This window comes from Acinonyx jubatus, chromosome A3 (genome assembly GCF_027475565.1).
Source record: "Acinonyx jubatus isolate Ajub_Pintada_27869175 chromosome A3, VMU_Ajub_asm_v1.0, whole genome shotgun sequence".
NCBI lineage: Eukaryota > Metazoa > Chordata > Mammalia > Carnivora > Felidae > Acinonyx > Acinonyx jubatus.
In genome coordinates, this window is record NC_069388.1 from 82,449,036 (window position 1) to 82,593,214 (window position 144,179).

Below are 144,179 nucleotides of genomic sequence, written 5' to 3' on the forward strand. Positions count from 1 at the left end.
AAATCCTCCTGGGTTCCAGCACATCCCTGGAGAGAGTCTGTGTGGTCAGTTGAGGAGCATGGAGGAGACTGAAATGCACTCGGTTAGGGGAAAAGCCTGCTGAGAGCCTTTTATTTTGGGTCCCTGATGGTGGCCTTTGCAGAAATGCTCCCCCACTAGAAAGTTAAGCAATGGGTTTCCTAATTTCTGGCTTCTGTCTAAAACAGGTTTCTTGAGCCAGTTAATTGAACATAAATTACAATTGACCTTGGAGGGATTAACTTGCATTTTGGGGTCACTCAGCTGTATAGCTATTTGGGTGCTTTCTGACTCCTGAGCTTTTATATACTTTTCAGCGAAGTTAGAGATGAAAATGTACCACTCAGGGACATTACAGAAGTTGTTGACCTTCTCTGGTCAGTTTGAGGTCAAGGAATTAATGTAGAGAATTACCAGAAGATCCATAAATACACATATTTCTTACATGAGAGGTTTCATTAAAAAAAGTAATGTTCATCTTACTTAACTGTTTCAGAACCATGTATAACATTTGAATGACAGTCATATAAAGGACATTTTAGGTTGGGGCACGGTAAAAATAACATTTAAGTTAAAATTTAAAAAACTACTAGCAGTAGGTTTTCTAAAATTCCATTGCGACTAAACCTTTTTGACATTGAAAATAAATTGGATGATAAACCCCCATATTCAGAAGGAGACTTAACTTATGTCAAAAGTTGAAAACATTCTCTTGAGGGCAGTTCAGAGAGTACTGGAAGTAGTCATTGTAGCCTGAGTCCTAAATTTTGCTCGGCCGAGTCTCAGTGTATCAAGAGGCTGAATTAGAAATTGGTATGCCAGCTTCTTTTCTGGTGCATGAGTAGAAAGAACATGACCTTCGGAAACACAGACCTGGGAGCAAATAATGCCGCTGTCATTGATTTGTTCTCTCTCTTGGGCAAGGGCTTTTGTGATTCCAAGTGCCAGTTTCCTCCTCTGCAAAGAAAGGTTCATAACTTGTAGGATCAGTGGAAGGAATAAAAGCGATAGAAAACTTCAGTATAAAGTATAGTTCCTGGCAGAGAGGAAGCTCCCAATGACTGTGACTTCTTCCCACTCTCCCAACAGTGTAACAGTCACCAACATTCATTCATTGTGTACCATGTGCCAGACTTTGACCTCAGTGCTTGACACGCACTACTTGTGAGAGAGGAATTACTTTTCCCAATTTACAGGTGAGAAAACTGAACCCTAGTGAAGTGATGGACTTTTGACCAAATGTTGGTGCTGGGATTTCAAGTTTGATGCTGGACTCCAAGATCTTAATCATTATGCTCCCCTTCTCGTAACAATGACTCTTACCACATGTACTTTTCATAAATGAGGAGTCTGTGTAATATCATTAAATAGGTATAGTAGCGAGCCCTAATTTGTGGTAAGGGAGAATTAAAAACCTGGGCTAGAAACAGAAAGGGAGCACAGGAGAAAAGACAGGGAAAAGTTGAGACATGTACTCAGTAGATGTGTTTTATGGAATTCCCACTTTAACATTGTAAGTGACCATACGAGGCAAATCTATTCCCTTCTTTTGGAAGCAAAAACAAAAAAAAACAAAAAAAAACCCCCAGGATCAGAGGGGTTAAGGAGCAAGGCAGACTTCCCATTCCACCCAAGTCTGTGTGATGTCAAAGCCCCGAGTCCTGTTGTTCTGTGCTGTTTCCTGTGATTGTTAACATAGATGCCAATGAAATCTCTGGCACTGCCACACCCCAGTGTTCACCCCTGTAATGTCTCCAGTGAGCTGAAAGAATTGGGAACAGATGTGCATACTTATTATTCTAGCTGGAAATTGGTTTGTACCAGACCCCAGTGAAGTCCAGCCTCTAAGGCTTTTAGCATTGTACCCATTGCTACCCGTATTTCACAGTTTGGCATCAGGGGTAGCTTTCAATGGCAAGCCTCTTCCCCCTTTTGAGGGAAAAAATGTGTTCTTGGAATAGTCCTTGAAAAATATTTCACCCCTGGTTGTTTAAGCAGAGGCTGCTTCTTGTCTATTCCAATATCTATTTTCCTCTACCTGAAGAGAACTTAAAATTTAGTCAGGTCTCTTACAACCCAGAGTTAAAGATAGTTCCCAGCCTCTCTTGCAGCTAAGTGTTGTCATGTGACTGAGCTCTGGCCAAAGAGCAGAGGTGCTCTGTGGAATTCTGGGAAAGTTGCTTAAAAGGAGTTGACCCAGCTTGGAGGAAACCCTTTATCCTTCTGTTATGCCTACTTTGTTAGCGCAGCAACTGAGAAGTAATAGCTCAAGTTCCAACAGCTGTCTTGAATCATGAGTTGACCTTTAGAATGGAAACCACCTCAAGGATTGTAGGGCAGAAAGATAGGAGACTGATGACAACTTGGAGTCACTTTACCAGTGACTGGGCTGCCTGTCTTTATTTTTACATGAGAAGGACATAAACTTCCTCATGCCCTCTCTCCCTTCCTCTCCTCTCCTCTCCTCTCCTCTCTCCTCTCCTCTCCTCTCCTCTCCTCTCCTCTCCTCTCCTCTCCTCTCCTCCTCCCTCCCCTCCCCTCCCCTCCCCTCCCCTTCCCTCCCCTCCCCTCCCCTGTCCTTCCCTTCCTTCCCCTCTCCTCCCTTCTCCTCCTCTCTCCTTTTCCTTCTTTCTTTGCTTCCTTCCTCCTTTCTATTTCTTCCTTCCATACTTCCTTCCTTCCTACCTTCCTTCCTTCCCTCCTTCCCTCCCTCCCTCCCTCTGTCCTCTCTCCCTCCTTTTTTCTTTCCCTTCCCTTCCCTTCCCTTCCCTTCCCTTCCCTTCCCTTCCCTTCCCTTCCCTTCCCTTCCCTTCCCTTCCCTTCCTTTCCTTTCCTTCCCTTCCTTTCCTTCCCTTCCTTCCCTTCCCTTCCTGTTTGTCATTGTTATTTTGGGATTTTCTATTATATGCAACAAGGTAATTCTAATTACAGTTTCCAAAAATATGCTTAGCTTCTTTTGGGCACATTTTGATGTCCTGGGAAAGCCTGCAAAATTCTGAGCCTACTGGCTCAGCATTTAGTTGAATATGCTTACCTTACAATTTATTAAGGTATCATGGAAATATGCACAGCTGAATATTTTGGGCCTTTATATCCTTTAACATCTTTTTGAGTTAAAGCACTTTTAGCAGTGAAAACACATTAACATGTATTCACAACCCCACCCCCTCTTCTTACTGTTGAATTCAGAGAAGGATGCATTTGGAAGAAATTAGGGTCTTTGTCCTCTGAAGCTACTCCTTCAAGTCCACCAGACACTGTGCACTTTTCAGGGTCATGCTGTGAACAGATTTGGAAGGGCTATGATGTTTTTGTGATAAAAATTATTGCATCAGACAAAACTCAAACTTTACTCCAGGCAGGATTTCCCCCTCCCCATTTTATATTGACATCAAGCAAAACACTGACACAAGATAGTCCTGTCCTCCTGACATACTGAACTTTGGGCACAAATGGAAAGTACATTAGGAAGACATAGTTCTGTGCTTAAGTACCAGAGTTGGTGGCAATGAGTTTCCCACTTAAATGTGATTCATTTAAAGAGAACCAAATATCATGGTTTCCTGGTAATTATATTTCTACTTATTTTTACCTTAGCAAAAGATATTGTTTTTGGTGAAAATATTTTATATATCTCTTTTGTTGACTCTTTTGAGTTAAAAATAAGTAGACCAAAATAAATCCCAAACTTCACTCCCAAAGCCTTCTAGAGACAAATATGGAGAGAATATTTAGAGATCCTAGCAAAAGGAAGTGGAAATTTGAGCAATCAACTGAAGAATTCAGGCAAAAATGGTTGAGTATATTAATTCTGTTCTTAAATCTTGATTGTCTGGCACTATCATAAATTAGATTGAACCGAATTTTCTAGACAAAAGCCATGAGGCTTCCTTTCACTTTGTCTGTGGAAACATGGTCTGTAAGTACCAACTAATCACTTCTGGTTACCATTGTTGAAAATACACCTTTTGCATGGCATTGCATTAGCCTTGGAATTAAAAATGTATACTCCACTGAGTTAAATGAGGACTGTTAATGTACTCATAAGATCATACAATTTTGAGTATTTTCAAGGAATTTAGATATGATCAACTTCACTCCTTCCTCCCCTCCCCCGCCGCCTCCCATAGCCCCATATTAAAGATGAGGAAACTGAGACACAGAGCTTTTTCAAAGTCTCACAGCTTGTACATAAATTCCACTAATAAAGGCATCATGTTTCACGCTTTTTGTTAATTTTCTAAAATGATATAGTGGAGTAAAAGAAGCTTTGGCCCATCAGTTTGAATTTGGTGCTAATTATGTTTGGCATCATGATTTTCTTCCATAAAATACCCAACAAGAAGATTGTAACATCAAAACCTCCCAAGAGTAAGTCCACATCACCTTGTTGAAAGTTACTGGTATTACTTACATACCTATAAGAGACATGGGCTCAAGTGAAAGACTTACCCTATTTTAAGTGAGAGCACACTAAGCCATGTAGGAGAAGAGAAATAGCAAACTGCATATTGATTCTAAAGCAAATCAAGTTAAGTACCTTCTATGGACATATAGTCCGATAATAAAACTCTGGAAAATAATGTATGCTCTTCTTTATTTTCAACAGAACTAGGGGATCTCCTTTAAACTTTGTACACAGTATGGAAATAAGGTTTCTGAAGTAATCATCACAACATGTTTTCATGAGTGTTTATTAAGAAGCCCCAAACCTTTGTTAGTAATAAATCGGGTGACATATCTATAGGCTTAAATCTTTTATTGGGTACTGATTAACTTAACTGCTCCGCCTGACAAACCTTCATAATAAATAAGCCAACCAGTGAGCACTTTGCAATCAAACCAACTTTGTTTAAAGGACTATCACTAAAACATGATTTACGTGGTAATGAATTTTGCAATCAGCATGTGGTGGTGTACAAGTTTCAACATGAATCTAAAATGTAGAAATCTGAAGACATTGAAGTTATTAAAAATCACACCACTATGCGAGTACTTTTAATTAAAAAGAAATATATCACGTTCATATTTAGCAGCGGCATGATGGCATATGAGGAGGATAATTCAGGGTTACTCTTTAAACAGTTCATCACAAAACATGGCTGTGGTTGCTTTAAAGGTTAAGGATTCTTTTTTTAAGATCAAGTTACTTGCCATGATTGAATCAAGAAAAAAAAATCAAAATAAGAAACTGTTTTATATATACATGTAAACCATGTAAATATCAAGGAGATTGATGATGGTATGTCAGTAAGAAAAGTTAATTGTAGATTTTTTTTTCATTTTGACCAAATTTTTCTTAGAAAGCCTATATAAATCACTGGCTTTTCTGTCTCTATTTCAATTAATTAAATTGTTGACAGCGAAATTGTAACAAAGTAGGTTTGGTCTCAAAAATGATTCCCAGATCTTTTTCTATATAACTTAAAAAAAAAATCTTGAAGAACTTAAGTTTTAAACATCTGTCTGGACAGATGTCAAAATGCAGAGTCTTATACCATTATGCTGTGTAAGTATCTGACACTGTGTTATTCCTCTGCAGTTAAATATTCACAGTGAGATTTTATGATCTTTTTAAAAGAAAACTTGCCGAGAGAACCACCTCATCTTGTGCGCCATAATAAGCCCCTTAAATGAAGGAACTCCAGAGCAAACAATGACAAATAACTTACCGTGCTAGTTTTTACATCTTATTTCAGTCACCTGGGATTTTTCTATGGAGATTTTACAAATCACTCAGAGTATGTAATGGGTTGTGGTTCTATTAAAAATTATCTTACTAATTTTGGATATTTCCCTAGAAAGAGAATTTTAGTGAAAGTCTTATATATAAATAGTGAAGAGGATTACATCTGGTAAAAATTATGGTACTGCTGAATCCTACTTGTTGTGGAGTATGTGTTATAGCACAATAAGCCATATCTTTCAAGAAATGAAAGGTGAAAACTATCATGATATTATAAAGGCAACAGTAATTTAGTCAGTAGGACTTCATCGAAAGGAATGTTTAGACCCAGACACTGAGATGCTGAGACGGTGTTTCATTTTGTGTTCTCCTTTGCCTCAAATCCACTAGATTAGATACAATTCATTTACTCGATGAATATTTTCTCATTAGGATTATAATTGCCTGGAAAAAAAAGTTTTTAATGGTTTTAAAGTGATTAAGAAAGCAAAACTTCTCTTTTCTCCTTAGAATTTACTAGCCCCCTCTGCACTAAGTACATTACACAGACAACCACCATTTCCTCCTATTGCCAGGAAGAATTCTTCAACAGAATAGTAAATTCTGTGTCAGAGAGACTAACAATAGCGTGAGCATCTCGCTGTTTACTTAATGAGAAGTGAATGGGAGTGTGAAGGTGCAAAGATGGATTCCGGGTTAGAGGATGGCCAGATGAGACTGCTTTTTTTAGCATATGGAAAAAGCACTGGAAACGTCAGATCTGAAATAGAGCATTCTCCTTCCCTCCCTTCCTTCCCCTCCCTTCCTTCCCCTCCCTTTCTTGCTCCACTCCCCTTCCTTCCCACCCTCCCTCCTTTCCTTCCTTCCTTCCTTCCCTCCCTCCCACTTTCCCTTCCTCACTTCCTTCCCTCCCTCCCACTTTCCCTCCCTCCCTCCCACTTTTCCTTCCTTCCTTCCTTCCTTCCTTCCTTCCTTCCTTCCTTCCTTCCTTCCAGAATCCTCTCTATTTGCCTTAAAAATGCTGAGATGTATTAATTTGCTCTTGAAACTGTCAGATTTAGTGTCGATAAATCTTAAGTGGTTTAGCTTTGGAAAACATCAGCTTATGTTTTAATTTCCTTTGTAGCAAATGCTTAGTGATACCCTGGTCTCCAGGTCATGCTGCGTAGTCTATCTCCTATCGATATCACCAGCATTGTTTTCATCATTAAATGAAACTGAATGAAGTTGGTGATGAGTTGTCAAGAAATGTCAGGGATGACGACACGTCAGTGCCCTGTTTCTTCTAAATCCTTTGTACCTACTCATAAAGATCAAATGAGATTATGTCTATGAGCTGATTGTAAACTGTGATGCACAGACATAAGCAGATGATGCCAGTGATGATTATGATGCTGCCTGGCAATGTTATTCATTTTTAGACTAGAAATCTGGTCACAGCCTTACATTTTCTGATTATTTTACAGTCTCGAATACATAGTTTGTACCTATATAAACTAGATTGAGCCGTTCCCTGGGATTCTACAGCATTCTCTTGTGATTCCCCTTCCACTATTATCTGGAATTATTTAGCTAGCCCAAGAAAAAATGATGTTTTTCAACCTTCTGAGTTTTCCAATCCATACTTCCCGGATTCATTAGAAAATTGCCCCAACACCTCTTTTTTCTTTTCTAGTATGTAGCATTTGCAGAAAGAAAACACTAATTTGATGCAGAAAGCTGCTTAAAATTAGTCAAAATAAACCCTTGTTCCAATCTTGTCTGGACTAAGTAATTCTCCCTGATCAAAATGGGAGTGGGTCTGGGAAGGAGGGAAGAGAGGAAGTTTGCAGATGGACTTTCTCTCCCTGTCTCATTGCAACCAGGTAAAACGGAGTTCGAAAGGCCCAAATTCTCAGCAGATTTGCACAGCACAGTAATAGCCTTTATGCTTGAAAATTTATGGGCCATGGACAGTTTATAAGAAACGATGTAGTTCATCAGAGAGCCAGACTGATGGAGCACATGGGAGCATTCTGCACAGGAAGTTGGGTTTTGGAATAATACTTACTTTGATAGAGTTGTTTTGTTAGCTAAGTAAAACAGTAGGGAAGCCAATGGCCACTTAGGCTTCAAACATAAATATATATTTATAAGTCACCCAGCTGCCTAATTGAGAGCCGTTGTGTTTCCACTGAGTACGTCTTCACCAGAAAGCAGTAACAACAACAATGTCATCAGCCAAACCCCAGTGTAGGTATAGATTCATTGAATCAGTCTTTGAGAGTTTGGAGATAATTAGATGCTGTCTAAATGCTTCTGTCTTAAAGAAGATGGTTAGAATGATGCTTGCGGGTGGGGTGTTCTTTGTATTTAGGGTGCAGAGAGAGAAGTTAAAGCCGCACGCTACACTCCGGGTAGTAGAGGGCGATTATCAGAGGCTTGAAATTGCGGTTCTGTGGACTCCTGATGGGGAGAGATGTAGAGCTCTGAGGAGCAAGGGTTGGGCGTACAATTGTCTGGTGCTTTCAGGTTTCACAGAAGAAGGTTAAGCAGGAGGTGGCTTGTTAAATTTGAGCAGAGAACTGGAAAATAAGATTTCACACTCTTGAGATTGGGAAAGCTGGCGAGTTTGGAGTTTGTCTGGGAGATTTGAAAAAGGTCGGGTGTGCTATAGTGTTTCTCAAATTGTATTTCAGTGCCTATGAGCGAAAAAAAAAGCAGGTGTTATGAAAAAAGCAAAGGGTCCATATACACATGCGGTCAAGTCAAGTGTCCTAGGTAAATGGGCATTTTAAAACTCAAATAATTATTTGGCATGTGGAAATAAAATGTACAGCCTCTTCTGCTTGGCTGGACCTCCTAGAATTCTGGCTGCTCTAAAGACGTTTTGCTACCGTGTCCTGCACACATGTACCCCCTTTCTGTCCTCTGACCCTTTTCTCCTCTTTGTGGCCAAGGCTAATGATTTCTCCCTTTTGCTTTGAGACCCTGAACTGGAATTGGATTCACAGTGGCAGCATGGGAGTCCAAGACTCGGGTTCTAATCCAAGGACTGCTTCTCTGTGTGATCTTACAGCGGGACAATTGTCTCTCTTCCAGGAGGAGTAGGAGGTCAGTTCCCCAAAGGTCTCCCCTACTTCAGACATTATATTATCTCAGATTAGGCCTTGTTATTCCAATTCTCCTCTCCAATTCTGGACCAGGTGTAGCCCTCCTTATCAATTACTTTTTATAAAAATTATTCATTAGTGCTTTTTGACCAGTTCTTTACATCTAATTCTCTTTTTGAATTGTTTCTCTATTTTGCACTTCTAGTTTTATTTGTATTCTCTTTGCTTTTTGATTCCCTCCTTAAAAAACACTTTCTTAAAGTTTATTCATCCGTTTTGAGAGAGAGGGAGAGAGGGCATGTGCACACAAGTGGGGAAGGGGCAGAGAGAGGAGAGAGAGAGAGAGAGAGAGAGAGAGAGAGAGAGAGAGAGAATGAGAGAGAATCCCAAGCAGGCTCTGCCCTGTTAGTGAAGAGCCTGATGTGGGACTCCATCCCAGGAACTGCAAGATCATGACCTGAGCCGAAATCAAGAGTCAGCCGCTTAACTGACTGAGCCACCCAGGCGCCCCTAGCTCCCTCTTTTGAGACAAATTTTATCTTTATGTTATTATATAATATGTACTATAATGTTCTTTCTCTTCAAGTGTTTATTTTCCCCTGTTTCTCAATGTTTGATCTTTTCTTGTGTAACATAAGACTAAACACATTTAGGCACTTTATAAATATCGCTTGACTGATTGGTTTAATAAGATTCCCCATGTTTCAGACCCTCCACCTCTTTCTTTTGACTTTGGACCCTGGGTTGTCTCCTGTGTTTTTGGAACATTCTTCGCCTACTATAATACGAGCACCGGGTCAAGCAAGCGACACCTGTGCAATTTCTAGTCTTAAATCCTCTATTCTTAAGGGGGCAACTTAAAGGATGACTCAGTGTCATTTCCCCCACTCCCATCCAAAAGGAACAGGAAATATAAAGGACATTCAGTATATTGGATAACAAACTTCTAATAGTTTGGTTGTGCTGGGAAAATTAAGCCTTTTAGTGTCAGAAGCTCCCAAACCCTTTCTTTCGGTTCCAACTTGCAGGAATATAAAATGGGAGATTTCTCTACCAAGAATTACAAATGTTCTATAATAATTGCTCACTGGAGAGATCAAGATAAGAATACTTAAAAGTGTAACTTCACATTAGATCCACATTTCCTTGTACCATAGAACACTAAAAGAATTTAATAGCTTGGAGAAAATGTTACTCATTGCCTATTATCTTGCTACTAATATATATTTCTGTGAAGATGTGATAAATTCTGCACTATGTTAAACACATTTTAACATATACTTAAATGGACTATTTATTTTTTTTTAATCCAAGAAGGCAAATAACTGGTCTTCATTAATTAACTTTTCTAAAAAATGGAACTCACAATAGAGTAAAATAGAAAGAAATTGCTTCTCTCCTAACTAGCACTATTGCATTTATTCAAAGATTCTCTAAGAGGCTTCATGTGTCTTTCAGTCCACCATATTTTGGTTCTCAGTTCTGTCATTTTAAATTTACCTCAAGGAGACATTAGATTTTGCTTTGAAAAGCCAAAGAATTGGTTGTTACTAGAGGCTAATGCCCTTGCCTTATGAGACCTCATAAACAACAATCTGAATTTTCTGATAAATTAGAGGTTTGTAATTTATTAATAAAGGTTCATTATGGAATTTCCATGAAGTATTTTCTATAACATTAGCAATAAGATTTATTTGACTTGCGTATAACCTCAGGAACACTTATGCTTGTTGGAAATGCCATGAGGACATCATGACACCTGCAACATTAGTTTTTTGTGATTTACTCAATACTCAATGATATGAGGTTAAGTCCTCCTCAAAATAAATAGAATATTATAACCCAAAAAGGTACAGACATTATAAAACTTGTGAATGATGAAGAGTGATGGATGGAATTGCTTAAACAACCCAACTATATAGCATTACTCTTTTAGAGATACAGAATCAAAGAAAAGGAACTGGTTGAATTTTCCCTAAAGTTTGCTGATATATGTCAGTAGATGTCAATGTTATAAAGTGTAAAATAGGATATTCCTCTCCCCAAATCAGCAAACTATTGTCTAGTTTTAAACAGTTTGATGCCTACGACTTAGCATTTGTTCATGAGGAGCTATTACTTTAGAACAATGAGCCTCAAATGCTGTGAAATACTTTTTAGAGAGAGGAGGCAGAATGATGGTTACTTTTGCTGTAGGTAAAAGATTATGTTGTTCTTCAACCATTTTGTGAGGAAGGTTTACGATGTAAAGGAAGTACGATGACATTATAAGGCTTTATCACAAATAAATGTATTGTCTTGGGGCACCTGGGTGGCTCAGTTGGTTAAGCACACGACTCTTGACTTCGGCTCAGGTCATGATCTCACGGTTTGTGGGTTCGAGCCCCGTGTCAGACTCTGTGCATTGTGGAGCCTGCTTTGGATTCTCTCTCTCCCTCTCTCTCTACCCCTCCCCTGCTTGCTCTCTCTCTGAAAATACATAAATAAACCCTTAAAAAAATAAATGTATTGTCTTAATGTCGTAGTCTGTTTAGTTTATCCTTGATATCTACAAACACTCATTACCTTGTGGTGTTTTTTGTTTGTTTGTTTACATTTAGTTATTTTTTGAGAGACAGAGAGAGGTAGGGCACAAGCAGGGGAGGGGCAGAGAGAGAATGAGACATAGAATCTGAAGCAGGCTCCAGGCTCTGAGCTTTCAGCACAGAGCCCGACGTGGGGCTTGAACTCACAAACCAGGGCTTGAACTCACAAATTGTGAGATCATGACCTGAGCTGAAGTCAAACGCTTAACTGACTGAACCACCCAGGCGCCTCTACCTTGTGGTGTTTTAAAGATAACTTAACAGCCTTTGTTAATGCGTATTCCAAAAAAAGCAGTATTAACACTAACCCTGGATAAATCTGGAAGTCTTGAAAAGTGCCTTGTCCACCAAAAGGGGATTAGAAAGTGTCCACCGGTCCAAGGAACTGCACATGATCTTGTCATGTGCTGGGGATCCACTGGAAAAAATACGGAAGAGTCACCTGATGGAAATCAAAACACCATGACCAGGAGAGGGGTCTGAAAGCTTCCTGTTCACATGGTGTGGAGACTTCAAGTCAATAAATTATCCAAAAATAAGTCACAAAAGAGGCAATACTCTAAGGATCCTAGCAGAAGCAAATGAAAGTTGCCCTGTTAATATACTTCCTTCCTGCCAGACTCCTTAGTAAAGGAACTTGTATAAAGGGTGACCTCACATACAAAGATAGTAGCCTCTCTGGAGAAGAATCAACAGTTGTAACAAATAGGAGATTAACAGCTTTGTCAGTGGAAATTACAGAATAATCTAAATGAGTCAATATATTTGATCTGCTAATTGACTATAGATAAAAGAAATCAAAATCACGAAGACACGTTAGGAAATCATGAAAGGAAAAGAGCCACATTTGTAAAAAAGCCAAATAGAAGTTATAGAAATGAAAAACAAAACATTGAAATTTAGAAAAATCCGATGACATTATAAAGCCATTTTCATTTAAATGTTCAATAAATAGAACAGTAGGACAGAATAGAGAACCCAGAAATATGCCTAACCCTGGATGGAAATTTGCTATTTGACAGAGGAAGCATTACAGATGAGAGGGAAAAGGATAGAGTACTTAGCAAATGCCATTATGTCAAATGATAACCATGTAGAAGAAAGACAATTGGGTCTCTGCTTACTAAGCCCCAAATCAAATTTATCTAGATTAAGGACCCAGAAGGGGAAAAAAAAAAAGATTTAACCTTTCAGGGAAGATTACAGGTAAATATTTTGTCAGGATCTAGAAAAATTTCTTAAAGTAGTTACAAAATAAAACCATTAAGGATACAACATCTGGATTCCTACATGTAAAGGAATTAAGTTGGATCTGTACCTCACACCATAACACAAAAATTAACTAAGAAATGAACCATGGGTCTAAATAGAAGAGCTAAAACTATAAAAGTCTTAGAAGCAAATATACGTGCAAATTTTATTTTAAACTCACCTTGGAGTTGGCAATGATTTCTTAGATATGACATCAAAAGCACAAGTAACAAAAGAAACATAAATTGAACTTCCCCCAAATTAAAAACGTCTGTGTTTTTTTATCAAAAGCACTATCACTATCAAGAAAGTGAAAAGAAAAATTTACAGAATGGGAGAAAATATTTGCAAACGTGTATCTAATAAAGTACTAGTATCCAGGATATATAATGAACTCTTAACAACTAAATAATAAAATGACGGCTAACTCAATTTTTAAAATGGGCAAAGTATTTGAATAGACGTCCCCCCCCCCAAGCATATGCAAATGGCCAATAAGCACATGAAAAAAAAATACTCAACATCATTGGCCATCAGGGAAATGCAAATCAGAGCCACAATAAGATACCATACCATTCCACACCCAGTAGCATGGCTACAATAAAAAAAAGATGGACATTTGTAGTGTTGGTGAGTATGAGGAAAAATTGGAACCCTCATACCTGGCTGGTAGAAATTCAAAATGGTACAGCCACTTTGGAAAACACTCTGGCAGCTCCTGAAAACAGACTTTCCGGAAGACCTGGGCACATGCCCAGGATAATTGAAAACATATGCCCACTGAAAACTTTCCTTGAATGTTCATTGTTGCATTATTCATAAGTGCAAATAAGCTGAATTTCCATCAATTTAATGAATGGAAAAACAAAATGTGGTATATCTATGCAACTGAATATTATTCATCCATAAAAATAAATGTAGTACTGATACATGCTACAACATGCATGAACCTTGAAACCAATAATCTCAGGGAATGAAGCCCAGTCACAAAATGCCACATATTGTATGGTTCCACTTATATATGAAACATCCAGAATAGGTAAATCCAAAGAGACAGGATAGATTAGTGGTTGCCAAGGGCTGGAGGGTGGACCAATGGCGAATGATTGCTGATGGCTATGGGATTTCTTTTGAGGTGATGAAAATTTCCTGGAATTATTTTTTTTCATGGAATGAAAATAGTGGTGGTGGTTGCATAACTGAATTTACTAAAAACCGCTGAATTCTATACTTCAGAGGGATGAATTTTATGTTATGTGAAATGTATCATGATTAAAAAAAAGAAGAAAAAATTAAAGAAAAAATTAATTTTATGTTAAAATTTATAGCAATCCCATATAAGAGCGTAGATAACTAAGAATCATTATTCTAAACATGTAAACAGCTTCTACAAATAAATAAGGCCAAATAAAATTTTCATCAAGTAATATGCATAAGCCAGGAACAAGAAATTCACAGAAGAGGAAAAGCAAATAACCAATTAACACATAATAATCACTGATACAAAATTAACAATAAACAATAACGAGGGACTTTTCCATGTGTATTCAAACATGTGCTAATAGAAGAAGCTGGAAAAATATGTATGTTTAACAAAGAAAGAATTGGTAAATAAATTATAGTATATTTGTGCAGTGGAAGACAGTAGAATTATGAAAATGAATAAAGGAGACATATATGAGAGTAAACTTCAAATTTATACTATTGAGTTTAAGGAGCAGTTCTTAAAAAGATATGGACAGAATTGTAACATTTATGCGAAATTTAAACATACATTAAGAAAGGGGCAGCTCGTGGCTCAGTCAGTTAAGCGTCCTACTGTTGATTTTGGCTTAGGTCATAATCTCAGGGGTTTTGAGATTGAGCACCGAGTCAGGCTCTGAGCTGACATCATGGAACCTGCTTGAGATTCTCTCTCTGCCCCTCATTCTCTCTCTCTCTCTCTCTCTCTCTCTCTCAATAAGTAAATAAACACACATTAAAAAATAAAATAAAAATATATTAATGTGTAACTTGTTATACAGCATGGTTTTTTTTTGCTGTACTTATGTACTTATCTACTAAAAGTAGAAAAATCTAGATAAGGGGGATACACAGCGTCTTCAGGATATTGGCTAAACCAGGGGAGGAAGGGAAGTGAATGGATTAGAAAGAAGGGAAAAGGGAAAACTTCCAGTTCATCTCTTGCATTTTATTTCTTTCAAAAAAGTCAGAAGAAAATATGGCATAATAAAAATAATTGTTCAATATTGTTAATTGTTAAATATGGTATCTTAAATATTATTATCTGTATTTTATTATCAGCATGACAGTTAAAAATAGTGTCATGTTTAGGGGTGCCTGGGTGGCTCAGTTGGTTAAGCGTCCGACTTCAGGTCATAATCTCACAGTCCGTGGGTTCGAGCCCCACATCGGGCTCTGTGCTGACAGCTCGGAGCCTGGAGCCTGCTTCGGATTCTGTGTCTCCCTCTTTCTCTGCCCCTCCCTTGCTCATGTTCTCTGTCTCAAAAATAAATAAAAACATTAAAAAATTAAAAAAAATAGTGTCATGTTTATATTTATAGAATAATGCTGATGTAATAAGTTTATCACAGACCTACCCGTTGTTTGCATTTTGATGTTGTTAACTTGCCTGTTTGCATCCTTTGCATATATTTCTATCAGTGCGTGCCTAATATTGGTTGAAAATCGTGTTTGGCTGTGAATAACAGAAACCTGGAAACAGCAACTTAACCAAATTGAAGGTTTTATTTTTTTCTCATGGAATGAAAAGTCCAAAAGTTGGAAATCTGAAACGGGTACAGAGGCTCCATGATGCCAGGGGAAAAATGGGCTCCTTGCGTCTTTCCACCAGCCATCCTTAGCATGTTCTTGTCACCCTTGACATCACAGGGTAGCTGCTTTGCTTCCAGGATCAAGTCGGTGCTCTGTAGGAAGAAGTGGAAGAAGGACAAAATATACGTACCAACATGTCCTCCCACAAGCCCCACCTTCTTGCCCCATACATTCAGGTATTTTAAGAAGTCCTCTTTAAAGTCTCAACCAAAATTGTCTTCTTTTCTCTCAGTGGCCAGAACTAGGTCAGATGATGACCTGTATTAAGGAATTCAGCTGGATTTGTCTAACCCTTCCTCCAGACTGGGGTTCTCTAGACAGGAATTAGAGAATAGATATTGAGAAGAAGCTGGTAAGCCTTCACAGCTGATAAACAGTGATGATAATGATGGTGATAATTACAACAGTTGTCATTTATTGAGCATGTGCTATATGCCAGGTGTGTGAGCTCTGTACATTTCATCTTGTTTAATCTTCACTGCAATCCTAAGAATTAAGCAGGCTGTTAACACCCATTCAAAGATGAGGAAATTGAGACCCATGAAGGTGGAGTAACATGATGAAGGTCATGTGGTGGTGGCACGAGAACTTGAGTCCAGGTCTGGCTGATTTCTGGGTTGCCTGGAGCTGTCCGGGTTTTAGCAGTGAAAGTCCCATGTCCCAGGACCCTCGTCAGTCCTGGAACAGTGGGGTTACCCACTGAAGCTCGAGCAGTATCAGGGTAGGAGTTCAATTAAAGTTTGTTGAATGGCTAATTTAATAAATATTGTTTATCCTTTCTCATAAATGTTAAAGACTTGCAATATACCAAGAACATAACCCTTTGTATTACATGTTTTTCTTTTGCCTTGTAGTTTGTAGGACTCTTTTTGGTATACAGTATTTTAAAGTTTTATGTGTCAACCTATCTATTTTCCTTAATGGTTTCTTCCTTTGCTTTTCTGTTTAGCTATTCTTCCCCACTCTACCAACAAAAAAGTTGCATTCGCTTCTGGTTCTCTGAGAGTTTACTTTGTAATTCAAAGTAAAATGGGGATGTGCAGGAATGGGAAAGACTTTCATGCACGTGTTCCATTTCCCAGGTTTGGGTGAGTGTTTTAGAACTTTAAGCTTAAATGTTTGAAATGTTCATCTCAGGAACTGATTTAAAATCCATAACTCAAAGGAATGAAAACTCTTTCCAATGCATTCCCAATGTGCAGTGCACATGTATCTGATCTGCAGTCGGCAATCATGTCAAAATGTGTCAGCTCATTTCATATTCCTTTTAACTATCCTTTGATTAAGGGAGCGCTGTATCAACTTATGTAAGCCTGCAGTCAAATATACCTTCAAATTATTAGCACCTGGTGAGAAATGTCCTTCCCATTCTAAACACCAGTTCATCATGTCTTATTTGTAATTCACTTGATGATTTTGATATATCATTATAAATACTATATGTGACTAAGTCTTTATACTGAAGCTTTGTTCTTGTAAAAATGGCAGAAAATATGAATTGCCATACTGTGTCCCTGATACAGATGTGTGGATCTAGACCAAACAGGTGTGGTGCTAGGCTAAGATGATAAATCACCAGCCCCAAATGTCTTTATGTTGGGAAACGTGGTATCATTAATGTTTATCTTGCACTATCGGGTCTCATTTAGTGTTTTAGCCAATGGGGTGGACAATACTTGTGAATTCAACGCTATTGACAGATAATTATTAGAAGTTATTTTATTATAAAACAAAATGAATGCTCTAGTCCAGACACTAGCAAACATTTGTAAAGAGCCAGATGGTACATATTTTAGGTTTTGCTGGCCCTAAGATCTCTGTTGCAACCACTCAACTTGCCTTTGTGAAGCCATAGACGTAAACAAGTGGGCATGGCTGTGTTCCAAACAAGTTTTATTTGCAAAAGCAGTTGGTCTGTATGATTCCGCCTGCGGGCTATAGTTTCCCAACTCCTGTAGAGTCAAAGAATTCATTCCTTCACAACTGAGTTTTATTTGAAAGGTGGGAATCAGTTGCTATTCTGGAAAATATTAGTATTTAAAAAATATTAAGTCTTCCTATCGGTGGTACTTGAAGACTTCAACTTCAGTGTCTTAATATCAAACTGGAAAGCCTTTTGAAAATTTTTTGAAGAGGAGAAAAATCGTGATGTAAACAAGAAATTGTTTGTTAGATTGGTTATAGCAATCTCGAACACAAAATTAGTGTCTCAGAACTTCTTTGATTTAAATGGCCTATAATTTTCTTCTTAAACAAGTCTATCTTCTGCCAGAAAACTGGACACAGCTCTTAATTCCAGTGGGGTCCAGGCCGGAGGCAGGGAAGCATATGGGTACCATACATTTGTTTTTGTCTCTATGTAATCACAAAAATTAAATACTTTGGAGTTCTATGTAACAAATTTGGATGGTCTACTTTAATGCACAGAGTTTCTATATCATAAAGACAGCAAATGTACGATTTTTCCTTAGTATCATTGCTTCATGCTTTAGTAAATCAGGATGATTGACAGCAACTTTTGCTTCTGTTTTCATGGATTCTTTCATGGTACAGACTGTAATCTGTGTGTATCAGTCTCTGATTGGATGTCATTAATCATATTTCAGAGCTAAATACAATTATATAACTATATATATAATTCTTTGTATAACTGCATACAACTCCATCTCTCTTTCTCTATATATGTATGTGTGTATATATATATGCGTATATATACACACATATACATATACATATACATATATATGCATATATATGTGTATATTTAAATGTGTGTGTATATATACATATGTATACATATGTATACACACACATACATATATATGTATATATACACACACACATTTAAATTAGTCTCTTATGGACTCCCAAATATTCACGAATATTTATTTATTTCTGCAAAATTTTAATGTTATCAGTGCTTAAAGGAAGTTTCATGCTTTGAAAAACTTCCCAGCCTGTGATAGGGCTTTTGTGGTTGTTGTTCTTGTATTTTGTTTGTTTTTATACTTTTGGCAAGTTCTCTGTTATTCTTCGGTGTTTGGCTTATTTTTGGAGATATTCCCAAAGCAACTGGAGATGATATATAAAATAAATAAAGTGGATGTTCAAGTTGGGGGGTTATATTTTTGTTCAAAAATATGGTATAATATTAAAGAAACAGGACTGATTATTTTGTTCTGTCTTATAATGTAGCTTTAAAGGATTTTCAATCTTAAGTGGTGGAAACATCATTGAAATACATACTGCCTCCTTAAATAAATTTTTGAAGGACAACTTTCATTTGGGCATAGAAACTAAGATCTGTTTTAAAAGTCTCATTACTCTATATTCGTACTTTATAAAAATAGCCCTCTTATTCCCCCTTAAAAAGATAATTTAGACAAATATAAGAAACTGTCAGAGCATTTGTAATTTGTATCTCCTTCAAGAAATCTATGGATGCTTTGCTGCTAACTTCCCTTGCCTGCCTGACATGATGAGTTTTCATGATGGGAGTTTTCCTCTTGCGTAACTATAGTCTGTATTGTCCTTTGTGGGTGCTATTCTGGTGGGGGGGGGACCAGTGAGGGAGCAGGAAAAATATTTCTTTATTTTTCTCATCACCTAGTCAAGTGTTATAAGAGAGCAAGCTGGGGCCCATGGTGAGGAGGGGGGTGAGGTGATAGAGGCATAGTCCAGAGAGAGGGCAGTTCAAAGGGAAAATACATGGGATGATTTTTATTTCAAATAGATTTAACTTGAGGACAAAGTCTCTGACCACTAGCAACAGAAGCAACATATGTATTTTGGCACATATGTATTTTAAGAGAGAGAAAGAGGATCCCCTTTGGTATGATCCTCTTTCTCTCTCTTAAAATACATATGTGCCATCTTCATCCCTCATAAACACAAAATATTATTGTTCATTTTCTAATTGCAAAATAAATACATACTTAAGAGAATTTTTAAAACAAAGAAGCAAAATGATAAAAATTACCCATCATTGGCCAAGAGACACATGAAAAGATGCTCAATGTTACTAATCATTAGGGAAATGCAAATCAACCCCACAATGAGATATCACCTCACATCTGTCAGAATGGCTAGTATCAAAAAGACAAGAATTAACAAGTGACAGTGAGGATGTATAGAAAAGGGAACTGTCATACACTATTGGTAGGAATGTAAATTGGTACAACGTGAGAAACAGTATGGAGGTTCTTCAAAAAATTAAAAATAGAAATGTCATATTTCCACTATTAGACATTTAACCAAAGAAAATAAAAATACTAATTCAAAAAGATAGATGCACCCCAATGTTTATTACAGAATTATTTACAATTGATATGGAAGCAACCCAAGTGTCCATCAATAGATGAATGGATAAAGAAGATACCCACGTGTGCGCGTGTGCACACACACACACACACACACACACACGCAGCAGAATATTACTCAGCCATAAAAAAGAATGAGATCTTGCCATTTGTGACAACATGGATGGACCTAAAGTGTATTATGCTAAGTAAAATAAGTCAGAAAGAGAAAGACAAATACTGTATGATTTCACTTATATGTATCTAAAAAACAAAACAAATGAACAGACAAAAAACCCCTCCAGACTCTTAAATACAAAGAAAAAACTGGTGGTTGCCAGAGGGGAGGTGGGTGGGTAAAATAGGTGAAGGGGATTAAGAGGTACAAACTTCCAGATTTAAATAAGTCACAGAAAGGAAGAGTACAGCATAAGGAATATAGTCAGTATATTATAGTAACATTATATCGACAGATGGTGACTACTCATTTTGGTGAGCATTGAGTAATGTATACAATGGTCAAATTCATATTGTATACCTGAAATTATTATAACATGGTATGAAAATGATACTACAATAATAAATTTTAAAAAACTACAATAAGATGTCACCTCACATCAATCAGAATGGCTAGTATCAAAAAGACAAGAGGTAACAAGTATTGGTGAGATGGTGGGTTAAGAGGGAACATTAAAGCACTTTGGTAGGAATGTAAATTGGTGTAGCCACTGTACAAAAATTACTTACCATTGATCACACAGAAGCATTAATGGTAAAACTTGAATGTATGTGTTCTACCAATTATCACCTTTCCCTTCTTCCTTCCCCCCCCTTCTCTTTTTCCCTTTTTTTGTTTATTTCTACTAATATCTTGTTTTTATAAAAAGGAAGATCTATCACATTAAATAAGATGTTTCATAAATTGCCATGTTGTATAGCTATGTATCTATCTCAGACTACATCTTTGTCGTTTTTCTCAACATAATTTAAAAAATAATTTTAAATTAAAAAAATTGTTTTGAAGTTTATTTATTTTGAAAGAGAGACTGTGCAGGTGGGGGAGGGGCAGAGAGAGAGGGAGAGAGAGAATCCTAAACAGGTTCCTCACTATCAGAGCAGAGCCCAATGCAGGGCTCAAACAAATAGAACAGTGAGATCATGACCTGAGCTGAAAGCAAGAGTTGGTCACTTAACTGACTTAGCCACCTGGGTGACCCCCAAAATAATTTCAAACAGATCTATTTTTTAGTTATAAAGCAATACATTTTTCTTGCAAAATAACTTAGAAACTATACAAAAACAAGGGTAAAAATCATCTTCAATACTACTGGCAAAATTGCTGACATTTGTTCTGAAGGGTGCTTGAAAGAAGGTATTTGTGCTAAAATACATTTGGGAAATTTTGGATTAAATGCATTTAAACAGGGTTTCTTTTGCTGTGGGACTTCTGAAAGCCTTTAATGTGCTGAAGTGTATTATGGTGCTCACAAAAGGAAGATGAAGTGTAGAATTTCTCCAACTTATTTGACCCAAGGATGCTTTATTCCAAAAGATTTTTTCCTTTGGAACATACTTTGGTAAACAACATTCTACACACACACACACACACACACACACACACACACAGAGGCATACTCACAGTCTTGGTTTATTTACTTATTTCTAGGTGATTATTTTAATAATTAGATAATGAACTAAATATATCATGGATACCTATTTACACCAATAAATGAGGATCTACATCATCATTTTTAGTGCTGTAAAGAATACCATTGATTTTACCCTAATGCTTTTAAATGGCCCCTTATTGAGGACGTTTAGGTATGTTCTATTTTTCTTTTTTTTTTTTTGTACTTGTAAGTTATGCTTGTACATCTTTTTCTGTAAGCTTGCCCAATGATTTCCTTAGGATAAACTCCTAAAAAAGAGCTACCACAGGCCTTTTAATTTATCTATATTTCAAGATTAGCTTCTTTGCTCGGGAATATAAGTTTTCATTAAAAATGGTTAGGATGAGGATTTAGTTCAAGTATGTCTACTCCTGGAGTATAAACTAATAGCGGCAGAGTAGGCTATCAGAAATATAGTTTGCAAAATACTTGAAATTATTCATAAGATTAATATGCATATATAAAAGAGAGTTATCAAGAGCTACTCAGTATCGGAAACTGGCAGCTTCCCTCATTAAAAAATAAGGTAGAAAGGCAAATTCAAAATATGTTAGTTCTCTAACCCCCTTGTAGAAAATCAAAAAGCTTAGGAGGAACAATACCTTCTGAGTTTTAAATGAGAAGGAAATACAATTTAAATTCAAGTTAAGATGTAGAAATAGATCACTACTGTTCCTATAAGTGATTTGCCTCTTCTCAGGAATTAAAGCCTGAAATACTCTATTTAGCATTTTATTAGAATTATGACTCTACATAAGATATTTCACTGGACTTTACATAACCTGGGATCTCATCCCACTTAAAATAAAAAGTAAAAAAGCACATCTGTTTGATATGATTTTCTCTAGAATTGGAGTCTGCGTTGAAGCTTTTGAACAGTTATACACAGGACCAAGCAAAGGCTATTGTTTGCTTATATGGTAGATTGAGATCAAGAATGTTAATGTTATCTCCAAGAACACTTTTTAATTTATATCAAAATTGTATAAACAGGGTCACCAGGGCTAAATGGGATGTCAATGACCTATGAAGATCAGAAAGTAAACAAAAGTTCTTAAAATAAGCATGTAACCTGAACACCTCAAGGGGTGTTGTATATTGAAAGGCAATTGTTTACAAAAAGAAAGGGAAAATTACTTAGTGCTAATTCTGTTTGTGACAAGCGCCTTCTTCCTCAGTCCATCAGCAGGACGGTGGTGGGTTGGGGTTCACTCTGCCTATTTGGAGGGGCTGTGAGGAAAACCAACACAAATCGTCCTTTTAGGATCATTACGGCACTCAGAAGCTTACCCATTTCCTTTATGGGGCTGCCTAGTTTCAGGCTAAGTTCTTTCTTCAGGCTAGGTGTTATTGGGGTAGGGGGTAGCCAGGGGATCTGAGTAAGATGAAAGGAGTAAAATATGGCTGGCAGGAAAGAGATGGGTAGATTCACTAAGGTACACGTTCAAGAGTTTCTTTGAAGCCAAATCTCCATCTTCAAAAGGAATTCCAGCCAGATGGGGAACAAATGGGAATATGTCTTTGGGTGGGTAACCCACAGAGTTTGGGTTGAAGGGTGAGGAGTGCTGAGGCCGGAAAAATTTTATGAGAAAAAGACAATGAATTAAGAAAAAGAAAGCATATTTTTCATCATGGGTTGAAAGACACATACAATTTCGGATCTGAAACTGAGACAAATTAAAAACTCACCAGAATAAATAGTTTCCCTCAAGAAACAAAAGATATATTAGCCCTCCAAACCGGCAAGGACATGATTCAAGGGGCAATATAGTCTAGCAATTATCATGTACAGAATTCTGAGGTCACCCTGCCTAGAATTGGATCCAGGATCTCCTGGTTACACTATGTGACCCAAGGGAAGTAACTTGACCTCTCTGTGCCTGACGTTCTTCATCATTAAAATGGGAGTAATAATAGTATTTACCTGCCAGGTTACTTGTGAAGATTAAGTAAGTTAATTGTTCAGAAGAGTGCTTGACATGTAGTAAGCACTCAGTAAATGTAAACAATTAATTTCAACATTTGAAGATGCACTAAGATGAATACTCTGCTAAAAGATAACTATTCTGCTGCTGCCATTCTTCCTGAGAGCTTCATTTATTTGGTTCTTAATGACTTTTTCGTCTCTGATAAGAGTCACCTTTCAAAGTGTAGATCATTCATAGGGTCCTACCCAAAGCTGCTATCGCCTAATAACAGATAAAGAAGATGTGGCATATATACACAATGGAATATTACTCAACCATAAAAAAAGCATGAAATCTTGCCACTTGCCATGGCATGAGTCGAGCTAGAGAATATAATGCTGAGTGAAATAAGTCACTTGGAGAAGGACAAGTACCACATGATTTCACTCAAATGTGGCACCTAAGAAAGAAATGAGCAAAGCGGAAAAGAGAGAGAGAGAGAGAGAGAGAGAGAGAGAGGCAAACCAAGAAACAGACTCTTAACTATAGAGAACAAAACTGATGGTTACCAGAGGGAAGATGTGTGGGGGGAATGGGTGAAATAGGTGATGGAGGTTGAATACGTTTATTGTGATGAGCACCAGGTGACGTATGGAAGTGTTGAATCACTGTATTGTACACTGAAACTAATATTACCCTGTATGTTAACTAACTGGAATTTAAATAAAAACTTTAAAATAAATAAATACTACAGCAGGGATTAATTGGCCATCCATATTGCCTGGATGGGATAACACTTCAGGGAAGAGGAGGAGGGCTGGGGCAGTGGGTAGCTCCCAGGACAAACTAAACCCACCCATCCTTTATACCAAACATAGCACACCGATGACCACGTTGTTAATTTTAGTGGAATTCTCAAGCTTACAGAGTTTTGGTGCAAAGCACCAGGAAAAGAATGTGCCCATGAGACAAAACAGATGGCTGGGATACCTTCCATTGGAAGGAAGTCATGAGAGGGGAGGAACTCATGAAAGACTAGTGTAGGTTGATTGTGAAAAAGCCCATGTGAAGGAGGTCAGGAACCTTTGCTTTGGAGGCAGGCTGTGGAAAGGCAAGGCAGCACATGGCTGAAGCCACAGGCTGGCCAAACACGTGCTTTAGGCATCAAAAGACAGGAGAGACAGGAAGGAAAGGACAGACAGACACACATACACATGATCAAAGAAGAAGCTATTTTATAAACATAGATCTTACTGAAATATCAAATTATATTTTATTATTTAGTATTTTGGTTTTGAATTACATATGACTGAGTAGAACATTATAATCTTCTCAGTGTTTGACCCAGTCTCAACTGTGAGATTTGTTCAGTGGACTAAGACACGCATCTTTAAAGTCAAAGGCAGTTGAAACATTGTTTTACCAGTACACTGATTTTTAAACTTTTGGTCTCGGTATCCCTATGCACTCTTAAAAATCATTGAAGGCTTTTGTTTTGTCATTATAGCCGTGCATACTTACTGTATTGGAAACTAAAACTTAGAAAAAAGTGACTATTAATGTATCTAAATAACAATAATAAATTCATTTCATATTTCCATAAACAATATTATTTTTTATGAAAATTCATTTCCAAAACAAAAAAATAACTTTGTAAAAAGGATGGCAAGATATTCAGCCTAACGGACCACAGATTCTCGTATCTGCTTTTGTGTTCAATTTGTTGTGGTGTTTCGCGTCACGGAGCCTCTGGAAAACTCCATTGTATTTGACGGAAGAGTGAACATGCAAAACACATTTTAGTATTATTGTGAAAATAGGTTTGAAGTCACACACTTCCTGAAAATATCTCAGGTCTCCAGACCACACTTAGCGAATATTCTAGCACAAAGGCTTAGGTTTGGTCAGGACTGCTTAATCTGATACTATTGTTGTTTCATTACCGTAGTTTATTGATTCTACAAGGCCTAGTTCTTTACACCCTGAGTTCGGAATACGTCTTACATTGATAGCGTCTTACAATAGCTGTTGTGACATAGTTGTCATTGCCTGTGCAGGCATGAATTTGATCATGGTTATTCATGTTGTCACCATCTTGGTTGAATTACGTGCATTGTTGCTATTATGTGTTGAGTTTAATTGCTGTTTAAAATTTTTCTTTTCAGAATTTACAGTATAATTTGGAGTTGAAATAAAGAGTTACTATACATATAGAAAGGCAAAGATACAGAGTAGGGGGGCATAAATTTGATATTAGTGAAGCAATTTTGGAAGGATGAATAGAATCATGTATTTTCTTGCACAAAAGTGAGAGTGCTTTATGGTACATAATAAGGGAATAAAACCATAAGTAGCTGTGGCTGTATTGTATGTTGTTACTGAGAACTGTGCAAAATGATTACCTAACTCATGCCAAGCAATGCACTTGGAGACACAAGAAATCGCCAGATCTCTTGGTATGGAGGAAAGATGTTGCACCACATTGAGAGGATGGTGTGACCAATTTATGCATCATGTGAGATTATCATTAAGGAGAGCGGGTCATGGTTTAACTGGCAGTATTTTTTTCTTTCTCATACATCCATGAAATAATTCCTATCTTACCATTGATGTAATAATCTTAGATTCAGTAAAAATTTCATAACAATATTCTTGACTAGTATACTGGTCTCTTAGATCTATAATAACAAGGCAACACAAAGTAGGTGGATTAAAACAACAGAATTGTTTTCCTTCGTTATTCTGGAGGCTAGAAGCCTGAAGTCATATGTGTCAGCAAGGTCATGTGCCCTGTGAGACTTCGGTAGAATTCCCCCTTGCCCCTTTCTGGTTACTGGTGGTAGCCATCAATCCTTGGCATTTCTTCGCCTATAGGTGTATCATTCCAATCTCTGCCTCTGCCAAACACAGGGTATTCTGTGTGTCTCTTCTTCACATGGTACTTTCCTCTTCTTATTTATGAAGACACCAGTCATATTGAATTAAGCACTTCCCACTCCAGTATGACCTCATCTTAACAAATTACATCTACAATGACCCTATTTCCAAATAGACCCACATTTTGAGGTAGTGGGGGTTAGAATTTCAACATATCTTTTGGCGGGGGGACACAATTCAACCCATAACAAGGGGGAAAGGATAAAACTTCTGTGTGTTCACAAATTCTGTTTCATACTCTTCCCTTCCGGGCACAATTTGTATTTCCTAGTCCCCTGGTGGTAACGCAAGACCACATGACTGACTACGGACAGTGAAATCCGTGACTGAGAGACATATGTGATTTCTGGGTGAGGAGGGAAAAGCTCCTGGGTGACTTGAGGTCTCTGGACCCCCCTCAGGTAAGTGAGTGTGAGAGCAATGTGTTGAGATGGAGCAGCCCGCATCAGGTGAGTCACCATGTGGATGGCAAAGCACTCTACTGCGGAGAGTTGTCTGACCAACAGTGATCTTCATGTCAGTAAGAAACAAGTTTCTATGGATTAAACCACTGAGACTTTACAGTCCTTTGTCATGACAGCATGATCTAGCCTATCCTGGTTAATACAAGAGGATGAAGCAAGAGGTGGGGTATGTCATGAGACCATGGATTTCCAAATCACTTTCTGTAAATGAAACACTCCTTTCAATATTTAAAAATCAATTAATGTAACAAACCATATTAATAAAGGGCAAAAAACACATCACCATTTCAACAGATGCAGAGGAACTATTTGAAAAAAAAAATCCAACACCCTTTTATGATAAAAAAACACTCAACAGACTAGGAGAAATGAACTTCTTCAATCTAATAAAGGACATTTATGAAAACTCCTAATAAGATAAAAATATAATTCAACTTGAGGTCCTAAAGGGCAAGGTATTTCTTTTGCTTTTTACTATTTATCTCCATGGCCCCAAATAGTGACAGGCTCACACACACTGCTTTTCAGAAGAGCAACGTCTCTATTGTAAAGATAAAATTAATAAATGCTTACTTGTACCAGTCAGGATAGACTGGGTTATTCTTTGTGAACAATTTCCAAATCTTAGAGGTTTATAAACAGCAAGAGTTTATGTTTTGCTCTTATGCCATGCCATGTGGGTTGACTAGGGGCCCTATTCCACCGACAGCTTCTCAATTAGGACCTAGGCTGCAGCCACTGTCTCAAATATTGCTGGGTTTTATGACAGAAGAAAAGTGCTCAGGAGCAATAGAAAGTTCCAGCTTAGAATTGACATACTCCTTTTTGCCTACAATTCATTAGATAGAACCAATCATATGGTACCACCCAACCACAAGTGTCCTGGGTGTGTAATTCTTCTATGGGCTCCAAAGACAATGAACTTCAACTATGTGATGAACAGATTAATGGATTAGCTTATTGTAAAAAGTTCAAATAGTAGAAAAGTACATCCCTGAATGATACTCAGAGATAGCCACTGTTAACAAGTTGAGATATATTTCTAGACTCTTATAGACATATACATATGTGCCCACACATACATATAATTTAATTTAAAAGCATCCCACTAGAAATGCTATTCTACAATCTGCTTCTCCCTGCCCTTACCTGTATAGCAAGATCAGATTTCTCCATGTCCACACATTAAAGTCCACTTCACATCTTTTAACTGATGTATATTATGCCACTTTACGGGTGGACCATGGTTTGTTTAATTAACTCCCTATGGAGGAACATTTAGTTTTTTTTTTTTTTTTTAGCTTTTGATATTAGTGAAATTTTGCAATCAACATTTTTTTTTGCAACCAATATTCTTGAACATATATCTTAGCCAGCAATAAATGTTTATGACAACTGAATGAAGAAGACAAGAAAAAAAAAGGGAGGGGTGAGCCTGGGTGGCTCAGTCGGTTAAGCATCCAACTTCTGCTCAGGTCATGATCTCACATGAGTGAGATCGAGCTCCACGTCAGGTTCTGTGCTGACAGCTCGGAGCCTGGAGCCTGTTTCAGATTCTGTGTCTCCCTCTCTATGCCCCTCCCCCACTCACGCTCTGTCTCTCTATGCCTCTCAAAAATAAAGGAACGTAATAAAAAAAAATGTTTTTTAAAAGTGAATGAATGAGGCTAACCAATCACCAGTGATTTGACTCCAAACACATGGTGACTTAAGAACAAAATACATTATTCAAACCCTTTCGCATGGTTCCGCGTATTTCAGAATGGCAATAAAGACACAGGAGTTCTTGACCATGTTAATGTTGCAGGTCATTCACATTACATGCCGAGAGCTCCTTGAAACTCCTGGTAAGTAAAACATTTTGATTATAAAATTTAACATCCCCTTTCTGAGTCTGTACATTGCAATATTCTTGCCCTATGTGAGAAGACTGAAGCTCCTGAGACACGATCATGATGGTAATGTGACTTCTCATTTATTTTTATCTTCAGTGCCAATCCTTTAACTTTAACTATATATATATAATGACTAGTGATTTAAGAGAGAAATCTGAATCTAAAGGTAGTCAGGGTTTTAACAGTTTAAACCAATCTTGAGTATGCTAGCTTGAAAAGCTTAGTGATTGTGGAGGTGTTTACAGTCCTAGGAGGAGAGTGGCTTTGGCCAGATCTCCATTTTGATGGGGGTAAGTAGTTTGTAGTTGGTTGAGGGGATGGCGGAGGGTCCTGTGGAAGGTAAACGAGTTCCTCCATGTATAAACTTACTCCCCAGGCTGCTCAACTCAGCTCAGCTCAGCTGCCTGCGGGGGCCCTCACGGTGAGACAGTCAGCACCAGCTTGGAGCCCTGCAGGAGAAATAAACCCCACTGATCCAACCAAAATACTGGGAGGGGCTTGAGGAGCTTTAGTAAATTCTGAGTCAGGAGGAAAAAGTAGAGGGGGGGAGTGTTAAAGATGGGCTGGTACCCTTTGTACATCTTTATCGTCATGACTTTATAAGGACTCATCACAAAAGACAACTGAAAGCAACCAGCAAACAAAATTACTCAGGCTGATCTATTTCCTTTTCAATTCAAGCTGTATATGGTATGTGTAGCATATTTTAAAAATCTGTTCTATTTTAGCAATTTTATTTATGTAGTTATTTTCTTAACTTCTGTGTGTGTGTGAGAAGAGAGAGAGAGAGGGAGGGAGGAAAGAACAAGGAGGAGGGGAATTAATATAATCAGAAATTATAGCAAATTATAATTTCTGATTTAGGAATATAGAGTAGAGGTATATTAGCTCAGGCTGCATAACACAATATCGTAGACTGGGTGGCTTAAACAATGGAATTTTACTTCTCAGAGTTCTTGAGCTTGGGAAGTCCAATATCATGGTACAGGTCAAGTAGGTTTCATTCTGCGTTTTCTTCTCTCGGCTGGTAGGAGCATGCCATCCTGTTGTGTGCTTACCTGACCTTTCCTTTGTGTGTACAGAGACAGTGAGAGAGAGTGTGAGGGTAGGAGTGAGTGTCTGGGGCCGCTAATCCCATCATGAAGGCCACCCCCTCATGACCTCATCTAACCTGAATTACCTCCCAAAGGTGCCATCTCTAAATACAGTCACATTGGGGTTAGACTGTCAACCTACGAATTTGGGAGAGACACAAATGTTTAGTCCATAATAAGGGGTGTTAAATTCATTGCTTGCTATTTAGTCCCCAAGAAGTTCCTGGAAAATTGAACTCAAAAGAATTTCCTTTTGGTACTCTCTAACCTAAAAACCTCCACCACTCTAAATATGATGAACATGTAAACATTTCTCCTTTGCCCCTTCCTCTTGCACCAGATAGAACTTCCCTACCTTCATCTGCACCTTCATCCCTCATATAAAATCCTTGCAGGTTTTTTTTTTTTTTTTTAAATGGTGGGTTCAGGTGAAGATGAAAGGCAGAAACAACAAGCAAGACGCAGTGAACGCTACATTTGCCCACCCCTAGATACCCTTTGGTTTGCCAATTATCCTTCTTCCTCTACTACCCAAACTTTAATTTGACTTCATTTTGTTATCTACATGAAGTTCCACAATTAAAGGACCATTTAGGCTAACAAGCATTAGCTTTTAAAATGCAAATGTGTGTGTGTGTGTGTGTGTGTGTGTGTGTGTGTGTAGGAGGAGAATACTGTGTTAACAGACTATTAATTATTCTCACAATAGAGGAATATTGGTCAGTCCAAGTTCCTTCCTTGCTGGCAGATGGCTGAGGCTAATTCCACTGAGAGCACAGAAGTTGTTTGAAGGGGGAAGAGTTGGAACATGGTGTAGTGGGTGTGGGAAGAGATCAGATGTGGCCCCGATGTGTTCTCCAGAGAACATCTAGCAACTTGAAAGGTATTTGTCCCATAATGGGCATTCTAAATTGTTGGGTGAGTGAAAGGAAGAAAGACTCTTGAAGTGTCTTTGTGGAGGATACTAGAAGGTGGGTCTCGAGTCTTGTAAAAGGATGCTAGCATAGCGTAACAACTTGCTCTCGCCTTTCCCAAGACTATCCGAGTGTGACTCTGGTTTTTCTTTTCTTCTTTGTCAGTCCTTGCTGGTCTCACTCTTGGAGGCCACCTGATCTGTTGCTGTCACTGTAGATAAACTGTTGCACCCAGCAACCTGTACTGGAAAACTAACAAGGGAATCTCTTGAAGAAAAGGGGTGCAATTTTAGGAATATAGGGAGGGCAACTACTGACTGATGCCTGGAATCTTACATAGATCTTCATTCCTTAGCTCAAGGTTCATCATGTTTGGAAATACAGCAAAGGAGCCCTGGACACTTGGGCTCTACTCTGCTTTGCCCTAAATTATGGAGTGATATCGCACCAAGTACTATTTGTACGTTGCATTTCTTAGAATATTCCATTTGTCCCTTTCGAACCTAGTGACAGTACTTTCTGTACAAAGCAGACATTCAGAACCTTGAATTATCTTTATGTAGAAAGATTTCAAGTGATGTCATTCCAGACTAGATTTACTATAAACATTAGTAACAGTGTTATATTGTTTATTTTGGAAGTAAGAGGCAAATATGAGTAGCCTGTTTATTCCATGTCTTTTCTTTAAGCTTGGTGATCCATTAAATTAGAATAATTATAAGTATGCTTGGAGAGGAAGTTAAGAAGAACTAATAATTTTGATCAAACAAGGAGTTACTTATGACCTTACCCAACAAAGAGAAGAAGGATTTGAGGAGTGGCCCGTTCTCACCCTCAATGCTGCCACATTCTGATTTTGTGGTGGAGAAAAGCCATTCAGTCTCTCAGGGTTTCAGTGTCTTCATCTGTAAAATAACAGGTTAGGAGTGACTGATTTCTAAAGTCAATTTTTTTTCTTTCCTCTAACTTATTCACTTATTCAAAACAAAATTATTGAAGGCATATCACGTGCCATGCATTTTTCTAAGCACTGGGGATAGAGCAGTAAGCAAAACAGACAAAAATGCCTGCCCCTGTGGAGTTTGCATTCTAGATGGAGAAAGACAAACACCAAATACATAATAGAAAATATAACTAAATAGACATGCACACACATGTATATGTATGTGTATATTTCAGAGAATGTATCAGCGTGATCTAGAGGTTTGCCCATGATGCTTTGTGTAGCAGTATTTTGTACCTTTTTATTTTGGATTAGCATTGCACATATAAACCTCCTTGGTTTTTAAATGGGGGTCTTGCAGAAATGAGAGCCTTTTTAAAAAATATGGATCCGAATCTTGCTACTGAAAGGAAAGTGTAGAATCCTAAAAGATCAGATAGCCTGTGTGGTGGCCTCATTGCCGATTACCTAACACATTTCTCTCGCTTCAGGGACACGCCTTTTGTTAGTGTCAGTGGGTTTCTTCCTCCCTCTGGGTGTCAACAAGAGGCCCCACCCTTGGCAGTGCTTTGGCCTTGCCCTGCAGACACTATTAATTCCAGGCTCCTATTCCTGTGGGCTGGACCCACTGGCCCTTCCTATCACCACTGTGTAGACAGACCATCCTCCAGCCAGGTCTTTTGCCTGATATCCTCTGAGATTCACTGGAGTGGGTGAGGTTCCCCCGCTCCTCTGTCAGCTCACTGCTCTTTTCCCCACTCTCCCACTTGTTGGTTTGAATGTCCAGAATGGCAGGGTTGGGTGTCTGTGGCTGGGGGGGGGGGGGGTGGGCAGGAAAGCTGCTTATGTTGGGGCCTGTCTTTGAGAAGCAACCTATCTTCCTTTCAATCCATTATTAAACAAAGCAACCCTGGATAATCCAGGGAAGTGTTTAGGATAGGAAAAGAGCATGCTTTACGGTTGTTTTGGGAATGCATAACTCCAAGTACACGGTATTAGTGAAGTGATATGATAAAATGAATGATTTTCCTAGAGAAACAGACGCTGCATTCTGAAGTCTGACTTGGCAGGGTGTGTCCAGTTGGTTGATCTGTGGCCCGTTATACGTATTACTTGGCATCCCTGGTGCCATTGACACTGGGGAGAGGCATGGGATTAGTAAGTGGTACTTGCCTGTCACCACCTGTCTTACATCTGCTCGTGAGTTTCCTTAACAATTCTGCCTTAGCATTCCTGAGCTGCAAGGAGAAAAGACTCATGACCAAGCCCTGGTTTAGAACACGGTGTGTACAACTGAAAGGCCCGTTTTACGTGACTGTCCTTTTCTTCCCCATGATACAAAGATTTCTTCTCCTCTTTTGAAAATCAGGCATTCAATGGATGACTATACTATATTACTCAGGTGGTAGAATAATATGTGACAGTGAAAAATGAAGAAATTAGAACAACATGTATCAGTGCAGATATATTTTTAAAAAATATACCATTCATGCACAGTGTAAAACATGCAAAATGCTTCTGTATGTTGGCGAGAGAAATTTACATATGCATACAAGTATAAAGATATGCTTTAGGATGACAACCACAGCTGTGCTTGTAATATTTAACTTTTTAAACCTTCATGGCAAGCCCAAAAGAATTCTATATTGTTTTTCATACCAATTTCTGTTTTCAAAAGCACTTTACAATAAGTGAATTAAAAATTATTAAAATAAGGAGTACCTGGGTTGCTTAGTCGGTTAAGCGTCCAACTCTTGATTTCAGGTTGGGTCATGATCTCGCATTGTGAGATCAAGCCCAGCATCAGGCTATGTGCTGGGGGTGGAACCTGATTGGGATTCTCTTTCTCTCCCTCTCCCCCTGCCTCTCCCCCACTTGTGCTCTCTCTCGGTCTGTCTCTCAAAAAAAAATTATAATGAGATTATTACTGGTTTTTTTTTTATTCCCTGACTCATTATATTTCTAAAGGTTTAAAGTTCACTCATTTTCACTAGTTGCCAAATTTCATAATTTGGCAAAGAAATGAACCTTAGGAGGAATGTTTTTTTATTTCAAAACTTCTAAATGTGAATGAATTTTTCTTAGAAGTCAGTTTTACCCTCTGAAACAAATAGATGGTATTTTGTCAACCTAATTAATGATGTGAAACACAGGATTTTAAGTAAATATTGTTGTAACCCCTTCTCTCTCAAAGAATTCCATAATTCATGTATTCACTGATGAAGTATGTTACCTAGACTGCTATGTCTATTGCACTGGAGTAGGTATCACAGGGTTTGGGAGTAGAAACAATAAACAATTTCACTTTACAAAGTATGGAATACAAAATGGAAAAAACCACAGTGAATTCTAGCTGGTTTCCAAAGAGGATAATGCAGCAAAGTCCAATGGACATAAACCCATTTGGAGCATCTGTACCAGAATGAACGAGTGGGGTTTGCTGGGTCATTTCAGCCTTATACCCATTTGGAATGCGGTGGCAGGAGCTGAATTTGGGTCAGGGGCTTCTGCAGCTGAGATCGAACCTCTCAAACTCTGTCCAGAACCATCTGTATCTTCCTTCCTTGTATTCCCAAGGTCCTGTGGCTGACATCCTATGAGAAGAGCCCTTTGTCCCATGAAAATCTCTGAAAGCCACTCAGAAGCGGGGCCCCCGCCAGCCCGGTCCTGACTGTGGGCAGTGCCGACATCCAGCACACTTGGGGATGCGTGTGGTGCCCTACCAGAATGGAGATGTAAAGGTAGAGGAGGACGGATGATGCAATTTCTTCCCCAGCTAGGGAGAAGGATAGCAGAAATGAACGAGATCTGTGAGGAAATTTATATTAGGGGATAAACAAATGAGTTTTGTGCCCGCCTCTTTAAGTCTCTTCAATGCCATGTTCATTTCTCTTTTTTGATTACCAGGTAGTGCTGTCCTCAGTCTCTTGGGGCATACTTCTTTCCCGATCTGGCACAAACTACCCCTCAGGGCTTAAAGACAAGCGGATGACAGATGATCAAGGCATGCGTCTCTTCATCAGGCTGCTGCATTCGCCCATCTAAAGAGCTGTTTAAAAAACACATCTAGCAGATCTCAGCCTCCAATGCTCTCACATCTTATTTAGTCCAACTTTCACTTTTGAAAAATCTAAAGAAATTCTCATGCCGTCTGTGACCAAAGGAGAGGGCAAGATAAAAATTTCCTATGCAGGGGAAGGACATTTCTTTATTTTAAATTCAGTTGCTGGTTTATTAGCTGCTGTCTTGACCTTCTAGCCAACTTAAGGATCGTTTAGGTTAACACTGAAAATGCAAACTTGCATGGCCAGAGTGCTTTTCTAGAGGGTGCTATTCAGATAGCTTTTCGTTTGTTGGATGACAATGACTATTGTCTCTTTCTACTTCAAGCAGAAGGAAAACGCGATGGCACATTTTCATTCTCTGTTTACTTACTGAGCACCTACTGTGTGTCTGGCTCTGGGCTGGGCCCTTGCTACCCAATCCATACCCCTCTACTGAGAGAACAAAGATCACATTTCGACAATGTTATTTGTACATATCTGCAGACAGAAGAGACTAGTTAGTTATTGGAGGTCATGTCAACACAAAACACCTTGAGTCCTGACACTTTATAAGCTTCAACTTGTTTTACTTTTGCCGACGTTTCCCTTTGGGAAAAGTAATTTCACAGTGAAATGCTATGCGTGTAGGATGGGACTCCACAAGTAGGAGGCAGGCCCACAGGTTAAAGACAGCAACAGGCCTTACCTAGCAAATTTCCAGGTACGTCCCTCTAGAAGCATCCTGGGTGGGGGTGGTTGTGCTCTGTGGAACTTCTCCCTCACATATTCCCCTGCCAGGTCGACCCCCACCTCTGGAAGCCACTGTGGGCTCCCTTCCCCACTCTGCACTCCTGGGAAATGCAAAGTAGCTGTTCATCTTCCACCCAAGGTTAGGAGATCTCACTTAGGAATAGGAACATGGCACAAAATGAGGTATTTGACCATTACCTACCATTCTTTTTTTGTTTAATATTAGTCCTTTTATTTGAGTGTAGTTGACGCACAATGTCACATTAGTTTCAAGTGTACAACATAGCGATTGGACAAGTTTAAACCTTGTGCTATGCTTACCCCACGTGTAGCCACCGTCTAACTAGGAGCCTGGACCTTCCTCTTCCCTTCATGCATTTTGCCTGTCCCACCACCCACTTCCCCTCGGGCTGTCATCAGTTTGTTCTCTATGCTTACAGGTCTGATTCTGCTTTTTGTTTGTTTATTTATTTGGTTTTTAGATTCCACATGTGAGGGCAGTCCTATGGTATCTGTCTCTCTCCTGCCATTCTTCCCAGTTGGAAAATTCAGATCTTCCTTCAGCTGTTCGTAGTGATGAGATGCCATAGTAATCTAGCTCACTTGGTGTTATGCATAATGTGCCTTACTGAGTGTTACAGAATCACTAATATATGCACCAAACTCTGCATCCAAAAAGCACATTAATTATCTAATGAGACTAAGATCGAGTGATCTGCTCCATCAAAAATCATTCACATCCCTGGAAAATAAAATTTACTGCTTTTTTTTTTTTTTAAATGTTTATTATGAGAGAGAGGGAGACAGATAAAGAGAGTGTGAGCAAGGTAGGGGCACAGACAACGGGAGAGAGAGAATCCAAACCAGGCTGCAGTCTGTCAGTGCAGAGCCCAACGTGGGGCTCGAACCCACGAACTGTGAGATCATGACCCGAGCTGAAATCAAGAGTCAGCCATTTAATGGACTGAGCCACCCAGGTGCCCCCCAATTTACCGTTTTAAACAATTTATAATAATTCTCTTTTTTGGAGTAGTTGGTATGTGTCAGGCCCTTACAAGGTGTTTTTCATATATTATTGCTAACTATTCCAACAATCTGGAGAGGTGGGCATTACCTATTCATAGATGAAGAAACTGAAGAGGAGAAACCTTAACGAACCTTCTCAAACTTTCGTAGACAGCAGCAGCACTGGGGTGAAATTGCATTTTTTATCTAATGCTGGAGTCAGGTCTCTGTCTTCTGCCATGTTCAAAACCTTCAACATGGTCAGCGGGTGCCTGGCTGCACGTGGCTGCTGAATCCTCTTGCCTCCTTTAGAACAACCAGAGAACAGACACACATTCCATTGCCTTGGCCAAGGATGAGTGCATTACAATAGATGCCTTTTATGTAAACGGGCCTTCTCTTCAGAGAGCATCTTTTCAAGGAAATTGGCTTTTTCTATAAAGCATAGGATATGAGAGGTATTCTGCCAAAATAATATACTTTCTAGTATTTACCTTTTGCGGAGAGTTTTTGTTTATTTCTCTTAAAATAACATGGGATATCAACCTGGAGACTTTGCTCTCTTAGCTAATGAATGCTTGGGCATTGTGAAGTTTTACTTTTCGGGCTCACCCGAGATGAAGGTGTGGCAATTAGACCCATAAACGTTACACCTAACCCCTGTGGCACTTTCACTGGCAGAAGCAAATTGCTTCTTTGTGGTACAAGAGACTTCTATCTGCCACTTGGAAAACTTGTATAAAATAAGCCCCGATTTGGGGTTGTTTTTGGAAGGCAAAGGGTTATGCTGCCTATCTGATTGCACTTAGTGATACATTTTAATCTATGATTTATGCAACCTGACATTGACATTCATTTAGCTCAGATTACAAGTAAAGTAATTCACTCCTTAATGAACTGTACCCTGCATGACATATTGACCATGTGAGCTGACAATCATTGCTTTAAAACAGACCTAGGTTACATTTTCTTTTGCATTTGAAAGTAGGTTGTCAGTTAATAAACTTAAAACAAGGCCTGCTGACCTACTATTCTTCCAGAAGTATTTTATTGGACCATCAGAGAAGCACATATTAAAACCAACTACTGTGATGTAGGGAAAGAGTAAAATATGCATGTATTCAGTGTCATTCAGATGAAGAGCTTTTCCGTGCATTTAAACAAGTTTCCCTCAACTTAAATTTTTTTTTTAATGTTTATTTATTTTTGAGAGAGAGAGAGCGAGAGCGTGTGCACATGAGCAGGGGAGGGGCAGAGAGAGAGGGAGACAGAGGATCCTATGCAGGTTCTATGCTGACAGCAGACAACCCGACGAGGGGCCAGAACTCATGAACTATGAGATCATGATCTGAGCCCAAGGCAGGTGCTTAACTGACTGAGCCACCCAGGCGCCTCACATTTTACTCTAAGTTGGTGGCCATGTGGAAGTATCATGACCTATTCATAATTTTAAAAACTTCAATCTCATAGAACTATGATATGCTTTACCCTGTGGTTTCAGAACATTTGGAGGATTCAAGCCCCAAACCTAGAGGATTCATTCCAGCTCCACTCGCAAAGGGAAAAGAACAATGAACTTTCCTGCTTCGAGCAGTTTTTCAGCAATATGTTTAGAATGAATTCTAAGTTTCAGATAATTGAGTTTCCTTCTAATTTAGACTTCTACTCATTCCTTTGAAAGCAAAATGTGTTATAATTAAAAATGGAAAGAAAAATTAATTTCAAAGCACATTCACTGGGGCAAATGATAGTTTTATTACTGCCACGGACATTTGGAGATCAAGTTTAAGGGAATGTGGTTGAATTCAGTGTTGCAAATGCACTTCTCTTCTATAATTGTACGTTTCTAAGGTCTTGTAAAGTGGCCGTATAATTGCTTTAGAGTTGTGTTTAAAGGGAATATTGAGAGGCTGCATTTTGTGAATTACAGTTTGTGTGGGTCATAGTACCCTATTTCATGTTGTGTTTTCATTAGCGGTGCGAAAGCTATTGCAGAAAATGGAAGAGGGAAACTGTGACCTTTTATGTTCACTTTGTTTTTAAAGAAGTAAAACAGTATTCTCTTTCTTTTTATTTTTTAATGTTTACTTATTTTTGAGAGAGAGAGAGAACACGAGTTGGGGGGGAGGGGTAGAGAGAGAGGGAGACACAGAATCCGAAGCAGGCTCCAGGCTCCGAGTTGTCAGCACAGAGCCTGATACGGGGCTCGAACTCCCGAACTGTGAGATCATGACCTGAGTTGAAGTCAGACATTCAACCAACTGAACCACCCAGGAGCCCCTCTCCTCTTTCATATTAAATCATAAAAAGGCTTATGACAAATACAATGTATTTAAAAACAACATCAACCCCACCTCCCCCAAAGGAATCCTTGTCAATTGGTGATTGCTATTGAATTTTAAAATCAGCTGGAGGTTTCTTCCCACATTTTTTTTTGATAGTAGGTAAAACATGTATTTTCAGCACACCTAAGACACATTTTTTACCCTTTAATACCTGAAATAAAGCCGCTTCTTAAAAGAGATGTTGTAAAATTTTTTAAATTAGGAGGTTTTCCCCCCGTTCTTAGTGATATTACATAAAATCATTGTGCTTCTCATATGCCAGCAAAATAAGTCAGATAGAGAAAGGCAAGTGCATGGTAACACTTATATGTGGAATATAAAAAGGTCAAACCTGTAAAAAACCGAGAGTAAAATGGTGGTTACCAGGGGGTGGGGATGGGCAAGATTGATGGTATTTCAGGGTATAACCCTGTGACGAGTAGTAGATAAGCCCTAGTGATCTAATGCACGGTATATGAATATAGGAAATAGTATTGTAGTTATGTAATTATCAATTAATTTTACAATGTAATAAATATTGCTACAATGCAATCATATTAGAAAGTATAAATTCATTAAAGTAACACATTGTACAATCATGCACGGTGTTACATGTCAAATTTGTTCAATGAAAAAAGAAAAAAATAGTAATTGTGCTTCTCAGAGTTGATGGCTTCTTAGTTTCAATGACATGTAATACTGAACAATACAATATTATGCTATACTATTATATACCCACCTATGTGTAATCCATAACAGAGGGGACATAGTTTTTTATAAGGGTTCCAGATCCGAGTAGTTGTACAATTGAGAAATTAGAATGTGGTCTTAAAGAACGTATATCACAAATCATGGGATATCTTTGGATAAATCAACACACATTAAACTGGATTTACTCAAAAATATCAGTGGCTGATTTATCCAGTGCCTTTTTTGAGGAATATAATTTAATGGTTTTAATCTAGTCTGCTTCCGCATTTCTCTTTCTGGCTTTATTGGATTTATTAGAGAGCAGCAAGTTGCCATTCAGAGTGTCAGCCAGTTCTACTATCAGAAATAATGATTTCAAAGTCCAGGCAGTGTGGATGTCAGCCCGGTATCTACTTAGAGAGGATTGTTTCTGTAGACAAACCATTTTGCTACTGAGAGCAATCTTAATACTGGAAGAAATAATGTGTAGATTACTCTGAAGATAGTAAATTTGTCACCACAGCATTTCTTTCTACTTAAGAATGTTAAGACAAGCTGAATTCTCCTATTGGAAAATATGTAGCGGTTCAAGGAAAACAGCTGTTTCAATATTGTGGTTGATTCGGGTCACCCAGGATAACTTAGTGCTGCTACAGGTAGTGGATGAGTTTTGTCGTGGGGTCTCCCCACCTGTTCTGGTCCATGGGCCTTCCACGGGTCCTGGTAACTAGGCACATGTCTCATGGAGTTGAAGGTTATTCTGACTTCTTAAATGAAAATTCTGTGTTTAAGATAGAGCTTCAACGTGCTGCATTGTCATTAACAGAACGGCAAAATTCTCACACGGCTCAGGTCAGCCTCGCCGAATCAGGTCGCGGCTCAGGAATTTTCAGCACACGCAGAGAACCTTAATCATTTCATGAGACACCAGCATTGTCCACACAATTTTTCTATCATGAATCCAGATCCTCCCAGAGAAACGTTTGCCCCAGACTCCTGGACTCTAAGGCTTGTATGTCAGAGGCTTCACTTGGTAAGAGAATTCGTATCTCTTTATTTTCAAGTAACTTTTCTCGAAGTCTACCTATATACAGAGAAATATATAAATTATGTGGCTAGTGAATTTTCACAAACTGAGTGTATCTGCATAATCAGCATCTAGCTCCAAACCCAGAACATTTCCAGCACCCTCCCTCATGTCAATCATTCAACTCGATCATCCTTCGGACATTACTGATTTTATTATCCATGAATGAGCTTGCTCTACATTTTGTTAGTCCCGTGAATCAAATGGCGACATGCTCCTCATTTCTAGTAACATCCTAAATACAGAAGGCATTTCCTCTGCACCCCAGCATTTCTCCAGGCTGTGTTCAAGGAGTTGGTAGATACGGCGATGCCTCAGTTTTTTCACAGAAAATTCTCAGTCACCTAAGATGCACATGTGGTTTTTCACCTTTGTGCTTGCCAAGGAACTGCTACTTCATACTCTCGTTTCAGAAAGGGACCACGGAGAAAAAATGAAATACGATGTTTGGGGGCATCTCCCCGAAGAATTGTAATAGAGGCAGAAGGAACGGTCCTGGGGCAAGTACACTGTCGTATGGATGGAAGTATCTTAGTGATGGCAGAGGAAAAGCTAGGGTTTTCTGAGTTGAGTATGCAGAGTATTTAAGAGCATTAAATGCTGGGGAAATCTACAGTCAGGAGGAGACCTTGGATCATTAACTCTTTAAATGTGCAAAGGTAATGGGGACCACTTTCTATATCCACTAGCTTATTGTCTACATGAGCTCCCGAATATGATCAGTGCTAGGATCAGAAGAATCACTCTGTGAAATAGCTGGGGTTCTCTTTCTTCCTATTAATGGGACAGCAGGACAGGTGGGGAGGCGGAGGGAATAGAGAGGTCAGTTAGTCTCAGCTCCGCATGCTGAAGTTGGTGGTGTGGACGGAGGTGGACCGGAACCATCAATTGCTTGCCACGGGCTTATCAGTACAAATTTTAGAAAAATAATTCTAGGGATGTTAATATTTGACTCTGGGGCTTTTGATTGTGTATGGCCTGGAAAGGGGGTTGGGTTGGGCATGTCACTGAAATTTGCCGTGGGTGCATGGCCACCGTTCTGAGAACTGTATCTCCTGGCTGTATGATTTAGCATGACAACCAGATTACATTTATACAATTAATTAATGTTTGCTTGACCACTTTTATCCAATTTCTTTCCATAGCACATAAAAGAGAACCTGACATAAATTTCTCTTTCAAAACAATTGACTTAGCAACTGCTGACCTTCTGTTCTGTCATTCTAAGGATTGATTGGATATTGTTGAATTGTTTCATTCTACAGTAATTAAACATAAAATTAATTATGCTAGTAACCCATTATTTCTCTGAACCAAGGACTAAGTCATTTGTTTTCGCTTGGTTACTCTGAGAATCTGCCATCAGATGAACAGGGGAAAAAAATCATACTGTTGCAAACAGAAGCTAAATATTTTAAGGCACATTTTAATGGCTAAAATATAATCTAAAAGCTTCTAATTTCCATATGCACAGCATATTGAATTTGTTTAATGTAATTTAGGCCATAAATCTTTTACCTTATGATGTGCTCATTTAAATATTTTCTCAGGTGGCTAATCATTTAGAAAACATGTCAAAGAAGAATATATGTTAAGAAAGAGAGACGGATGGATAAAACCACCAGCATCAGTAATGTCATCACGAATATATAATTCTTGATTTGGTTTGCTGCTCAACCGAAGTGAAATTTAGTTCACAAGTCATTTTCTTTGTTAGTTTTGTATAGAAAATGCTTACAATTACCCTGGTATTATGAACATTGAATCTGGGACTCGTGTGAACCGAGAGGCACACAAGTCTGACAGGACTAAATTATCAAAATGTATGTGCTGATAGAAACCAAAATAGGTTTTTGCGGTTTTCATTAGTGCAAGTCATATTAATTTAATTAACATGATTGAAGATAATATCACTGGATGAGGCAGCAGATACCTAGCCTTGACCTATTACTCACCCGTAGGCCATAAAATGATGCACCTGACAAATGGGTATGCAATCTCATATATTTCATATTTGGAATCGGCCTTTTGCTACGGGTTTCCCTGTGGCTTTGGGATACATTTTGAACTTCATCTGAGGAAATTCTTGGTGCTTTTCATGTTTATGATCGGTATTTTAAATATTGAACAGATTCTTGGATACAGTCTTGGATATAGCTGGTGCAATTTGGACTGTCATGATTTCTATGGTTTCCCCTGCTGAGCTTCCGTCCTTTTTACCTGGCAACTGTACCTCCTCATTATGTCAAAAATCTTTTCCTAACCTTCCTGTGGTTCTAGCCGGGGCTGTGAATCACGATATCCCACCACCCTGATCTCAAGGGTGGGTCTGGGGCCCAAGAGAGCCAATTAATGGCCCTTTTCAGGATTTGTCTAGTTGGAAATAAGAGGAATGTTCTGTGGTAAACAAGTTGCCTGCTCCATATCTAGTTTCCCCTCTTTTGTTTTTAAGGATTTATTTATTTTTTAAAGTTTATTTATTTTGAGGGAGAGAGAGAGAGAGAGAGAGAGAGAGAGTGTCTGTCTGTGTGTATCTATGTGTGTGTGTGTGTGTGTGTGAGCAGGGGAGGGGCAGAGAGAGAGGGAAAGAAAGATACGTTGTCATTGCAGAGCCCAAAGTGGGGCTCGATCCCATGAACCATGAGATCGTGACCTGAGGGGAAATCAGGAGTCAGACACTTAACCGACTGAGCCATCCAGGTGCCCCTCCACTCTTTTCTTACGAACAAAATTCTACCATTGTTAATTCATTGATTGATTGATTTGAGTAGGAATGTTCCCAGTTGAAAATATCCATCTCCTCACACTCTCCTGGAGCCAAAGGTGACCTTGTCCCCCATTTCCGGCCAATATGATATAGATGAAAGTCTACTGTGTGGGACTTCTGGAAAGTCATTGTCCTGAATAAAAGGGTCACACTCATCTGACAGGCGACTTTTAACCTTACTCCTTTCCCTTCTTCTGCTTGAAACATGGCCTGTCTGAAGCCTAAGAACGATAGAGTAGGAATAGGGAGAGCATTGAATCACTGAGACTGTCTTGAGTAGCTGTTCCAGCCTTAATCTGTTCAACTTCATAATTCTTGCTATGTGAGAAAAGTAACACCTGTATTCAGTTATGTTCCTGTGTGTGGGTTGCTGTTATATTCAGAATCACATGGTTACATCTGTGTAGTTTTTTCCCTATATTAGGGTAGCTTTATTGAGAAGGTCAGTCTGAGAAAGCAGAGTCAATCCACAAAAAAAGAGTCAAGAGACCAATAACAAGGCATGGTCTTCTGGTCTCTGGCATCCAGAATTTCTGTGCAGCCTGGGGCTGTATTATATGAGCCAATGGAAACCTGTTCCATTCAAGTTTCCTAAATTTGTGTTTCTGTCATTTGCAGAGAAAAGAATTCCTGGGGATAGGAAAATAAAAAATGGCATACTCTCCATGCAACAAATATCCAAAACCTATTAGTGCTTGCCTTAACTCCCTATCTACTGGGATGGGAAGGAGGAAAGTTGGGCTCTTGGTGTGAAAAAAAAACTAGTTTGGGGGCTTTGAGAGGTCACTTCACATTATGAATCTCAGTTCTCTCATCTTCAAAATAACAAGAGTGGGTTAGATGACCGCTAGGGTCCCTTCAGTTACAAATGATTATGATTCCACATTCATTTTCTGAAATGTGGGCTGGGAGGGCAAGTGTGGGAGACATAAGTCAGTTATGAAAGAAAAGTATTTAGGGATTTTCCATAAATGCCCACTCTTACAAATTAATGATAAAGAAAGAAGTTATGGCACAAGTAGGAATTTGCTATGGATATGGTCACATAGGCCCTACGTGTTATCTGTCTTGGAAGGTGGTAGGCACAGAGTAAAGGAAAGAAACAGGCTTTCCTGAGGATTAAATTACTTCTAAGCATCTAATTTTAGATCTGAAGAGGACTTTCATCATCACATACTCAAAACCATGATAATAATAACAATAATTACAGATAACTATGTCCTATGAACTCTGCGAGGTATTTTGCATGCATTATCCCATTTTATCCTCATAATAATGCTTTGAGATATATAATCATACTATTCCCATTTTGTAGCTATTGTGTGGGGGTTTTTTTGTTTTTTGTTTTTTTTTTTTTTTTTGGTTATAATCTGAATAAGTCCCCATTTGAAAATAGTTGGAGCTTAGTTAGTATTTGCTTTTTTTAATAAAGCGGAGAAATCTGAATACCAATGTTGACTCCAAAGCTATGTCTCCATTTTCTCACTGCATATTAAAAGAAATAATGGGCTCCAAAGGAAATGTTGATTAGGAGTTAATTACATAATTGCATCCAAAACAATTTAGTTTATTAATGTACCAGTGCAGGAGAGGCTTTTACTACCACATGGGTCAGTGAAAATTCAGAGGCATTCATTGAAGCTAAGTTGTGTTGACCTGGGAGAAAGATAAGAAGTAGACAGAATCTGTATACAAAATTGTCTTTGTAACAAGTGTTGAATCAGACTTAAGAGCCATCAGATGGCTCCTATCCAGACCATTTTCCCCTCATGGACTGAGTCTTGAAGGGAAACACAACTAACATTTGTTAATCTCCACCTGTGAGACAGGCACTGGGCTTGGTCCTCTGGACACCACATCTCATTTAATCTCCAAGGGAAATATTATTGACTCCATTTTATGGAGGAGGAACAGAGAGATTAACTACCTTGCTCAAGGTCACACAGGCAGGAAATGTGGATGGGGCTGCGAATCCAAGTTTTGCACCCACCAGAGCCCAAGGTCTTGAAATGCAGTGAGAGAGCGGTATGTCCATTTTCCCAGTTGCATGATGGGAACCATGGGAAAGTCCACATGTGTAATAAGTGAAGGGAAACGTAGGATGTAGCTTGAGATTTGTTTTATTCTGTGAGCTGGCCAACAGCTGAGAACGAAGGTTTAACCTGAAGAAAATTAGTTGAGTAGGCTATATGACCAATCCTATTTTCATTCTCCAAAGGTTTTCTCGGGAAGCACTGGATCCGTGTTGAAATCAACCTTTTGTAAATTTTACTGAGCTGATATCTGGGCTTTTTCCTCAAAGGAGATAGATGTAAACCTCTTGATTTGGTGCTTTGTAGCATAGGCAATAGAAAGTCAGATAAGAAAGATGCCTTGGTTGATCTTTCCATATCAAGGAAAGGGTATAAATTAAACTATTTCAATGTGATGTGGATCAGAACACTCTCCTTGAAGTGAGAGAAGACACAGAGAACAACTGCACATCACTCTGATTGGGGTGCAGAGGAAGAAAAAATATTTAGTTATCCCAGTTCACCAAAAGGTAGTGGAATGGGTTTGGGTTCACCTGAAAATAACTAGTGTCCCTTATGTCAACTCTTCTTCCTTCCCCTCCATTCAAGTTAGGTCTGTAAATTCTGAAAAATCTCCAGGGATGCAGATAACAAAAACTTCCTCTTAGTAACCCTCTAAGCCCATCTCAGGGCTTAATAACCCTTAAGTAAGGATGTTTTCCCTCTAGAGCAAACCTAAATCATTATGCTGCACGTTAATTCCATTTCCTCTCTTCTCTCTAGTGAGGAGAAAAAACAGCTGTTTACCATCTTCCCGAGAGTAGAATTGAAGACACTGAACAAAGAGGCACCAAATCACTCAGACTTCCATCATTTAGGCAAAATAGCATCGATATGTCGGTAGTTTTCAAGGTGGTTCTTTGACCATTGGCATCAGCATCTCCTGGAACCTGCTAGACATGTAGATTGTCAGGGCCCACACCAGACCTGCTGAATCAGAAACTCTGAGTGTGGGTGACCAGTAATTGGTGTTGTAATAAGCCTTCCAAGGGATTTTCATGCTCCCTGAAGTTTGAGAACGGCTGATACGGTAGCCATTTTGACAGATGTGGGTGATTATTATTAATAGTAATCTTAATTCAAAAGACATGTGATATAACAATGCATATATTTCTGTATTTATTTATGTGAGACTTTCTGGCTGGCAGTAGTTCAAAGATTTCTGTGTAATCTGACAGATGTATACAAAGGTACCCTCTGTCTAGGTGCAAACGTTTGGAACTGATAGTTTGGTTGCACCTATCTGGGTTTAAATAATGAAACACTAGCTGGGTCTCAACTTATGAAAATGAGAGAAAATATAGGTGGGAAAATAGAATGTAATGAGAAAGGAAAACCCTCTGAACAGATAACCATTATTCCCTTTTTTGTATTCTCTCTTGGACTTTTATTTTTTATGAAAACAGATGTGTTTTCCCAAATGGGGTCATACTATGCATATGGTCTTCCCACCTGCATTTTTAAGGTAAGAATATGGCACGAATGCCAATAAGACAAAATACACACACACACACACACACACACACACACACACACAGAGTCATTTTAATAATTGTGTGACCAATTGCCTATTGGACAGCAGTTTTTCTTCTTAACCATTATAGAAAACTGAAATTCTGTTAAGCACTGAATAAAGTGGAGATAAACATCAATATCCTTAGACTCGTGTGGCCAGGCCCTCACTGTTCTGTACCAGTTTTATGAAAGTTAGAAAACCAGGTGTTATCTGGGCTTCCATTTCATTATAAGATCTTCCATTTCATGAGGGGTTTCCTTCAGGTTTTCTGTGGGCTTGTAATTAGATATGATTGGAAAGACTTTTCTTAGGGAATGATAATATGTGGTACATTCTACACACTGGCAGATCCTAAAGAACGTGTTTTGAAAGTTTTTTCGATTGATATGTAAGTTGATTTATTGGTATCTTTCCCTTGACTGGCGGTGACTGCAAATATATCATTTCAGAAAGATTATTTAGGTTTAGCATGAGTTGATAGCTGTGAAGTATGGAAAAACTAACTAGACCAGTTTATACTTGTGAGATATGGCAAAACCAACCAGTTTATAGCTGTGAGATATGGCAGAAGCAGCTGGAGAGCATGAGAATTGCATCACTGACTTCGGCTTCATGAGTATGTGATTGGTGCCATCTTTTTTTTTTGTAATGTTTATTTATTTTATTTTTGAGACAGAGAGAGAGTGAGCATGAACAAGGGAGGGGCAGAGAAAGAGGGAGGCAGAGAATCCCAAGCAGGCCCTGCACTGTCGCAGAGCCTGACGCGGGGCTCAAATTGATGAAGATCAATTTGCAAGATGGTGGCCTGCACCTAAATCAAGAGTTGGATGCTTAACTGACTGAGCCGCCCAGGTGTCCCTGATTGGCGCCATCTTTAATGATTTCAGTTGCAGTACAACCTGTGAAGAAGAGTTATGGCCTGAGAGAAGTTTGGAGACTCTCCTGAACTTTCTAAATACTGTTGCTACAGTACATGTGCAGCTGGTAACACCCCCATTTTGATCCTTATCCTTTACAGAAATTTTCTTGATACTTTGATCGACAAAATGTTCAGCTGTTCTTGTACCACAGCCATGCTTTATCTTTCTCTCTAACCCTCATTAGAATTGAGCTGTATTAAAGGACTCCCTCACTGTTTTTCATTCAAGCTTAGCCTTGGGAAGTTGGTTATACTAAAGTGAGATTAATGTCTTGAAATGTTACCCAAATCTCCTAGTCAGAGTCCTCGAATACTCACAGATTGTGTTGCTCAGTCATCATAACCCGTATTCTTGAAGAGGCTGAGAAAACACATCCAGCCTGGAAGACTAGTGACAAGAAAGTTTTCCAATATTCTCATATGGGTGTATGTAGGGAATCTTTGCCAATCGTATGCTTGTGGGCATGGATTATGTCTATGTGGTTCACTGCTGTGTAATAATATCTAGTGCAGGGCCTAGCACAGGTAGAGATTCAATGAATACTTGCTGAAAGAGGGAATGAAAGAAAATATTTTCATGACTATTTCAATGGGGCAACTGGGAGTGCTGGTTTAAATGATAGCTGGAAGGGTATATGAGAAAGCTTATGAAAACTTTATAGAAACTTCCACCCAGGTGCTTAAAATGAGCATGTCCATTAGGAAAAAAAAAACTACTAAGAATATTTGTTTTGGGATCTCAACTTAGGTTGTTAAGATGTCCCAAAATATGGCATTTATTTGCTCAAGCCCAGCTTCTAGTAATAAATATTTGCCAAGGTAGATATAGCCTAAATATACAACAGCTTATTTAACAAAATAACTTGCCTAGAATAATCAAGAGTTCTCAAAGAACTATTGGTTATGACTGAGGTAGGCTATTAGGACATGCAACACATCAGATCCTTTTCCGAATCCTTTGAACACTTAAAGATATATTTTTCATGTATTTCACATATTCACATTTTTTGGCTTACATATTCTTCCCTCTTCTGAGCAGAAAAAAAATCTTCTCCCACTGTTTTATTTCTCTTCTTTCTATGTTGTCACCTTAGGATGTAGAGTGGTTTTCTTGGAGTAGAGTAGAAAAAGAGAGATCATATTTTCAAACTGACCCGGTAAGGTGTAATTTTTTAAAAAAAATCAAACATTCTGATAACAAACAGTGCTGTATTTAACAACTATTAATGCATTTAATATTCATATAAGTTGGGTATGACCGTTATTCTCATTTTGTAGGAGACATTGAGGCACAGAGAGATCAAGTAACTTTCCCAAGGTCACACAGCTAGGAAACAAAAGAACTGCGATTCAAGTACAGAGAGTTTGGCTATAGTTCCTGCTCTTACCCATACTATGTTGTATTATCAAGCTTTTCTGGGATTACTGCTCTTACTTAGGTCATCTGAGGTCATTGCCTTCAACCTTGGGGTTAGGGTGGAAAGGTTCATGTTTGAGGATCTATGGATTAGGAGGCTGCAACAACTGCCCAGATTTTCTATTTTTCTTATATTAAAAGTGATGAGCTTAAAAACCTGAAAATTGTAAACGATAATCATTTCTGAATTGGGGAGGGAGCCTTTTTTTTTTTTCTTCACTGTTTAAGTGGGAATTGTATGAGGATAAATGAATTTACTGAAAGAAATGTGATGTTTTGTAGCTGAATTCCAATTATTTTTTTTTTTTCTAATAAGGGTTAACATTTCAAAGGGATGGTTGGCGACGAAGGCTTGAACTAGAATGATGATGTTTGCAGGTCCCTTTTCTTTTGCTTTTTCCCTTCACCCATCCCTGTAGAAAGTAAAAATGCCAGGAAGAAAAATGGGGAAAGAGATAGTATTAAATATAGTACAGGTGCTATTTTCATAGGTGTTTGAAAGTTTTAGGTTTCTTACTTTTGCACTCTCTGTAAAACTTTACTGCCAGTTTTCACATACATATATATATATATATACTACAACAGAGCCCAAGATTTCTGGGGAAAGGGGTTTTATTCACTTCACTTGTTTTAGGGAGGAGAATATTATGAAAGAGGAGGAAAAAAAGAGTGAGAATCTACTAGATCAGAATCTTCTTTTTAATGTTTATTTATTTTTGAGTGCGAGAGAGAGCGAAAGAACAGGGAAGGGGCAGAGAGAAGGAGGGACAGAAGATCTGAAGCAGGCTCTGTGCTGACAGCATCGAGTCTGATGTAGGGCTTGAACTCATGAAGTGTGAGATCATGACTGAGCCGAAGTTGGACGCTTAACCTAACTAGCCACCCAGGCACTCCCAGAATCTATCTTGGCATTCAACTGAATGAAATTTTTGGAGCGAAGGGGTAGAGTTTTCTGATTTTATTATTATTTTTTTTATGGTGAATCTTGTTCAACTTTCCTATAGAAAAAAAAAAAAAAGATAACTGCCATGAGTTAGTTTCAGCTCCCTAAGACCAGAACTTAATTTGGCAGCTCTCTGGAAAATCCCCCATAGAAAAATTTAGTAATTCAATTTTCAACTAAAATTAGTAAAGAAAGATCTCATGAAGTGTTGAAATAGGGTTTCATGTGATTCAACGTGCAGACTCGAATGCTTTGCAAATTAAGGCAGCAAAAAGTTGAAGCCTTTCAACTGTAGTTGATGGATAAAGTCTTCATCCTTAATATGTAATGAACATATGCAAATAATGTGAACTATTTTCTGAATGCTGATTCTCTTTTAACTGCGGCATGCATGTTAACAAAGACTGTTTCACAGTTTCAAACCAGTCATTGAAATTGGTTTTGCTTCCTTCTCTTACCTTAGTGAAAATATCCTGGGTTTGTGTGCAAAATCCCCATATCCTTTTGACTTCTGACTGAGAGTTGACAAATATTGCAAACAAGCAATTAAATCCTGTCCATTAAAACTTTTTGAGGATACTGTTTGTGTACCTAAAACCTTCAAGGGTATGTGAGGGGGATTAATCAATCCCTCTGTTATGATCTTTATTTTTTCCCTTCACTTTTAAAAAGGAAGCTGACAAGGAATAGAAATGACTACAACCAGCATGATCGTGGACCAAGTTACCTGAATTTCCAACTGGCTAATATTCTGTTGAAGAATCATTTACAAGGGGGAGTCAAATGCACATGTTAATGGCAGTGTTGAGGAGGAGGTGGTCAGGAATGGGGAAGGGGGGGCGTGGGTGGAGAGGAGAAGCAACACAAAAAGAGACCACAGTGTCCTACCATGCCTGATGGTGTTTTCAGATTAAGATGGGGGATTAAGGAATTTTACTCAGCAATTTGAGATGCTTTGTTAGGGACTGAGGAGATTTGAGCTGCTTTGTTCTCAAACCACATGTTAGTGAAAAAGCAAACAGGCACTTAATCCTGACAGACAGCAGAACTTGACATCAATTTGCCCCTTGGGAGGTGACCAGGAGTTCTAGCTGACGGGCTAAAATGGCCAGCCCTGGTTTTCCTGGAGCCTAATGCCAACAGTCCATCCTAACCTGTATTTCCCAGCTGAGTAGCCATAACATAGATGGTTGAATGACCAAGAGTTTCTAGATATTAGAGACTCTTACATGTTTTCTAAAAAACAAAACAAAAAGCCTTTTAAATGCAAATAATCTATAAGGTACCAAATATTTAAATAGATTTCAAACAGGTCTAGTATTTTGGTCACTCAGTTTTGAAATGAAATATAGAGAGGCTGAGATTCTTTCCTTTTGAAAATAATGGATGGTTTCCTCTAACAATAAAATCGCAAGGCAACATATCAATTTTCTCGAGCCTATACACGATTGTGAAATAAACATCAATTCTTATGTAGATCTTTGAGGGAAGTTCTACTGAATAACCAATTATATTTTAAGGTCATGTCCTTCAAAGTCACTGAAGTAGGACAAAAGCAAACAAAATGAAAAGGAAAGAAATTAATGGCTTCTTGAATTGGATTTGATACATTAGTAAACTTAAGTGTACCCAGTCATACAGTCTGGCACATAATCTGAAACTGTGGTGTAAAGGCTAATTTTGCCATCTTGAGTTTAAGCCACCCTCAATTCGTTGACCTAAAATGCACTTTTAGTAGGCTCTTGATTTACTAAACTTTGGCATATGTAGGGAAACCATTTGAAAATCAGAATTGAAGCAGAAAATTTATAAAGCATATTTCAGAACAAATCTTATTACATTATAAAGATTTTCTGGTTGAATATTCAGCTAATCAATAGCTCCTGTACTCTGGTAGGATATAAAAATCTGCTACATCTTAACAACGAAGAAACAAGTTTTGTCACCAGTGCAAGGTTGTTTCATTTTTGCACTGTTTACTCCTCTGCTCCCACAGCTCCTACCCACTGCCCACCGCACAGGAAACTCAGGAAAACCTACATCTTCATTAACCAACTACTAACTACTAAACCCACCTCTCCACTAACACTGTAGGTGTTTTTCTCCATTCTGCTATGAATTCAAAAATTTATTCTTACGTAGACATGGAATTATTATTCAAATAGTCTTTCTCTTAGGAATGGTGAGACCCTCTATTATGTTTAAGTAGCACCAAACTCATTTTCAAATGATCATGAACACATGATAATAGAACTTCTTGCAGAAGGAAGTTAATATCACTTCAGAGCGCCAAATCTGGTTGTTTACAATTTTGAAACCTTAATTTGAAGGAATGATGTCTGCGCATTGGCCAATGGAATAAACACATAAAGGTGTTTGTATGCTTAGTTGCTAGTTCTGAAGGAGAGAGACCATTTCCACTACTCTGTATGTCCTTAATTATTTATTACAAACACCAGTAGGAGAGAAATTCGAAATTTAAAATACTTCAGGGGGATGCATATTCATTCATTTCATTTAAAACAATATATGCTAGCCTTTAGATGGCCTTTGAGTTCTCTGTTTTTATGAAGGTTTACCAGGCATATTATAAGGATCAAATGCAGGGTGAACTAAAATCAGAAACATGGTATTCATTCATTTAACTCTGGTACAGTAGAGCAAATTCAGGGTGACTCAAGGGACACAATGTCTTGTAAAACATATGTACTTAATATAAGGGTCATAAAACTTATTAAATTAAAAGCTAGGTTAAAAATAGGAAGAAAATTTATGCTGCTGTCTAAAATAGCAATAATTTCCCTTTGGCCTTTCTCTTTTCAAGTAATATGGATTCTGGTCAGGAGGGGGGAAAAAAAGCCAACTTATGAAATCTTCATTTTTGTAGGACCAAATGCAAATCTCTTTTAACTGCAGCATGTATTGTAATGGACAAGTGATATGGCTGAAAATAGAGGGGAAGGGAGATAAGATGTTAAATGTTGAAAGTGCACTTGTGTCTAGGTTTCAAGGTGACATTGTCCCTGAGCCTGAACAACAAACCCTGTTAGTGTTAGCAGGTGTCCGGGAAGAATAAAGGGTTATGAGCACAATAGAATCAACAGCTTTTCCATGGTCCTGCTCTCTTCTGGCCATGGGGCAGCAGTACAGTGAAGGAGCATGGAACATAGATGATCTATGGTTACTCAGTTGGGATGCAGCAAAGCATCCTGAATAAAACCTTCCATCTTTGTCTGGGTTGTACAAAGTCTATGAGACCAGAAAACTTGAAGTCAAGAATGACCTTCTGTTTGCACCTCACACTGCCACTGGTAGGCCACACTGGGGTAGAAAATGACATATGGGGTAGAAATAACCCTGACAAACAACTTCGGGGGTTTGGGATTGAGGGTGCCCTCAACCTTTTAAGCACCTGTATCGCCTTTTAATCCACACAGGTGAAATATATTGAGTTTGCTCAGTGTTTAACCTCAATAGGATAGCTGTTTTCCTAGTGGGCACTCCTAGATATAGCACACTGGGAATTTGAAAACAAAATAAATATCAATTTTCTTCTACCGAATTCACACCGGGATTCATTTGGAATTTTATCTTCACACAAAAGTCTTGTTGAGAAGGAACCATGCTTTGGGGCATGTATCTGTTTGCTCTTAGACCCATTCCTGCTCTTACCTTGCTCTTTCATAGTCTAGGGGGCTCAGCCCTGCAAAGTACATTGCCATCTGGCTTCTACAAAGGTTCTGCAAAAGGACCCTCTGAGTAGGGTGGATGAGAGAGCTGGAATAGTCCACCCTCTGCCCCCATGTGCTTTGGAGGTGGTTCTGGCCATAGCTGGATCTCCTCTGAGGTCCTGGAACCTGTTCCCTTCCTTCTGTCCCTTCCATCTAGGGATGGCAGTGGATTCCTGCTATTACCAAACTCTTGGTGGCTTCCATTTGACCTTTCAGTTCTTTCAACACCTTTGTAACTAGTTCCCTAGTTTAAATCCCTCTGTTGACTGTCTGGTGGTGATTCTATTTTCCTGAGTAGATCCTGACAATTACAACAAACAACTGTTTTTTTCCTTGTAGGTTCTGGGTTCAAAAGGTAAGTGATTCTTTTTGAAGTTTTTTTTTTTGGGGGGGGGTCTTTATTTGTTGACCAATGGGTAGTCTGCCAGGTCCCAGTGATCACTTTGACAATTGTCATTCTCGTTGGTAGAAGTGGAACAAACATGTTGGAAGCAAAATGAGGAACTAAGAACCTCTAGGAACCTTATAACATGGATATTTTAGGGGTACAAGAGAAGGCACATTGAAGGGGACATGTGGACCTGTTGTTGACCTTGGCTAACTCTCCTGAGCTGGATAGCACTGAAAATGAAGGCTACCTGTGGCCCTTGAAAAAGTCTCTTAACCCCTACAATACATTTTTCATTTGTCCTTGTTCTTTTTTGTTTTTTAATTGTGCAAGTTAAGTATCCTGCCAGTGTAAAAATAGCCTCATTTGAACTAAAATGGGCAACACACACCTGCACACTCAGAGTCTCCTCTAACTTCCTCCAATCAATAAAGAAAAGCTCAAAATCACAAACCAGATTCTCTCACTGTTTTTGTTCCCCCTCTTTCTCTATTTGGTCACACTCCTAACAGAACTAAAAGTTGGTTTCCGTGATAAACTTCATAGGCTTCTATCTGAAATGAGTTTGCCCAAACTAGTTCTAACTGCTGGGGGAGAAAAATACCCAAACCCCAAACCAAACAGATTTGACATTCAAAATACCTTCTTGAAGACGGACATTTGCAGGGACCTTGGGAATATAGTATATGGGGATTTTAATCCTGTTTCTCCAGTGACAGCTGGGCCTGGACCAAACAGTTTTGCCACTAACATTGTCATTGGGTGGGATGAATGGAGCTAAGGGAGACCATTATTTTTGCTTTTAACTTCAGAGCCTTTGGGCATCCATTCACCATTCACGGAACTCACACTGGCCTGAACTGTATTTTCACTGGGCTCTCAGTAAGGCTTGGGAAAGCTTGAAAATGGAATGCTTATTTTTTTTTTTTTGAAGTCTTTCTTTTGAACCCACTAATTTTATGAAATTTAAGCACATTGTTCATTGTGTAATTATAGATGAAATATTAGAGAAGTGGACTAATTATACACAATGCACTCAAGCCCAATTAAACTAGCATCTGTGGTGAATGTAAGGGTATTCTCTTTCACTAATAAGAAATACTTTCTGAACAACAGAGAATAAAATCGTTAAATTGGATATGCTGTGGAGATTATAAATATCCTATTAGCATATAAAATGAGGGTTAACCTTATTTAATCACTGCATGCCAGATCATCAAAAGTCATATTGAACCCCTGTAATGTTACTGTATCTGTTCTGGAAAATAATAATAAAAAACCCACTATTAATAAACATAGCTCATAGATGCTATTCTTGTGTACTAAATTAAACTGTTGGAGAAACTCAAGTATTCCCTTAATTGCTTAACAAAATGGCAAAACTACTTTTATCTATTCATTGCGATATTATGTCTGAATCAGATATCTGTCATCCCAGTGGCCAGAAAGGTGTGCAAGGTAGGCAAATTAGCCTACTTCAAAATAAGGAAAATATATAGTCGCTTCTAGCGAGCACCACAAGTGACCTTTTGAAAATGTAAATTAAGTGATTGCACACACCAGGGGTGTGTTCAAAATGAAAATGTATGTGCTTGAGACATAGCGCTGCCATTGCTTCAGGTATTAATTGGCAGACTATGAACCCAGGGATATTTGTGTTTTAATCTGGGTCACAGGACGTTCCGTGACTTCTGCTTTTGTGATAAATCATCAGATTGCTCCGCCCAGAGCAACCTCTGTAGCTCAGCAAGAACCAGGAGTTATCCAAATTTAAGCTACAGCTTATTAGAACTATTGGTTGTGTGTAGTAACCAGAAAATCATGGGGCGTCTGGGTGGCTCAGTCTGCTGAGTGTCCCAGTCTTGATTTGGGCTCGGGTCGTGATCTCGTGGTTTGTGGCATCAAGCTGTGTGCTGAGAGCACGGAGCCTATTTGGGATTCTCTCTCTCTCCCTCTCTCTCTGCCCTTCCTCTGCTCTCTCTCTCCCTCTCTCTCTCTCTCTCAAGTAAATAAATAAACATTTAAAAAGCAAGAGATTCATGACAGCAGAATTGAAGGCAGTATGGGTCACTGCTTACCACTCGCATGGGTTGTAACTTTCACAGTTGAAGGATAGAAATCAGTGAACAGGGATGGACACCTTGGGAGCAGGTCCTCGCTGGGACAGAAAGAGCTGAAATCCATCTTCCTTTCTCGTCCTTCCTTCCCTGTGTTTTTCCTCTTCCCTTCCTTCCCTCTCTTCCTTCCAAAGAGTTCTTGTTTATATCCCTCTCAAGTTCTGAAGACTGTTTGCCTTTAATTCTTGTGCAAATCATAAGGAGCCTGGAATATAAGCATATTTATAAATATTGAGAATGATTGTGGCTATTACATTATATTCCTAATTAGGTGCATTTATTATTATTTTTTTAATCATGTATACTTTTTTTTTTTTTTAAGCGGGGCCCTGTCCTGCTTACTCTGCCTATGTCTTCTCCCTGAGAAAACAAGTTCAGCCCAAACTTCCGTGTAAAGCTCAGATGGAATTCCTAAAAAACTGAGAAGAAACTGGAGGTAAGGGGTCTGCAGGGGGCAGGGCAGCACATCCTGTAATGTCCCTCCCGACAGGGACAGAATCCAGAAGCCCAGAAAGGTTTGCATGGGAAGTTGAAGTTTGAAAAAGCAGAACAAAACCAGAAATCCGAACAAAAACAGAAATCCAATGTGATTTGATCACACTGTGTTTCAGGATGCCTATGCAAAGAAAGCCAGGTGTCTGTGCAAGAGAAACTATAGGGACCTCCTTTTGTGTCCTTGGGACCAAAGTCTGCTGGCCAAGGAAGGAGCTTTTCTTTCGGTTCAGTGCCATGCACTGGTGCAGTTTTTCTACAGGTTCCTTGGCTTCTAAGGCCACTTGCACAATAAAAAAATATATATGTATTTATCTAGAAAAATATTCTCTGGCTCCTTTCTGCTACATAGAGGGCAATATAGAGTGACTAACAGCTACTTTGGCCCTTTTTGAGCAAACGGAGTAAGAATTTCAGCTTTTATTTTTGTTCCTCTTAAACCCAATGAAAAGGTGCTCTGCCTTTCAGGAGCCATTTTTACAATTCATTGGCAGTGCTGGGTGAATTAAAGCCGGTCCTGTGCTTACACGTTTTAGGTGAGGTTGGGGGTCTGTCATGATAATATCACTTTACATTGACCTTTGTCCTTCTTTTCTTTTTTTCTCTCTTCAGGTCCAGCTTGCATAGCAATGTAGCCAGACCTCAGCCTCATCACATTATGGGTAAATGGTTTGGTTGTGGCACAGGATCGTTTTGACTTCAGAAAAGCAGTAGTCAGTGTCTAGAAGGGGGGGGGGGGGGAAGCTCTTTATTGAGAAGATCAAAAGGGACTTAAAGGCAAAAACTGACTTTCACTGCAACAGGACTGAGGACCAGGCCTCCAGTGTCCTTATTGTAATTCATTGCTTGTTTCTAGGCCCCATGATAGAATTCTTCCATAACAGACAGAGGACTTTGTGAAATTGTAAATGAGTATGACTTCAAGCACTCTGTGGAAATATATTCTCCCCCTATAGCCCATACATTATTTCTGCTTAGTTATGGTGGCTCACATTTCCCGTAACTATCAGAGAGAACTTAATTCAACTCACACCACATCACTTTAAAATTGTGCAGCTCTCTTAATCAACCTTTGTATCAGCCACAAATGTGCAGTATGACCTAATTTGAAAATGTCTCAAAGTGCTGACTCAAACTGTTAGTGAATAAAGGCTAGTCATTACCATTATGACACTAATGTGATGCAATATAAAATTGAGGGGCATCAGCTGAACATTAGTTTGCAAAAATATTAGTGATTGAAGCCATTTTCTGTTCATATTTTATTTATACTTACATGTATGTATATATACATACATATGCATATATTTATTTTTTGTTTTTCTGAAGCAGCCTTGCAACACAATGTTCAAGTATAGAGGAAGGAAGCCACGTTTTTAACACGGACAAAGCTGCTAGATTAAAGGTAGATCATGTGTACATCATGAGCTCCCCTCTATAAGATGAAGACAGATCATTGCTGAATTCTTATTTGAATATTTTTTTTCAACGTTTTTTTTATTTATTTTTGGGACAGAGAGAGACAGAGCATGAACAGGGGAGGGGCAGAGAGAGAGGGAGACACAGAATCGTAAACAGGCTCCAGGCTCCGAGCCATCAGCCCAGTGCCTGACGCGGGGCTCGAACTCACGGACCGCGAGATCGTGACCTGGCTGAAGTCGGACGCTTAACCGACTGCGCCACCCAGGCGCCCCTTTATTTGAATATTTATATACATATAAGCACTAACATATGAAAATTATCTTCTTCCCTGTACTTTGGAGCCAGATTCTAAGATTTCCAACAGCTCTGGTCCTACTTATTCCTTACCACTTTGTATCACTCACAAATTCTCTGACTTTTACATTTTGTAATAACAAGGACTCGAATTGGTTCCTTCTGTGGACTCTCTTTCCCATTCCTTTACTTGACCAAAGAAAAAAATTGAGATAGAAATACTCTTAATAAATATTGTCATTAATTACTTTTGAACAAAATAAAGTAGGATATAGGGCTGGAAATTATTTAGCCTCACCCCTCTTGATAATACTTTAAGGAAGGCAACCTAAACTATCTCTTTTCTTCTACCGTTTAGCTGGTTTTAAAGAAAAGTCCATGTGCTTATTTAATACTTAAACATCCTAGAGCTAGTATTGGTTTCAGTCTGTAAACTGATCATTAATAGTTGAAAAGAAATCAGCACGAATCTTTCCTAAGTTAGAGAAATTGTCCCAGCGATCACTCAGAAGTTCCACTCTGCATCCCAGTTTGGGTCTTTTGAAGTCTGAAAAATCTGAGCAGAAAGCTATGCGTTAGTGATCAAGTACTCCTGATTTTATTTATTTAACAGTGAGAACAAGCCAAGCACATAAACACAAAGGAGATAGGTTATTCTTTAAAATTTTCAAGGATAAGGAGTTTTGGCTATCAAGAAATTATTTAACCTGGTAGAGTGGTGAAACACACACTCTCTTTGTAATATATCACTACCAGCAATTGGTAGAAAATACAACTAAATTAGAATGCTGACAAGCTTAGTTTATCCACTTTTTAGAAAAACAGGTCAAGCCTTCAAGCAAGATGTGTAGAAATTCGCTACTATGTGATGACTTTAGTATTTCAGTCCTTTTTACATTATGTAATATGTGGTTTGGGCTGTTTTTATGACCTATGTTTTATTTCCACATTAAGATAATCCAGATTTTAAAAAAGTAAGTTTGAAAGATCTCAAAGCAGACTTGCCAAAACCAGCATTCAGAAGTGCGGGTACTTTCAAGCGCACACACACACACACACACACACACGCACACACACGCAGGCACACTTTCAATTTACCTAAAAAGGAGGAGCGCCTTTTTTTTTTTTTAAACTAAAATACAATTGTTCTTACTTTTAGGTTCCAGGGGAAAAAGGGACGTGGGTGTGATCGCTGTAAATGGATTGCCAGCCTCTTAACAGTTCATCATTCTTAAATGATAGAAGTAGAGCAGTACCCTCTGAGAAAAAATCTTTCCTGTGGGTTTGACTTTGTCCACGCTAGGACAAATTGCGTGCAAAGTTGGAATAATTCTGAGATGTAAGACACCTCCATGACTGTCCTTGGCATACTGAGGAGCTGACAGTCCTCTCTGGAAGATGAGGCGAGAATGGCCCCTGCCCTCTTAATTGATGATTTACTGTGCTCTCCCCTGGGGCCACAACTGATGATCTGTAAGCTTGTTGAATTTTGAAGCAAATACTAAATATAATCAATATATAAAAATAAAAAAAAGAGAGAGAAAAAATGCAATGAAAATTTATGACCTTAACATTCCTTCAGGGTCAAGCAATTTATCAAATTCTCTCACTTTCTGGTTTCAATTACACAGCCATTGTGGAAGGAACTTATTTTAGCAGGTTCATTTGCCTCAGTGGGGAATACAGGACTTTGGCCTAATGCTTCACCTTTAGTGCAGGCCATTTGAGCCTTAGAACAAATACCAATCATCACTCTTTGGGAAAAAAGAATCTGCATCGGCGTGGCCTATTGGAATGGGGTTTCTGTCAAGGTAAACGGTTGTCGGCAATGACTGTGGTAGAGTGGCGATAAATCCCATTTTATTGCTGAAAAATTCCAGCTTCTCTCCATGCCTGACAGCTCCCCACATTCTCATACCCATTTGGGCAATTTCTGTGCTATGTCCATCTGGTTCTCATTACCTCTCAACCTGCCTGCGTCTGATCCAGAAAAAGTGCAGGTCAGAAACAAGGGAAAAGAACTGAGGTGATGGACAAAACAGAAAGCAGGGGGGTGGCCCTTGGGGGTCAGGGTGGAGGTGAGAGAACAACAGAGAAGTGGGGATCCCAGCTTAGCCTTGGACCAGTTGCTGTAAGGGGCCATTTAGATACATTACAGAATGATAATGACAGAGCCCCAGTCAGGAAGCCAGAGGAACCTGTATTTTTAAATTCAGGTTTTTAAAAAGCACCTGTTTTAAGGTGGTGGAGGGAGAGAGGACGTGGTGGGTGGACAGGGCAGATTAAGAGAAGCAGAGAAGCAGGCCCATGGCCTCTACTAAGGGCACTGTGTCATGGAGTGGAGGAAGGACCTAGTCTAGAAGGAAAAAAAGCATCAAGGAGCTTGGATCGCCATTCTCACAGTTGGCATGCTTCTAAATATGGGGATAAAATCCTACTGAAGATTCAATTTTTGTTCAAGAGTATAATTTTTTGAAGAAGGAAACTCCAGGGCCTTCTACGGTGTTGTCTCCCTTCACTTTTTTTTTTATGAGAAAATTAATATTTAAATTGACTTGTCCTCATCACTGCCTTTAGGATAGAGTCATTCATGGAATGACAGGACTAGCACTGAGTCACTTGGGTATTGATAACCCTACACACAATCACTTTCAGAATTGCTGTGCCTTTATGCTTTCAGAAAGGTGGCCTCATTCTCTGAAGCTCAAGTCCTGTTGATCATAATTGCTTCTGACTTAAAATTACCTATAGTCACCATAAGATGCCTCCTGGGGACAAAAGAGAAATAAATACCGTAAATATCTGACAATAGGTATTAACAATAAACCCACTTAAAGATTAACTGACATTAGACTAAGACGAAGCTGCATATCTATATATGAATAAATATAAAATGTACTTATTGTGCTGGGATAATTATAATTAATACTAAAATAAAATTTATGGCCAGTATACTGAAGTATAAATGATGAAGATCTGCGAACTTTTAATCAAGGAAAAATAGAATTAGCTGAATGGTGAGATGGATTGTAGTTATTTCACCACCTGTTCCAAAAGCAAATTCTATATGCAAATATTTTAAAACCAAATTGGTGGTGTTTCTGAAACACGTTGGAAAGTTATGGCTATGGGTTGAAGACCGTCTACTGTGCTAGGTGTGTTTGGACAGACAATACCTCTTAGGCACCTTCTGCATCTCAGAGGTGCAGGGTGCATTCCAGGTCCTCAAAATGCACTTTCTGGATAGTGAGACCCCTAAGTGTGGCCATGAATAATCTCGGTTTTATTGGCTGAATTCTAATATCAAAATTACATTAAAATTTTAGTGGCTGAGCTGGACCTTGTAGACCAGAAACACTGGCTTCCAAAATTTGAGATTTAATTTCTAAAATTTTAAGCCATGCATGCTCAGAAGAAAGTCTATAAAATGTACCTGAAGTTGGAAGTGAACGCCACGTGGGACATTTAAGTGGAGAAAGAGATTGTTTTTAAACAAGATTTTAAATTCAAGTAACTAGCTAATTTGGTCTGAAGTCAATTACAGGTGATCAAAGATGGAAGTTTGTTATTCGGCAGCTTTCAAATGAATAGCTTTAGTCAACAAATACAATTCGAAAACATTTTCATGCGTAGGTATTAAAAGGCATAAACCTTTGGCTAGTACCACGTAGCCATTGAAATGGCCATAACAAACGGCACCTTTAATTTGCCAAGTAATTTCAGATTCTTGGTCAAAAAGAATCTCTCTTGCTTGAACTTTACTTCTCTGGACTGTACATATATCAGAGATGTGATCATTGAAACTCTAAAAGATTATTTGTTTCTTTTAGTAGCATAGCAGAAAATTAATGGCGTGGGGGAGGGGGAAGTGACAACTTAAGTTGATGCTTGATAGCTGTTTACTTATAAATGTGTGTCCAGATTTCAGTGTCCTGTAAAAGAAAGGGAAAATAAAGAAACCAAAGCATTCATGTGGCTTTTATGCAACTTAGGACACATGGAAGAAAGTGCTTAGAAGGCTAGTGAAATATTTACTAAACAAATCATTTACATTAAACTTTTGTATATGCAAAACCCAGAGCACCTACAAAAAGAGAAACAACTTTAGCCGTAAGGAATATTTCGGCATCAAAATGGTTAATAGTATTATAGCTTCAAAAGAGCCTATTGGCTCACCCTCAAGGATGCCCTGCAGTTGTTGTGAAAGTCATCAGATGAAGCTAGCCTTCTCAGCTAGCCTTTAGATTTGTCTGCTAACAGTAAAAATACTATAATAAATCGGTAACATATGTTGCCAGGCAAGGAAAAGTGATATAAATAAAGAGACTAGGAGACCCAAACCAAGTACAGTGTGAAAAGAATTTAACTTTCAATCTATGCATTGGCTAATTATCATTTGAAAAGTAATTTGAAAGTGTTACAGTTATTTGCTTATATTCTTCCTCATTTTTCTTTTTTTCTCTTCAGATTGCATTCTTACCCAAATACTCTTCGTGATTGCCTGCTTTGCGGCTTTGGGGTAAGTCCCAGTTTTCCACAACCTTAAGGAAAAAAAAATGCATAACATAAAAGATGCCAAAAAGACTTATGTGTCCTGATGTGCGGGTTTTGTGAAATATACATGGGTTTGTTTTTTTTTTTTGGGGGGGGGTGGCGGGGAACGATGTTGGTAATGAAATAAAGAGAAGGGGTTTGTTTCTGCAAGGATCAAGAGTGTGTGAAAGTGTGCATTGCAAACGAGGCTCCCATCAAGAAAGCCACCTCTGGAATGGAAATGACAAAGCTTGGAACACACACAATCAATTATTTTCACTAGCATTTAAAATATAGAAAACAAAATCTGCTTTGGGAATTGACTGAATATTTTATTTAGCTTTTTTATTGAGACATCCTTTGAAAAATGGCATAATATAAATAGTTTTACAAAGCAACAATATAATCAATCTCTAAACTAGAATATAAATCAAGGATTTCATTAACTGCTAGTAGCCAGTTTAAATTGTAGTCTTGTCCATAATGTCTATCTATCTATGTATGTCCAAGTTATATTAAAAACCTTTAAATGGCTTTGTAATATCAGCTACATCTAGCTATTATAATAATTAATGGTACTGTTTTATAAATCAATACATGTATTCTTGATAAATTCATATCCAGTTAATGGTGTAATTTAAATAAAAAATTAATGTAATAAAGGACATACAGAAACAGGCAGGAAATCTTTAAAGGTTAAGAGACAAATTTGTCTAAATTCATTTTTAAGCCGTTTTGAAAAAGTTTATACTTAAAATCAGCTGAGATTTACCTTGTTTCTGTAAAACTAATTTTGCTGTGTCTGTTGGTATCCAGTAATGAATCTGTGCATTATTTTCTTTTTTAACTGTTAAGTTTTAATTACATACTTATGATACTATGAGATATGTTACTACCGTTATACTCTTTTGCAATTATTGAATATTCTTTAAAAAAATAGAACAAAACTAAAAATCTCAAGCCAGTAATTTATTTTTAATACATGAATGAAATGTAAATGCTCTCTCTCTATTTTTTATATCTATAAGCGAACGGTTCTGAGAATCTCCAAAGCTATATACAAATTTTATTTAAGGTGAAAAAGGACTGATTAGCTCAATAAATTTGCATGCGCAAAAGCGCAGCGTTTTTACTGCTTTCACTGAATGAACATCCTAGGAATTTGAGAAAGAAAAGAAAAATGCTTTGAAGAGTCTGCAATGTATTTTAACGCTGCACACGGGTGGAGAAACATGTTACAAAGAGAAGAGTGTATTATTGTTCTGATTTAAAAAATACATACCAAAGGCATCTTAAGGAATAACAGGATCTAGAAAAACAACTGGATGTTGTATGTTATCAAATACAATCTTAAATCTTTCCAAATAAAATTTCATTTGGTTTATAGAGTAAGCATTTTACACGAGATATCTTTCAGAATTATGCAGACCAGTCTGCCCTGCCATTCTCCGTGACATGGTGCAGAAATGTTACTTTAATCCACTGAGCTTTTTCTGACATTTTTCTTAACATTGCTGAGCCTTATTTAGAGCAGCAAAGGAGACGTGTGCAGTTTCCTTTGACACTGATGGGTGTTTCAAAATGTTACGAGAGAGAGAGAGAGAGAGAGAGAGAGAGAGAGAGAGAGAGAGAGAAAGAGACAGAGAGAGACAGAGACGGAGAGAGAGCACGAGAGAGGAAAGATTTGCTGCCAGTCACTTTATCAATAGAGCTACAGGAGCAATTACTATTTGTTAAAAGTTTACATTTCAAATGAAGCTAAATTTTAAAGAAGGCTCATCCTTTTAAAAGCCTGCTGCTTGGAAGAGGGGGGAAGAGAATGCACGGTAGTGATCACATGTTAAAGTGCGCTCAAGTACTGGAACCATTTAAAATGTATTGTGTTTTTAGACGAAGCCTACAGCAAAACCACTCCTAAGAGGCTTAATTTAGGTTTTATAGGAGGAACATAAAAAAGACCAGGTTACAGCAACACGCTGAAATATGGGGTACATTTTAAATATCTTCATTTAAAAACGTATGTTTATTTTCCCTCCTGGGATCACTAACATGTGTCTCGACAGAGAAAGCAAGGACATGCTACATTCTTAAAAATTATCTGTTAAAGGGATCACATTCCAAGACAGGTTTGAACATTTTTATTACTACCAATAACCTCTTAATTATGTCACTGCCTTCCACTTGTTAATCAGGGACATTCAACATGGTTAACCAGTGAGCGGTTGCCTTTCGTCGACTTCATTATTATTAGGAATTAAAAACTCATTCTATTCCCATCATCATGTTTTTGCATCTATGATTTTAGCACTGCTAGAAACTTACCTGCTTTAAATACAGAACACCTAAGAAAAGGTCTAGATGCCCATAACAATGTTGTTAATTACTTCTAGGTGCAGCTCATGGAAAGCTTTAAGAGATGGATAATTTTACTTTTCCTGTCTTGCCCCCCTCCCCCAACCCCGCTGCCTCCCCCACATCTCCCACGATTCCTATTTGAACCAATTTTAGGTTCCTTGTGCAGCCACCAGCGTCTGAGATACTCAGAGACTTTTTTCAGAGAGCACGGTGTAAGTGGAGTAAATAAAATCATGTTTCACTGTTGCTTTATCAACCCTCCTAGGTAGTTTTCCTGCCAGCCAACCTGCACTGTTAAGACCCAGAAAATTATGCAATAGTGACTTCTTTGAGGTTCTCTAATCAGATGATGGCCAGTGTTAGGAGGGGAAGGGCCCAAGGCAATGTTGCTGGCACTTAATGCTGGGCTTGGTCATTACTTGTCTGGTAGAGACCAATAAACAGATGATTACTATCCTATAAGGAGCCAATATTTTACATTTATCCTAGTTATATCTTTTCTTTTCAACGTCTTATAACAGAAAGTATTTGTCAAGATCTATGAGGAATAACCTCACAGGCCCCTTAAAAATAAGAATTTTCCTAGCGTGAAGTGATGCTTTTTGTGCAATGGTGTGAATGATTTTGGTTTTTATAAGAGCAAAGGTTTGATTACTTTAAAGTAGTTCTCTTTCAGATGTGGACTGTCCCAGACCCCATCCCCCACTCCCACGTCCCCCTCTCTCCTCTATGACAGGTTCACAGGCTGCAATCAAGGGGTTTTAAAATGCAAATATTTATATTGGAGCTCTGGCAATAACAGAGTCGTTTTGCTTCCTCTGTTAGCCTGTGATAATTGATGCTTCATACCTGGAACTACGTTTCATTTATCTCTTTACACATGAAGATATTACATAAATAAAAGATAATTTATGGAAAGGAAACAGCCATTTGAAATAATAATCCTAAATTTGACTGTATAATCTTAAAAGGCTTTAAGAGTCAAAGATGCAGATTTCTACAGTTTTAAAGAAAACTTGATCGCACCTGGGAAATTTGTGCATTTTTGCACACTTACTGAATTTGAATGCCTGCATGGATCAAAAACAAAAAAGAGGGATAAAAGGAAGGCAGGAGAGAAAAGGTGTGGATTTCACATGTGCTTTAAACTAATGCATTCGCCCACACGTCCACAGACTTCTTGTTACAATTTTATTGACTTTTTCTTTATATCCGAAAATAATTTCTAAATAGCTAATGCAAATTGCAAAATAGTGAGACTTCTGAAGGGCCTTTTCTTCCCGGGGATCCTCATCTTAGAATGAACAGAGGTATTCCCAGAACCGGACCCTGATCTCACAACCTCATACAAAGCCAGGCAATTCTTGAGCCAAACAAAGGGTGTGTAAGCGATTTCATTTATTTTGATAATCCTCCTCTTGCACAGGAGCATCTTGCTGTCTTTGTCAAAGTGAATGACAACAATTTGGCTAACTCTCTCTGAGCTGCGCTCAACAGTGACAGGCAAATTATCAGAGGCCCTGCACTTCTTATTATCAGAGGAGAAGCCATCAGGGGGACGCATGGAGGATACCTCTCCCTTGTCACTATTTGTCAGTGGGACAAGGGCCACTGCTATGGGTAGCTGACAGGTAATTTCAACAATAACAATTACTCCTATTACTGGTGTCATAAACAATTCGCCCAAGGCATGACAATAGCAAAGCTTTATAATTCAATGCCATATAAATAAATGCCAGCAGGTAACAAGTAATTTAGCTCCAATCAAGCTTTCACCCCGGCATTAATATTGTTGTTGCAAGAAAATAGAAAATTGAAAAAACTCGATATGTTAATGAATTAAGAGAGGTTCAAGGGCTAGACAGAGGGGTTGAAAAAGGGAAACCAAAATTATTATGGGATCATATTTGGTGCCATCCTGAGGGCCAAAGAGCAGCATCATTACTATTAGATAAGAAGGGGGACCAGAGATGCTGTTGCCCTCCACTTCAGACCTGGGAAAAATGTGACATGGCCTTTCAAAATCCCCTTTCTCTGATTTCTGAAGACTGTAAGTAGAAATATGAGAACGTGTCTATAATGCAGCATTTCACTGGTTTTTTTCTTCCCACCTGAAATATTTCATATGCAGCAGAGGCATGAGTATCAAAGGAACATTTCCGCCTGTTTAAGAAAATCGCATCAGCACCTACTTCCTTTACAGTAAGTCTTGTAACAGAAACTGTTTTAACAAGCCTATTTTTATCTTTGGTGAAGGTAATGCCGAAAACCCCTCTTTGCTCTCCAGCTGTCCACCTTTTGGAAGTAGACTAGAGGACACGGTCCAATCTTCCTCCATAAAACTTCCCGATGAAACGAATCTGCAATTTCAGTATTTGTCCAGCAAGACAATGTGCCATCATGGTGACAGCAGTAAAAGAATTTGAAAATCTGTAATTAGGAGAGCTGCGGAGCAATTAACGCATGTCAAATTTTACTTCATCAAGTGCCACTCTAATTTTCCTCTAAAAATTAATGGATTTTTTTTTCTTTTGGTATGTGTGTGTGTCCCCTTAAGGCAATGTTGATTCAAATCTGCTCAAGATGCAGTGTTGCACAGCTAAGCATCTTCTTGATTACAATCCGCCACCCTTCTAACTGCGCTCATTCTCACTGCCACGGATACTTTGTCAACAGTCAAATTACACCACGCTGATAACAATGCATAATGGTGTTCCTCCTCTGAGGCCCCTGGCAGGAGATGGGGTTCATAAAAATGTGATGTTTTCTTCTCAACTGTTTCTGAAGGAAGTTTGTATGACCAGGTCATAGTCAGGCGTTAATTTTTTGAAATTAATTTGTTAATTTCAAGAAAGGGAAGATAATGATAGAATATGAAAATACCTCACTGAAAAAAAATCAGAGGAAGAATGAGGAATTGAGAATATCTGTGGCCAAAGTTTTGCTTAAACACTTTGTTCGGAGACATTTTCAAGAGCACTACTCTTGGTAAAATACCAGAGCTTTTTTTTTTTTTTTCTTTACTTATGAGCTATAAACATTGGAAGCCTCTCTTGAACAGACAGTATTTAGATTGTGAGAGAAGTTTGTTTAACTGCCATATTTGCCAGAATCTTCAAAACATCACAGGACACAGAAGATAAATGACTCTTTTTTTTTTTCTTTTTTTTTTTAGGGTCAGGACTGTATCTTCCAGATAAATGTTGATTCATTTTAACTATTTTTTATCCTACTTGCTTGTTGCCGATTCATGTGCTTGAGTCATCAGCACATATGAGGATTGTTTCTCACTGGAAAATGAGAGAAACAGCAATTAGATGATTTTACATTCGGTGTAAAATCATTTAGAGATCAGTCAGATTTCATATTTCTAAAACAATCAGATCCAAAACAAAAATGGACATTTAGCATTAAACAAAATGCTAAATGAATCTCTTTGCAGACTCTTTCAGGGAATGGAGACCATTCACATGGATTGACATGCCAATTTTCTCATCGTGTAAGTATATTTTTGATCGGTTTCTTTAATCCGATTTATTTAGTAAAAAAAAGAAAATCTAAATTCATGGTGTATACGCTTCCTTTTGTCTTTTAATTCACAGGTTGAATATGGTCTTTTCATTTACCTACAACTAACTCAAAAATCTTACATTTGATATTTTGAGGTTTGTATTTCCAAATATTAAAAAACTCTTCCCTTCCTTATGGCCCCTCCCCAGCATGTTCTGAAGTGGTCTCTTTCAGACAAAAGAGAATGACATCCCCCTTTCAACTAGCAAATGTTGGATTCCCTAAACCAACTGGGGGTAAACTGGAAGTTTTGCAATTAGATTCACACAAGCTGAATATGTTCATTATCTCCAAACATTCTCCTTCGAACTTTACAAATATAACACTACTGAGTTTAGAGTTTCCTGTGGCTTGTTTACAAATAAAGGTATCTTGATAAAAACCAAGCCCTGTGTATTTCTGAAAAACAAAAAACCATGCAACAATCTCATATGAAAACACTACAAAAGGATTGTGAAGGGAAATTTAAAAGGAGAAAACTTGATTATATAATGCAATCCAGCAGTAATCAATTTTACCTTCAATATCTTGCTTTTGTTTTCAAAATGCTAAATAAACAATACATAATGCATCCCTCATCAGCCAAACCATGGAGGCTCTGTGCTCAAATAACAGGAAACATATTCAATTTTCCTAACAGAAGACAGTTCATTAAGCTGTGCCACATCAAATAAAACTTTAATTTCTCCAGCATCAGAGTCGCAATGAAAGCAATTGAAGAAGATGAGCCATATGGTACTTCTATCAGCAAACACATATTGCTCATTCCCCCAAAGTTTTCTAATTCTGCTCCCCAGACCTGTGTAATATAGATAATGTGCTCCGAGAGCAGCAACCATGAGCTATCCAGTGTATGCTTCTAATACTGTATTTAATGGGAAATAATGAATCATAAAAGCCTGGAGAAGACGGCTTTTGCTAACCTAAATCTCAGCTGTAATTTCATTGTTCTGTGCCTAAGATGCTGTTCGCCCTTTCCAAACAACAGCAGTTGAACATAATTATGCTGCTTCAAACCTGGGCTTGGAAAAGCATCCCTAATATAACCAAGTTTCTATTAACTCCTGAAATCCTGAATTTAATGATGCACTGATGCAGACATTGATAGAACCGAGCATGTGTCATTTTAAAACCCAAATAAGCATTTTTCTCCTTCTTCTTTTGGTCAGACTGCTCAATGCATTTATGTTCCCTCCTCCACCCCCTTCTCCACCCCCCCACCCCCATGCAACAGGAGTGGCATGATTAAAAATGAGGAGATTTTCTTGTTATTAGCAAATTTGACATTTGCCTGATGAAATGCACATAAAATGTGAAAGCTATACAGTACTTAGAAGAAATGTCTCTACTCCAGTGCAAGCAACCGAGATGAAATAATTTAGGCAAAGGAAATGTAAAGACCCTCGTACATCTCTACCGCAGAATGCTAGGATTGTATTATAAATGAAAGAACCAAATCTTGCCGAGCTTTTAGGGCAATAGTGTTTTGACACATGTGAAGTGTATAGATAGTGTTTCTTCTCTCACCTTCACCGCTTTGATTATTAACCTAAACGTAATACGTATGCTCGAACGCAGCAATTTCCGTGTCATGGTCCAGCCTGTCTCTGGCAAGATCCTGGGGCTGGGGCTTAATTCCTTTTTAGAGGAAAAATGTTCCTTTTCCCCCCAAATAGGTTGATGATTTTAGCTCTTCCATTTTTAAAGCTCATCAAATCAATATTTTACCAACACAATGCTAATTTAAAACACTATCAAATAACACTGCGGATACATATTGAAAACATATTTTAATGGTTTTGTTTGTTTTGGCATCGTATGAACCAAGGACGATTAAATTAAAAAGAGACTTTTAAAAGTTAGAGATTGCCTTTTGAAAGCTTATTAAAATCAGCATGTTCCATGCCTGTCTCTGAATTAGCTCTACACACTTGATTGCCATCATTAAAACGAGTTGTTTGGGTGCTGCTCCGTGATGGTTCAAACCCTTCCTCAAAGCCGATTCTTACTAGTTATTAACTTGAAATCTCCTTCCATTGAAATAAAAAAAAAAAAGTCATTCTAGCCAGTGGAGGGAACAGTCACCGAAAAGTGAAATAGCATAGCGAGACAGCAACGTTAAACCCCGAAAAGACCAACAGGTAAAATAACTACAGCAACATCTAAAACACACTCAGAAAAAAAAAAAAAAATCACAACAACAGAGAAGCAGTCCATTGATTATATTTCATGAATGCCTTAAAACAAATGTTTAAACAGTTTTCTGAAACAGTGCAGAAAACCTCTGCATGCTCCACTGGGTTGCAATGACAATGGTCTATTGCAATGTAAAACACGCTGGAGGATAAAAAGGTGCTTTTTGTTACCATTTTATCAAAGCTGTTCATCTTCGAGCTGCAGGCAGCATTTTGCTGGAATTGCAGATATTTCTCTGTCCAGGCTCCTTTGTTTGTGCATCTCATTTGCATATATTTATCTCCAGCTGAGGGTGCTTTCTGCTCATTAAGGCCTCCCTTCACATTATTTCATAAGCCAGCTGCTAAGAGGGATTTCACCTGTGGTGACTGAGAAAAGAGGGGTGAAAAACTAAATTCTTCATAAAAAGGAAATCTTCTGAGTCTCTTCCCCTATAAATGGGCACCATTTGTGTTAAACAGCCTCTTGTCATGATAGATGCCTCCAGAGGTCAGGGGTTAAAGTTGATTTGAAGGTCAGCAGTAAAACAACAGACAAACCAGACGCCAAACTGGTTCCTTAGCTGTCGGTGGGAGCTGTGGTACAAACAGGTCTTGAACCTTTTTCAACCTCTAATAAAACAGGGGATGAATCTGAAGTGGATCAACCAGGCCCCTGAGGCAGCAGCACAGAAAAACACAAATAATATCAATATCAGGCAGCCACAGGAAACAATGGGGCATTTCTCCGTTCTACGTGCATGCTGCTATTGTTTCAAGGGCTGGGGAATTAATTCCACTTATTTATTTAAGGCGTGTCAACTCACTGCCTAAACCTGTTTCAGTGTCAAGATGAATAAAACTTTTATGGCTCATAAAATAGAGCCATTCATCTCAATGTTCTTTGTGGTGCGTGTTTTTTTTTTTTTTTTTCTGGCATACTGAGCTAGGCCTCTGCTCCTAAATGGTTACATCTGAACCCACTGTTGCTATGATCCACACCATATTAGAGAAAAAATTATTTCACCAGCAAATGGATCTCAACAGAAATGACAAGGAAAGGATTTTAGCTGTGATGTAATTGTCCCAAAATTCCTCCTAAATATGCCTCATGTGATTGCATCTGTTTTGAGCATGAGTTATTTACAAAGCAGAAGTTTCATTATTTTAAAGAAAAGTTCAGACACAATAGCAATAAAATATTAGTTTCCTAGACTATTATGTATTTCATTTTACTTTAGAAATGCAATCTGGTTAGGGTAGTCCTTCCCATTCATCTTTTTTTTTTTTTTTTTGCCCAAGTTTTCACTGTTACATAGTCGGCTTGCACCCAGGTAATAATCAATAGTTACCCAAGTAATAATCAAATACCTTCTTTAGCTCCAGTGCTTTGACTATTATGTGTAATTTTTCAACATTAAATGCCAAACATCAATGGAAAGGAAAATGCATCGAAGTGCCTTTTGTGTGAGTTTTTTCAAAGTTCAGTTTTAGAATTTACTTTGGATATCTGACTGGTGATTTTAATAATCATAGAGAACATTAGAATTATATGAGATAACAAACACGTTAACATTCATGAAGTGCCACACACAGTGCTAAGTACATGCATTTTCTCATGCAGTTATTAGTGATAATTCAGTCCGATTCACAGAAACCTATGTAGAGTGGGCTGTAAGAATAACCCTCTTCATTACCCAGAGCATAACTTAGTTAAAGCAAAAAATTCCAATCAAACAGTATCATCATTCCTGCAGATGCGTTAATAGGTAACATCACGGAAGAATGATTGAAAAGACATCAAAAGTGATGATGAGCAGAAAGACACAGTTTGAGGACATTTCACAAATTCTCCAATCACAGCAGCTTAATTCATGTCTGTGATAGCCCTTTGCTCCATCCCAGTGTAAACTGATTTGTAGAGGAGTCACTTACTCTGTTGTCCCAGTCGCTTTGCTCTTGAGGGCCTCCCACGAATATGATACTTTACTTAGGGTGCCATAGTATTTCTAATTTAGTTGGCTTGTGGGTCAGTTTTTCCACATGAACTCAAGTTTTTCAGCAAGTAAATTATTTGGGAATAGCCCAAACACAAGTTGTGCCTTCACATTTTCCCCGGGCACAAAGATGTGGCCCTGGGGAAGGAGGGGCAGTTTTTGGGCGCCAAAGGCCGCTCAGGATTCGACCGCTCTGTACTTCCTATTTGAACTGGTGTGTGTGCCAGCGGCTTTGCACAGGGATGGCCCATTTACCAGGCGGCCCTGTCTGAAAATGGAATTGCTTTCAAGTGGCCACCAGGCGCTGAGAAAAATATTTCAACTCAAAATTGATTGGGTTTTGGTAATCTATGGCAATGTGTTCTCATTTAAGCACGGAGTGGGAGATTTTTCTTCTCTAACCAATTACAGTGTAAAAAATGCAAGCAGCCCTGCTTCGCACAAGGAGTGCAACTTGTGGTTGGAGACATTTTCCAACTTATTAAATGTTGTTTATATCCTCATTTTTGTAGACTCTCTGTCTTCCCAAAGCATTTTATAGCTCCCTCTGTATCTGACGTATCCATTTTCTTTCGGACCTTCCACATTAAATCCAACCCCACTCCTATCCACCCCCTCCCCCCACCCAGCCTAGAACCTCCAAGTAGCCAGACTAAAGCAAAAGTACACAATTGACTCCCCCCAACGTCTGCACCCATATCTCTGGGTTTTCTTGCTAATCTAATCGCTAATTCTTAAGCTTGGCCAAATAGTTAAAAATGTTAAGTGCTAGCAAAGCCTTTTACCTCCCCCTCCTATCTGTCTCTGTTTATGGAATGGGCCCAGTTTCCTCCTCTTCTCTTTCAGCCCAGGGTCCTCAGGTCAGAACACTGTAAATACACACAGCCCTGGCCCGACCCATAAATCTGAGCAAAGGGCAGGCTTATATATTCAGATAAGCGTGGGTGAGGGCGGGGGCATGGAAGGCGCGAGAACCAGTGGAATCTGATGCTCCACAGCCGTGTTCAGAAAAGAGAACTAAAAAGGCCAAACATCTTTAGTGGGGAAGGAAGAAAGATTTTTGTCTCAAAATATCTCTCCTTATTTCTAATAGAAGAGGTTGGCACTTCTTTTCTCTTTTTTCTTTTTTCACTTTTTCTACATTGCTTATCTTCATATCCTTACCAAACATATTATCTTAGACACAAACAAATTAAACAATAAATTTCATTTATTTTGTATGTCCTTTTTTTCCTCTTCAGTGTATTTGTTTGTGTTTTGAACTTTGTGGGGTGTGTGTGTGTGTCTGAGAGAGAGAGAGAGAGATGTGAATTGGAGTCATTTTACCAGAAATTCTTTTCTACTGTAATTTTTCAAACCCAAGGTCTTTGACTTAAATAACCATGTTGTTAGTCACCACATTGAATCCCAAAGAAAAACATGTCTGACGAGGTTGGAAATGACAAAGTGATAAATAAATGGTTATGAATCCTTCAGTCTTCAAGGCTTCTACTTTATTCCCAAGTCCAAATCTTTTCTGCTGGATTTTTAAATCTCAAAATTGTCTGTGACTCCTGAAAGACCGTCCTCCGTGGGAGATGTGGCCCTTGTGAACATGGATATTGTCACAGTAGAAAATCCTGGGCAAAGGGTGCCTGGGTGGCCCTGTCGGTCTGATTTTGGCTCAGTTCATGATCTCCCTTGTTCGTGAGTTCGAGCCCCGCGTGTGGCTTGCTGCTCTGTCCCCCGTCCCCTGCTCCTCCCCACCGGTTCTCTCTCTCTCCTCTCTCTCTCTCTCAAAAAACAAATAAACTAAAAAAAAAATCCTGAGCAAGGTGACCATGGCTGACAATGTACTTTCCATCACTCCTGTCCCAATTCTCCATTATATGCAATGAACTGCACCACGAATTCGCCTGTCATTTAAGACACTAGGAAAATGTGGCTCTTGATTTGTTTTCAATCAATATTTTTATATTTTATCACATAAACATATATGTCATCCTTAGCTGATTTTTCCAGGTTTTTCTTTTGGCTAATAGAGAACTGGTTTTTCAAAAAAAGGCCAACTCATGTTCCTCAAAAGAGCTTCTTGGGTGGAAAAATTAGTGAAAATTCCATATAGGTAGGAGAATTTTATGGGAAAAATTATCAAGAGAGTAATTGGGCTGGCAGCCCAGAGCATTTTCTATAGCCTCCTCTTTAACAAACCCTTTAAATAATAATGATGACAACCATCACATTACCATTACTTGGGAACTTACCTTTGGAAAGCAATTGTACTAGGTGCTTTAGATACATATTACTTTTAATCCTACAACAAGGTGGCAAATTAAATATTGGCAGTCTTTATTTATAACTGAAAATCTCCGGTTTGAAAAGTGAAGAAACTTGTCCCAGAACATGCATTTAAGGCCAGAATTTGAGCGCGAGACTGGCCCCAGAGCTGTTTCTTCTGAGTTGCTTCTTGGGGGCTCAGGTTCTCTGTCTTCATGGTGAGGATCTTGCGTGGAATGGTGTCTCTTTAGTGGTACTCTGTGTCTGGGTTGGTTTTCTCCAGCCCACGCCCTTCCTGATGCCTGGGCCTGGTGTCTTCCACAGTCCCGGCATCTCGGCTTACCTCTCCCAGTCCTTCTGGGCCACACGACTGATGCTAGACTCATTGGTCCCTCACCTGACCTACTTCTCCTCTGTGATACACCTGCTGTTTAACTGGGAGCACTGTCACTCCACACAGCATTCTGGGCTGAGGGCTTTCTGCCTGCCTCCACTCTCTCCCACCTCATCTACCTCGATGGCCACCCAAGCCTGGCAGAGCAGAGATGGGTGCAGGGGTGTTATATTCCCACCCTCTGGGTGTGAATCCTGGCTCCTGTTTGCCAGCTGTTTGCAGCCCTGGAGAAGTGACTTTACTCCTCTGTGCCCTGATGTTCTCATCTGTAAAATGGGGCTGGAAATATCACTTATTTTATAAGGTAGCCTAGTTCAGACTCCTGGTTTTGCTTGACTGAACTATAGCCGGGCTCTCCCTCCTGTAGTCCAGCCTCCTTTCTTCACCAGAGTTATCATTAATAAGTAATAAGCATGATTCTTTTCTGGTTAAAACTCTTTAAGACTCCCTGTTACCCTCAAGTCCAACCACTTAGGCAAATGCCCTGCCGATTGGTCTTTTCCATCATGTCCCCCTAAGCAATTTGCACTCTGACAGCAAAAAATTATACAGGTGATACTCTCATATGCCTCCAGACTTTTGACGTGCTGTGCTCTCTACTGGGAATGCCCTTCCCTTCCTTTCCCACCTGGTGAGTACACTTATCTTGCATGGTTCAGTTCAAGTCACCTGTTTTTTAGGGCAGCGTAAATGGAGTTGGTCACTTCTAGAGTACATTCCCCTGTTTGAGAACCTCAGATGTTGAATGGTCATTATATGCACTGTAATTATTTGTCTCCCGCTAGTGTGGACCCCTGTGGGCAGAGATACTGTCTTTTTCAACCTGATATCTTTTGTTCGAGAGCTTTACATATAGGTTAGATTTAGACTAATATATAAAATATCATTCTCCACTCCTAAAAAAAGTGACTTAAAGTACATGAGAATGACATGCCTGTGGATGCTAACTAGTTGAATTAACTCTTGTTAGCTTTAGATGTGTTAAAGACAGTGAACTTGTAACAAAATTAAATTAAAAACTCAAGCGCAGTTATATTGTTCTTACCACCTCTGAGATGAAACCGTCATGTTTTTTTTCCTAATACACTAGTACATGTTACAATTTTCTGACACCTTAAGAAAATCTGATAATGGAAATTCTTTAGAACATCACTGAGGTCTCTCTATTTGATACAATGTTTCTTTAGAAAAGGAGCCAGTTTTTTCCCCCTTATTTGCCTTTGCCCGAAGCATAGTATTTCATGGGAGGCAGTGTATTAGTGAGTAGGATCATAGGCTCTGGAGCCAGAATGCCTGGGTTTGAATCCTGGTGCTGCCACTTAAAAGCTATTGTAACTATTGGCTCATTGTCTCGGAGCCTGTTTTCTCATCTGTAAAACGGGTATCATAGGAACATCTACCACAGGCAGTGGTTGCGAGGCTCCAATGAGTTAATGTATCTATGAACTTAGACGAGTTATAGTAGGTGACTTCGAGTAGATGCTCAGTAAATGTGCCCTATGACTTGGTTGGTGTTTACAAGAGAGCCATCTGGAACCCTGGTAGGAAGGCGAGGGGTATTTCATCATCAGGGAACAGTGGAGAGAGATGGGAGAGCCTTGAGGGGTTGTGAGGGTGGGCCCATTCACCGGTGCAAGGATGAGCTATCCATTCAGAGGTCATTCCAACACGTAAGCAAGTTAGCAGTGCATTTCATCATTTTATACATGGAGTTAAATCTAGGAGCAAAGCTCAGTTTTTAAAACTGTTTTGTAATGTTTATTTTGAGAGAGAGAGATCAGGGGACAGGCACAGAGAGAGCAAGAGAGAGAATCCCAAGCAGGCTCTATGCTGTCAGCCCAGAGCCCGACCCAGGGCTTGAGCTCACAAACCTGAGCCGAAATCAAGAGTTGGATGCTTAACCGACTGAGCCACGCCAGTGCCCCATAAAGCCTAGTTTTAATGTAGCGCTTAGGGTGGCTGGCTCTAGAACTGTCCTGCCTGGGTTTGAATCCCAGCTCCACGACATGCTGGTTGTGTAACCTTGGGCAAGTGTCTTCATTTCCATAACTTCCAAGTTTTCTCATTTGGCAAGTGAGGGGAAAAAGGAATAAAGTTTACCTTCCACCTGTTGTGAGCATTAAAGTGAAAACAAAATCACACAACAGGCTTATCACAGTGCTTATTACATAGTAAGTGCTTAGTAGGCATTAACTACTACTTTCTTGTTGGAAGTACTCTTGAAATATTTTTACTACACAATGTGATTCAAAAACTTACTTTATTGTAAAATATATCATGCCTATGGAAGAGTGTAAAAACATTTCTGCGGATTAAAAACAATAGGGTGAACACCTATATTCTCAGCACCCCAGACTAAAAACTAGAACACTGCCAGTATCTTAGAGTTCCCTGTAAGCCTTCCTAAGCACATTCCCGTCCCTCCCCTCAGGAGGTTACTGCTCTCCTGACCTTTGCATCATTATATACTTGCTTCACTTCATCATTTCAGTTCTTATAAGTGGACCTCTTCACCATACGTTACTTGTTTTTATCTTTCAGGAATTTTATATTAATGGATTGTAGTATAATATATTCTGTGTCTTGCTTTTTGCATTCAACAGATGCAACTAACTGTAGTGAGGTGGGCAGCTCTTGTCCATTCAGTGTCACTGCTGTATAGCATTTTATTATATCAATACCCCACCATTTATTTTATTTTATTTTTTCTATTACGGGAATCTGGACTGTTATTGATTGATTGCTATTGCAAGCACTGCTGCCCAGAACATTCTTCTACATGAGCCCTGGTGGACACATGAAAGACTGAAAGGCTCTAGTAAGTCAAAACCAGGACTAGAGTTGCTCAGTTGTAGGATATTCGGATATCCAAATTTACCACATAATGGTAAACTCTTTTCTTTTTTAAATTTTTTAATGTTTATTTATTTTTGAGACACACACACAGAGAGAGAGAGAGAGAGAGAGAGAGAGAGAGAGAGACTGCAAGCAGGGGGAGGGGCAGAGAGAGAGGGACACAGAATCCGAAGCAGGCTCCAGGCTCTGGGCTGTCAGCACAGAGCCCGACGCGGGGCTCAAACCCACAAACTGTGAGATCATGGCCTGAGCCAAAGTCGGTCGCTTAACTGACTGAGCCACTCGGGCACCCCTAAACTCTTTTGTAAGTAGAGGCACATGAAGACAGTTTTGACAAAAGATTATTGCATACACATTTTGGGTCCTCACAAAAATTGCTCTATGTGGTAGTCAGTCTCCAAGATTTTTTGGTTTCACCATAAAACCCAAATGACCCCCTTCCCTGGTATTCACACCTTTGTGTGGTCCTCTCCCACACTGTACTGAGGTTAGCCTGTGTGACCAAGAGAAGAGAGTAAAAGTGATGATATGGTTAAGTTACACAAGACTGTAGCTTCTGTTTGGGGTATCTTCTATCTTTATGTCTCTTTTGGATCTCTCATTCTGGGGGAAGCAGTTGTCATGTCATGAGGACCTCTTTGGAGAGGCCCACAAGGTGAGAAACCAAGGCCTCCACCCAACAGCCAGCAAGGAACTGTGGTCTGCCAACTACAATTTTAGTGAGCTTAGAAGTGAATTTGAGACACTAACTGCCGGTTGATAGCCTGGCAAGAACCTCGTGAGACACCTCCAACCAGAATTGCCCAGTAGTCTGTACCTGGACACCTGGCCCACACAAATTGTGGGAGACTATACATGTTAGTCTAAGCTAAGTTTGGGGATAATTTGTTATGCAGCAAATAGAACTAATACATAGTCTAGTAAAGAAGCAAAAACTTTAAGCTCCCTTAAAGAATTTATGAAATAAAGCAGGATATCAAAACAAATAGATTGAAGTAGTTACAAATGTAGGTGTTATTAAATTAGTTGGTCGTGTGAAAAACACCATAAAGGTGGGAAACCAAAGATGATTTGTCATTCATAACCTGTAAAAACATGTATCAGTGTCTTCAAACTTTTTCCTTGATCTTGATTTATGACTATTGAGTCCTTTAGATGTTTATATAAGATATTCTTAATGTAAAACATTCATTATAACATAATAGTAAAAAAATAGAAGTCATCTAAATATACAGAAATAAGAAACATTGCTAAGTGATATATTCACTCGATAGAGTATTATAGTCATGAAAAAAAATTTTTTTTAAATAATGACATGGGGCACCTGGGTGGCTCAGTCAGTTAAGCATCTGATTCTTGATTTTGGCTCTGGTCATGATCTCACAGTTCGTGAGTTCAAGCCCTACCTCTGGCTTTGCTCTGACTGTGGAATCTGCTTGGGATTCTCTTTCTCCTTCTCTCTCTGTCTCTGTCTCTCTCTCTCAAAGTAAATAAATAAATAAATAAATAAATAAATAAACAAACATAGGGGCGCCTGGGTGGCTCAGTTGGTTAGGCGACCGACTTCGGCTCAGGTCATGATCTCACAGTTTGCAAGTCCGAGCCCCGTGTCGGGCTCTGTGCTGACAGCTCAGAGCCTGGAGCCTACTTCAGATTCTGTGTCTCTCCCTCTCTCTACCTCTCCCCTGCTCACACTCTGTGTCTCTCTGTCTCTCAATAATAAACGTTAAAAAAAGGTAAACATTAAAAAAAAAAGTAATGACATGCTTCCAAAACACTGTTAAATGAAAAGCTCAGGATACACTACAATGAGGATAAAACCAACTATACACGGACTTAACAGTAAAAGTGGGCATTTCTCAGCTGGATTATGTGGGATTTTGTTTTCTTTATTAAACTTTTTCTGGACTTTAAGTTCTAACAAGCATGTGTTATTATTTTATTACTAGGAAACATATTTAACACATGGAAAAATTATTCTTGATTAACTTTTAGCACTGCAAAGAAACGAGAACTATAATTTTTTCCTTCACATTGGAAAAACATACTCTACCAAACAGACACCAATAACAGAACATCTGCAAAGGTTCTGGTTGTTGCTTCAGGTTGGTTTCCATCTAAATCATCTTGGTCTTTAGACATAATCATGATTTTCTATTTTGTTATAATTGCTGATGCTTTTGATTTTTCTCAGACAAATGAATGTAATCTGTCGTTTTGTTGACATCAGAGGTTCTGGGGAAGGAGTCAGAGGATAAATTTATGGAATCTCTAAAATTTCATGTGACTCCAGCTTATATTCTTTGGTTTCTGCCCATGAAGAGAGCTGGAAGGAGTTAGATGAGATCTCATGGTCGGGGGCGGGGGGTGGGGGGCAACATGGAGGTGAGAGCTGCCTGAGATCTTTTTAAATTCAGAAGGGTGTTTATCCAATGGTGTCTTTATTAGGTCGAATGGGGTCTATGGCCATAGCCTGAAAAATGATGCCTTGTGACAGAATAAATCTGAAAATTTATCTTGATATTCAAAATATTTTTATCTATTTAAAATATCTTAAAACTTAGCGTAGGAATACACTAAAAATATATTTTCTTTTTAGAATTCCCTTTATAAAAATATTTTTGGCCATTAAATAAAACTTGGAAAAGACCTTGAAATGCAAGATTTAACTGCAAAGAGTTAACTGAAGTCCCACCACTTAGGCAGAACTGCTCCAATAGTTTGATGTGTTTTCCTGGTATTTACACTCTCTTTATGCATTTCCATTGCATTCTGGGCTTCTATCTTTTATGCTTTATTGTTACTGCATCTTCTCATGAGGACTAACCATCTTTTTCTCAGTCCTTAGAGCACAGTATTTAACAAACACTTGTCGAATGGCTAAGTTGTTTGGACAATACAAGGAAAAGAGAAGATCTGTGAGTAATAATTGAAGCTCCAGGATTCGGCAGAAAGACATCATGGCTTCTAGGTTTCTTTGAACCATAGTACTGGATCGCATTTGCTTCCCAAAAGAAGGAATTATTTTGTTTTATCATGTACAAAATACTGATCACAAATATTTCAGGCGATAAGAAAAAAATATTACCAGTTACGGCAAGTGCTGGAAATTTATAATTTGGTGACTTCATAAAGATCTAATCAATCCAATATCACGTTCCCAAGCATTATTTTACTAAGCACTCCATTTATAGGGAATCTTGTAGCCAGAATTTATTGTTTGTTTAGATTTTTCCAATGCCCTCATCACTGAGGTCCTTGGTTGCATGTGTAGAAGATTAAGAGATACAATAAACTCTGAAGAATAGACCGAGCGACACATACTAGATGTAGGCCAAACTAAATAAATATGTCTATTTCTAAGTCCTGGAGTTCAGCAAGAATAAAAACAAATTCGTACATGTAAAATAAGTAAAATTTTCATAAGGAAGATACTTCAGCCTTAAATTGATTTGAATTTGCCCAAGTAAGCAATTGTTTAATCTTTAAACCAGTATTCATAACTATTTATATCTTACAATTACACTTTTCAAAACAATATGGGCCACAAGGAAGTACAACCAAGAAATTATAAATTCCCCAAGGTATAGATTAAGGACAAGGCATTTCTTTCTAACTCAGAACAAATGATTTTAACAATCCTGTTCAAATCGGCTGTTAGGAAGTTGACAAGAACAAAACACAGCTAAATGCAATTCCTCCTAATGTCAGGTTAAAAGCCAAACTCCCTATGTTCAATCTCCAGGTGTATGATGGTGGCTGACTTGCTCAATCTCTTTGTGCCTCAGTTTCCTCACCTATAAGGTGGGACAATAATAGTATCCATCTCAACGTGTTGCCGCGAGAATCCCGAGTTAATGCGCGTTAAGTTCTAAGAACAATAACTGCACATGGTAAGTGGTACATAATTATGAGCTGCAATTATTATTAGAAAGTGAAACAAACCACTTGCCTGTTGTCATCTTTATATTTGGTGAGAGAATGCCTTGGTCCAGCTCTCCAGCTTTGATCCTTCACTCATTCTTTTTTGTTTTGTTTTGTTTTGTTTTTAAGTTTATGTATTTATTTTGAGAGAGTCAGGGAGAGTGCGAGTGAGGGAAGGGCAGAGACAGGGAGAATCCCAAGCAGGCTTCATATGGTCAGTATGCAGAGCCTGATGAGGGCCTTGAACCTGTGAAACTGCAAGATCATGACGCGAGCCGAAATCAAGAGTTGGACACTCAACCGACTGAGCCACTGAAGTGTTCTAGTCTCACTCATTCTTATCTTAGTTTCCTCCTTCCCCCCTTTACAAGAATGCTTCCCTTGTTCCCCTGTTGACCAGATCCCATCTTTTTCGACTTACGACTTATAAGGTAGAATGCTACAATATGCTGCTAGGGCCAGAATGGCTCAAGGCTCATTCCTTTGGGAATTCGTCTTTGTATTTCCTGACATTGTAGAATGAGGCATGGTGCTTGAGAAGACCCAATATGCTTAAGAAATCTGTAAGAAAATGTAAGTGATTTCTTAAAATGCTTCTCTTCTTAAAGTAAACCTCTTCAAATTTGTTGTTACAGAGTGCAGGTGACTGAGTACCTCATTAGGCTATTATTTCAAAATGGAGAATAAAACAAAAATTTTCTGTGTGAGGATCATCGTCGACATGTCTGTGCATGAAGAAACCAAATATAGTTTTTCTTTCCTGGGAGATCTGACGTGAGAAACCAGTTGTCCATTTCACTGCCTCTTCACTTGTGGCCACCTCCGTGGTGACAGCCCACTGTGGACAGAGAATGGCAGGTACATCAGGAGCTGACACCCTGGCGTTATACCCACGATTGCAGATTGTATTACGTGGACCAGTCACTTCTGTTCTCAAGCCTCAGCTGTCATGGCTACCTTATGCCAGCTGTACAACGATGCCTGCATTGAAGCAGGGACCCGGTCTAGGTGGCAGTGTGATGTCCCACCCAATTCTTAGGTGCATGACTCAGTTCGCTTACTTTACTGGGAGGGCATTGTAACCTCTCCTATCAGTTGCAAAATCTTTAACATCCAGCAACAAAGAAATGTGCTGTGGACTGTCTTCTGGAGTTTGTGCCTTCATATATAGGACTGCAAAGCCTATTAAAGAAGAACATTTCGGGGCGCCTGGGTGGCGCAGTCGGTTGGGCGTCCGACTTCAGCCAGGTCACGGTCTCGCGGTCCGTGAGTTCGAGCCCCGCATCAGGCTCTGGGCTGATGGCTCGGAGCCTGGAGCCTGTTTCCGATTCTGTGTCTCCCTCTCTCTCTGCCCCTCCCCCGTTCATGTTCTGTCTCTCTCTGTCCCAAAAATAAATAAAAAAAAACGTTGAAAAAAAAATTAAAAAAAAAAAAAAAAAAAAGAAGAACATTTCTCTCCTCCCACCAAGGTCCTAGGTATCTTTTTAAATGCCATTTGGATCATGTTACTTCTCTGCATAAAATCTTTCAATTGCTCTTCCTTGTGTATGGGATAATAACAACAGTATTTGCGGGGTACCCATGACCGTTTGTGGTGGGTCCCTGGGTCTACTGCCCCCATGGGTACCCTGGCCTCTGACCCTAACAAGATTGACGTTCCTCTTGTTTGCCATCCTCTTTCTTCCCCATGCCTTGCTCTTCAATGGACCATTTCCTCTGAAGTTAAGGTGCTTCTTTGCTTTCTCTGCTTTTTATACATTCAGCTGAGGCATCTTGTCCTCTAAGAAGCCTGTTATGAACCTCCAAGGCCCTTGTGATGGCCCTCTTCTGTGCCCATCTGACCCTCATTGCTTCCCATGGCAGCCTTAGCTGTGCTGCGTTGTGTTGGCCTTTTGTGGTTTGTCTTGCCCACTAGTCTGGAAGCTTTTGAAGACAGGGACTGGACCTTTCATTTTGGCAGTTTCTGCACTCAATCCAGAGCCTAGTACATGGGTAACAGGGTCAATATGTGTTTACCAAACAAGTAAATGAAGAAAGCCTACATTTGACAAGATCTCCTGTATGATAATTAGGGATACCATAAACCTAGAGATTATAATTAGGTTGATATATGGCTGGTAGAAAACTGTCTCTAAAGAACTTAGAGCAGGCCTAAATCAGACAATAAATGTGATGATTTATAAGAAGGAGGAAGGGTGTGAGCTGAGAAGCAGAGGCTACCGAACCTGAGTGGGATTTCTTCAACAGGTCACACCCAAATGATTCAGCTCTGAAACCAATCAGGTATAAAATTCTGCTTTTTGTACTAAGAAGTTCATCAAACTAATGCAAGTTGTGGGAGGAGAACTTATCTGAAAGTGACTCAAAATGAGCCACTATTTATTGAGCACCTGCTATCTCTTGGGCTTTTTCATTGGATGCTCTAAATTCATAGCCTCATTTAATTCAACCTTCACAATATCTCTATGAAGCAGGTAAAAATAGCCTTATTTTGTGAACAAGAAGACTGAGGCTAAGGAGGATTGATCAATGTGCCACAGGCCACACTGCTTTGAACAGACAGCACTGACTGGGCTGTTCCAAAGGCTGTGAATCAAAGGAGGAGCACCTCAGTTATTCTGTACTGAGTGCTGATTTTAAGGTGCTTAAATCAGCTAGATTTACAAGCTAGAATACATTCTGAGAGGCGAAGCCGTTGAGGATTTAGAGGTGATAATTAGTCACATCTTCATCTGTTCCAATTTCTGAATCAACCAAGGAATATGCAAAGAAGTCAGATAGATATCCAGATGTCAGGGGCGCCTGGGTGGCCCAGTCAGCTGAGCGTCTGACTCTTGATTTCGGCTCAGGTCACGATCCCAGGGTCATGGGAATCCTGTCTGTTTAACCCAACCAAACCAAGTGCCAAGTGCAGCTTCCAGAACCACAGCCCTCAGCCTGGAAGGGGCCTGCCCCCGGAGCTCACCACAGGCAGGAAGAAGTCGGACTCGGCAGACAGGCGATTCTAAAGTAGAAGGTCTTGTGTGGACTTAGCCTCAAATGTTCAGTGAAGCCTCCTGGATTCATCACTCAAGCCAACCAGTCAGTGTGACATTACATCTCTTCAGAGAAATGTAAAGCCAAAGAGCCAAGTCTTTGCCCCTTCACAGGCCAGAATGCTAATTGACGTATCAATGTGACCAAAGCAGGGGAGGACCGGTATGATGGTTCATTTTATGTGTCAACCTGGCCAGGCTATGGTGCCCAGCTGTTTGATTAAACACTAGTCCAGACATTGCTGTGAAGGTATATTTTAGATGTAATTAACATTTAAATCAATAGGCTCTGAGTAAAACGGAATATCCTCCCTAATGTGGGTGAGGCTTATCCAATCAGTTGAAGGCCTTAAGAGCAAAGACAGTTTCCCGAAGAACAAATTTTCCTCAATACTGCAACATCATCAACTCTTACCTGAATTTCCAGCCTGCCAGTCGGTCTTATAGATTTCAGACTTGCCAGCCTCCACAACTGTGTGAACCAATTCCTTGAAATTAATCTTTCTCTCAATCTCTCCCTTTAAGCGTGAGTGTGTGTGTGTGTGTGTGTGTGTGTGTACTTAGGTATATACACATACATAAAAAAGGTTTCTGCTAATACAACTGGAATTGTTGAAAGTGCATCTGAGGTGTTAGGGTGGAGGCCATGAAAGCTGTGTTCACGTTTCTATGGGTTTCCATTGGATGAGGTATTGGCCTTATTCAGTGTGTCCCATCAGTATGGACTATCTGGAGATGTTTTGAGCATGTGAGATGGTTTAAATAGCCCCTAATGATGCTTGTCAGTGGTGCTGTGGAAAAGATGCTCATGTCATAAGAAGGCTGACTCAGGTGGCTTGCTGTTGGGAGTACTAAAACTATTTTGAGAGCAGCAACATTATTGTATGCTTCTATTAAATAATAATGCAATTTTTTCATATTTTAACATTTGTGAGGTTCTTTCATGTCTATTAATTTATTGGTTTTCCCATAGGGCCTAGCACACAACTAGGCAATTCTGGAATTGAGTTGAGAGTGTAATAATGGCAAATTAAGAACGAAATTTCAACTTTAACCTGTATTTCTCTGTTTTCTTTACAATGACTTGTCCCTATGAGTTTTTTTACAGTAGTCATTTTTTAAAACCAGCGTATTAGTAATATTCTATTATTACTTGGTTATTTAATTATAAATTAAAACGCATAGCTCATAGGATTTTTGACCAGAACTAAGCAAGAAATTAAAATACAAATGAGAAAATTACCTAATTTGTAAATAACATTTCTCTGAAATCAATTATCTTATTTTCATAGGCAGCACAATTGGAAGAGAAATCTGTCTGTTAAATTCACCCAAAAGAATAAAAGAGTTTTTGGAATATAAAAAAAATACTGCCTCTTTAAATGTTAATGAACACCAGCTTTATCATTTCTGAAGAGGATTTTGCTTTTTGTTTTCTCTTCCGGTGAAGAATTTTACTGCCTCCTGTCTGTCAAAGGGACACGGGCTTGAACCTGAGATTTGAGATCGTATAAATAGCTGATCTGGAAATTTCAAGACAAAACCATCCGTTACCCCTCAAGTGCCATTAAATTTTCTCCTTGAATTATTCTGTCAACATTCTTGGTCTTGCCAGCGTCGATATAGTCACCATGTCATGCCCAGCTGCTTAACTTTGAACTCTACGAGGAAGAGATGAGTCTTTTTGGAGCCGATACCAGTTCCCTATTTGGATCATTTGCAGAGCAGAGAACATGAGCCTGGGCACACGGTATCACAGGAAGGCAGAGGCTGAGGGTATTAACAAGCCTTGTTCTTAATATTTCATGTGGAAGACAACTCAAGCAGAGCACCAAGGTGAGACATCATCTCTTCGGAAGGGGTGTTAAGCCCTGTTGCATTGTGAAGGCATGCTTAACGGAGCCAAGATTTCCTAGACATAGTTTATTGCAGAGGCCAAGTGCTGTCCCTGGGCCTGCAGCATCAGCACACTTGGAACTTGAAAGAGATGCAAATTCTCGGGGCACCTGGGTGGCTCTGACTCTTGATTTCAGAGTCAGAGTCAGAGTCTTGATCCCATGGTTCGTGGGTTTGAGCCTTGTGCCTGGCTCTGGGCTGACAGTGCGGAGCCTGCTTGGGATTCTTTGTCTCCTGTATACCTCTCTCTCTGTCCCTCCCCTGCTCTCTCTCTCTCTCTCTCTCTCTCTCCCTCAAAAGTCAATAACTAAACATTAAAAAAAAAGAAATGCCAATTCTCAGGCTCCACCCCAGACTGACTGAATCAGAATCTCTGGGAATGGGGCCCAGCAATCTGTGTAACAAGCCTCCAGGGGATTCTGATGGACCCTCAAGTTTGAGAACCACGAGTGCTTAGCACTTAAGCTCTCACAAACTCAGATACGTGAACATTTGGGGTTTTCAAAATAAGATGAAAATCACATTTTCATGGAAGAGTTTCTTAGTAAAGAAGGCTCTGGTCACATAAAAAATAATGAAATAGAGAGAGACAGTGTGTTTGTTGCTCGGGGAATAGAAGTGATCATCTGGAAGGCCCAGTTCAGAGATCTTTGAGGCCCTGACTGCAGTGACTCAGGGAGCATGGGCAGAAGCAATTTGTAAGAAGAGTTTTCATCAATTTATGGACTTATATGCCTGGAATATCATCGTTCTGGATCCCTATGGCTTCATAGAGCAAGGATGGCTCAGGCTAGGCCTTGGCACAGTGTGGCCTCAGGGTGCCAGGCTGAGGGTGAGATGGGTGGCCTGCTCCTGCTTGGCTGGGACTGGGGACACTGATATACTCCTGCCCCTTCCCCATCAGGAAGGACTGGGCTGGGGCTAGAGGCCTGAGTGGGAGTCCCATACCCACAACCACTGAGCTGGGCATCTTGGGCAAATCCCATCCTGTCTGCACCATCTTGGGTAAGTCGGCCAGATGAGAGCCCATGTTGGGGAAGGGGTCATGATGGTGCTCAGTGCACTGGCCTCCCCTCTGCCCTTCACTTCCTGTATGCATTGAGGACTTCAGCAGAAGATATCTGTCCCCCTAGGACCTCTCCTACCAGAAAAGAGGTTTCTGAGGTGAGTGATTTCTAGGTTCACTTCCAGCTGTAGAAATCGATAGGCTGGCCTTGGCTCCGCATCCTAACTTTGAAGCCCTGTGGTGATAGGTTTTATGTATTGTTTCAAAGGGCTGGAGCCCTCCTCTGAAGGTTTGTTTTCTGGTGGTGGGCTTAGCAGCTCTATTTCTTTTTTCTTAATCTACTTTCTTTTACAAAGAACAAATGCCCCAAGTACAATTTGCACCCAGATTACTAGACTCTCAACTTAAACATTACCAAAAGCTATAATTTAGAAATTCTTTTATCTATCCCAAGCTAATAGCAGTTTTGCATGTCTTTATATTGTTTTCATCTGTTTCCTCAAACTCCCTCCCCTTTGGTTATTGTCTCTGGAATATGTGCGGGCTTGTTTAATTTTCGTGCTGAATTTGGGATATGGAAAAGATTACTCTTAATTATATTACTTATTTATTGGAATGTAATACTTTTTATATGGACCTTCTGTGCTACGGAAGCAGTGTGCTCTTTTCTTGAGGACATTGGAGGAAGGTTACTGAGGCGAGGATCTTAATTAAATACGGTCTGAACTAAAGCAATTCAGGAATGATCTAGTCTTCCTACCTGCAGACCAACTTCTCAAATGCTTCCTTCATCATGAAGCATTCACCCTGGCCTAGTAGCCAGCCAGTTCAGTGCTGTGTTTCTCCAACTCAGTGAACCAGTTACGGCCCTTCTAAAAAAATCACCCCAGGGCCTAACCAAGATTTCCCTCCCAGGAAGGTTAATGCATATTGAATTGGGTTGAGTTGATGGGGCATTTTCCCTGTTGTTGGCCTAGTGATTACAATCCGGTCTCTTAAATTGCACCAGGTCAAACCACAGCCACAATGGCTTTTAGAAAAAGATAGAATTCCAGTAAAGAATAGAGAATAAATCCTTGTCAGGCTATTACCAAGAAGAAAAAATATTCTATCTCACTGCATTTCTTAGTTAATAAAAGTATCTACCTCGACTTTCTCCATATTTCTGTGAGCCTGCTGGTAAGTCAGGAGCCAGAAATCATCAGCTTTGGACATGGCGACAGGGTCCAGACACTGTATGCTGTTCTGTAGGAGAGCAGGACCGGCTGCCTGATTTGTGGGGCTCAGTGCAAAATGAAAAGGTGAGGCCCTGTGTTCAAAACTTATTAAGGATTTCAAGGTGGTGACAGTAGAGCGTTAAGCCAAACCAGGGCCCATCTGAGCTTGGTGCCTGTAAGACCACATAGGTCATGCATTCGGGAAGGTGGCTCTGGCTCAGGGGGACACCCAGTTCAGGAGGGGAAGCGGTCGGTCATCTCCTGCTCTCCCTGTGTTCAGTGCAAGCCACTTAGGTTTGGGTGAGTCTGCACTCAGTTTTCCCAGCTTAGCTGCCTCTCTCTACCTCGACTCCACGCTTGACATGATCTCTGAGCTACGTGTATATTGCTGGCCGAGCAAATCACGTTGCCAAGGAGTCCTCAAAGGCCTGATGAAAGCAGTCAGAGGGTGGCGTGGAAGGGCAGCCTCACAGCTCCCCACCAAGGCTGCTCCGCTCTCCCTGAGGCAATCGGTTCGAAGAGCCTCAACTACATCTCCAACTATGGAGTTTTCTCTCCCTTTGAGTCTGACAAAACCCTTTGTGATACTCTAAATATTCCAGGCTTTTTTGGTTTTTTTCAAGTAATTGTTGTCAATGCCTGCCAAACGCCTTAGATCTTCCCCTCCTTGTCTTTACTGTAAATACTTCCCTTACTCTGTAGCAGCAACATTATGGCTATACATAGCAGCAAAATCTGTACAGCTATCTGTTTTTCTTTATCCTTATGTTCTCAAAGAATTCCAAGTCTTGCTCTATTGGTGTTTATGTAATTGTTCTAAGATGAATCCTCTCTGAAGGGAGCCTGATATGCACTCATAATCTCTCCTGGAAAAGGTTACCTGCCATTCCCACTGCTAATTGTATTTCTGGTTTCTGCTCATACAAACAAAACAAAACAAAACAAAACAATATTGTGATGTTCTAAACAGGGACTCACCGTTGGCCTCGTGATACTTTGCCAAAAAATGACAGCATTTGGAAATTGCAACTTCTAAACCAAAGTGCTGCTACGTGCCCTCCAAACTGGAGGTTGCCAGGGGAGAGGGGTGAGAGGCACTTTTATACGATATTCCTGCTGGTGGTAGTGGCCATGAGGCAATGAAGATCACAGACATTAGCAAATGGGTAGTTTAACTAAAATCATTCATAAATCAGGCTCAGGACTTCGAGAAGACCTCACCAAAGACAAATTGACAGACGCACTGAAAATGAAAATGCCAGGGCCGTGCGGGCCGTGTCTCTGTGTTCTGTTGAGTGCAACCACTTATCTGGAGTATACCTGGAATTTCCATTTCTGCAAGTGGGGCCCACCTCTCTCTGGGCCATATTCCTCTTACTGGCCGACCAGTGTGCTGGCAGCTGTAGTCTGGTGCAGGAGGATCAGAACACTTGGGTCCACTTCTCTTATACTTTCTTGGCCCTTTAATTCCCCTGTGACTGATTTCGTGGCCCTTTAATTCCCCTGTGACCCCTTGATTTCCCTATTTTAACAATGATAATTGTATCTGTAATAGTGGGCGATTTTTTTTTTCTTTGCAGGGAGGCGACTTACATGGATGTAGGAAATATCTGAGAACATTTATCAGTACTTGAAATTACTCTTCCTTCAAATGTGTTTTTTCCCACTGGTTTCTTTGTTCTTTTGAAGCCCAAGGCAGTGGGAGTCACTGCTTTGAATATTTTCTCAATGTGTGTAAGGAAATTTGGACTTAGAATTTGGATCCACGGCTTCCGGAAGAAGTGTCCTGGTAGTCTCGGAGGTTGAGTTCTCGGTCTGGGAAGCCTCCTCTTTGGTGTTGTGATTCTGGTATAAGAATGTCTAGCTGCCACCTTGATTTATTCTTCTTCTGGAGTGTGCTTCATTTCCTTCCACAGGTGCCCTAGGTGTGGGCCTGTGTGCTTCATTAAAAAGTGAGCCGATGGAGTTGAGGCCACTGGACTTTTATATAGATTGTTCTCTCATGCCTCATCATTGTTATGCAATTTATGCTTGATAACAAAGTTGTTCTTCTTAATGAAATGATATTGGAAGGAAATGGCCCTTTCTGCGAGGCTATACGCGTCAACAGCCTCCTACCGTTTGTGTTCCATGGTTCTCCAGAGCATCAGTGCTCTCCAGAGCCCTGCGGAGCAGGCCTCCCTCGGCCAGACCTTCCTTCACCCCATCGCGCCACCAAATACATTGTGCTAAAGCGGGGCAGTTTCAGTTTGTTTCACCAGAAAATAAATCTTTGCTTCAAAGCTTCACAGTGTTTCATCCTTTCCATGTTACGCCAAACACATGTTCACGGGGTTTCCATAGGCTCATCAAATAATTTCTTGCAGACTCTTTCCACTTCGTAAGATTGCTCTTTCCTGTCTTCCTTGACATCTCTTTCTTAAGCTCTTTTTGGACTTATGGAAATACTCGCTTCCTGGGAGAAAGGACTGTGTAGTAAAAAAGCATGCATGCGATTGGGAATTTTTAGGTTCTGGTATTACCAGCTTCTGGAACTCACTTGCTGTGAAGATGTAAGCAATCTCTCAGTCTCTGATTCCTTCGGTGCAAATGGGCATAACAAATGGCACTTTCCCCGCAGAGGCACTGTGAGAGTAACTTGAAATAAAACGGGTCGAAGTTGTTTTTGAGTATTTTTAAGTGTGTGTTTTGTGTTGTTTTTATTTTGATTTTTACTGTGATAGAATGTCCCAATTTAAGAAAATAATACATAACTTGTTTGTAGTTTAAATTTAAATTGTTGATTCACAAAACATGTATTTACTTTCTTTTGACATTAATTGCTGTTATCAGGCCAGGTTTTGACTTTTTTTTACCCAAGGAATTTAGAGTTGGAAATAAAAGGAAAAATTATAAGGAAGAGACTTAAGTATAGTTCAAGCCCTAAAGTATGCTAATTAACACATCTGTTTGCCTTTGGAACATCTGGGACAACAACTACATACTAATTCTCTTAAAAATGATTTATTTAAACATTTGTGGAAGATTCAGGTGTGTGACTTTAATTGCACAATTAATTAATTATTGGTAAGGTCCTTTTATTCCTTCCTAGTAATCAACATAATAAAACACTGCAGTGTAAATTATGGCAGAAAATAAAATTAATAAACATAATTACAGTTTTCATTTGTATTCCGAAAGTCAGTTTAAACAATTTATTTTTGGTATTTCCTTTCCTTCGATTTCTTCCTCCTCTCTCCCTTCCTCCCTCTCTTCCTTCCTCCCTCCCTTCCTACCTTCTTTCCTTCCTTCCTTTTTTCCTTCTTTTCTTCCTTCCTTTGGTTTCTATAAACAAAAGACAACAATGAGAACAATATTATATGGAAGAACTTAATCTAAAAGTATCTAAGCTGTGAAAAGATGAAAACAAAGGAATGGATACCAATGAGCTCTACAAATTAATCAGGTGAACAGGAAAAAAAAAAGGATGCTTCTATTGTATAGATGTGATATATATATGTATATGCATTTGTTTGGTTATTTATAGATAATCTGGCACATTCATACCCAAAGAAACATTCATTCCTTCTTGACATTTTTGTTGACTGAAATGTGATTCTGTTACTAGTTATTTCTTATCTTTTTAGATCAGCTATTTTCTTCTTTTTTTTTTCTTCTTGATTTTTGCCACACTTTGAATGAACTTATCAATTTTCAGTCAATAAAATGTGAGCTTTATGTTATTATAATCTGGCTGGTGGTAAAAGTCATCCAAAGAGAACTATTTGGAAATTACATCTACTCATTTTCCAATGTACCCGGTACCTTTAGAGTCCTCCCTTAGCTTTTCACTCGAGTGAAGACTTCAAAGGTTTCTGGTAAAACGCAGCTACGCTCTTGGAGAAAAGCATATCATGAAAACATGTTTGCCCATTCATAATTTAGCTTGAATGGGTATCCAGCAGCAGAAGAGTGGGATGCGAATCCAATAAACGTGAGACTACAAGAAGCTCAGAGATAAAGACATGGCTGCCATTTGGACCCAGTTCCTCTACCTTGGGTGGGGAGGGAGTTTTAGTTGAGGGCCTGTGTACCTCTATGGGAAGAGGGTTCTGGTAGTGCGAGGCACTAGAGACAAGTCTCACCCTCCACAATGTTGTTTAAAGTGATGGTAGGCTCCATAAACATGTTTATTTGAATTGAAGCTAGAGGAGCTATGTACTTCTAAGCAAGAGTTTGGAGCTATGCCATCGCACCTCCCCTGTGGATTAACTGCATAACCTGGACAGTTACTTAACATTTCTGAAGCTGTTTTCTCATCTGCCAGATGTATGTGGTAGTATCCATTTCGATGGGTTGCCATGAGGATTACAGGGGGTGATGCTTATAAAGCACAGTACCTGGCCAGTATTCAAGAAACACCAATAAACTGTGCATTTACCTGAGTGTCTATTATTTATATCTAATTCTGTGTTTCTTAAGATGCCTTAAGGAACGCCTGGGTGGCTCAGTTGGTTGGGCGGCCGACTCTTGGTTTCTGCTCAGATCATGATCTCACAGTTTGTGGGATCGAACCCCTTGTTGGGCTCTGCGTGGACAGCCTGGAGCCTGCTTGGGATTTTTCTCTCTCCCTCTCTCTCTGCCTCTCTCTTGCTCGTGCTCTCTCTCTCTCTCTCAAAATATATAAGTAAACATTAAGAAAAGAATAGTTTTTAAAAAATACCTTAAATTGCATGCAACAGAAAAATATGATTCAAACTTAAGACTTAAACCTTAAGGTGACTTATTGGCCAACCTAAATAGAAAGCAAAGTTGGGCAGGCCTTCAGGCTGGATTGTTTCAGTGGTTTAAAAATATCATTGAGGACCATTGAACCATCTTTTTCTCCATCCTTCCTTTCTGGTGTTAACTTTATCCAAAGACTGGCATTTCTTTGGGATTGGGAGATGGCCACAAACACTTCTTGGGTTTGCATGTTTCCCCCCCAGGAAAGCCTCTCAAAAGAGTGAGAAATCTCTTTCACAGAGCTTTTGTGTCTTTGTGATCCAACTTGGTCTGTACCTGTCCCAGACCTGAAAACTGTGACCAGGGGAAGGGATTATATTGATGAAGTTAGGTGTGAGGCCACATTTAGACCTTGATATCAGCTTCCCCTAGAACAAAGAAGTTGTAAAGGGGTGATGTGGATATGCAAGAAAGGGGGCATGGATGAGGAGCAACCATGGTGTCCATTACTGTGTTAATTACATTGAAAGCACTACCAGTACATCCAATGACTGGAGAATATTATCTCCCCTATAGACGTTTTTGGAGGAGGTAGGAGGTCTCTGAGATCATTTAGACTTTGAGAGACTTCATTATCACAGATCTTGTTAAGACCAGAACCCAAGTGTCCTAATGTGACACTGGATCTCTTCCCAACACACAGTCCTACCTCTTTAGATCTTCCTACAGTGTTATTTTCTAATTTTACATTCATTTCAGCATTGGTTACAATGTCAAATTCCTAGAAGCCACTTAAATGACCGCTAAAGGGGAAATGGTAACATACCTTATATTTGCAAAATTTAATACAATGATGTACATCTATATGTGATGGAAAGCTTTATACCCAGCCACAGGTTATTCAAAGGAAAGCTTTGATCAGAAGAACATGGTATCATGCCCTACTTGTGTATGTGTTTGTGTGTATGCTCATATATACATCTTAAAAATTTTAAAGAATACTAAAGAAACTAGACAAAGGGCTGCTGCGTGGCTCAGTTGGCTAAGTGTCTGACTTCAGCTCAGGTCATGATCTCATGGTTTGTGAGTTTGAGCCCTGTGTTGGCTCTGTGCTGACAGCTCAGAGCCTGGAGCCTGCTTTGGATTATGTGTCTCCCTCTCTCTCTGCCCCTCTCCCATTCATGCTCGATCTCTCTATCTCTGTCTCTCAAAAATAAATAAACATTAAAATATTAAAAAAAAAGAAACTAGACAATAGTTGTCTTGAGGATGGAAATCAGGGATCTGATTGAGACAAAGACATTTTCACTATGTGATTTTTAAAAATACAACTCAAGAAAGGGCTCAATCTCTTTGGTTTCAGAACTTGGATATCAAGCCAGGATCTATGATTTTTATCATTGTGATTTTAGGCAAGGCACTTCATTTCTCTGAACTGTAGTTTCCCCTTCTGCCAAATGAAGATGATGGGTTTATCACACAAGATTTTTATGCAGATTAACTGAAAAAAAGGTCTTTGAAAGTGCTGTTTAAGCTCTCATGGGCCATCCAATTACTAGTAATTACCATGTTGCATTTTTCCTGATGATCATTTCCCTCTGCTTTTCATCCTACTGCTTCAAGGATGATACCTTTGGCATCCAAGGGTAAATAATCTCCTTAGAGTTTCTGACCAGCCAGGAGTACTTGCTGAGAAGAGAGATTGAGGAATTCAGGGAAGGTCTAATTAGAGTCTATCAGCCTTTCCCCTTCCGCCACAACTTGATGAGCATTTCATTTATAGGTAACTGAACCCAGTTTTCCTGGATCCTCACTCTTTTCACCTATCCAGAAAAGATGGAGGAGAAGTTTAACTCCACTTCAGTTATTTGTTCAAATCAATAATTAGTGAGCACCGATTATGTACTAGGCACTAGGCTGGGTGCTCCCCTGGAATTCATAGTAGAGTAGACTTGACAAATACTTATTTGTACTTAGTACGCACAACTATTGTGCATAGTCACAAGCATTTATTTTAAAGAGAGATGAACAGAAACACTGATATCCAGGAACTTCTGGGGCTGCAGTTACAATAATACCCAGGAATGCCAATTTCCAGCTCTTCATTGCTAATATGAAAACAAAGCACCTTCCAGCTCAGAGTTTGTACCCACCTATACATTCATCCTGGACATAGTTTTCCAAAATGCAACAATGGTCAAGAGGCCAGTAGGAGCCAGACATGTATTAGGTATTCCAAGGGTTTCATCATGCCTTCTAACCTGGGTCTCGAAGTTTGATCTGATCCTTGCATCTTCAAGTAGAGGGCTGTGAAAGCTAATAAGAGAGGCAGAACAAGTAGAGACCACTCAGAGACAAGAAAGACATCTTTTCAGGACTCAACATTATTGATGAGAACCTGAGAGGAGCAATGGACCGTGAATCAACTTTGGATCTTCTTTCATAAAAAGATTGTGATTCATGTACAGGCACTTCCTTCCCTCCCGAGCCCTCCGCCACTCATCCTCCCCCACAAACTTTCCTACTTCGCAAGAACTTCCCAATCAGAGAGCTTGAATTCAAATAATTCAGGTCTGAAAAAGAAACCTCTTGTTAGAACACAGACATCATTGACAATTAGCCAGGATTCCAAGGAGAAAAAAAGGGAGGCCCAGGCAAGGTAAATGCATTTGTGTTTATATAGTGTGTGATGTGTTCTGAAGTTTTCCCCAAGGAGAAAGGCCCTCTCTCCTACTTCAAAAGCCATTTTCATGTTTTTGAAATTACTAGAAATTATGGGCTAAACCCCCTTCACACGTAATTTATTTCACCCAGTATCTCATATTTTGTGATAACATGCAAATACCATATGTTGCACTTTCTCTTTATGGATGGAGGAGGGAAGGAGGGAGGACTGGCAGAATTATCACTAGGCACTGCAAAACCTTCCATTGAAATCCACATTCACCATAGTGACGTTTACTAGTTATGGCAGAGTTGATCAAGTGCAGATTTTCCTGCTGCTGGAGCTAAATTGCAAGCTGCTCATAATGCCATCAGATGCTGCTGGGTTTTCAGCCAATGAGGACTACAAGAGTGCTTCTCTCCCTCCCTACTTTCTGTTGCAGCCGAGGCCCCATGCCTGGCCCACTCTCTACCGTGTTTGAACTTGACTGACCTCATGCAGTACTCGCCTGGAATAAATGCACCTCCCATCATCCTATGGGTTCCAAATACTCAAACCGGAAATCCGAATGCATTACCAGGGCCTTCATTTTTATTTTCCCTAACAGATACTTATTTTCTTAAATGAAATGGTCAGTATTTGGAGTATATATTATTCATAAGACTGAAAGAGGGAAAAAACAACACATTATGTATTTTCCTATTCTATTTCATCGGAGGCAAAATGTTTTACGCCAGGCCAAGTGAGTCAAAAACACGAAGCTATTATTCAACTCATAGCTGCTTCAATCATTTCTCTACCAACAATGGTGTAAAGATGTGATTTTACAAGCAAACAGGAAGAAAAAGCTTGAACACACCCTGGGAGTGTGTTTAAGAAGTTGATTTATGTTTCATGCTGAGTCTTACACCTGCAGTTCAAGCAAAACCCAACTTGGCTGCCCCAAAGAGTCTGGTTTATTAGGTATCAAGGAGTCGCAAGAAGCCATGTAATTAAAACTGTAATTAACTGGAAAAGGAAAGTGCCACCTGAGTTTTGAGAGGCTGTCAATTTTATTTCCATTACAGCCCTCCTGGTTCCCCTCTCGGACTCCCCCATTCCCACCCCCTTTGCTTATAAAAAAACAATGTATACATACACACTACATACATACATGTTTTTAAATATATTAAAACATGTATATAGGGCTGTTGCTTTTGGAAAAAGTCACAAGATTTATTACCTATTTCAGCTTTTCTAGATCAACTTCTTCATCAGGAAAACGTTCCTGAAGTGTACTACCCAGTACGACAGCCACCAGCCACAGGTACCTATTGAACACTTGAACTGTGGCTAGTTCGAATTAAGATGAGCCATTAACATAAAGCGCCTGTCAGATTTTGAAGATGGAGTGCAAAAAAAAATGCGAGATTTCAGTGATATTTTTAATATTGGTTACTTGTTTAATGGTATTGTTTCGGATACACTTGGTTGTGTAAAATAGTATTGTTTCATTTCAGCTGTTTCTTTTTGCTCTTTTGAGAGTGGCTACTAAAAAATTTAGCATTATGTACGTGGTTCACACGATATTTCTCTTGCACAGCGCCGTTGTAGTGGTTGGGCACTGAGTTTCCTGCAGAAACGTGGAAGAGTGCACCGGAAATGTCTCTTCTGGTCCTTCCTGCCATCCCTAGGGCCGTGAGGGCTGGCGGGGGAGGAGAAATGGGAGCACTTGGTGGCAATGTACAAGGGTGCTGGAACAAGTTATTAAGGCACGTGTTTGTGATTGCCAGATTGTTCAACTCAATTTCTCAATAAAGAGCTCAAACGGAGATGTCTGAGCAGCATAAATGGAACTTCAAGGGTCCTTTCTTCTCTCACTGCCCCTTGGCCAACGGAGGTTCAAACGCGCTATGAAACGTGTTAGCGCCAGAACGAGGAGCGCCGCGAACTTCAAATGAAGGTACTGAAAGCGAGTTCAAAACCAACACGTGTGCCTTAATTTGTGAATTCAAGTGCTGATAAAACAGTCTTTTGAAAAAGGTCAATCCATTTACATTAGATTCTGTAAACATCCATCTCATGGTATTACACCATCTTTCTGAACCACATCCTTTGAGGGTAATAAAGAGGATTTGTAATAAAGACACAATTATGTAACAATGTTGAAGGTGGCGAGGGACAGAGGCTTTTTGGCACTTTATATCAGAAACAGGCACAAAATTTTAGATGCCTTAGCCTTCTTTTAGATTTTAGTAATTTTGCAAGTGGAGTGGTTAGCAGAGATACTTAGTTTGGACGCCTTCAGAAAGGAAAGCAATGTCTTGTCTCTCCGTTAGCACAGTAGTGACAAACATCTTGATGGAAGCTGCCCAAGGAAGGGAAGAGACTGACAGTACCTTTCTTTGGCTGGATGGGGAAAAAAAATGACTCTTCCCAGCCCGTGTTTTTCCACCTTTGCTCCAGTTGCGTATTTTTAAAGTTGCATTTGTTGCAAGGTAAGGGTCTGTGGAATCTTCCAGTTCAGAACAGAAATGTGTTGGCGCATAATTTTGGGAAGTGAGCCTGAGATACCCAGAGCAGATGACACACGGGGCTTAGGTCCTGATTCAGCTACAAGTCAGCGGGGCACCCCAGGACCATCTGCGTCCTATAAATTACAGTAATGCCGGCACATGCAGGCTGTAAATCACTGGCGAACAGGCTTCACCTTGTGACACACGACATGAACCCTGTTGTATATTCCAATAAACTCCCATAAACCATCTGATATAAACTCCGGATTATATTTCTTTAGGGGTTGGAATACTTAGGGTTTTCTTTGCTGCTCTGATTCCCCTTCAGCATGTGAATTGAATGCATACAGGGTGTTCCCTTCTCTTTCCCCCACACTAGGCATTTTTCTGTTTTTCAAGTCCAGAATCTTACTTAGTGGCTGACATGTGCAATTTGGTGAACTTTAAAGGACAGATTTTTTTCCCCTTCGCCTTCTTTAATAAACTTGTTTCTTTCAACACGACTGTGAATGTCAAAGTCTTGTGGTTACTATACAGGGAAAATACGATTTATAAACAGCAAATTAATGGCCAAATTGTCAGTAACCTACTTCACTGAATATAAATAAACGCGTATCATAAAGGGTCACGTCGCTAATATGGCTTTGCTGGGTTTCTGGCAACATATACAACTGCCTTCTACAATAGTTGTTTTGTGTGCAGGAGTATGAAGAGGAAGAAAAATGCGAGTGGAGATAGCATTCAACTCCATTTATGGCTCATCCATAAACGTCTCCAAGCAATTGGGTTTATTTGGAACACAGTGTTAACCCTAGTCACCGAGCTCTTCCTCCATCTGTAGGGAAACCCCTTCTGAGCAGTCACTTCTTAGGGTTGTGATAGCTGACTTGCTGGCCCACAATATGGACCCAATATGGAGTCCTTCAGAAGATGCCAAGCTTTGCCTCTATTAGGAGAGATGGTGATTTTTTTTAAAACAGTAACAACAAAAATCGAAATTTTCAGTTTTCATTATGAAAGTATTTTGTCTCTTAAGAAAGTTCTTCCAGTTCAGTGTCTTTGATGCAAAATTAAATTATTTCCTCTATATCGCTTTTTATAGATGTACAGGTATAAACAAAAAAGGTAGAGCATAACTACTCTGTGTGGAATTTAAACTAAACATGAAAAAAATTCAAACATTTCAGTAGCTTCTAAGGAGTTAAAGTGCAAGATAATTAAGAATTAATTTTATTGATCTGACATATCCTACTCAAATTTAGCTGAAAGTTAGGCTAAATTTCCACGTTCATTGCCCGAAAAATGCTTTAACTATTATTTTATATAAATACAAGCCTGCATAAAGAAAACACAGTGCTATTTTTATTTATGGTTGAGTCCAGGCTTATAGAGGATTCATGTACTCAATGGAAATTAGATAAATTGCATCAAAGTTTATGGGAATTTCTTGACATATAAACATACTGAATGTGCATAAAGTTTAAATATTCAGTTTCTGCTGAGAGAGTGCCCCTGAAGCTGAACACAATTACCTTGGTGGAAAAGAGGTAAAACTAAATTTTGCTAAGATGCACAGCATTACTACTGTGAATTCAAAAATACAACTTTCAGGAACTTCTACATACATAGAAACATTCTTTAATTAATACAGTTTATCCTGTCATTTCAGGGATTTATTGATATTGGCAGAAACATTTGCAAATAACTCAGAAAATTTCATGACATATTATGCATCTCAAAGGCCTTCATTTTTTTTCTTGTTTAGCTGCAATCAATAATTTCTTTCAAAACTCTTAATATGCTAAGACAGCATAGCTAAAAGATTGTTGGAAATTCTTGAAAGAAGGATTTACGAAAATAAATATGAACAATGATGAACTTTGTAGCATTATGTTATTTTCCTTCATTCATGTAATTTTTGAACAAGTTCTGCCTCTGTTTTCCATTACACCTAAATAGTTCTCATTTTTATTCAACATCGAGATATTAATGTGGGTGCATCAAATCAGAGTTTGGGTTCTTTGAACCTATCAAACTATTTTTTTTCCAAATATCTGGGGTTTGATAAAACCCCAAATGCATACTAGAAGCACTTTTTCCATTAATTATTAAACCCATGTGCATTTTGAGGAAAATTTGATCCATATGGGTTCTGGTTCATTTATGCTTTACTCATCAAAATACTTTTTCTTAAAGTCCATGTCCAAGAAATCTTTTGAGCCCCGTTAAGTTTTTTTGAGGTTTGCCAAGAACAAACAAAGTCGAACACCAAAAGATTCAAGTTGGTTTGTAACCTTATACCTATGAAACATTAGTGGGTTCTAAACTTGGAGTAAACACATGCTCTCATCCCTAGTAAGTAGTTGGATGTATCTCCAGAGGGAAGCTGGCAGCTTGGTACAGAAAGCAAAAGTTAGACATACTTCAACACAGACACCAGATAACCCCAGAATGCATCACAATTCATCAAAAAATTACTTTGATTATATAATTTTTGGTACACATATGCACAGATGTTCCCTGAAATTTGAGCTGGAAGGTTAAGAGGCATCCCAAGTAGGTAACAAAAAAATGTATTATTATCTAAAATGTGAAACCCTAGGTTTTGAATAACAATTCCTAAATTATGGGACTTGAATAAAAATAAATAATGGAGAACACGCAATTGCCTTTTGGTAGGGAGAAATGGGAAGAGAGCCCATGTTTTTTTTTTTAATTTTTATATCTCTTCCTTTTCAAGTGTCTAATTAAGAGGTGAGTTTTTGTTGTTTGTTTCGTTGTCATTGTGTGTTTTTTGTCTTCTGCCTTTTTGCCTTTTTCTCCCGCTGGAACCAACAGGCCAAGTCAAACTGAAGCCTTAAGTAAATGTAGATTGGATTTTAAGGTACCGGTCTTTGATTAGACTGGATTGTTAATCTCAAAAATCCAGAAAAGGACAAAGATGATTATAAGTAAAATAATATCCTATTTCAAGATGTTAGGGAAAATAAAATCTAAGGCTTGGAGTTATGTTAAAAAAGAGTCTTCATCTTCTAGAGATCCCCACTGAAATATGTGTAGATGACATGACATGACATGATTTCTCGGATTTACTTCAAAATTCAATGGGAGTTAATGAAATAGGGGAGATACAGATAAAACAAGATAATTGTCGATGCTGGATGCTGGCGTATTGGTGTTTATAACACCATTCTGTTTTCTTTAGTTTATGCATTGGGCATCTCCTATGCTACCATGCATGCTCTGGGTCCACATTAGCCATTGTAGTAGGAGTCCCTGGAGTAGTACCTGGCCCTGTTTGCACCATGCATCTCTCCTGTCACAGAAACATCTACAGAAATCTTGGATGTCATTCTGCTGCCTGAACAAATTTGAAAGAGTGAGAAAGTTAACACTCCATGGGACAATTCTTTATTTGTGGGGGACAAAATCTGCTGGACAATTCTGGGGTGCATCTTACACAGAGATTGGAGGGTTTCCTGGGGAACCCCTAGTGTGATCAACTTGATAACGTACCCTTGGTGGGTCTTTCCTTCTTCTTTGTCACACTTTTTTTGGACTTCTTCTCCTGTTCTTTAGGATTACTTCCTTAAAGAACTACCTGCATCAAATCCTTACAATAATTTCTAAACATACATGATCTTATAGCCCAAGCCCTTATCTCAGACTAAGGCTATGGATGTTTGACATTTTTCAAAATAAGTTTTAAATAAGTTTTTACACTTTCTCTCTATATAATAAAATCTAAAATTTATTTTAAAAGGCATGAATAAGCTCTTTAACAGCTGGAATCTTATATTGCTACTGTATTATGATTTAAAACCTTTTATTGATTATTCAGTCATAATTCTGTCACAAAAATATACATATAAATTGAGGCTTTGTTATTGTCTTTTCAAATGTCCTACAACTATAGGGCTTGAGGCATTAAAATATTCTGAATTGAGTTAACATTACAAATACCTATAGCACTCAAGTAATCAAATATAATTGAGAAGTATTTCAAAGTTTAAAATATTAAAGAGTAAAATTTAATAGAGACACATCTATTAATGAAATGGATATAGCTTTTTTTCAATTAGTTCATGTATTGTAGAAAAATATTATTATAGAATGAGGAAGATTTCAGCATCAATTTTATTCCTACTTTTCACTGTAATAGATGTAAATTCCAACAAAACTTGTTCACCTATATAAGTAGGTGCAAATAGAAAGAATTTTGTAATGGTGTCATTCAGTTCTTTGAAATTATTCTGAGTTACATTAAAAATTATATTGTGATTTATCATCAAAACTAGTTTTTACCTGAAAATTTGATTAGTTGTTCCTGCAATTTCCTTAATAGCAAAAAGTTAGAAATCAACTTTCTCACAAAAGGATTTGTTAGGGTCATTCCGTGTATTAGGAAAATACAGTATTTTGAATCATTCCTCTGTTTGGCAATGCACCCAAGAATGCACTGTAGAAGAAGGGAATGGATGAGAGAGATGCCATTCCTTTATAAAATAAGAGAGAAGGACCACCTGGGTGGCTCATTCGGTTAAGCATCCTTCAGCTCAGGTCACAATCTCACAGTTCGTAGGTTCCAGCCCTGTGTCAGACTCTGCTGACAGCTCAGTGCCTGGAGCCTGAGTCGGATTCTGTGTCTCCCTCTCTCTCTGCCCCTCTCCTGCTCATACGCTGTTTCTCTCAAAAATAAATAAACATTAAACATTTTTTTAAAAATAAGAGAGAAACAATTTTAAAAGAGGAGATTGTTTACTTTTTGTCATACAAGTTTTTATTTAAATTGAGATATAATTCATGTACCATAAAATTCACTCTTTTAAAGAGTATAATTCAGTGGGTTTTTGTAAATTCACAAAGTTTTACAGCCATTATAACTCTATAATTCCAGAATATTTTCATCACTCCCAGAAGAAATTCTGTAACCATTAGCAGCCACACCCATTCCCCCCTCTACCAAGCCCCTGAAAGTCACTAATCTGCTTCCTGTCTATATGAGCTGTTTATTCTAGCCATTTCATGTAGATGCAATCATACAATATGTGGTTTCTTGCATCTGGCTTCTTAAACTTATTATAAAATGTTCAAGGTTCGTCTAACTTGTGGCATGTGTCAGTATTTCATTCATTTTTATGCTAAATTATATTCCCCTATCTGTATACACAATATTTTCTTTATTCATTCATTAGTTGATTGGCATTTGCATTGTTTCCACTTTCTGGCTATTTTAAAAAATGTTGCTATGGACATTCATGTACAAGCTTTGTGCAGACATGTTTCAGTGCTCTTCAGTGTATGCCTGGGAGTGGAAATGCTGGGTAATATGGTAATATTATGCTTAACTTTTTGCAGAACTGACAAACTGTTTCCAAAGTGGCAGTAGCATTTTACAATCCTACCAGCCATGTCTGAGGATACCAGTTCTCCATATCCTTGCCAACACTTGTTATTTTCTGGGTGCCTTTTTTTTTTTTTTTTTTTTTTAGTATAGTCATCCTAGTAGGTGAGAAGTGCTTTGTTACTGTGTTTTTGATTTGCATTTCCTTAATGGCTGGTGATATTAAACATCTTTTCAGGTGCTTATTGGTCATTTCCATATCATCTTTGGAGAATTATCTATTCAAATCCTTTGCCCATTTTCAATTGGATTATTTGTATTTTTTATTGTTGAGTTGTAAGTATTCTTTATATATTATGGATAATAGTCATTTATCGGATATATAATTTGCAAATATTTTCTCCCCTTCGGTGAATCTTTTTTTTTTCCATTTTATTCATAGGGTCTTTTGATGTACAAAAATTTTTAGTTATGATAAAGTCTAGTTTATCTATTATTTTTAGTTGTTGCTTGTCATGTGTAAGAAACTATTCTCTAATCCATAGTCATCTAATCCATAGTCATAAAGATTTATACCTATATTTTCTTCTAAGAGTTATATAGTTTTAGCTCCTACTTTTGAAGCTTTGATACATTTTGGTGTATATGGTGTGAGGTAGGAGTCCAAATTTATTCTTTCACATGTGGATATCCGGTTGTCCCAGAAAAGGGGACAACTTGTTGAACATGCAATTTTATCTCCCATTGAATTGTCTGGTCAACAATTGACCATATATGTATGGTTTATTTCTAGATGTAAATTCTATTCCATTGATCTACCTGTCTAAACCCATTCCAGTACCACATATTCTTGATTACTGTGGCATTATAGGAAGTTTTGAAGTTGGGAAGAAACCCAACTTTGTCCTTTTTCACGATTATTTTGGTTATTCTGCATTGCTTACATTTCTATATAAAATTTTTGGTTCAGTTTTTCAGTTTCTGCAAAAGGGTAGCTGGGATTTATAGGGATTAGATAAAATATGTAGATGAATTTAGAAAGCATTGCTGTCTTAACAATATTGAGTCTTCCAATCCATGAACATAGGATGTCTTTTTACTTATTTAGATCTTGTCTAATTTCTTTCAACATGTTTGTAGTTTCATTGTACATGTATTGCACTTTTTTGTTGAATTTATCCTTAAATATGTTATCCTTTTTGATGCTATTTTATCTTTTAAATGTTTTAAATTATTTATTTATTTTTTTATTTTAGAGAGAGAGGTCACACAAGTGGGAAGGAGGAACAGAGAGAGGGAGAAAGAATCTTAAGCAGGCTCCATGTTCAGCCCAGAGCCTGATGCTGGGCTCATTCCCACGACCCTGAGATCATGATCTGAGCTGAGATTTTTGATGCTATTTTAAATGGAATTGTTTTTGGGGCACCTGGGTGGCGCAGTCAGTTAAGCGTCCGACTTCAGCCAGGTCACGATCTCGCGGTCCGTGGGTTCGAGCCCCGTGTCGGGCTCTGGGCTGATGGCTCAGAGCCTGGAGCCTGTTTCCGATTCTGTGTCTCCCTCTCTCTCTGCCCCTCCCCCGTTCATGCTCTGTCTCTCTCTGTCCCAAAATAAAAAAAATAAAAAAAAATTTTTTTTAAATGGAATTGTTTTTAATTCCATTTCCATATTGTTCATTGCTAGCATATAGAAACACAGCTTACTTTTGTATATTTATCTTATACTCTGCAAACTTTCTGAACTCATTTATTAGTTCTACTACTTGTCTTGTGAATTTCTTAGGAATTTCAATAGACACGATATGTCATAGAGATATACAGAGATATATTCCCCCTCTCTCCCCATTTTTCCAATCTGGATTTTTCTTTTCCTTCTTTTTCTCTTTCTTTCTCTCTCTCTTTCTTTTGATTCCTTCCTTCCTTCCTTCCTTCCCTAATTGTGCTGGGTTGAATCTCTCGTACGATGATAAATACAAGTGGTGAGAGAAGACATCCTTGTCTTATTCACGATCTTCGGGGGAAAGCTTTTGGTCTTTTGCAATTAAGTATGATGTTCACTGTAGGTTTTTTTGTAGGTGACCTTTATCAGGTTGAGGAAGTTCTCTTTTATTCTTAGTTTGTTGAATTTTTTTTTAATCACAGAAGTGTGTTGGATTTTGTCAAATGCTTTTTCTGCATTAATTGAGATAATCATGTGGTTTTGTCCTTTATTAATATGGTATGCTACATTGATTGATTTTCATATGTTGAATCAACCTTTTATTCTTGAATTAACCCCATTTAGTCATACTGTATATTCCTTTTTACATGTTAATGGATTTGGTTTGCTTGCATTGCATTGAGAATTTTTGTATCTATATTAGGTTATATTGGCTTTTAGTTTTCCTTTCTTGGGTTGTCTTTCCTTAGTTTTGGTATCAGGGGAACACTGACCTCATAGAATGAGTTAAGAAGTGTTCCCTCTTCTTCTATTTTTTGGATGAGTTTGTGAAGGATTGATTCTTTCTTTCTTTTTTAAATATTCTCCCTATTTTATTTTTTTGATTATTATTATTAAGTAAGCTCTACACCCAACATGGGGCTTGAATTCATGACCCTGAGATCAAGAATCATGTGCTTTACTGACTGAGCAAGCCAGGCACTGCGGGTTCAGTTCTTTCTTAGGCAGATCATTTTTATAGAAGGCATGTGAACAACGTGGTTGTATGGCACTTATTACTTATGCCAAACTTTTAAATATTTGCATATGCATCCTTTTTTCCCTACCATGTTATAAACTCATTCATCTGTGAAATACATATTCACTGAGCATCTAGTATGTGCTAGGCATTGTGGAAGGAGCTGCAGGTATAAGAGTGAAAAACATGATCCCTGCTTTGTTGGAGTTTATGGTCCTGTGATGATGAAGGACAAGAAACAGGTAAACAACAAACAAATACTATTGGCAGGGATGACATCCTGTACATCTCCATAAATACCCTTTTTAATATTTGGTATAATGTCAAATGCATTCAACAGACACTGAAGGTAGAATAATTTATTTTGATATGGTTGCTGTCCTATAACTTGGTTGGGAAGATTAGGTTATGCACACAGTAATGTGAGAATTATACAAGACAAAAAAATAATTTTATAGTTTTCCTACTTTAGTAAGGGAAAAGGATACATGGGAGTTTGAAAATCTAGCCTCAAAGCCTGATGTTGCGTAAAGACAGAAAAAAACCTAAAGCCTTAACGACAAAGCTGCCTGTTGTACATATTTATGTCTCTTACGCCAGCAGCTGTCATATGTAGAAAAATTACTTGTAGATCTTTAAAAAAATTTTTTTAATGTTTATTTTTGAGAGAGAGAGAGAGACAGAGAGACAGAGCTTGAGTGGGGGAGGAGCAGAAAGCGAGGGGGACACAGAATCTGGAGCAGGCTCCAGGCTCTGAGCTGTCAGCACAGAGCTCAAGGTGGGGCTTGAAATCATGAACCATGAGATCATGACCTGAGCCTAAGTCATACGCTTACGCTTAACAGATTGAGTCACGCAGGTGCCCCTTTGGATCTTTTTTTTTAAATTTTTATTTATTTTTAAAAAATTTTCTGATGTTTGTTTACTATTGAGAGACAGAGCATGAGCATGGGAGGGGCAGAGAGAGGAAGAGACAGAGCATCTGAAGCAGGCTCCAGGCTCTGTGCAGAGAGCCTGACGTGGGGCTCAAACTCACAAACCACGAGATCATGACCTAAGCTGAAGTCAGAAGCTTAACCGACTGAGCCACCCAGGCACCCTCCTTTGAACCTTTTTAAAATGCAGGTTTAGATTCCACAGGTCTGTGGGACCACTAGATCCTCCATTTCTAGCAAACATCCAGGTGATGTCTATGCTGTATCAGAACGTCAAGTGATAAGGCTCTACACCCTTCCTTTCCCAAAAGCAAAGAACCAAGAGATAGCTGATGAATTAGGGAAAATTTCCTCCAGATTTTCAGAGGTAACTGAGTTGCTGCAGTACTGTTTGTTAATGAGAAGGCAGAGAAAAATCATCAGAATCTTCAGACAGCCCACAGTATACTATGAGAAAACCAGCAGAGAGGGAATAAGGGAACTCTTATCTTCCTGAATGATGTCATTTATGCTGAAACTTAATTATAAGCGAACATCCATCTTCCCTGTCAAACAATGCAGTGTACATAGGCCAAATCATTTTTAACGTAAATATAAATGGTTCTTGTGTGTAGCCACTGGGGAGATGGTTAATGTGGGGAGGGAGGAGGATGGAAAGCTAATTCTACTTTGTAAAGGAAAAATTGCCTCAGTGCCTTGATATTCTGTAACAATGAGGGAAAAAGCCCCATAAATGTTGGTGATAGGGAATCGGCTTGCTAGTGCCCAAAATGCAAGGATTTACCTTGAATATTTTTACTGTCTTTCTGCTTTCCAGTCCGATATTCACCCTATAAATATGTGCTTTTCCTATCAGCATGATGGTCTGTTTCTTTTTTCGTTTATATGGTTGAGTTTTCTGGCACATTTCTGTTCCCACAAACAGTTCTCTAGAGTTTTATATATAAAGAAGCTTTAAGTAAAAGACAAATTTGGTAAAAACCAAAAATTACTCACTGAAACTAGTATACTGTGTTGTGAAACCAGAAAATATAGAAACCGTAAGCTCCTCTTATTGGTACATAAACTCATGTATTTGGGACTGTTGCATGGCTGAAATTGTCCAATTTCAACTGCTTGTAAAATACCAGATAACTCTGTGAATCTTGATGGGAAAAATAGACAACCAGAGCCACACAGTGTATTGAACAGGAGACTGGAAGGAGAATGTTCCAGGGAAATAAGAGTGTGTATACTAACCAAGCAGTGCAATGGGGATGAAAGATAATTGCATATGGCACATAGATGTATGTGGAACATGGTGCGTGTATATGGTACAATTTTATACATTATAGGCAAAAATATACAAGCAATTTTGGAATTGAATTCTAAAATCAACATTTATTAACATGCATTTTTATGCCCGCTAATGTGCTTAGGACTGTATTAGGTGATGTAAAGGGTATAGGTAAAGGTATAGGGCATTGGTCCCACGTTCAGGAAACTACAAGCAAACCCTGACAAGGATACTCCTACACATGCCCCAAAATATGACTAACGTTGTAAAGTGGTGACCATCCCAAAAGGGGATGGAAGAAGCAGAGAGAGAATTCCCTTCTGTCTGTGATGCCAAGGAGAGTTCTGGACTGTGATACGGGCACTTGGGACTCTGGAACTACCCATTCCAATGGATCCCGGGCTGTGCAGGTGTGCGCATCTTGTTGCTGCAGATGGGCTACCTCACTGTTCTTCATTTGCAAGGCCAATGCCCATGAGCCCATAAGGCCACCTTACCTGGCTTCGTGATCCCAAGATGATTTCTGACAAGTGCTGTGAGGCCACATGGAGGCAGCTGTGTGCTCATGACAAAAGGGGATATCGTGTTGCCCAGGGTATACTTAGGTTTAAAACAGCTTACATCAACATACTTCTAAGTTGTGATGTAAAATTGGAATTGGAACTCAAACACAGGACCCTTACTCCAGTATCTTTCCCCTTTTCTTCACTGTATATTTTCATTTTTTCCCCCAAAATAAAACTTTTAGGTTTTTTTTTTTTCTTTTTGGAACAAGCACTAATGTAGAAAAAAAAGAACTGGGACAACTGTCCTTCCACTGACTCTGACCATTTGTCTCAAACTCTTAATGCCATTTCTTCCTCTACATTTTTAGTTTAGAGAGAATCAGAGAGGGGGGAAGAGACAGGGAACAAGAGAGGGAAAAAGAGGGGCAAAGAGAGAAGTTTTCTCTGGAGTTGCTTGTTACTGCCAAGGAGTAGAGGTAGAGTTGCTTGATGGAACAGAAATGGGAGAAGGATACGCCTAATATCTACTATATAGAAATGGAGGCACAATAATTAACTATCTATCTGTCTGTCTATCCATCTATATATCTGGCTCTTCATCCTTGCTTCCTCTAACCTCCAAAGCTGACCTAGAATTAAGATAATCTCTTTGTTTAATTGTTTTTAAGTTTATTTATTTTTTGAGAGAGAGAGAGAAAGAGAGAGCACAAGAGGAGGAGGGGTAGAGAGAGAGGGAGAGAGGGAATCCAAAGCAGGCTCCACACTGCCAGCGCAGGTGAGCTCGAACTCACAGTGAGATCATCACCTAAGCTGAAACCAAGAGCTGGACGCTTGACCAACGGAGCACCCAGGTGCCCCAAGATAATCTCCTTCTTAATCCAGTGCCTGAGGCAGAAACTGGTGGCAGTAGCCGACACTTCAAGTTGGGTAATGAGGGGGCTCAGCTGGAGCAGTTAGGACCGTACGACATGTCTGACATGTTGGTTTTGTAGTTTGGAAAAAAATCCTTCTTCAATGACTTTCTAGATGTGACTTCCTCAAAGAAAAAGCTTCAATTGTTTCCACAGTGGCCCTTTGCTGGCACCAATGCCCACACAGATGCCAGCAGCTAATGAGCTTGGTGAATAGGTGAGGAGGTGGCACGGGTCACCTTCCTTTGTGATCTATTTGTCATGTTTCTACCATTATTAGCTGTGTGTCAGAAGCTACTGTTTTGGTTTTTATTACCCTGTTTTGTGTATCTGTTGGGTTTCTAGTTGAAAATGTCTTTCTTGTTCTTTTGTTATGAATCCACAAAATCTCAACTCAATGTCCTCTCCATAAGGATAGGCTTTCTCCAGCATTGCCAAGGTGGCCTTGTGAGAGGAGACATATTTTGGATGAAATAACCTAATTATCCTTCAAGAATTCATTAGTCCAGTTCTCTTAGACCCCAGAGTAGCATAATATTAATAGACATTTTTAAAAGAAGGAAGATAAAAACCTGTATTTTCAGGGCATCTCTTTTAAGGGAAATTTCAACAGCACATGAATTGTACCAGCTAGTCAGTAAAACATAACCGTCTTTAAAAAAGCTGCTTAGGCTTGGGGTAAGTTAAGAAAGAAACATAGGGTCAGGTCACTGCCCACATGGTGGCGGGAGTTGTGGTGAGAGTTGTCATAGACAAGCTACCAAAAGTGAAAGTGTTTTACCAGTTGGAGAAGTAAAATGTCTGTATGTTAGAGGAATTCTGGGAGATTTTGAGGGCCAATGTGTGATCTGTAGCTTTATTCAAATGTAAAATTTCTTGAGCATAGAACCATTAATGTGTGTGCTACGGGAAATTACCGATGGTAGAATGAATGGAATGGGAAGTATGCTGTTATATTTCACAGAATCTAAGAAACCTGTGATTGTAAGATGCACCATTATTTTATGTACTACTAAGAAAGGAAAAGCACTGTTAATTAAATGATGTCATGCCATTGATTGGAAGATGCAGCCCAATTTCACAGATGTTAGAGTGTAAAAAACAAAGGTACATCTTAGCCTCGATAGCATTCAGTATATCTCCCCTTTTAGATTTACAACACATTTTAATAGCTCTGAAAAGCCCCACAGGAAAAAAAAACCTGTTTGACTCAGCTTTCCCCTGACTTTCTAACATAAAATGCTTTTATTGGGCAAATATCTTTATGAGCTCATGTGTTAAACTATATGTGAGGGAGTTTAATTCATTGTGATTCTAACTATTGAACTTCAACTTGTTGAATCTTTGGCCATGAGATCCTCCTCCAGCCATGTTCTGAGTCCTTTGGACATGGCCTGCTAATTATTGAGAATTTTCTGGTATATCAAGAATTTCTAACCTAATCTTCTGTATTTCCTTCCCCATTCCCGGAATCAGCCATCTTAAATATAGTTTAGTTTTATGATTAAAACATTTTTTTCCTAGGTTTTCCTTGAATTTATCATCTCATTTCTGAGTTTTTATTTTGGCTTATGTTTTTCTTTCATGTCTTGTATCATTTCCTTAATGTCTTTTAACTCATTAAGTTATTCATTAACTTAGTTAAGTTCATGAGTTCATTAAGTAACTCATTAACTCGTCCTATTTTGGAATAGGATGCTACAGTTCTTTTTTTTTTATTCTTAAAGTTTATTTATTTTGAGAGAGACAGAGACAGCATGTGGGGGGGGGGAGGGGAAGAGAGGGAGAGAGAGAATCCCAAGTAGGCTCCATGCTGCCAGTGGAGCGTCTGATGCTGGGCTCCAGTCCATGAAACCATGAGATCATGACCTGAGCCAAAACTAAGAGTCGGACACTTAACTGACTGAGCCACCCAGTGCCCCAGGATGCTACAGTTCTAATCTATATTTTGACTATGTCTTTCTGGCACACTCTTGTTTTCTACAACAGTAATATTCTGCTCTTTATTCTCTTTTTTTCCAATACTAACTTTCTATGGAATTCTTTTCTGTGTATCTTTTTAACGTGAAATTAGTTTTCTTGAACTTTTATAAGAAGCCTTGATTCAGATAGCTTTTCAAACTTCATGGACCTATCTTTTCTGTTGCTTTTACACAGTGTTAAAAAATATGGTAGCTTGTTTTCAGAGATTCCTAACTCTGTTTCCCTCCCCTATTTTTATCTATACCTACTTTTCCTCATCTTTCTCATCCCTAACATGCTCTAATTTGATCCCACTCCTAGCCCTTTCAGTGTGGAGCTCTGTCTGGGAAGCAAGTTATGAAAAGTCAGTTTCAACACTTTATGGTGGCCAGACTGTTTAAGTGGGCAAAATCCTTCCTAGATTCAGCTGCTGTTCTCATATTAGCCTTGAGCTTTTCTGTGAATACCTATTCGCCATTTTGGCTTTCTCCTCACCTCATTGTTTCCTTCTGCTTTTACCTGCACAGATGTGATAGCATGCTGTTCTTCAGGGTATTGGTGGTTTATCTCCACCTGCTTATATTTTGAGAATTATGGGAATACTTTGCTATCGAGTTTTGTTATGAATTTGTCTATGAGTTTTGGTTTTGCTATTTAATTGGTCTGCCAATTTTTATGTAGGGATCCTGGGAGATCTAGCAACTGTGCTGCTACTACCACTGCCATATTTCCAGAGTCCCTTGGAAAACCTTTTTAATGGCATCACTATTAAGATCTTCTGGAGTAGTAATCTGTGGAGCCTTGGTTTGATAAATGTTATCCTGATCTATTAGGAGCTTAATACTGGTTTAGGAGTATGTTACTCAGTGCTTGAGACAAAAACATTATCTTCCAGTTTGATTAAAATTTCTAATGTCAATCATAATAGTAATTATAACTTCTTCATATTGTTAATAGCTTTTCAATTTATAGAATACTTGTACAACCATTATTTTAGTTAATCCTACTAACAATCCTGTACAGTTGGTAGATCAAGTAATAATGCTTATTTTGGAGATGAGATTCGGAAACACAGAAAAGTTAACTACCTTCTCCAAGGTGGCACAGCTGAGAGGTGGGGTGGCTGAGAAATCTCTCTACAGTTCAGTGTCATAGCCACACTGCATATTAACCTGACCAAGCAAACATGCTGAGGTTTTCTTCCTTGTATGTATGAACATATCTGTGTAAAACAGGGATCTTTGATCTTTGCCCTGTTTCTGAGAGAAAAAGGAAAGAAACTTCTGCTCAAGAGAAATGTTCTGGGGGAGACTCTAGACAAAAACTCATCAATTAAATATCATATTAGTCTGTTCAGGCTGCTATAACAAAAATACCACAGACTGGGTGACTTAACCAACAAATATTAATTTCTCATAGTTCCGGAGACTGGGAAGTCCAAGATCAAGGTGTGGGCAGATTCAGTGTCTGGTGAGAACCGGCTTCCTGATTCATAGATGGCTGTGTTTTCTGTGTTCCTAGATGGCAGGAGGGGAGCAAGAGAGCTCTCTGAGGTCTTTTTCATAAGGGCACTAATCACTTCCCAAAGGTCCTACCTCCAAATGCCATCACACTGGGGATTAGGCTTCAACATAAGAATTTTGGCAGAGGTATAAAAATTCAGTCTGTAGCAGATATACAAACTTTTGCCCTAAACCACGCACTGCATGGAACCTCTCATCTTGGTGTGTTGGACTGTCCCACATGAGTCTCAGATGATCTTTGATAGAGAGTAATACAGACTTAATGACATGACCACTGCCTTTATTTTCCTGGATCTCAACCTGAACAGAGGTTAGAGTTGCCTTCTTAAATATGGAAGAAATCCCGTGCCCTTCCTATCACATTAGCCTCATGGGAGAAAGAAAGGCAGGGGCCCAAAGAATAATAGCCAAATGTGAGATTTTAATGGGAGTGTGCCTCAGGTACACTTGAGATGTAAACATCCTTTTCAGTCACACTGGAAGACTCTCCACCCCACCCTTATCTTCCACTCCCAACCCTGGCTTGGTGGTGGGACATACTAGTGCCATCGGTCTGGAGCCACATCAGGGATTTTCCTCTGTAGAGTTGGGGTGGAGGCAGTGAGGAGGTTGGAGAGTGGTGAGGCAATAGAGGGAAGTTTAAGTTGACCTTTGCCTTTTATTCAAAGGAAGTCAGACTAATTGGAAAATAATTTAGAAGTGGGAAGAAGTCATGTCCTCTTCTTTTTTAGATGTCTGTGCTTCCTTCTCCATACGAGTCTTTCTTGCCCAGGCTCTCCAGTGACCTTCCAGCCTTTGAACTTTCCTAGTGCTCATGGACACCTTCCTAACTCCAGACACCTATTTGCTGTTTGTCTTCTCTCACTTGTTCTTATATACCCACTCATGTTTCTGTCAAAGAAATGCAAAGTTACCTCTTCTCATGACACTTCTAATAAAAATCCTAGCTCCTTGAGGCAAAGGCTGATTGCTACTTTCCTTTTTATTGGCTCAAGACCTAATAAAGAGCTTTTCACACATTACTAGCTAATAAGTGATATTGGTTGATGAGATTTATAGGTAAATATACATCAGGGGGCTAATTTTTCTTTCCTGAAATTTCACCTACAAGACTCAACAGCTATCATGGTTCTGAAAGGAAAGAAATATTTGAAGGGAGAAGCTAGGTGCAGGTTTGATTAAGAAAAAAAAAGGTAGTAAGGTGACAGAACACAAGAAGCCAGCAGACCGATGGCCATATCTAAGATTCAAACATTAGGCTGTATTTCTTACCAAGAGCAAGGATCAGCAAACTGATCCCATGGGCCAAATACAACCAGTCTCCAGTTTTTATAAATAAAGTTTTATTGAAACAGAGCCATGCTCAGTTGTTTATGTATTGTTTATGCCTGCTTTCATACTACAATGGCTGAACTGAATATTTGCAGTAGAGACCTCATGGCTTGCACAGCCAACTAAATTAACCATCTAGCTCTTTACAGAAGTTTGCTAAGCCCTGCCCTAGATTGAGGGCACTTGTGTAGTAGTAAAGCTGGAGGGGGTCTTCACAGGGATTAACTTCTTTTCTTTCTCTGCTGCCTGCTTTTAATGCCAAGGAGAGGTTATAATAATACTTCATGGGCTTTAGTGCTCTTCCTTCTCTCCTGGAAAATCAAGTATTACATAAAAAAAGAAGAAAGAAGGGGAGGAAGTTCATAGTGAACCTTCCCACTCCTTGAAAACTCACATAGGCTATTGCCCCTAATTCCCTGGCAAGTGGAATGTGAAGGTGATGCTAGAATAATATATTCAATGTATCTTCTTTTTCTGGAGAAACAGCTTTTTAGGTATATCACTGCTCATACCCATTGTACATATATCTCATTAAAGGTTATACTGCTTTAAAATGAGCTTCTGGTTGAGATAATAGTATTGGATCAAGATTTAGTTTATATTGAAATGGTTTGATTGGAATATCATAGTATGAGGAAGCAAGGAAAAGGCCAAATGTGCTTACATTAGATGTAATTTAGTAAAAATGGAAAGTTCAGGCGTTTCTGGCATATAGAGAACATTTATAGCATTTTGGCTTTTCACATTCATCTTTTAAAGTTCCCAGTTACAACATTTTCTTTTCTTGGCTCCTTAAAAATAATGAATAATTTTGCTCTGTAGCCATAGCTTGAAATATTTTGGTATATGTTAATTCAGAAGATAAAATTTCTTTTGGAAATGTTCACTTTTAGTCTGCATATTAAAAATGGAAAGTCTACTAGCTACAGTTCTAAAATTACCAGTATCATTGGGTGCATACCATTAAACTGTTTTGAGAACCTTATTCAGGTTCCAGGGTCTGGAAGTAACAGCCATCCATTTGGAATATCAACTCCAGCCTGGGGTTCTGATTCAAAGAGTTTCTCCGTCTGGGAACCCTGTTGCACTGTTGGTGGGAATGCAAATTGGTGCAGCCACTCTGGAAAGCAGTGTGGAGGTTCCTCAGAAAGTTAAAAATAGACCTACCCTATGACCCAGCAATAGCACTGCTAGGAATTTACCCAAGGGATACAGGAGTACTGATGCATAGGGGCACTTGTACCCCAATGTTTATAGCAGCACTCTCAACAATAGCCAAATTATGGAAAGAGCCTAAATGTCCATCAACTGATGAATGGATAAAGAAATTGTGGTTTATATACACAATGGAGTACTACGTGGCAATGAGAAAGAACGAAATATGGCCTTTTGTAGCAACGTGGATAGAACTGGAGAGTGTGATGCTGAGTGAAATAAGCCATACAGAGAAAGACAGATACCATATGTTTTCACTCTTATGTGGATCCTGAGAAACTTAACAGAAACCCATGGAGGAGGGGAAGGAAAAAAAAAAAGAGGTTAGAGTGGGAGAGAGCCAAAGCATAAGAGACTCTTAAAAACTGAGAACTGAGGGTTGATGGGGGGTGGGAGGGAGGGGAGGGTGGGTGATGGGTATTGAGGAGGGCACCTTTTGGGATGAGCACTGGGTGTTGTATGGAAACCAATTTGACAATAAATTTCATATATTGAAAAAAAAAAGAAATGTGTTGTGAAACTTGTGATTTACCAGAGAGAACAGGTTTCTTTTTTTTTTCTGTAAGACTTAATAAAACAGGAGCAAAATTGAAAAAAAAAAAAAAAGAGTTTCTCCGTCTGCCCATACGTTTTCATCAGCATTAGCCCTGTGCTTTAGTAAGCATTAAAAGTTAACTTGTTTGAAAAATCATGCCCACCCTTCAGCCTGGGAGGAATATATTTCTGATGACTGTTAAGAAGATCTATTTCAATGTCTACCGTCTGCAAAATCGTTGTCTTTTTCTACTTCTAGGCAGCTGGTAGGATGCTTCCTTGCCTCCTTTATGTTAGGAATGGCCTTTGCTCTAACCACTGAAATGTGAGAGGAGATTTTGAAAGTCACTTCTGGTTGTAAGCTTTAAGAGTATGCACATGAATCACCACTATCACTTTCTCTTTTCCTGAGCCTTAGCAATCAGCAACATTTAATATAGTGTGGGCTTTACACATCTGGGTTCCAGAGTCAGATAATGTGGAGACAAGTGTTCAGTCAGCCTGTGCAGGATAGTCAGTGCAAGAATTACACCTTTGTGTTTTAAGCCACTGGGATATGTGGTCTCTTTTGTTACTGCAGCATAACCTGGACTTTACTGATTGATTCAGTATGTCTGGGATAGCTTTAAAAAAGGATTTGAATTCTCTGTGGTGAGGGTTGGTTCTATGGAGAAATAATCAATTGTTTTCTAAAAATAACTTAACGTGAATGTTTGGCATAGTGTTGTAGTCAATGATTTTATATTAGCATGCCTCTGTGATACAATCTGAATATACTTCATCCTGTCTACTCACTTTTGTTTTGCTGTTGCTCCCTATTCATGTTATTCCCAAGGAAGAAGACATTTGAAGTCCAGCTCTCCATCAGGATTCCTTGAAGAAAGCAACCCTAAGATACAATTAAATGGTATTAGACCTGGGGGAAATTCAGCTAGAGAATTGGGTTGCTTTAAACATAACATAACATAACATAACATAACATAACATAACATAACACATAACATAACATAAAACATAACATAACAAACATAACATAACATGATAATATAAATATGGATTAGTATTCCTATCCAAGTTTTTATTGCAAAAGGTACAGATGATATGAGTGGAGGAGTAACTGAAACAAAGCATTAGCCAGAAAACCACATTTTTTTGTGTATGCCACACCACTGAATCCATTTCTGCATTCATTTTTAAGCCTGGGCACATAATTGTTAACAATTTGTCACCTTTTAAAACTCAGAGTGACTAAGATTAAGACTAAGATAAGATTTTTCCCATACCCTGATCATACACTTGAACCATGTTAGTTGTAGTAGCCTTAGACAGAGATCTCTTTCTCTACTTCTCTTTAGTGGGCAAAAATCTCCTCCAGAGACCTTCTATTAGACCTAGGCATATCCAGATCTTTGAGAAGGCAGCTGCCAAAGGAAGGAAGCCACTTAAACTGGTCAATGTAGGTTTATGACTTCATAGAACAAAGCAATGTTCTTTGCCTATTGTTCCATCTATAGCCACATGCACATATTAGCAGCAATAATAAAATATTGCTGCATTATCCCCAAAGCATCAGCCTCTGATAAGATAAAAGCTTTTTTCCCAGAGGGGTTGGTTAGTGTCTGGGGGTGGGAGATGAGAAAGGAAAGAATACATTAACCCCGTGGTTCTGATAGAAATGGTCTCTTCTGTTATGAAGAAAATGTACACTTTAAGCATGTGTGACTAGCAAAATTATAAGAGATCGGTTACTCTCTCACTCTGCTTATCTCAGTTTATAGGACTTGTAAGTGGTTAGAATGCTGCAGACTGCTCCCTGGGAAGTGGTCTATGAAAAACATATGAGTTAGATACAGAAAAAGAGAGTCAGAGCAGGAGAGGTTATTGAGGTATTGAGTGGGAACTCAGAATATATCCCAGATATCTTCGGTGTTGCTCTAGGCTCTTACAATGCTCTTGGATGAAGCTATTACTTCTGGCTTCTTTTTCTTTATCCCATTCTTCAGTGTGGGGATATATGTAACATAACATACATGTAAGGAATGAAGCAGAATAGTAAAATGAATGGTTGTGGATTCACCACTCAATTTTAGAACCCAAACATGGTTGTAATTGCTTGTATGCTCCTCCCATATCATGTGCCTCTGCCTCCTCCAAGTCTGGAGATGAACTTTGTGTTGAACATTGCTTGTTGTACTAAAAATCATCCTCTCTCTTTTTGTCTGACTTTCCCTATAGAGTGTTGCTTGACTTTGATGGATTTTTGAGCTTTATAAAAATGATACACCTTGCATTAGTCTGCTGGGACTTGCTATTTTTACTCAATATTTAAGATGCACCCATGTTGTTTGTGAAATTCTATTTATTTTTCTTGCTTTGTAATTTTCTACTATGTGACTATAGTACAATTTGTTCACTCATTTTTCTGCTGGTGGATATTTGTTTCCCAGATTTTTTTTGGCTGCTGTGAACACAACTGCTATGAATACTTTTATTCATGTCTCCTGGGACACATGGGCAAAAGGTTCTTTGATTATTGCCCTGGGTTGTAGTGCATTTGAATATCCCACTTTACAACACACTGCCACACTTTTTCCCAGTGGTCCTACCAGTTTGCGTTCCTTTCAGCAGCAAATATGAATATAAGTTCCCATAAATCCATATTTTCAATCTTTGATATTATGTCTTAATTTATGCCAATCTAGTGTATAAACTGTCTCTCACTGTGGTCCTAATTTGCATCTCCATGATTGCTAATGAGTTTGAGCATCTTTGCAAATATTTATTAGCAATTTGTGTCACCCCTGCCTTTTTTTTTTTTTAAGCTAGAAAGGTAACTATCTATCCAGTTCTCATTAGGAAAGAAAGAGAAGTCAGTTGATTAAAGTCTTTTATAATTAAATCCACAATTGGTAGATGACAGATGACCAGAAACCAAGAGGAATGGAATACCTTCTCTTTGTGAAAGCAGAACCGTGCTTCAGTGCCCTTGGGAATTCCTTAAATCCTATACTTGTAAAATAATTGGTTCCTAATAAAGAACAATGAATTACATCTATAAATAATGATACATGATAATTGGGGATTTTCCGTATTCCCACAGATAAGTTTATATTTTGTGGTTGTAAGCAACAGAAACCCCCTCTGACTAACTTCAGCCCCAAAAGAATATTCATAGCCATTCTGTTCTCAATAGAAAAAAAACTGGAATAGCTGAAACATCCATCCAGAGGAGAATGGATGAGTGAGTTGTTGGTAGTTATGGCATGTTGTGTGATGAGGCCACTGAGACTGCACATGATCCCCAAAAGAAATTTGGGCATTGTTACCAAAAGAAAGGGGAGCATGGATGCTGGGAGGAAAATACCAGCTCCCAAACCCTTTGACTCACTGGACTTTTTCTTATGTAGAAAGACTGAAAGGAGTTGCTCATTTCCAAAGAAGAGAAATGGAATTTGAATGGGGGGGGGGGGAATAGGTGTTTTTAACATCATCCATCATAAGAAAATATTGTTAGATTATTTTTCTAACTATACTGATGTTCCTTTTGGCTGAGGTTTTCTAGGCTAAGGTAATAGCCAATAAGATAATAATTTGTGCCAAGATGTGATGATGGTAATGACTTGGCTGGGGAAGGGGGTAGGCTGCAACTCCAGTGCCTGCTGGGACCCACTCATAAGCACTTTCATGTCCCATCTGAGAAACTGTGAACCACTGGGAAAGGAACAATCTCCCTACTCACCAAGGGGATGGCTAGCTGCTACGATTTCTTTGGGTCCTGTCACTAACAGGAACCATCTCTAAATCCCATCTCTCCCTCAACGTTTGAGTTGGCACCAATTTTAAACAAACATTAAATCCTGAATCGAGAGGGTACTTCGGTTTCAGCAAGGTCCCAAGAAGCTTGGGAAGCAAGAGGGGCTAAAGTTGTGAACTCCAGTTCCATACACACGGAGCAATGAGAGAAGAACAGTGCCATTTTGAAATCCAAAGGACTTGTGACCCACAACAAAGTAGTAGGTGGTTAGGGCCACTTTGCTTTGACTTTTATGTCCAGAAGGAAACATACCAAAGCACATGACAACTTAATTAAGACATATAAGTGATAACAGAATTTTAAATATGAAAAGTGTTAATAATAATGATTCCTCGTTTTTCTAGTTTGGATTATACCCCTTTGCTTTTATGAAGGACCTGCATTAGTACCTATTTTTGCTAACTGAAAGAAATCCAAAGAGGATCTTTGTTTTTATGAAAAAGCATTCAACATTTGTTTTTCACAAACTTAGGCAGTGTGCACTGTGAGCAGCAAGAGTGGCACCAGCAAGCTCCTTCCCCAGGAACCACACTCAGCATCTCAGCATCCAGCCACCATAGCTTTGAACTGCATCTGTATGTATGTGTGCTTTATCTGGATTTATTTTGTGCATCCATTAGCGATGTGCATCCTAAGGTATCAGAAAAGCTTAAGAGAGATTATTTTTGGGGTCTGGAAAAACACAAGTTTTTTCTATATAAATTAATGGTAATAGCTTTTTCACTTTGCGTCATTTTGGTTCAAGGAAATTTTCATAGGAATGCTCTAGTTTCAGATAGCAGAGAAACCTGTAATAGTTGCCATTTATTTATTTTTCTCCTCTGCATCTTGCAAAGTGTCCTTTGTATTTTATTTCTGACCTTCATAACAACGCTTTCACTAGGTTTCTTATTCCTATTTTACAGGTAAGGAAACTGAAGCTCAGATCACTTAAGTAATGTAGGTAAAGTAGCAAGCAACATTTCCAGGATGTTGCCACATTTGAAATTAGAATTAGAATGATGAGGGGCACCTGGGTGGCTCAGTCAGTTAGGCCTCTGACTCTTGATTTCAGCTCAGGTCATGATCTCATGAATGGTGAGATCGAGCCCTGTGTGGGGCTCTGTGCTGACAGTGCAGAGCCTGCTTGGGATTCTCTCTCTCCCTCTCTCTCTGTCCCTCCCCTGCCAGTGCATGCATGCTCTCTCTCTCTCTCTCTCTCAAAAATAAATAAACTTACAAAAAAAGAATTAGAATTATGAATAAAATTAATTTTTGACTTCTTGCAAAGGGAGATACAGTATTTGATAATATGTAGTATTTGATGACTATGCTTGCTATTACTGTGCAGAATTACATCAATGTACCCTGATGGTAATTGTTTATGAAACAGAACTGGAACAGTTTATTTTAAATTGGTAAAGGAAAATTATGGAACACTGGATGCTTTCTCTCTATGATAAATACCTTTTGACATTTAGCATCCCACTTGTGAAATGGCTTTAGCCAACTCCCTCTTTCCTCTTCTTTAAATGATATTGAGAAGTAGGGGGAAGCTCAGATGAGGCCCACCTTTTGAATGGGTAGAGAAAAGGGGCTAGAAAAATGTTAAGTTTTTTGGGCAACAGAGTCTATGTTTGGGTCTGTTGTCATCTTCAGTCTTGGGGCAGCAGAAAATTTGACCCATTTGGAGAGTAGCACCATAACACTGTATTACAACTCTGGTTTTCACTTAAGCAAAATATCTCCACTTAATAGATTCTAATCCTTTTATATGCGAGGCAGTCTTATAATGCTATACAGAATCTATTCTTTCCCCCATTAGTTTCCTCAATGTATTATTTGTTGGCCAGCAACACGCCCATCTGGGTCACCAGGCCTGGGCATGTCACTCTGCTTCATCCCACAATGGACTAGAGCTCAATGTCTCATGCAGCCATTATCTTTCTGCTCTAACTATAATCAGCAGTCTTGCACAGCTTGATATCCCCTTTAATTTAGAATTTGTCTTATTTCTTGGCTGCTGGCTGCCTTCAGAAAGGAATGAGCATTCTCAGTGAGTAAATGTAACTAACTCCCCAACCCTCACCCTTTCCCACCCCAGCAATCATTAGTTGGAACATCTGTTCACTCTGCGTTTAGAACATGATAGAGCTCATACTGGGATTTTTGGTTAGGATCTTTCAACATCAATTAATTACTAGACTGAAAGCTTCTAAAAAGAAAAAAACTGTGTCCTGCACTCAACTGGATTTCTGAGCCTGAGCATAAAGCCTGGTACGTATTAGGGCCAAAGAAATATTTGTTTAATTGCGTTGAATATTTACATTTGAGACACTAACTCAAAGTGGTCGGTAGAAGAGGGGAATCGGGAAGCCACATTTTGTCATAGAGATTTATGTTATGACTTATCCTTGATTGGAAAAGAACCATGTTAATGATCTTATTCTTATTGCATCATTCTGCTTACACATTTGTCTTTTTAACTCTGAAAGGCAGTAGTGAGAGTTAGGCTCTTGAGCCAGACAGACTTGGGACAGATCCTGATGTCTCTGCTTCATATCTTGGTGCCCTTGGGCAGGTTACTTAAACATTTCAAGCCTCAATGTTCTCTTCTGTAAAATGGGTATAAATAACCACACCTACCTTAATATAGTATTTTGAGGTAATATATTGGTAAAGTACTGTAGTATGTGCTCAATGAATGACAATTGTAATGATTAGTATTCTACAGCTAATAACAAAACTGATAATTAAGCCACCATGGACTATAGCCGATTTTTCGATTCAGCTTCAAAGATATAGAATTTTTCACCATCTAAAATAGTTATTCAGAGAAGTAATTATTTACTTTACTTATATATACACTAATAATAGACATTCAATAATGACTGTAACAGCATGATTATTTTGTAGCATAAAATGGATTTTTCACCCTAGCAATTCATTTCAAAAAAATATTTTGAATTAGCCATAAGTAGTTCATTCCAAAACCATTATTTTTTCTCTCTGTGGGTTCTTATTTATTCAACACCAAGTCTTATGGTGAATATCAGTCAGCTATTGCTGTATAACAAACCATGCCAAATACAAGGTGGCTTAAAATAAAAATCATTTATTCTCACCCATACAATTGTGGGTTGTGTGGGAGTTGGCTAATCTAACCTGGGTTTAGCTGGGTGATTCTGATTCATGGCTGTAGGTCTGGCTAGGCTGAGTTCCTTATTGCTGGCTGGGGTTAGGTCTGCTCCATATGCATCCACTCATTCTGGGCCCAAACTCTTCTCATATGGATGACAGAGGCACAAGAGGGCAAGTGCATTTGTACAAGCACATTTTAAGCCATCATTTGCATCATACCTGCTAATATCTCATTGGCAAAGAAAGTCACATGACTTAATCCAAATTTAGGGAAATACATTTATCCTATAGAAATAAGCAGTCAGGAGTAAATATTTTTGAGCAATAATCAATCTAACCCTAAGTATAACAACACAAGAAATTCTAAATTGAGGCCAGCAGATCTGTGAATAATTTCTTCCCCAGGGACTCACACAGCAATAGTGATTGATAAAAGAACTCATTTTTCTAAGAGTACATCTTCAACCAACCTTGCATCACTAAGTGCTCAGAATTTAGAATGTTCAGTTCAGTATGTCTAAGAGGAAGGTATGCAACAGAGCTTTAAAAATACAGCACTTAAGAAAATAGACTGAAGTGAGTCCTAAGGGATATAGCTAAAGAGATTGCTATTACTTCTAGCAATACAATTTATGCTTCCTGCAAGAATACTATTTTGGGCCCTTTTTTTTTCTTTAGAAAGAAAAACTAAATTGTCCTTGTGCTGAGTTTGGTAATTAGGCTCCTAAAATTTCAGGTAAGGCTTTGTCTATTTGGCTGAGTAAAAAACTTTTATTTTGGGGGGGTATGTCAGTCTCAAGGTTGTAGGGAAAAAGAAAGCATTAACACATCCTGCTCTAACACACTCTACACTTCCAAGTTTGTGGGGTAGGGGGGTGGGCTGAGGCATGCTATGCTCTTACACTCTTGCTGGCTTTTGGTGAAGTCTTATAAAGAAGTCTTGTCTTGATGTCCACTGCTGGCCTTAGCCAGGGGTGCCTTATGCCACAAAATCTGGTGATTGAAATAGGTCCATTTAGATGTTTACCACTTGCATGGAAAAGAAAGTATTTGGACAAGGAATTTGTAGTTTTTAACAGTACGGCTGCACTAAACTGAACACTTCTGGAGTCGGTTTTCCTCTTCATCCTCCTCACTTCATCCTCAAGGTTAGCAAGCCGAGGACTTCTCATCTTTTGCACTTTGGAAAAACAAACACCATGATCTCAAGCAGGGGTTTCCAACCTCAGCTGCACTGTGAACTTATCTGGGGAACTTTAAACATACTGATGTCTGGGTCCTATGTCAGAGAGGTTGATTTAGTTGGTCAGGGATGTGGCCTGGGCATCAGGATTTAAATCTTCCCGGTGAATTAATTGTACAGCCAGGGTTGTGACTCTCTAATCTTTCTTATATTTTTAACAAAAAATTTTAATGTTTATTTATTTTTGAGAGAGACAGCGGCATAAGCTGGGAAGGAGTGGGGCATGGGGGACAGAGGCTCCCAGGAGGGTTCTGTGTTGACAGCAGAGAGCCCTATGTGGGGATCGAACCCATGAACCATGAGATCACAGCCTGAACTGAAGTCAGGTGCTTAACCCACTGAGCTACCCAGGCACCCCCGGATCTCTAATGTAAAGCCTTGCTAGCTTCAGCTTTGTCATTAGAATAGCTTGCTACCTGTAGATGTACTGTGCAAAATGGGAAGGTGGCTATTAACGAATTGAATATTGTCAGTGTTCCTGGAGCTTGGCATATTATCTCACTGAACTTAATCTTCACAAAAATCCCATGGGGTGGGTATTGCTGTCCTTGCTCTACAGATGAGGAAACAGAGCTTCAGAGAGCTTGCCCTCAAACACAGAGTTTTAATTTATTTATTCATTATATTTTACTTTATTTTATTTTATTTTATTTTATTTTAGTGTTTATTTGTTTTTGAGAGAGAGAGTGCAAGTAGGGGAGGAGCAGGGAGAGGGACAGAGGATCCAAAGCCTGCTCTGCACGGACAGCAGAGAGCCTGACATGGGGCGCCAACTCAGGAACCTCGAGATCATGACCTGAGCCGAAGTTGGACACTTAACTGACTGAACCACTCAGGTGCCCTAACACAGAGTTTTTAATCACAAAGTTGGATTCTGATCTTAACTCTCAGCCTCAAAGCCCTAAGCCCTCTCTTACACCGAAATAGAGTTGAGTGGGCCCTGTTTTTGTCATCTTCCAACGTGCCTCCTATGATGGAGAAGAGTCTTCCATGGGCCCGTGTAGGGGGCACATAAAGTTCAGCGCAGATTTGAACAGGCAGCAGTACTTGATTCAGAGGCAGATTGAAACCAAGATGACTAACATAAAGGGAGTGGAGGAGAAAAGGGCTGTGAATCTGGAGGAGGGCAGCTTTAGCCCGCGTATCTACACATACGCCGGCTAAAGAAGACTTGTCAGATGTTTCTTTGATGACTTGTCAGATGATTACAGAAGAGTGGATGGAGGAAGAATGGGAATTTCTAAACATATTTAAAAATGATGGGAGAGGCTTTTGCCCTGGACTTCTAGAGCTTGCGTAGAGAGGATGATGAGGGGATTCCAGACAAGCTGTGGTTAAGGAGGAAGCTTGGAGGTGGATTTGAGGTGAAAAGAAGGGAAGTCCTAAAGTGGCTGTTGGGTTGGAGAAGCCAGGGGCATGACACTGAGCATGACTCTGAGTGAACGCATGTGCCAGAGCCCCTATAAATGGTTTTGCACAAGAGTCCTATCCGTGGGCCCTTGGGTGACACTCGGTTGGTGGGTAATGTGTGGGAAATGTTCTCTCAAGATGGAATCTGTCCTCCTCATGGAAGCATGGCCTCACTGTATGACTACAAAGGAAGTCAGTATTCTGAGCGATGGCTGTGCAGGAGGCAGAACTGTCTTCAGAGCTCCATGGTTTCAACCCTTCTATGTCCTAAAATCTTAAACCAAAATGCAAACTTCAGAAGGAAAAAACAGCAAGTGAGATGGCTGTGATGAATGTGGATCGACAACAGAGCTCATAGACAATAAGCAATAACAATGTGATAGGCTTTTCTGTAATTTTCTCTAAGATTTTTGTAGGTACTGGTGACAGGGAAATTTAAGACTGTAGGTTTTACTCTGATGTTTTAGTTTAAATGTGGGTTTATTCCTCTTAGCTGGAAGTGATTCCAGGCGCTGGCTTTACTGCCCTTGTCGCTGACTTCCTGTGAATGTTTCTGAATTGGATGTGGAGGTATACACTAACCAGCTGAAGGACACGAAGCTTCCTTTGCTGGTCTCTCAAAGCTGAGAACCAATGTTTACTTTCACAGAGGAAATTAATGAGTTAGGAAGCTGCATTTACATTCTCAATTCATGAATAATAGTCTTAGAGTAAAGAGCATTTTTTTAATTGATTGTAAAGGATTTCTTTGTCCATGTTCCCATTTTGTTCCTACAAAGTCCTTCTGAGATAGACAGAATGGGCTTTTTGGTTTCCATTTCACAGATCAAGAAACTGAGGGGGTTCACAGTAGCTGTTTGCATTGGCTTCCATGCAGGGGGGGGGGGTCCCTGTATGGTCTGTGCAGTATATCATGCTCTTCAAAGCCTGCTTCCAGCGAGAGCCATGTTTGGTCTCACAGAGGAAAGGGAGGATGGTATATCTGGATGAGGAAGAGGAGAACCTGGATGAGAGTCATTTTCTCAAGTTCTTTGGGCTCTGCAAGGTGAAGTTCATGATGGTCTTTTGCTTTCACATTGGGACCCGTGTCTTGCATGGTAATTAAACAACACTGGTGAAAAATCACCTCTCTAAATTTTTTTTTAAGTTATTTGCTTGTTTTGAGAGAGAGAGAGTGTGTGTGCACCAGCATGGGGGAGGGGCAGAGAGAGAGAGAGAGAGAGAGAGAGAATCCCAAGCAGGTTCCATGTGTCAGACAGAGAGCCTGACACAGGACTCGATCTAACAACCGTGAGATCATGACCCCAGCCAACACCAAGAATCGGACACTTAACTGACTAAGCCACCCGGAAAATCACTTCTTGATGGAAAGGAAATAAAACATAGGGGCAGTAAGGCCTGCTGCCCTGGAGAATGATATTCTCCTCACTCTTTCCTGATTCTAAGAGAAAGGACAGAATGTGGTGATTCCTATTCTTTTGGAATAAAATTCCCATTTCTAATTTAATGGTGGGTTATTTTAATTATGATGAACTTGAACTTAAGATGTGCATTTAACCACAAACTCTTCAGTTTTGCTCCAGCTTAGATCTTTCACATTTAGTCATCTTGCTTTTCTTTCTTGAATGATTTATTTTTCCTTTTTCTGCTTCATGGCATCAGATTCATCCCCTTCACGTTACTCAGGAAGTGGTCTTCAAAAAAGGGAGGACAAGAGGATCTGCTGGGAGTGAGGGAACTAAGTACTGTCACTTCTACTCTCTTTTTTCTCATCATTAACATTTTTTTATTATTTAATTTTTCTACTTTTGTGCTTGCTTTATAATATATATGACATATTAATAAATCAGTCTATTACATATGTTTAACGTACATGGATATGTATGTTTCTATCACACAAACACACAACAACATATTGAGGTATGTGCCTGGATATTTTAATTACTAAGGATGTAAGTTGTGGTTTTTTAAAAATATTTTTTAATGTTTATTTATTTTGAGAGAGAAAAAGTATGCGTGTACACACATGAGTGGAGGGAAGGGCAGAGAGAGAATCTCAAGCAGGCTTCGTGCTGTCAGTACAGAGCCTGATGCAGGGCTCGAGCCCATGAACTGTGACATCACGACCTGAGCCAAAATCAATAGCCAGACGCTTAACTGCCTGAGCCTCCCAGGTGCCCTTGTCTATGTTTATAAAAGTTTGGAAACCCCTACTGTTGAGGGGTTTGAACTGGAAACTATAGACTGAAATCTTAACCCTCAGTACCTCCGAATGTGATCTTATTTAGGAATAAGATTGTGACACATGTACTTAGTTAAGATGAGGTTGTACTGGAGTAAAGTGGCCTCTAACCTGTTGTGACTGGTGTCCTGATAAGATGGACATATGTAGACAGAGGTACACAGGGAAAATGTGAACATGGAGGAAGATATTGGAGTGACACATCTAAAAGCCAAGGAATGCCAAGGATTTGCTGGCCATCACAGGAGGCTCAGAGTGGGGTGTGGAACAGATTCTCCCTCAGACAGAACCAACCCTACTGATACTTTGGCTTCAGACTTCTAATCTCCAAACTGTTAGACAATATATATCTGTTGTTTCAAGCCCAGTCTGTGGCACTTTGTTCTGTTAGCCCTCAGAAAGTAATGCACCTCATAGTGACAAAAAAAATCATCTGAAATATCTTAAGAAGTCTTGACAAATTTACACCGTCTTCAAGTGATGCAATCTATCACTATGATCCTTTAGTTAGGAGACATAAGCAGACAGATTTGAAGTCTGAGGAGGACACTGGGAGTTGGGGAGAGAAAAATATTCAGTGCTTCTGAAGACCTTTCATTACCAGAGGAAAACCATGAATGTCTCCACAGAAATGATGGGTCCAAAAACATGCTTGGGAGACTAAGCAATGCCACTGGGCTTTCAGAGAAAAAGGTTGAGGGGTTGAAGAAAGACATTGGGATTTTGAGAGAATCTAGAAAGGCCTGGGGCTAATTTTTGCTGGTTTATTTTTTTCCCCATTTGTTTATTTGCTATAAGTCAGATTTTGGAGCAATTAGCAAAATATCATGCAAATATTCCCAGTGTGACTACACATGAATAACTTTAATTCTGCTGAACATTTGTCTTGTTGCTACAAAATACATCTGCTATTTGCATTAACTTAATCTGTGAAGATATTGTGAACTAAACCACAGACTTCCAGAGACATTTAGGAAGCAACTTCCCATCTTTATTGGACACTTTTGACTAGCAAAATCTGCTTTTGTGGTCACATGACCCTACCCCAGGAGCACCTCTTTTCCCAGTGCTGTTTCAGACAATAGAAAAAGAAGCATAATGGAGCACTGTAAGAGGGAAGTTGGTAGAGCAGGAGGGATGCTTATCAGTAACAGAAACAGACAGTGGAATAAATAATTAAAAGAAATGTTGTTAACACATGGATATGCATTCTGTGTATTTGAGACAGGGACAGAAGTGAATTGAACACTTGATATCTACAAAGTACTATGTTATGTATGTTACATCATTCATACCATGAAAGTCTCATGATCACTCCATGGGGTAGATTTTAGAGAGTCCAATCACTTGTTCTGCATTACACAGAGCATAAGGAGCAGGGTCAGTGTTTTACTGACCAGGGTCAGTTAATGTTTATTCAGTACCTACTACATGCCAGGCACTGTTCTAGTTACTCGGTATGATGGGATAAATGAAAAAAAAAGAAGAAAGGCCACTACCCAGAGAGCTGAGTTCTAGATTAAAGACCTATTCATATAAAAGTCAACCAACAAATAAAGAGAACACTTTAAGGTAGATTACAAGTATAAAGAAAATAAGACCGTGTGATAGGATAGCAAGTACCCGGCAGAGGACTTAACTAGACCAAGTAATCAGGGCAGGCCTCTCCGAGGAGGTTACAATAACCAAGACTTGACTGATGAGAAGACAGTTATGCAAAGAAGAACATTCCAGGGAATGAGAAGGCCAAATGCCACTGGTCAGGACCAAGAAAAGTAAGAGATGCCACTGGAGAGTTTTAAGCAAGCAGTAATGTGACATTGCAATTACTAGAAGATTGCTTTGGTTGCTGTGTCAAGAATAGGTTGTACAGGGAAATATACAGGTATCCCTGTCTGGAGGTGATTGTGTTGTCTGGGTGAGAGCTGATGGTGTCTGGGACCAGGGTGGAGGCAAAGGAGATGGAGAAGGTGTGGGCAGATTAGGAATATACTGGGGGACAAGACTGGCAGTTCAGATGGGAGGGGGTGAATTTCATAAAAGAATGAACGATGACTAAATTTATTTTGCCTTCAGCAGTTGGTGGATTATGGTTGCATTTACTGAGATGAGGCAGGCTGGGAAGGAATGATTTTTGGGGTGTGGGAGAAATTGAGAATTCTCTTTGGGAAATACTAAGTTTGAAGTGCCTGCGAGGTATCCAAGTGACAATGCTGTATTGGGGGTAGTGGGGATTCTGAAGGGAGATTGCTTGGGGTCACGTCTCACCTCCACCATTTACCACCTGTATTACCATGGGCCAGTCACTTAAGGGATCCTACAATAAGGAAAATAACACTTAAGCTGCTTCCTAGAATAAGGAAAATAAATAACTGGGCTTCTTTTGGTTCTGATTGGTTGTGAAGGTCAAAAGGGAATACATATAACAAATAAGAATGCCTGGCTTGTACTAAGTTATGAACATATATATTATTATCAAGTAGACATGTCCAGTATTTGAGTCCACGCTTATTGTGCATACGTCTCAAGGAAAGGATAAAGCCAATTGAAGTTTAGTACTAATGACACCAGATCTGTCCTTTATCAGTCAGCTCCCTTCTGGTTTCCTTAACTTCCCAATTATTCTGTGGCTAAAGGCCTGTGGAAACTGACTAAACTGCAAAGATCATGCCATTCCCTTGGCCTGAAGCCTACAGAGCCTCCCGTTGCTGATAACATCTAAAATCCAAGCACCTTAACCTTGTGCTCAATGAATGACCTGCATCATCTGACCCCACACTCCTGTTTTGGCTTTTTCTTCTCATGTTACTTTCCTTTGCCCAAATTAGTTTTCTCATTATAACATAAACGTGGCATCCACTTCTCCTATCCTCATAGTCATTTATTAATTCATTTATTTTATAGATGCCTGTTATGTGCTAGCACCGTGCTAAAAGCTAGGGCAATTAAATAAGAGTCATCTGTCTATTGGTTCTGCTCTTGAGATGTTAGCATCCCATGGCAAAGACATATATAAAGCACACTTTATAATGCAACCTATTGTAACAGAAGTATCAGAAGTGCCAGATGGGGAGCGCCCACAGCAGGAAGTGGCATAGTCATAAAGACAGTGGAGAGCCCACGTACAAGGAGAATGCAGGAATGGGGATGAAGAAAGGAAGAAAGGTTTCCCAGCAGGGGGATCAGCCTGCACAGTGGCAGGGAGGTATGATGGTCATGGCGCATTTAAGGGGATTATGGATTCATTCTCCTGTCTTCATACTGGCCTCTCACTTAGTTATGTGACCTATTCTTCACTTTTACTGCCACTTACTTGCTCCCGCTGCAACTCAAGGTCTCGCAAGTTCACAGAGTGACACCGTGATTCAAAGAGTTGGGCTAAAATGTGCTGTGATTTTGGCCCCACCAATGAATATCTGCTCGACCTTAAGAGAGTTCTTTATCCTCCCAGGCTTGGTTTCCTCATCTGTGAAGTCAGGGATAATGCAAGGGCCTACTTCACAGTGTCACTGTGAGAAGTGAATGAGGTAAGGCGTGGAGGTCACTCACTACAGTGCTTTCTTGGTGTAACTGCTGCTTTTCCACATCTTGCAGGCTCCACGCATTCCCTGCGTGCGGCCTGCACCAGTCCTCAGTGAACTTAGTAGATGAATACATGTCTGACGTTATTAATTTTCTGACTTCCTATCCTCAACCCACGGTAAAGGCTTTAATTCCATTGCAATAAGTGACAAACTATAGAGATGTAGTTTCCTGCTTTTTTGAAACATTTTAAATAAAATTAATTATTATTATTTTTTAACTTCTAAATCCTTATTCCCGAGGAATGTCTGCTTTGAAGTTCCTTTCTTTCCCCAGAAGAGAGCAATTTATCAGCTTTTAGAAGATTATGATTCAGCAGGGAGCCTGTTCAAGTCCATTTTGAGACATGGGTCCCTTTGAGGCTTCAATACAAGGAAGGCACATTTAAGGCCTTGTTAACAGAAGTATTAATATTCATAATACATCCCTCAGTCTCTTTTGTATCTCAGACTCATTCCTCTTCCATAACACTGTGATCGGTATCACTTTATCTGCCGCACCCTAAGGGAATTTGCTAATAATTCACAAAACAAATAAATCTGCTCCTTGGCCCCTCTTTCCCAATTAGCCCCCCAGTTTATCTAGGATCACTTTCCTCTTTTTCTTTGGCTCGGATTTCTCAGTGCAGTGGCATGTGGTTGATGCACAGGCCTGGTTCATCCACAGCCAGCATTGCTGATGTAATCTGGAGAATGCAGTCCCGCTTCAGGCCGGCCGCATGCAAGGAGCAGAACGCCTCTTTTCACCAACTTGCCATTGGGAAATGTCTTTGTAGACTGCCATTTAATAAAAGAGCCATTTGGGTTTATTTCTCATGCTACCACGCAGCAAATGTCAGTATATCGTATGGAGCTGGAGTGATTGGGGTTTACTGGCAAAACAAACAAACAAACAAATAAGCCAGCCAATGAATATATGAAAGTAAACAGAGGGTTTGGGTGTATCTATGCTTGGAGATACAAATGAACATTTTAGAAGCAATATCTGATTCCATTAGTTGATTTTTCTGGTTTTTGGCCTGCGGGGTGGTAGATGTGGTCATATAAAATGAATTTGTAGCTTTGTAAATACACACACACACACACACACACACACATTAACTTGACTCTGTGTATGTGTTTTCTTTGTGATATTTTTGAGCCACATATTGACTTCTCCCCTTATTTGTTTAGTGACTACTGAAGTAGCTTATTATTTATTTCTTCAATCAAATCAATTGCAGGTATGATCATATTCTATTTGTGATTATAATTGGCATTTGAGACACCCACTGCTCCCTTCCCTTTTCACTCCCCAGACATCTGAAAAACACTGAGATATTTCAAACAGTTGCTTTCTCATCATTCAAATTATAGCACACTTGCATAAAAATCTCTGATCTCCACTTTGAACTCCCCTTTAATCTCCTTCCCCAGGAATTCTTGTTCAGACCCCAAATCAAAGTTGAGTAACTGGAGAGAAGACCCAGTGCTGCCTTTAATGTGAGATCGGTAGGCTGTCTGCTTGGGAAATAAAAATGGTTGCACATATGGTGTTCTTGGAATTGTGCTGCCTCCTTTCAAGAAGACTGGGGGAGGTGTCAGTGTGTGTGCGTGTGCGTGTGTAGGAGCTGAAGTCTCCATTCCTTCTTCCTTCTCAGAAAAGACAAGAAATACCACTTCTTGGTTTTCCATGAAGGTGACAAGACTGATTAATTCATGACTTTGAACTTTAAAATCAACAAGTTGCCCCCTTAAAAGAGCTCACAACCACATGAAGAGACAGGTGTGCTGGATAAGAACATTTCATAAGAATGAACAGGACTCATGGAGAGGAATCCTAAGTGCAACTTTATTTTTGTCCCCACGTCTCCCTTTAAACCTACTCAATGAGGAATGGTTTTTCCCTACCACTCGATAAAAACTGAATCCTGTGGCCTTTGTACATACTTTCAGATGGTAAATTCCAATGTCCACTTTAAGGAAAAAAAAAAACCCAACCGTATCAACTTAGAATTAAGATGGCCAATCCAAATCAACCTTTCAAGTTCACAAAGAGTAAGTGTTCATCCCCCCCGCTCCAACCTGCCCACCTGTCCACTGGCTCCTTCTCTGCTCCTCTTGTGGTTCCTCCTCCACTGTCCAGCTGCCATCAGAGACCCCACTGGGGTTGCAGAAAGAAGTAAGGAAGGTTCTTTCATGACTGATACCGTTGTAAGCTGGCTTTGCTTTCTCTGGACTGGACGTTATAGCAGAGGGTTAAAGATGACTCTGTCTCTCCTGGAGAAAGTTCAGGCTTGTTACAGACATCACCTGCCCTTCTCTTGATGTAAGTAAGTGCTATCGGTTTCTGCACTTGCCCTCCTGATTCCCGCGTTTAGCTCTACCCCATCTCCCATAGCGCTTACTCCTGATTCCCCTTATACCATCAAGTCAGGCCTTCTTTAGGACTCCAGTCTTGCTTAAAATGACCTCACACTAATTCTCTCGGGGACAAGTTGAACATTGGGTCCTCAGGACTTACCACATTTGGCCAGGATTGGAGGGGAGTTTGGTCTGCTCATAGGCTACTTTGACCTTCGCACATAACAAGCTTCCCATGCCGCTTGCTGTTGCCCTTCTTGCTTGGCGTTAATAGGGAGCACTCTCCCCCACCACCAACAGGGGAGGTTTGAGGCTGCTGAACAGCTGTTACAAAAATACTCTCCCACAATTCTAGGTCTCTTAATTCCTTTATATTCTCCTTGTGGGAAAGAAGTTTGTTGACTTAGGAAACCTGTTCTTAGTTATTTCTTTTGAAAATTTGCATCTGGCACTTCATGTAGGAGTTTCATCAATACTGAATTTTTGTGCATCATTTTAAACCTTTATTTTATCATCCTGCTACATGTGTTACGCAGATGATTAAGGTCCAAGAGTTTATCTCTTGCTATGTGTCTGCTGTACAGTGATTATGACTCAGAGTTGAGACTTAACTAAAGTGGGAAATTGAAAGTGTTCTCTGCATATGGTGACAGTCTTATAGGAGGCTTTCAAGAAGAGGGGCCTATCTCAGGCTAAAGGATGTAGAAATTTTGGATTAACACAAAGGGAAGAAAAGACTGAATATAAGAGGGTGTTGTATCGGTCAAGCCATAAGAGAAGTTGGAGCTTGGGTATAGACATGATAAAGCAAAATGGCCTCCTGTGATAGGCAGGATTCCAAGATGGCCCCCAGTAACTCATACCCTTTATAATCTCCTCCCCTTGAGTGTGGCCAGGACCTATGATATGATGGAATGTCACTTCTGTGATTATGTTGTATTATATGCAAAGATGGAAGAAGCTTTGCAGATGCAATTAAGTCTCTGATGAGCTGACTCTGAGTTAATCAAAAGGGAGATATTTACGGTGGGCCTGACCTAAAGTGAACCTTTATAGGAGAGAGATTTGTTAGCTAGCCTGGAAGAAATCACACAACCACATTGTTATATGCCTAAGGGGAAAGATGGCCTTCAAGAGCTGAGGGCCTCAGTCCTACAGCCACCAAAACCAAAATCCTGTCAACAACCTGGATGAGCTCAGAGGAGGACCTCAGTCTTCAGATAAGACCATAGTCTTGGCCAACACCTTGACCACAGCATTTGGATCAGAAGCCTTCTGAGAGGGGCCATGCCGGGACTCCTGACCTCTTGAAAACTGAGATGTCAAACGGTATTGTTCTAAGCTGCTAAATTTGTGGTAATTTGTTACACAGCCATCAAAAAAATGAATAGATCTCTGTTTCGTGTTGGAGCATGTTGAGAAATAAGGATAAAGAAGCTAGCAGAAGACTTAACTAGGTAGGATTTAGGATGCTAGATTGATGGGAGTAGACCAGTACAGATCTAGGTATACTATGTAAAAATAAGTCTGGTTTGCTCATGCTCTGTATTCTTTGCACATTGACTGGGGCTGCTTCTCTGCATTATCCTGACTTCGGAGCCCAGGCGGATGGGCACCTCTTCTATAATGTTGCCATTGGCCATGGCAGAAAACAAATAAGAGAATAGAATGAATTGCATAAAGGTGTTTACAGCTTCAGCCTGAAGGTGCTACTTTTTACTTTTACTCACATTTCATTGGCCAATGCAAGTCACATGGATACACAGAACATCAAGGGTAGAAAGAATGAATGAGAAATATGTGGTGAATTTCATTAGTCAGTGTACAATGGTCGTAGATTCCAAAATAAGGAGGTGACTTGATGGCAGCCCAGCTTCCTAATTTATACCCAAATTCCTCTCAGATTCTGAGAAGGTAGCAAGGGTTCACTGCAAGCTTTTTTTGCATTAGATATTTGACACTAGACAGAACCGTCAACAACATTAAGAAACAGGTGTCTTTTCTTGTATCAATGCTTCCTACCCCAGTATTCCTACTAGATATAAAAGGGTTTTGCATCCATATTTATACTAGAATTCCCATTTTTGTGTCTGTTCTATTCCTTCATTATGCCATCTCTTATCTATCCTGAGACTCAGTTTTCTAGTGAATTCAGGGTCCGACAGGGACTACTCAACAGGTTTTCAGAGATGTTAGGGAAATTTTTGAGAGGTATTCTAATCAAAACTTGTTGTTCCTTGGCTCAGAAGAGAGTGTAAGGCTTGAGACGCATGAGCACTTTCCCAGAGTAAAAACTAGTTGTACGCAGGCCAGTTAGTAATACTAATGTTACAGTTAAAAAATTTTTAAGACATGTCGATCTCTCTGATGGCTGATGTAAGGACACTGTTATTATCCCACTTGGGATACATGAAAAATTGAGGAATAGAGAATGTTTGACTTGCCTCTCCTCTACCCTACCATCCCCTACCATCAAAATCATCTCTTAGGAAAGAATTTGCTGGAATTTTACGCCTCCAAGAATTTTGTGCATTTTAAGCTTTAAAGTGAGATGGGGGGGGGGCGGGGAGGCACCTGGGTGGCTCAGTAGGTTAAGTGCCCAACTTCAGCTCATGAATTTGAGCCCTGCATTGGGCTCTCTGCTGTCATCCTGAAGCCTGCTTTGGATCCTGTCTCCCTCTCTCTCTGCACCTGCCTCACTACCGCAAGTGCTCGCATACTCTCCCTCTCTCTCTCTCTCTCTTTCTTAAAAATATATAAACACTTAAAGTGAAATGGGATATATGTTTTCTGGGAAATTATTTCATGGGCATAAACAAAGTTGTGGCAGAGACAGGGACAACGTGGCAAAGTTACAGGTGGTAAACACCATCACCCATAGTGTCAATCATTGTGGAAGCTGGGCCCAGAGGAGGGAGCCAGAGGAAAGTACACTTTTCCCAGAGGAAAGTACACTGAGAAAACATAGGAACATGAAGAGGGTGACAAGTCCATGACAAGCTGGGTGAAAGAAGAGGCAGAAAAGCTGTATACAAGTAGCCAGAGAAATAGAAGGAGAAATAGGAGAGAAGGCGCTTCAGGAAGTCAAAGGAGGAGATTTTCCAAAAGGAAGTCTGAAGCTCCAGAGGGAAGGCAGCTGAGGGGAGGGAGGAGGAGGGTTCTGTGGCTGTAGTCAGTCAAGGCTCTTACTGACCTGGGCAAGAGCCCAGTTAGGAGAGGGGGATGGGAGCTAGATTATTGGGGGGATGGTCTGCTCTCCAAGAAGCTGTAAGGGAATGGGGGAGCAGGGCAATAGATATGGTAAGACACACGACCTCAGGGACTTTGAAAACGTGTTACTGTGGAGAGATCCATATCATAATGTAGATCCACATTATGTGTAGAGGAGAACATGCTAGCAAAGAGGAAAGGTTCATCATCATGCAGGTGACAGATGGCACTGTTGCTGGAGCAAGGTGCCTTCCAAGGCTGAATCCCAGGTGGACAGAGGAAGGCAGCTGTCTTCTTTGAAGCCAGAGGGGAAAGAGGAAGGGTGGGACCCCATAGGGATGAGGTGGGGTAGGGCCATAGGGTGAGGACCACTTCTGGAGGTCTCTCTTTGCTTTATAGGAAACTCACATGGAGTTTTGAAACAAAACAAAACAAAACCCAAAGCCATTGTGCCCATTTGGGACAGTGATGCAGCATTTAGGGAAAGCTCTGTAGAGCAGTATGCTGCTTTTGGACAAGGCAAGTGGGATATGGAGTCCAGGAAGTTCCCTTGAACCAGCTCTCTCTTCACATATCTTTTCACATTCCTGGCCAGTCTTGAAATACCATCACCAGGGACAGGGAGATGGTAAGACCAAGTTATCTTTGTTCAGGTCTGAATGGAGCATGGCTTTGGACAGGGCACTTTTGTGCATGTTGTCAGGGCACCAAAACAAAATTTGTGAGTTGACCTTACTAATCTGGGACATCTAAATCATGAGGAATACAATTTTGATGTCTCTTTTCACATTTGTATCTGTGAGAAAGATATTTTCAAACTTGTGAGGATTTTGTGGTTCGAGTGTACTGCTTTTTCTTTGTGAGAAATCTGTTTTATGTTTGGGGGGATTTGTCATTTGTTCCGTTGAAGAGTGTCTCATAAAAGACACTTGTTTTTGGGGGGGGGGAGGCAGCTGTTATCAGTAGAACTGGAGGAGGGGTTTTCATCTGTATGGATTAGGTTGATGTACCAATCTCTTTCTTCTCTAGGGTTTTTAAGGAATCTTCCATGATTGGCTGAGCATGAGGAATCTCCCTTTGACAGCTCTATAAAGAATGAAAGACAATAAAGACAATCTAACAGGCAGTCAGTCGATGAGGATTTTTGTCTGGAATAAATTTAGCGCATCTCATAAAGTTTTTATAGATGCTACCTTTCAGATGCTTAGAATATTATTATCTAGCCCAACATTTTTCTGTTCCTTGCCTGAAAAAAAAAAGCACTTTTAGGATGTTCTTCTGTGTCTATTTTAAGCTCTTAGCAGAGTTGTTTAAATGACTGATTTTTCTTTTTCCATTGCATGGTGTTCTTTTCCTATGGGATTTAATTAGAGTCTTCCACAAAAATCTGACAATTAGTGGGTTTTGCAATGGAATTCATGATTTGTATCTTTACTTGGCTTCAACATATAATCCTCAACAGGTCCCTCTTGAGCATAAGATTTTGGTGCATTGGGGTCAAAATGGAAGAAAAATGAAATTCAGATAAAGATAAAATATCCAATCATTACCAATTAATGAACAGAAAGTGACTATAAACCCAGCCTGTAGCAACTAAAATCAAGCCACTTAAAAATTCACCTACAAGTGAAAACAAAATAAAATTAAAAAATAGTTAGAAGTTACATTATTAAGACTTCTACATATGCTTTCATGCTTGTTTCTTTTCAGATATTACAAGTCTTTTTTCTCTGGTCATCAGTAAAATTGATTCTTTCTCTCCATCCTTCCCTCTCTCTTTCCCGTCCTTCCTCCCTCCCTCCTGCCCTCTTCTGCGTTTTGGGAAGGAGTGTGAGTCCATAAGGAAGCAAGGGTTCTGAGGCAGCTGCAAAGGAAATATGTATGTGCCAGGTAAAAATATATTCATATCTTTCCACATGGATGGTGCTTGATGAGCCTGGTTTAATGTCCCCTGGGTCTGAGGAGTTGTGCGACTCTACAGCATATTTTATTATTTAATGGGAAAGAAAGTGTACCATTATAGTGAGACACCCATGATGTCCACAATCCCACCTGATACCCCCTTTATGAAAAAAATAAATAGTTCTCTTCATTTTCTGAAAAAAGGGAGGAGAGGGGTAAAAGGGATTCTAATCAAGGGAGAATTATCTTGTATAATCCTTCTCTTGCTTAAATCTTTACAGGTTGAATGCTCTGATTTCTGCTAGTGAAGCTTCCCTTTTGCAGCAAGGAAAGAGCAGTGAAAAGATAATATGTTTTAATTTTTTTTTCCCTTCCAGAGAGAAAAGCCTGTTGGGCTCATGGAATCATACCATTTTTGGGCTGTTGCCATTGCTTCTATACCTCAATAAGGAGAAATCAGGTATTCTAGGATTTGAGATTAGTTTTTCTTATAACATTTATATAGATATATATTTCAGAAAATAGTCATAGGGAATCCAAATCCTAAACTCTTGGCTGTGACTTCCTTTGCTCCCTGTCTTGTGAAGTGGGAACACTGGCAGGTGGAGGTGATAAGAGGGTGGAGAGGGGGTTGGGGAAGGCAAGGTCAATAGAGAGACGGGAGCAGGTGTCCCAGAGGTGTCCCAGAGCAGCCCCACAGGGACCAGGTCCCCGAGACTAATCTCAGGTGCTCATGCTGCTCCCTGGTCTCAAGACTGGTGGAAAATACCAGATGAAGCCTCCAGATCTGACATTTTAGTTTGGCAGCAGAGAGAAGTAACAGAAAAAAGATAGAGTATTGCTCTGGGAGTCTGACACTGGGTTTTCCCAATAGCAATGCCATTTGCTCACGGGCTAACTTTGGGCAGGTGGAGCTACTTAATCTGGGTACTTCTGTGTTCTTCCGTGAGCACAGGTAATACTCCCTGCTTTGTCTATCTCATGCATGTGGCATGTGTCAGAAGAGAACATGGCTTCTTTAGGTCTGACTTCAAAAGACTCTACAGACAGGGAAAGCTTTTGGGTGAGTGCTTTCTCTGTGCCTGGCCCTGTGCTAGCTCTCTGGGAGTGTCTGAGAGCTATGGACCACAGTCCTCAGCCCTCAACGGGCTGAGACCTAAGTCAAGCAGGAAGCAGCAGCAGTGGTGTTAGGTCCCTCGGCAGGCTGCCCTCGTCAGCAGCAGGCAGATGTGTGATTTAATAGAGCAGCACCTAAACTCCCTGAGGGGTACATGGACTGTGCGGGCAGTTGCAGTAAGGAACAAAGAGTCACCGTATTTCATTGTTTCTGGGATACATTTTCCACCCACATTTTAACATGTTTAAAAACAAAATGTCTCTTCAAGTTGGTGGTTGGTTATAATTCGAATAGCAGCTCTTTTTTTTGTTAGTGGTACACAAAATAATGGTGCATCTTATAATCTATGAAATCTTATATCTAATAAAATACCGTAAAAGAAGAAAAATACCACATCCTTGATATCCAACACCAGAGTTCCAAGTTGAGAAGAGCTTTAAATGAGGGAATCTCTTATCATCAAAGCAATTTGGTCTCTCAGTGAAATAGTTTTACAAACTGGGAAAGAGGAGGAGATAGTTCACATGGATGTCTCCATCCAGAATATTTAATTTCAACTTTCAGAGCATCCAAATGCTTTGTTTTCTTTTAATAGAAATTAGCTGATTTTTGTATATTTTTTTTAAAATCTTAAAAGTAGGATCTTATCTGTGGGAAAAACTGAGACAAGAGATTCATTCAGACGTAAAGGAAAACCATTGGGCTTGTAGCCATGAGCTTTTACTTTGAACGTACCTTTCAACTCTAGGCAGCCAGTTTACAGTCAACATTATGCTGCTTTCATTTCTTTTCTCCCTCCCTCCCTCTCTCTCTCTGTCTCTCTGTCTCTCTCTCTCTCTATATATATATATATTCAATATATACATATATTTAAGTTAGTTTATTTATTTACTTTGAGAGTGTGCTCATGCATGAGACTGGGGAAGGAGAAGAGAGAGACAGAGAGAGAGGGAAAGAGAGAATCCCAAGCAGGCTCAGTGCTGTCAGCATGGAGCCTGATGTGGGGCTCTGTCTCACAAACGCTGAGATCATGACCTGAGCTGAAATCAAGAGTCAGACACTTAACCAACTGAGCCACCCAGGCACCTTGGCTTCCATTTTTAGGACTGGCGTGCCCCTATTTCTTCTTTATCTTATGCACTGCGTTTGAAGAATCCTATTAGAAACACTGTCCCTTGGGAATCAAAAGAAGGCTGCAGTAGGCAATGCAGGGAAAGGAAAGAAGGAGGCTGTTCAAATCGTAATACTTTTCTGAAAGGAAAAAATTGGATCTACTTACCATTTTAAAATGCTCTTTTTAAAAAAAAATGTTTATTCATTTGTGAGAGAGAGAGAGAGAGCGTGAGCAGAGGAGGGGCAGAGAAAAAGACAGGGACAGAGGATCCAAAGTGGGCTCTGAGCTGGCAGCGGTGATCCAACACAGGGCTCAAACTGACAAATCGTGAGATTATGACCTGAACCCCAGTCGGATGCTCAACTGGCTGAGCCACCCAGGTGCACCAAAATGCTCTTTTGATTTTGATTTGAACTATTGCCCTAGAGCTCTGATACATGGTGGCCTCCTCAACATATCCCAGTAGTGGTCTGATTCCCATTGGTTCCTAGCTTTGGGGTCCCAGTCCTCTTCTTGGCATTTTTCCCTTCTCTTATGCCTTGACCTTTTTGGCCATGGTCATGAACCAACCTACCTTCCATCTTGACCTCCTCCCTTCTTTCGCTTATTCCAACAAGTAAGCAAGCCTTCTCAGTTCCATCACCTCCTTAACCTTACTTCTCCTCTGCATCTGTCACAATATAATTGATTTCCCCTCTCTCCTGGTTATGAAGAGGCAGACAAGCACTGGGTTCAAATGTGGCATTTGCCAGTTAACCTCTCTAATTACTATCTCCTTGGCTGTCAAATGGGATAATGATAGTAATAATAATAATACTCATCTCATATAGTTGTCATGTTGTTTCAATGAGTAGGTGAGTTTTAAGTGCTTAGCATAGTGACTGGCTGGCACATAGAAGCTATTCTACTAATCTTACTAGTAGTAGTAAGAGTTTTTGTGGCGGTAGTCATGTTAGTAATATTTGGGGACCCAGAAGACCTTGCAACACTACTCAGATTAGTTTGTGATGACATTTCTATGCTCTTCAAAGTACCCCACAACCCTTCTCAAGGCTGGCCTAAAGAATTAAATCCTAAGGCCCTAAGGTATCAATTGTATGTAAAGAATTAATTATTTACTCTGCATCTAGAACAGTACTAGCAAAGCACCTTTCCTTGGGAGAACTGAGGAAAAGGTCACTGGAATCATTTTCTGTGGAGCTTAATTCTCTGGAGAAAACTCTGTTA

The 144,179-nt window shown here is 39.3% G+C and overlaps 2 long non-coding RNA genes across 4 annotated transcripts; one reads left to right on the plus strand and one right to left on the minus strand.

Annotated features, from left to right (window-relative positions):
- Positions 1–55,575: 55,575 nt before the first annotated feature.
- On the plus strand, positions 55,576–69,411 carry LOC128311216 (uncharacterized). Its single transcript, XR_008289366.1, has 3 exons — positions 55,576–56,795; positions 57,464–57,513; positions 63,035–69,411. It is a non-coding gene; the product is annotated as an uncharacterized LOC128311216 (long non-coding RNA).
- Positions 68,511–120,158, minus strand: LOC113603221 (uncharacterized). Of its 3 annotated transcripts, XR_008289364.1 has the most exons (7): positions 119,140–120,158; positions 118,652–118,745; positions 96,638–96,800; positions 93,056–93,104; positions 83,048–83,187; positions 71,392–71,589; positions 68,511–68,745 (listed from the first exon to the last, which is right to left on the minus strand). It is a non-coding gene; the product is annotated as an uncharacterized LOC113603221 (long non-coding RNA). The 3 variants fall into 3 exon arrangements; XR_003424766.2 differs by lacking the exon at positions 83,048–83,187 and having other exon boundaries at positions 68,524–68,745; positions 119,140–120,154; XR_008289365.1 differs by lacking the exons at positions 71,392–71,589; positions 83,048–83,187 and having other exon boundaries at positions 68,538–68,745; positions 119,140–120,148.
- Positions 120,159–144,179: the final 24,021 nt, after the last annotated feature.